Source organism: Anopheles cruzii, chromosome 3, assembly GCF_943734635.1.
Source record: "Anopheles cruzii chromosome 3, idAnoCruzAS_RS32_06, whole genome shotgun sequence".
NCBI classification, from domain to species: domain Eukaryota; kingdom Metazoa; phylum Arthropoda; class Insecta; order Diptera; family Culicidae; genus Anopheles; species Anopheles cruzii.
In genome coordinates, this window is record NC_069145.1 from 59,587,509 (window position 1) to 59,689,495 (window position 101,987).

At 46.1% G+C, this 101,987-nt stretch overlaps 5 protein-coding genes and 1 pseudogene across 7 annotated transcripts; 3 read left to right on the forward strand and 3 right to left on the reverse strand.

Annotated features, from left to right (window-relative positions):
• Positions 1-6,367: 6,367 nt before the first annotated feature.
• Positions 6,368-8,391, reverse strand: LOC128270701 (protein cup-like). Its single transcript, XM_053008116.1, has 3 exons — positions 8,292-8,391; positions 7,855-8,197; positions 6,368-7,778 (listed from the first exon to the last, which is right to left on the reverse strand). Exons 1-3 carry the CDS (start codon positions 8,389-8,391, stop codon positions 6,368-6,370), a joined length of 1,854 nt encoding a protein of 617 aa, XP_052864076.1.
• Positions 8,392-9,198: 807 nt separating this feature from the next.
• On the reverse strand, positions 9,199-56,822 carry LOC128275286 (cytohesin-1). 3 transcript variants are annotated; one of them, XM_053013741.1, is made up of 11 exons: positions 56,565-56,822; positions 55,233-55,306; positions 21,062-21,194; positions 19,878-19,976; positions 16,953-17,052; positions 16,670-16,844; positions 15,327-15,413; positions 15,142-15,260; positions 14,954-15,065; positions 14,599-14,848; positions 9,199-9,337 (listed from the first exon to the last, which is right to left on the reverse strand). In XM_053013741.1, exons 1-11 carry the CDS (start codon positions 56,641-56,643, stop codon positions 9,222-9,224), a joined length of 1,344 nt encoding a protein of 447 aa, XP_052869701.1. In that variant the 5' UTR covers positions 56,644-56,822; the 3' UTR covers positions 9,199-9,221. The 3 variants fall into 3 exon arrangements, with proteins under 3 accessions (XP_052869701.1, XP_052869699.1, XP_052869700.1); XM_053013739.1 differs by lacking the exons at positions 55,233-55,306; positions 56,565-56,822 and adding an exon at positions 21,326-22,471; XM_053013740.1 differs by lacking the exons at positions 9,199-9,337; positions 55,233-55,306; positions 56,565-56,822 and adding exons at positions 21,326-21,637; positions 21,686-22,471 and having other exon boundaries at positions 14,387-14,848.
• Positions 56,823-57,066: 244 nt separating this feature from the next.
• On the reverse strand, positions 57,067-57,860 carry LOC128270702 (SUN domain-containing protein 3). Its single transcript, XM_053008117.1, has 4 exons — positions 57,657-57,860; positions 57,420-57,584; positions 57,182-57,360; positions 57,067-57,121 (listed from the first exon to the last, which is right to left on the reverse strand). The coding sequence occupies exons 1-4, from the start codon at positions 57,831-57,833 to the stop codon at positions 57,067-57,069; spliced, it is 576 nt and encodes a 191-aa protein (XP_052864077.1). The 5' UTR covers positions 57,834-57,860.
• A 1,113-nt stretch (positions 57,861-58,973) lies between these two features.
• Positions 58,974-62,973, forward strand: LOC128271547 (uncharacterized). Its single transcript, XM_053009122.1, has 6 exons — positions 58,974-59,321; positions 59,447-61,131; positions 61,200-61,268; positions 61,330-61,524; positions 61,588-61,723; positions 61,798-62,973. The coding sequence occupies exons 1-6, from the start codon at positions 59,051-59,053 to the stop codon at positions 61,911-61,913; spliced, it is 2,472 nt and encodes an 823-aa protein (XP_052865082.1). The 5' UTR covers positions 58,974-59,050; the 3' UTR covers positions 61,914-62,973.
• A 1,037-nt stretch (positions 62,974-64,010) lies between these two features.
• LOC128270703 (testis-specific serine/threonine-protein kinase 3-like) lies at positions 64,011-66,276 on the forward strand. The gene is made up of 5 exons (XM_053008118.1): positions 64,011-64,148; positions 64,228-64,394; positions 64,463-64,910; positions 64,992-65,211; positions 66,047-66,276. The coding sequence occupies exons 1-5, from the start codon at positions 64,011-64,013 to the stop codon at positions 66,274-66,276; spliced, it is 1,203 nt and encodes a 400-aa protein (XP_052864078.1).
• Positions 66,277-96,053: 29,777 nt separating this feature from the next.
• On the forward strand, positions 96,054-96,883 carry LOC128270704 (ficolin-1-like; annotated as a pseudogene).
• The last annotated feature ends 5,104 nt before the right edge of the window (positions 96,884-101,987 follow it).

The following is a 101,987-nucleotide window of genomic DNA, read 5'->3' on the forward strand; positions in this document are numbered from 1 at the left end:
CAAACGGCCATATTTCATATGTGAACAAGTGATTGGTTATGTAGCCACTATGCAATAACTGGTGAATATGTCTTTAATACTGACTGATTACAAAGATTACTGTTATTTATAGTAATTTATCTAATGTTAAGGAACAACAACGAACTCAATCACACATCTCGTATACCTCATATGCGAAGAATCCTTCGTAACCCCTGTACATTGTTCCACCTCGGCCAGAGCCGAGGCTCGTGTGGTCCAACAGTCATCGTGTACGAGGAGGAGTAGGTATTCTAGCTCGCCCCAGCTGAGCATCCCATCAAAAGTGGATCAGCGCGGACCGAAAAATGTAAAACCATCAAATCCGTGTTCAAATACAATCGTAAAATGCAAACCTCGCCCTCTCTCGGCCCGGGCTCGACCACAAATGTTCTACAAACTTTCCCCGGTGGCTTCCGATTACTTTCTCCCTGGCCACAGCCACCGAGCCCCCCTCCCGGAAGAATGATGATGGCCGGAATGCAGCTCGGGTTGCCGGGCCCGGGTGCACTGTTTATTCACGGGTCCACTCATCCATGTTGCCGGTGCCGGTTCAAAGCCAACAAACGAAATCTGTACGAACTGTTCGACCGGCGATCAAGGACGATCCGATTTTTTGCGCTCCGCACCGAAATATCCTTCGACCATTCGAACTGTTCGAACACCTCACCACCGAGTGGACGAGTCACCCCCGTTTCGTGCGAGATTGTGTTCGCATTCTCGCTCTCGACACAACATGACGCCCCTAATGCGTCCGTAGCGCCTAATCCTTCCTCGCCTTTCGAGCCCGGTGGGGTTCAGCGTGCAGCATACGTACATATTTTTTTTATTAATCATCAGCATTTTGTTTAGCTTACTAACAGCGTTTCTTCCCCGACAGCGTCGGAACATCATCAAACGGAGCACCCTTCCCACGAGCTGATGTTTTCTTTTTTTGGGAACCACTCTTTGCGTTCGTCTAATCCTTCTCCGTAATAGGCATTAGATTTCCTGTCCAGAAAGGGGAAGCTCCGGGACCGGTACCGGAACCGGGGACGCTTCAGGTTGCCGCCGGGATTCGGCTGCGAATCTGACCTTCCCTCGCTGGCGGTGAACCGGTCTGTCATAATTAATTTTGAAGGGTAGGTTTGCTCCTGGCCCATGCAATTTTCCCCTTTTGCCGCTGGTCGGCTGAGAGCGTCATTTTTCGTGTATTGCCTGCTGGTATTCAATTTCTGGCCAAATATTTACGTTTCGCTGCCGGCGGCACAACCCCGGGTATTTTGCATGGTACGCTGAAGAAAAAAGGACACCCAGTCTTGGCTTAAACGATGGGGGCAGACATTATGCACGGGCGGATCAAGTGCATCTGCTGCTCCTAAATTGACGGGTAATTTATGGTGTCTTCTCAAGCTGGCTGGTGAACCGTCGAAGGAGCGGACAGTACAAAATAAAATAGCCCAAACGTAGCGTGTGTAGTTTTCCCGGAAGCTGTCAACCATTTTAACCCATTCAACAGATTTTCAACCATATAAATGTAAGATAAAAAATCTTAAGATAATCGAAACAACATTTCTACTGTTCAATGTTTCAATATCAATATGCTGTTTAATAATTACTATCATTGTTATATGTTTGCATTTTTTCGATCCCTTTTGTCGATTTAGCTAATAATATGTAATATTAAAATAGTTAGCCAAATTTCGAATAGGATTTTTTATTATCAAAGCATCATCCATTATCTAACATCTTTCAATTATCTTTTTTTTTTCAATACAATTATTATTTTTAAATGCTCTAATGTTATCAGCTATTGAATTTCAATCTCCCAATTCCAAAGATGTGCAATCTCCTCGATGTACGTTGCGACGAATACGTTACGCAACTGCTTGCGATGTCTCTCCGGAACTTGTTTGATTGATCATTAAAAATGGCAAACTTTTCATCGGTTCGCATTGATCGATTCACTTCTTGATACCTTCTATGTCACGGCGGTGCGCAATCTATTCATATTTTGTACCCCATGGCCGTATGTTGTCACTTTATGTTGCCTTCTCAAAATATAACCCACCGTCAACAAGAGCAGACAGCCTCTTCGTTAGCGGACTAACTTTTCCGATGCCATGTTGCCGGATGTTGCTGTATAACCGTGCCCAGGGTACGCACAGGATAATTCCCGTACGGAAGGCAAAAAATTTAATAGGTTTACATGTCATTAAATTAGCGTAATGCACGGGGCCTATCCGGTTTCCCGTGTTTGAGTTCCCTGCGTTTGCTGCATCGCATATTTTTCGTTGTTTTCCTATCGGGGGTGTGCGTATTTTTACAACAACGCAAAACGATGCTTCCTACGCTACCGTGCAAAGCTGCGCAATAAAATCTGGTCCGGTGCCGGAAGGCATCGTTTTTAGTTTGCTCTCCCGTCACTTGAGACACTCCACAGCGCACTCCACTCCACTCTTTTTTGCGTGAAAATCTCACAACACACCGAACGAGGATGAATTTAATCTGCCTAAACCAACACACCACTATCGTCGTCGGGCGTCGTTTTTATTATTTACAAAATCTACGACCCTTGGGCAACTTTTCATCTCATTTCCCAGGACTCTTCAGGGAACCGAACCGAAGTTCTACGTACGCTTCGAGTGATCTATTTTTGACAGCCATTGTTATTCACTCCGCTTGTAGCGAATCCGGAACGAAACCCCTCTCATCCGGTCCCATGACCCGCTGCCGGCTAATTGCCACGCGGAAGCCAAACAGGGCACCGTCTTAACGAAGTTCTGGGTTTCCCAAGCCTGGGCTGAAGTGGCTGTCCTCTCTCATCCCTTTCAGGAGCGTCCTCCTCGGGTACAACTCATGCAAACACACGTGCGTACCTCTTTATCAGCTCGATTTGGCTTCAGTCCGTCCGCATGTACCTCGTCATTGTTTGTGTCAGTGGAAAGGATTGCTCCCTACTGCCCTGGGACCCACAGGAGCGATGCTGTTTTGACAGTTGATCAAGCGTTAACGCAGTTTAGGACGAGATAAATAGACGCAGGCATCGATGATGCAGATGCAAGGCACATCCTCCATCGGTCGATCGGTGCACGTGCTGAGCAACTTGAACGGGATCGGTCTTGAGATAATGGCCGGACGTATAATTGCCATTCTGGGGTAACGTAGCGCTTCGTCGGTTTACCCAGCACTATCGCTGGATGTCTTTATTATAGATTTCAATCCAAAAAGCGTCTCACCAACTTGGCCTGCGATGCCTGAGGCTGACGGAACGTAACATGAGAGTAAAATGCAGTGAAATAATTAGTTAATCCTTGTGGATCCTGTGTCCCAACGGCCCAGAACGACGTTTGATGCAATCAGTTTTATGTTGGAATTATTACATAACAAAAATGCGAGATCGTATTGAATGCTTTTTATGACTGATTATGGATTACGCCGCATGAAAATGGATTACGCCGAAATTTTTCAATATAAATTTACAATCCAAATTCTGACTCTTTGAACAGTTTTGATTCAAACAATATAAATCGAATGTAAGGATCTGCTGCCGAGCGTTACACTTTTGTCGGGACAATGCGCTTGCAAAAGCGAAAATACGGCCCGGAATTTTGGCTAACGCTTTATCAAAAAGCCAAGCACATGCTTCAGTGCCGTCATCATCATCATTTCCCCGAATGAAAATTCATATCGCTACGAACATTTGGCATTCGGCCTGCATTCGAGGCTCCATCATTGGCCATCATAAACATGACCCAACTTCACCGCGAACGCCACATCATCGAATATGCCACTTCGAAAACAACCGACCGTTCGCCGGCGCGGGCCTGCGAAAACATCGGAACACGCATCTTCCGGTTCCGACTGAGACCCTCCATAGGTCGTCGTCCGCAAAGTGTACGGTGACTGTCCCGGTGCCACTTTTCGACCGTGACACGATCGTTGACTTCTTCAGCACGTGGCCAACGGGCAATCAGGGATCAGGGCCACTCGGGCATGGCCGCACTGCGCCGAACGAATAATATGTCAGGTCCTTGATGGGGCCTCAACAAGCGGTCCTCGGAAGCGTCAATTCCAATGCTCTGCCCGATGATGGCGTTGCCGGACCTGACCGAACAAAATCCTGCACAAAAAAATCGGTCCACTAACCGACCGCCATTCCTAGCCTAGACACCCCCCCGCGTGTCGATGGTGGCTTGTTTTGCTGTCCGTCGACCGTCCCGTCGGATCGGCAAATCAACGCTCGGCGGCCGAAAACAAGCCTCCGGGCTGCACCTGCAAGCGGGATCACCACCTCCGGTCACATTTAGCGAACCGCCGAACAAAAGCGGTACCAAATAATTGAAAACTCTCCCGACTGCTCCACAAAATCCGGCCGGGTATTTCGGAATCGCTGATGAAAAATCGGATCCGACTCCGGCCATCGGTGTGTGTCCTTGCTCGCCCTCCATCGGGCGATGACGGATGAGCGGCCCGCGAACGGGGAGCAGCCCGCGCCGGTGCTCGCTCATAATCGAGCAATCTGGGAACCAAAACCAAACCGGAAGCACACGGTGTATGCTGCTGAGACCGCTCGACGATGATGCCAATTGGAACATTGTTTTGTGCTTCATTTAATGAAAACTCATAACCCGATCGCAGGCAAACAAACAAACCGGAACCCGCGGCTCCTGGCTCCGAAAATAACCGGCAACCGAAAGTTGGCCACCGATCTCGGGCCGGACCTGAACGTGAACGACACATTCCGACGTACGTTCGGAGACGCAGACCGGAGAACGATGGCAACAATGTGTCATTTTATTTTATTTCCCAAGCGCAAGATCGCTTCCGGCGAGGGACACAGCATATTTGAGTCACGTTTTGGGGTGCGATTTTGTGGGCTTTCGGATGAAATTGAAACTTTAACAGAATTTTTTGTTTGGGGGGACTATATTCCTGATTTTTTTTATATATAAATTTGCTGTGATTTTATATGAAGCCAGTAAACACAATAAATTGGCTTTCGTATCATAAGTCCTATTTGCTTTCATTCGTAGGGAATCAATTTGAATTTACTGATTACATATCTTTTTGCCTTGAGGCGAAAATAGAGGAAAAAATTAGGAAAGAAAATTAAGCCAAGGGCCAGGATTTTGCAAATAACGCGAACACATGTAATCGTTTTTATTTGAAACCAATTCCATCCACCCATACAACATTGAAGTAAACAAACATAATTTCATATTTTCATTTTGTTTCTCTTACTGTATACTAGAACCCGTTTTTTCTCTGCTCGGCAACGACGGATGTCGGGAGATGCGACAAACGGGAGGGTTAAATAATAAGTGCGTTCACATTAATGAGAATCAATAACTTCCTAAATCACTCTGGCGCTCCCCTAGGCCCTGCCGGGACTGAATCTGATGCGAGTTATGCAAACGAGCCATATAAAAAAAAAGTACAATAACCACGATTTTTCTCCCTGTCTCGTTTCCCGTCGCTCACCGACGAACCCACAGAACGTAGTGGTTTTGGGCACTGACTCATCGGAAGTCACTTGATCGCCTTCAACCGCGGCCCACAAGGCAAAGTTGGTGGCACAAGAAATGGGTAAAAAAGGAACAAATTAAAAACTAATCACGGAAAACGCTTATCGACAGGGACATAGATGGATCGCAGATGAAACCCGAAATCGACGAGTTCCGATCGGCAGAAAACCTGCACATCAATTAAATACTCTACAATCGATCGATAAGATCACTCGATATTACGTGCACCGGAAGAAGCAACGGGGGTGATTTCATTGTCCAAGCGGGGAAATACCTTCGTTGAAACGTTGCACGTTTCGTGTCAATACTTTGATGGCGTGAGTCGAGTAAAAGGTTGCCAAACACGCTACGCAACCCTACACTACTGCGAACACCCGCGCTGCGGCCACGGATGCATTTGTTAGGCTTCTCTGGACACGTCGAACATGTCACGAACCGCTGTCTCCTCTCTGTTACTCTCTCTCTCTCCGAAGCGCTCAGAACGCGCCAGGTATGGCACGGAAACCAAAAGACACAAGACACGTTGCAGGTAAGTTTAAAACTAAAATGCGATGAGAAAATCCAAACCGTCGCGCAAACGTGTGTTGGGGAGACAATGGTTTCGGGACCCCGGGCAACCCTTGCCGGTGGCGTTTCACTGACAAAATAAAAATGAAAAATAAAGTAATGGAATATGCAAAAGAAACTGGCCTGCGTCTGTTTTGCCAAGTGCCCAAGGCACATGGCGCGTAGTGTCGATGATGAAGCGATCCGATTTCGGCCCACAGCAGCACTGCAAGAATCGACCAGCGATCCAGCTGATAAATTCTTTAGGCAGCACGCTGAGTAACCGGGCTGAGTAGTTAGTAACGCCGACTGGAACCGGCAGCTCGTGCTTGGCCGCGCTTTCCGCTGCCAAAAGGCGCTCCGTAGCCGGCGTCTCCAGATAAATTGTTGTGCTGCTGCTGTTGCTGCTGACTGCTGCTGTTAGCGCCGGCCGCCAAAACGGCCAGACTGCGCTGCACGTTCGGGCAGATTGAACGGATCAGTTGCTGCACGGCCGGAATCGGTTCTTGCTGTTCCAGTATGAGGCGGCTCTGTTCGACGATCTTCTTGCGCAACAGTGCATTCTTCATGATGGACTGCGTGTGGAGCTGAAGCTCACGCTGGGTCGGTACACGCCCCGGTCCCTGTTGCTGTGCGCCACCACCGGACTGCGGGCGTCCTTTCGGCGGGGCCGGTACACCAGCGTCCCGTGAATTTTTCATCAGCATCTGACGCAGTGACTCCGATTGCTGACTGTTTTGCAGCAATTGCAGCAAGTACTGTTGCTGCTGCTGTTGCTGCATGCGCTGATTTTGAGCGGCAATCATGTCGACCAAATGTTGGAAAGATTTCGAACCACCGTCCTCGGTGTCGGTAGTGTGGCCTCCGGGTGCCGGTGCGTCGTACGGTAGCGAGCTGCGCTCCATACCACCCGGCAGATTCTGCAAAGCAGCCATCGACAGGCGACCGGACCCTGGCTGACGCTGATAGTGGTGTTGCGTGTTACGATCCAGTGCAAACCGTACATGGGGCGCCGAACCGGAATGCTGACCATGCACCGGATGGTGTTGGCGATGATGGTACTGACCAGAATCGCCTGCTCCCGGTGCTCCACCACGGCGGAAGTATTTACTAAAACGCGAACTGTCACCGTCACCGGAATCACCCAGGATCGAGTCGAACTTCATGAATTCCTCAAAATTGGAAACGTTCACGCCGGCTGCCGACGACGAGGACGATCCGCTGGGCCCGGACGAGCCCGCAGTACCGCCCTTGCCACCCTTTCGGGGACCGGCATGACTGTTGTTGTTCAGGTCGGTCACATGCTTCGTCGGTGTGCTGCGAGCCGGCGGAGACGAACTGCTCGGGTTGGAGACACTCTCACCATCGGCACTGCCGGATGTGTCGTGCTTGGCACCGTGCTTCGGATGCACATGCTCGTAATGCATAAGAGCATCGTAAAACGACTGAGCTCGGCTAGGACCCGCCGCCGCAGCAGCAGCAACCGTCGGTGAAGCCTTGATCGTGTCCGTAACGGTGCGCGTCATATCGTCATCGAAACCACGCAACTCGATCGTATCGAGCCGAGACGTCGGCCCAGCGACGACCCATTCCGGTTCCTCCTCAATCACCGTATCCTGCAGACGTACCTGGTGGCTGTCGCCGGCACTGTAGCTCTTCACAATGACGTGATGGTTCCGGTTGCTAAACTCGTGATTACGTCGAAATCTAGATGCGAAACAATCGGGGAGGGTTATGAGTACAGTTGCTAAACGGTCGGTTGATACCGACGAAATGTGGTCACCTTGGCGGATTGAAGCCATTGTCCCGATGACGGTCGTTCGGTTTGCGTCCGGCACCGGAGCCACCAGCGTGGTACAGCTCCTCGTCGCTTCCGCTTGCCCTAGGCCGGAATCCGTTGCGCTGCCAGATCGGATACTGTCCCGTGCGCGGATCATCGATGGCGACCGGCCGACGGTGCGACAGCGGTATCTTCCGGAACGCCAGCAGCTGGGCAAACGTGTACCGTAGGATGGTCGGGGCGGCGGCCGACGTACGGTCCAGGCCGCCCGCGCCACCACCGAACACGATGGCCGGCAGTCCGCAGCTCAAAATGGCCGGATCTAACTCCTTCAGCGGGGTGGCATCTGTAGCGCGATCGAAATCGAAAATTCAAATCAAGATGGAGGACTGACCAGCCCGAAGCACCGGCCGGACCCGATCCGATCGCGGTCAACGCACCTGACTCGATGAGCAGCTCCGAACAATTGTCGTATTGTTCTGCGTGCCGCAACGACGACGATGCCATCGAACTGTTGTCCGAGGTAACAAATTTCATCATACCTTCCGCCGATTCTAGCCGAGGCCAACGTTCGCTTTCGTTCACTTTCCCTCTCACTTCCTCGTTCGTCCGAATGTTTATCTCCTCTCCTCGACGACCTTCTCGATACGCGCCGACACGAGCACACAGCGACGACGATAAACCCGAATACGATGATCGGCAAGCCTTTCTTTCTTCTCCGGTGCAGTTCAATGCACTCTGCACTCCGTGTTTAACGCAAAACACGCAACGCACTGCTTCTATTTAAACGGGGAGAAGCACACACTTCGGGGCTAACAGATTAAAATTGATTCCTAAACTATTCCTTCTCGCGGTGCACGGCACGGAACATACGACGCGATCCAAGGCGCGAAACGACGATAACGCGAAGAAACTGTTGCTCCAGCACTCGTGGCGCGTTGCAGGATGTTCGCAGCTTCCTTTTTCTGGCGAATGGCCTACTATTGCTTGCTGGTTGCCACGAGCGAGAGTATACAATTTACGATTCCGAATTACGAACTCCGAACTCCTGCCACTTGCTTTCTTCTAGGGCGCTCTGCAGCCTAGCCAAATCGAGCAATCTAAAATCCGCTTCCGCTTTGCACGGTACGTGAGGAACTACTGATGAGCCGGCCGGCCGATGATCGGTCAAAGTTGGGATGGCGAGACCGATCACTTCTACGCACGAATGCGAGCCGAATGAAGAACACAATGTCATCGCCCGGCAGCAAATGAATCGAGACGACGACACGGGAAAGGAAACAAATACCGATCTTTTTTGCAATTGCATGATATTTAATTATCATTCCAATATATTTGGAGCTCCGAGATTAGGGAGTGCTGTGTGTGTGTTACAGTTGCATTAGCTGATACTCTTTTACGGTGGTTTGTTGCCGTTCGAGCACTGCGTTACGACCGCTGCGCCATAACCCGCAAGTCAACCATTCCCACAAAGTGTGGCAAAACTCTAGAACGAAGATAAAAGTTGTGTCAAGAACTGTTGCCGAGCCGGCGAAAACACTTGCCGGCTGTGTGTGTGTGTGCAAGCAATAGCGGCCAATTCGATGATCGGATTCGAAAGCTGTACCGAGATTGAACGAATGGAATGCGTGGTTAGCCAGAAACTATCTATTAAAATGCATCACGAGTGTTCTATGGGGAACAGTATATTAGATTTCGGACACGTGTAAAAGCATCTCATTCGTTGGAGAGCACGGATCGATTTACGGTTGCTGTTAGAAACAGAGGACACACTTTGAAACAGACGAAAAAGAAAACTGTTGACGAACAAATGAAAATCAGCTTCCACGAATTGTTAATATACGAGCGAGCATGGGTATGAAACGAAGAAACAACACACACGGTCGTTAGTATTGATATAAAACCACGCTGTTTATTATATTTTTCTTTTTCTGAGGTCTGCCTAAATCTGACCAACCCATGTCCCGGCGGCACACACCAACCTGTTGCCTACAGTCCACAAGGACACCTTGATAACGAATGCTTCATTAGAACTCCGAACCTCCGATATCCTTAATGGTTACCACCCCTCAGGAAGGTGGTCTACGGTTGGTTAACATGAATTTGATTACATGGCAGTTTTTGATTGTAAATCATACCACAACAAAGGCAGCCGGGACCAGTGACCTTCTAATGTTTCAACCGTAACTAAAGGCGTACATAATTATTTAATGTTTTCATTTTCCATCTTATGTTTTCACCAATTCTACTCACTTAACAAATGCTATCTAACAGATCGCTTATCCGACCGTTGGAAGCGACTAAAAATCACGTTCGAGCCGGGGCCGGGTGCCATTTTATTGGGAGCTTTACATAAATGCTTGGCTAGTTTCGTTGCATGTATTGTTATGGGACTTGCTCGAAGGAACACAAACACCTAAATCATTGGCCAAACTACTTTAAGTATGTTCTGCATAGGCTTAAAATGGTCACGATTGTATCAATGGTTTGTTAGTCAAAATGCATTTTAACTTAAATGACCAGAAAGTTCATCTAATTTTTAAACTATTGGTTAACATTTGAAGTGATGGATTTCATCTCAAAAGTATGGCAATAAAGAATGCTGTTGGCAGAAGGAAAAAACTCAATGACATGCGAGATATTGAGACTGTGGTTAGAAATGCTGCAAAATAAACCAATAATCGAAATGAAAATAACACCAAATTGAATGCATTAAAGATAGACTTGCTTCTCGAGCGTGTGGCGACCACACAAATCCGTCCCAAAAAGGTGACCTAATGTTCGAGGACATTTCGTATTAGTATCAACCCGAACTGCATCGTCGTGCTGTGATACGACCAAAGGCACACAGAAAGAAAGGTGAAGGCCGAAAAGAATAACAACTCCTGCAGTACACCGAGGCTCGATTAACAGGCCGAAACAAACCCGAAAAAGCGTTCAGGACGAACTGAAACGGAACTGGTGCATTTTCGTCCGCAAAATGCCGAACTCGAGCTGCAAAAACCCAAAACTCCGCGAACAGCCGACCGACGAGGCGAACGCAAAACAGTAACGATCTGCCATTTGCCAGGACCGTGCCCAGCGGCTCCCGTACCGAATTTTATCCGTACGGGAGCATCGCGCGAGCGAGAGTTGTGAAAATCGGGAACACAAAACCAGATGAAAATCAATTTAAATTGAATTAATTCATATACCCAGCCCGGGGGCCGGCCACCAGCGTGGGCGGGGTGTTTTAAATATCATTTTAATTGTGCCATAAGCAAAACGGTAACACCGAAAGTGTGCACGCCGGTTGGGCCGGTTGTGATCGGCCGGTCGGACTGGGCTTGATTTCGTTATTTTTGTTTCGATCACCCACAGTCCCGGTGGGCCCGCCATCCTGGCTCGCGGATCCAGTTTTATCTGGCCGGGGCTAGAAGCAATAGTAGAGCATTTAACAAAAAACGGATCCCCGGTTGAAAGCAATACTGACCGTGGCCACTGACACTGACATCCGGCACTGTGCTGCCGAACCTGCACTTTGGCAATGCTGGGCCCGGGGTCCCGTGGTCCCGACTGCGCAAGCTATCCTTTTCCATTATTTATGCTTTTTTATTATCGAATTTCAATCATCATTATCGAACGATCGGCATACAGTCGTATTTATTATCGTATTATTCGATTTTTCATTTCATCCATTGCCGTCGCTGCGATTCATTTTCCGGACTGCGCAGGGCGAACCATCAGCATCATTTCGGACGGCACATCCAGATCCAGAGGAAAGTGCTGAAGCGTTCGCGCTCGGTTCTTATCACACACCGGAGCTGCTGCGTATCGATTGCGCTTTTCTGCTTCGCCTCCGACCGACCGGAACGAATATCATACGAACCTCAAATGAATTTAGCCGGAGGAAATGTACGCATAAATCCGTCGCGAAATTAACTCCATTCAGCGGCAGGATTTCGGTGGCAGCACCGCAGCATTCGGAGGCGTCTTTTCGTGATCGTAATTAGTATCAATTTAACAAATTGTAGCGCGAGGACACCATGCGTAGTTCAGGCCCGGGTAAAAGGGGACCGACAGAGCCGGTAATGGCATGAAATAATTACCGGCATTTCGGATCAGACACATTATATGGTGACATTCATCCAAGAGCTAAGAACTTTCGTGGTCCCTTCTAGGAAAACGTATGCCGCGCTGGAGGAAAATTTCGAAGGAATCATGCGACATGAGCTTTTCCCGTCCAAAAAGCATTGGTGAATCAAATTTTGGACTCATAATTTACATTATAGATTTGATACTTGGAACATATCATGCGATTCTTCCACTCCGTGGGTGCCGTTCTGCGAACTTTTTAAAATTGCACGGTGATTAAGATAAGTAAAATTGCTAGTAACAGATTGGTTCATGAAACCTAAAGGCATCTGGCACGAACGCTCGAAATAGATAAAAAATAAATGTCAATGCTTAACCAAACCTTGATATTGATGAATTTCATCATCGATTGCTGAGCAAACCAATTGCAAAAATAATACCACAAAAACTCTCAACTCGACCCGAAAACCCGTTCTTTCTCGAAAGTCTTTCGCTTGATACCAACGGTTTACCTGAAAACCCAAATCATGGAAGAAAATCGTCCACCGTTTTTCATTACACGATCAACCAATTATTATTCAATACACTACGTACTATAAATTTAGCCTAAACGTTACCGTGGTGAGCCGTTTCCCGCAGATATAGTTTCCCTTTTGATTTTACAGTAAAATTGTACAAATATATGATAGCCTACACGTAGATGGGGTGAAATACACAGTTTTCAACATTGTTCATCAGGCGTCATGCGCTCGCGAGAGATGATCGGTGGATAGATAAATAAGCAAAACCTAAGCCTGGGATTTGGTTGGAGAAAAAGAAACACAAAAATAAGCTACAAGATGGGAAGCACGGGACCAGAGAGATATGATACAAAACAGCTATTGCCTAAAGCCGTTCACCCATCCATTCACAAACCTATCCGCTGCGGAAGCGTACACAAGGAGAAATTGTGTTTCTCGCAATATTCCTATGGAACCGTAACATTGGTTCTTACCGGTGGTTAAAATAAACAGTTTTAAAATGCTTCGTTTCGCTCGTAGCGACGGTAATGGTCCTTAAACTATCGCTCTGCTCAGTTTAGAATGCGACTACGGTAAGGTTCGGTATTCGGTCTCGCTATTTATACGTTCACTGATCCATCAGTTTTTGGTCAGTTTGGATGAATAACTTCGTAACTAAAATGTTTCATATCGCGTTATTACCCTCAGCCGTACCCACCGCAACAACACACAACGCATTCACTCACACACTAAACATACGTTTAGTTGATCACAATCATCGATTCAAGCAGTATCACTAGCAGGGCTTGCGCAAGCATTGTGCTAGGGAAAGCGGCAGGATCTTTCACCGGTCATTAGTAAAATGTTACTCCAAACGTTAATTCGTACGTTTCTTTAGTCATTCGATTAACAAATGCGCTCTGTTTGGGCGTACACAAGCGTTCGCATGGGTAAACGAGATCAGGTGTTGGTGTTGCAACAAACATTTACGTGCCAGATGAGTGTCAATTACTGAAACTATTGACCTTAAAGGAACGTTTGCCTACAAACGAAGTTTACCTATACAGAAAACTTGACCACTAGTAAACAGGCGATGATCTGATCCCTTCGCTTTTCTTTCTATTTGTTTTTCCTATGTACGCTTCACTAACTTTCCTACTCGCGCATACTATCATGATCACAGTCACGATTGATCGCCCAATGTCGCCCAATCTTTTCCACTTTTGCGTCGTTACACACGTTACCTTCAAAGTTTGCACTGGGAGAGAATACTCGCTAGGAACCTCTTGCAACAATATCCTGCACTTTTCTCAAACAAACCCAACACACACTCACACACATAAAACGTGGCACAAGATATGATATGGAACACAGCGAGCGAGAGGGTAAGCAACGTAAACGAAAGGCCACGGTAAGCAATGTAAAAACATGTTCAGTTAACTAACGAACCGAAACAATTCGAACTAACTAAGGCAACGGTGTACTACTATCACTCAGGAACCCTGCCATTAACTAATTCTCACTCACTAACTAAGCAAGGCAAACTCAAGTCACGCTCCAAAACACTTTACCACTGCTCATGTGGCTCATTGTTCCGTTCTTATTGTGTTTTGCCATCTTAACCACTAACCGTGGAGACATGGAGTTTGCGCCACTGACGCCCGGGATTTACGGTATGCTGAAGTAGTAGCCACGAACAGTACACACGCGGGAAGCATTCCACGGAAGCATTAATGGTAGAGGTACTAAAAGCATCGATCGTCACACAAGCAACGACAAGAGAGACTGAATGGGAGTCCGCCATTTTCTGGGCGGCCCCCACCGAGGGGCGGGATGTGTACACACAATTATTTCCTTATTTTTGGCATTATCAAAGGTTAAAATGATGGCCAAAATGTTTTTGCGGTTCCTTTTTGTGATGGCCAATGGATTGACTGTGAAGGTGTGTGTGTGTGTGTTTTTCGAACCATGATCCTAGCAATTATCCTTCCTAAAATGGTTTGTGCCCAAAATGATCGCCACCAACACACATTCATCTCAAGCAGTTTTGGCCGTTTTCTCTCATTTTTTGTGTTATTGTTTTTACGTTTCTTTTTTGGTAATGGAGCTGTGGAGCTGATGTGTGGACATTATGGTTTTTAGTTTTTCAGACAAGAGGAAAGCGCTAACTAACTTTTTGCCAGAGCCTTCTTTTTCCTTTGTACTAGAATGTCGTGGAACGGATTGTGGCTGATCGACTGGTTCAGGCGGCTGATCCACTCCAGCTGCTCCTCCTCGGTTGCGGCGGACATGCGGTAAACGGTGTGCTTACCTTCCACCACCTTGCCCTCGCTGTCGGTTTTGCAGGCCTTGATAATGTCCGCCCCGCCGCTCGCGTGCAGCTCGAAGCAGTGCGGTTTGCTGCGGTCCGTTACTTCCCGCACCTGTGTGTGTGTGTGTGTGTGTGTGGGAAGAGGAATGTGGTAAATTTGTAATTGTTTGCGAGTTTTCACATCGGTTTTCCACCGAGCGCCCACCACCACACGTACCGCAATGTTTTCCAATGGAATGATGCCCCTCGGCTCCTTGTCGGTGGTGTACTCGAAGTAATACAGACAATTATCGTTCAAAATGAACCAACGGCGTTTCCACGATTTATACCTGGAATAGTGAAAAAAAAAATCGCCGAGGTTGGTTCCGAGTTCATGCGCGATTTAATGTAAAACCCGCCACTTACCTTCCGCCTTGCTTCCACAGCCAGCCCTCCTTGTCGGGATTGAAAAAGGTGTGCATCAGATCGTTACCATCATCCTGCGGTATTTTGAACGGCTCGGCACGTATCGACTCGTACAGGGACTGTGAGAGGACAAGAGCAAAACTGAGATCCTGCGGACGGGCACAAGAATTCGATAGAGAACATACCTCCAAAAGCTCGCGTGGAAGATCACCACCGTTGTTGATACCACGGTTCATGGAAATGAACTGTTCAACCGTAGGCTTTTCCTTGACCTACGTTAATGTTGGCATCGATCATGGAAATATAGAAGAATGTAAAAACAAAGCTAATCAGTACGTGTTGTGGTACAATATAGTTTAGTGTGTTATTCCAGGAACATTGAGCCTCAAATGTTTAACTCAATCCAATGAAATCGACGCGCAATCACGCGCTTGGTATGTAATCCAGTTTATGACCAAGGATCAAAGGCCGTGCGAGGATATTAAATTCCGTTTGATGTTTACAATTGGCCTCCTAACCTCCGTGTGCGTTGGTGTTTCCAGCAGTTGGTTCAAATTATGGCTCACATTTGGTATGCGCTTCGAGCTGGAAATCAGTTCGTTGTGTTACGATAAAAACACAATTCGCATCGCCCGATACAGCAATCACGACGTGCGGTTTAGTTGTGTGAGCCAAGGCCAGGAATGTTATCGAAGTGGAATAATGTGCTGTGAAATATTCTAGAGCCGGCTCATGAAAGATAACATGGTGCTCCGTTGGGCCTTTGGGATTGAACGAAAATTTTGCGTGAAGGTACCTCTATTTTCAGACATTACCTTTTGCTTATTATTCAAATACTACTCTATTTAACGATTCAGTAGAGCGCGATCAATTACAAAAAGCATTCACTACACAATAAACCGCACCAAATCTAACAGAACGACACACGATTGAAGCCGGCACCAGAAAGCTAAATTTTACTGGCCGGACAGCTGGCCACAACTCGCCAGTCTTCCCTGTACATCCCCCCGTAATGCCAGAACACCATCATCCGTCCCCGTATTGATTCGGATTCTGCTCCTGCAAGCGGGAGCTTATTAATACGATTCGGGGCCACCCGGTGTTTAGGTCGATGTAACACAAACATCAGAGCAATTGTGCAGTGGGTGAGGATAATGTAAAATTTTCCATCCCATTGACCGGAACAAACCCGGGCAAGCTTTGAAGAAAAGGGGGACCCTCCCGGCAACCAGTGAGGGGTTGCACTTGTTGGCCTGGAAATACCACATCGCGCGTCCGGTTGATAATTAAATACAGTAATCTTGATATTTCCATCAACAGTGTTCAGCTCGCGCTGGTTCCATGCAGCGTAGCGGCGGAACGAGTTGGGCGGTTCCCCGGACTACACCACCAGCGCGCACGGTGCAGTCATTAATGACAAGCTGGCCGGCGGGATGTGGGCCGGCGGTGAACCGTCGGGTTACTCGTCGGCAGTGGGTTCGCATTTAAATTATGCTCATCTTCGGCACCCGCGGCCTGCGAAACGTACCGAGGGATTATGGAGCGACGTGTTGAGCATGATGATGGCAAAACTCAGCACGTAGCACGTGTCCGTGTTGGTGAAGATGTCGGGATTGAGCTGGCAGTACCGTTGAGCGAAGCATTCCATCATACGATCGATCTTCTGCGCCTCACCGGGCAGTCTGAATGACCAGAGGAATTGCCTAAAAACCAGAGCAAATCAGAAAACATTAAATTATGAAGCTAGTTAGGTGAAGTTCGTCCATTTGTCCGACAATGCCAATCGGGGGCAGTTTTGATTTGGCCCTTACCTTAAAGCTTGCACCAGTATCAAGTTCGTAAAATCGTGCAGTTCTACGAAGGCCTTCAACACCTGCTCGTTGAAGTCATTTTTCTCACCCAAATAATCACCTGAAAGTAGTGGAAAGCGAAGGAAAGGTACGGTTTTAGATGATTTATTCATTTAAGCCTATTAATCGCGGCGGCGCGCAAGGCGACACGAAGCACTCATGAAGGTGGTAATCGCTTAAATAACGTTTAATTTAGTACGGCATACGCCCGTCGGCTGCGCTATCAACTCCGGCGTTGCCCACACATCCGGGCCGTTTATTTACCATATTTGACCGGCAGGAAAATTTATTGCTACCATCGGAATGATTTAAAATGGCAACTATGTTTGTATCATCCTTTTTTCCGCACTCCCCGAAATTGCCCACCGTCAGTGGCGGCCAGTGGCCAGTGGAGGATCACAAATGAACTACCGGATTCACAGGCATCCGTAACGCGGAGCGGCCGTAGGTAAGGTTCACCGGTACCTTCTCTCTTCCCCCCAAACCCCCATTCGTTGAGCATTCATTTCAAACGAAAATTATCACATTCGCGAATATAAATTTATATTCCCGCTCGCCGCTTGATGGGCGCGGCGCACGCGGCTTCCGACGCGGTTCGGGGCGGTGGGTAGAAATGTGTGCCAAAATAACAAACTACCGTTCAACCGCAAACAACCATAACTCCCACCTTCCCCCTGACCACCACCATCATCATCAATCCATCATCTCCACTGGAACCGGGGAACCGCAGAATCCGGAACACACCGCGCTCCATCGGGGGAGGGAACAGACTGACCGGAATGGCGCCGTGGGGTAATACAGAGTGTGGACAGGCGCGCAGGCAAAAACCGTGTATGGCGCACCCCCCCGGCTCGGCCGTTGTTGGGGGCGCGCGATTGTGGAACATAAAAAGAAAGAAAACAATTTAATTTTTGTTTTAATCGCTTTTTATCAACACGATATTAATTATTTTTGTTTATTTTTATGAGCGATCCTCGCCCCCCATCGGCCCATTATTGGCCGTGCCCAGGTGTCGGGTGGGAAATTTGGGTTACCTAGCCCCACCGTGGTGGCCGCCAGGTGGTGAAATAGCACCCGCATCGCGGATATTATTAATTACTCATCCCCATCGCGGCGAAAGGGCTGGTTCGTGGTTTATCATCTCTCCCGAGCATACATGTAACGGGTACGGCCGGAATCGGAATCCATCCATCCGAACGATGCCGGCACCCCACATTCCCTTGGGATCATTTCATCTTGGGACGCGCAAAAGCCTATGACGGAGAGTCGGACGCTGATCCATCAAAATGCTCCGACAGATCGATCCGACGTTACCAGAGAGCTGATGCGATAACGTCACGTGGTGAGATAAACAAGTCTGCGGAGTTCAAAAACTACAAAAGTCTATTGACAACGGTGTACAAAAAGTGACAAAAACAGCCAATCAACCCAAAACGAATATTAGCCGATGACTGCGCTGTGGTTAAATGTCGTGAGTTGTTCGACGCATCTGGGGTTAAAGATAAGCTGAAAGTTTCTATCTCTACACATCCCGCGACAGGTTGAACGTTGACAATAGATAAAGCATCACAGCGATAGGTGGGTGATGGGCGTGAATAATGCAAACAATGTTTTACTTTCGCCAACTAACGATGATAACCGCTATCATTGGCATGAACATGATACGCTTTGATTTGTTTGAACACCGAGCTCTCGTGGTAGGATTGGATTTTCGGATAGCAAAATAAATGTAACGGATGCAATAGATAACATTGTTTGAGCGACGTTTACATGTTAGGGTTTCATTTAAACTATTAAAAGTATGTTACTATGTAAACGTGTGTATCACATCGTTCCAGCGGCCAAATTCCTGGGTGACCCGGCGCCGGGGGTTTAATTTATAGATCTGACATTTTTCCCATCCATCGTGTGACGGAGCATTTTTGCCGCGGGTAGCGAAGCGCTTAATTTGTGAATTAAATTTTAACAATTGATGCGCATCCCGTAATTCATCCGGGAATGGCGTTTCGATGTAGCACCAGCATCGGTAGCAAATTGAAAAAGGCAATTATTTTATCTCAGCTCATCATCGGTAAGCCCCACCTGTGCCAACCCTGTCACAGACTCGAAAAAAAGGTGGCCGGCGAACAGTGTAACACCGTGCGCTCACCCTCCGCACTCAGACTGCGCTACTTACCCAAGGGGTCCAAGGATCGATTACACGGATCGAGAGGCTAATTGCACTGCCCGCTTTTTTGTCGCCTGTTCCTTGTTTCGCTGTTAAAATCCAATCCAGCGAGAGCGCATAATTAGTCAATCGATTATTTCGAAGAACATCGTCGAGCTGCCGGCTACTAATGCACGGCCAAATGCACGCGCGAAAAAGTGAGACCTGCATATTTAACTTTCCCCCCGAAAAAAACGGGAAGGAAAATGAAAACAACTCTCTTACTTCTGCCGGTGTTTGACATAATTTTTGCCGGTGCAGTGAGAGTGGTGAAAAATATTGCATCGATCGAGCATTCGAGATTCGAGTGGTTCCGAGGGCGGTGTAATGTAAAATGACTGATCCCTCTTCCGAGAGGGCACATGCGACGCGAGCATAAAAACGTCGGCCCCGAACATGGGGTCGGCGGCAAAAGGTGTGACAGCATAATGCAGGCAAGATAAATGTGTGTGTCCGGCATTCTGTCCGGCTGTCCAAAAGTCACCATACGTTGCAAATAAATCCATCGAATTTATGGTGCAAATTATTTCGTGCTGGGATGATGGGTTTCGTCGATGCGGGACACAACATCAATGACACTTTCCACCGTATAACTTTATGTGGCCATGTGGTGGTCCTGTGCGCATTTTGTTGATTGTGGAGAAATTGGGCTACCGTCCGAGAATTCGCCAGATACTCACCGATCGCTGTTTTGTTGAGTCCTTCGCCTTTGTAGAGAAACTGAGCTACATCCTGTGCGTCGGTCTTGAGAAGTTGGTTTTCGTATAAAAATTCTATGCCTGCAAACGAAAGAGTAAAAACAAATTACAAACGGCGATAGTGATCGTTAAACAATAGTTTTGTTGATAGGTTGGTCTTTAAATTCTCTTTAAACGATACTCTGTTACTAGAAATTCTTATCACTTATTATTATTAAATTCTTTTTGTGAAGGTCTCTATTGAAGTCCAAGTTTTCAGAAGGTTATTCGTTCACATGCTGACCACTTATGAGCCGTTCAACCCTCTTGCGTTACATTGCACTGCACACCACAAGACGATTGCTGACAAGCTTGGCAATTCTAGGTGCAAGAATGAAGGCCATGTATTACAATCCAACAAATTTAACGACTCAATTAGATTCCAGCAACAGGTTCCTCTTCCAAACCGTCTTTAAATGAAAGGAAAGTGGTAATTCTCCGAGAAGACTGACCGCCACACCAGACGCTCCATTTCGACTCAGGAACTCAGGCAAGGATGTTTAACGGATGTGAACGATTTAATTGAACGGCCAACGACACCCACTCATCAAACAGGCGTGGCTGTGGGTAAGCAATAGGTGAAGGCGTTTTCGACACTCCCCCGGGGCACCGGCTTGCGGTGGTAATTAATACGTCTGCGAAGCGTTGATTTATTGAACTGTGGAGAACTGGACGTTATTGCAGTGCCAATAAGTAAGGGAGCTTAAGCATGTTTATGAAGGCAGCAACAAATCAACGGACGCTGAATAGTGAACGGCGAACCAAATACATTCCGTTCACACTTGACTAACATAACCTCAGCAAATACTAAACTTCCTTTTTTAAACTTATTATTTCATGATAAGGTCATTGTAGTTTTGATCATTGTTTAGTTAGAAGACCAGTTTAACGTATTTCCCAATTATTCATCAAAAAAATATAAGTGAAGAAAATTATTTAATTCGTTTCCAAAAGGTGTTGGCGCAGAGTAATTCGCGTCACAAAAAGAATCCTTGTGCCACCAACCAGAGTTTCAACCACATCGCAACCCGAATAGGAGCTTCGGGAACGGTAAGCTCACCCGAAAGGAAAGCTAGCGTCCGGCTTCGCGATGGAACCGGCCGCAAAGGAACTTCCTTCGCACGTACCTTTCTTTGGATCCATGTTGAACTTTTTCCTCCCCAGCGCCATCTGCTTGTCTTTGTTGGAATGTTTGTTCTCCTCCTTGCTTTCGTGCGCTTTCATTTCCGATTCGACCTCAATCAGCTCATCGTTGATTTGCTGTTGGAGATTAGAGGAAAATACATTAAATTGGAGTACAGCAAAATAAATCGAAAAGCTACTGTAAGCATCGCATTTTGGCATCGTTGTTGTTGGATTCGCACGAGGGACACCTCATCGCCCATCATTACCTTCCGATCCGGCTGGGAGCAGCTCCGCTTGTAGACTAGATTGCTTTTGTTTTTACAGTTATTACACATTTTCAACACTTTGGTAACGGGGAACGCCGCGACGGGAGCCACTGGTTCGCCGGACGGACGAACGCCATTGCTGCTGGGTGCCACCGCCGCCGGCTGATGGGGGTAGTTCCGGTTGAACAGATCGGCACTGTCGTCGATGTAGTCGAAGTTGCTATCGTCCAGTATGCTGAACTGATGCCGCAACGATCGATCCTGTGACGCTCGGCGGCCCTCCTGGGCGTTGTTGTTCAGTTCGGGATACTTCTTCGGAGGACCGGCGGCCACCGACGGTGGCTCGATGTTACCTGAAGCAGGTAATCGTGGCGGTGGTGGGATTGTGGACACTTCGTCCAGCGGACAGGGGGCACCGTTGTGGCCGAGGGCGTTCAGGAAGTTCTGCTTGCTCTCCTCGACCAGCTGCCGCAGGTCCAGATTGCTGTTCAGCAGTTCTCCGTTATCGCTGAAGATCAGCCCGACGCGGTACGTCCGCTGTCGGTTCATCACCGTGGTCTTCGTGACCGTCGTAACCGTCTTCGAGCAGTACACCCGTTCCCGGCGGCGCCGCAAACTGTTCGTTTCGTACACCGCCGGTGTCGCCGTTGTGGCGCCATCTGGCGAGGAACCAGCCCCGATACCGGCCCCGGTGGCAGCGTCATCGGGTTTGGAGCTTAAGGCAAGGTTACTGTCGGAGGATGAGCTCACCCCCGGAGGTAGCAGGTCGTTCAGATGCCGCGCCACGGTCGTCGTGACGGTGGCCGTCGTCGAGATGTCTGCGCTCGTTTCCTGTGGCTCGACGGCGCCGAGCTGGACGTACTCGCAGGTACACCCACTGTCCGGTATCCGGCCCTCGATGGACGAGCTGCTCACCGACACCTCATCGAGCCGATGGTTGCCGTGTTGCAGCGCGGATCCATTCACGCCACCGTACAGCATCCCGTTGTCGGCCGATAAATCGACGCAGCTTTGCTGCTTCGGTTTGTCCGGTTCCAGCACGGACTTCTTCGCCTTCGGCTGCCGGCGGAGCGACCAGAACCAGTTGCCCTTCTTGTTGCTGGCGCTATCGCCTCCGTTGGCAGTCGGTGGCATTGAGGAGAACATTTTGGACTGCCACTTTCAACCCGGGACTGCGCTGCCGGCTAGTGGACGCTCTTCCGCGGTTCGAGGCACTGGGTATCGGGTTCACAGACGCACGAAGAATTCAGTCGTTCATGGAGTGGTAACACTTTTCATAACATCGCGTTCCGCGTGAGTTGAGTGCAGTTAAACCGCAGACACTTGAGGCAATTTTTAGATCCTTTCACTGGAGCACTTCATTCGAACGTTCTAAATGGCCACGCACGCAAGTTGGTTCCGTTCACTTAGTCGGCAATTTTCGGGAAATTCTTCTCTGTTGATGCTAAATAACTAAAGTTGTGTTTCGTCAAACGTTAGAAATATGTGATCGATTGTACTTTTTCGGACATTTTTAAATAAATAGATTAAGTGTTAAGGCCTATTTTAAGTGTCGTTGAGAACAGTACCCAAAGACGATACGGACCTATTCTCCGACAACATCTTGGACCACAAACACTCGGAACCGCTCCGCCGCCTGAAACCAATTGTTTTCACCATCGAAAATCCGTCGAAACAAGGTGTGATCCACATTCCATTCACATCGGATTCCATCTAACCCAATTCCAGCGTGGCCTAAACCGTGGCGCAGTACACGACTAACCCACATTAATCGATCCCGGTGGCACCATCCCGCCAACCATTCCGAAAGGGTTTAATTTCGCGCGCGTAAAGTTTGATTGCCGCATCGAATGCTGGCTAGTGGGGGAAGTAGTTCTCCCCGATCCCTTGCACCCCTCCCCATCCGGTCTTCCGCCTGTTGATGAAATGGAATTTTGCTCGATCAAATTAAATTGGCCGATTTCCGTGCCGGCTTCTCCCGACCGAAGCTGGGCGCGGTTCCGGTTCGCTTCGCGGGATGGATTGGTTTCACGTAAAACCAATGGCACGCTGGCGGTCCCACACACACATACACCCTCTCTCTGTGTGTCTCTTTCCCCGGTGTTTCCCCGTCGGCAGCATTCCAGAAGCAGAGGCACTTTTGGAGTGCAGTGGTCCCGCCGCGTGGTGTCTTGCGCTTGACGGACAGCAATTATTTCGAGCACTGCATGATTAAAGTGCCAATGTAGCATTAAGCGTTTGTCGGCCGATTAGAAAGCGAACTGAGCCGCATCGGCCAGACCCCGGTTGTGTTTACGAAAACTGCCAGTTTTCAGATCTTGGCCATCGAGGACTTGAGAAGCGAAGCTGTTTTTCAAATAAACATTCTCTACTTTACACCACAAACTTTGATGTCTGGCCCAGCGCGTATGGCTCCTTTGATGGTATTCAAAACAGCTTAACGTCACAAAGCACAAGAGGCGCGCGTCTAAAAGGATGATCAAGTTAGATAAATTAATTTTAAACCCCGTGAGACCCGTAGGACTTTCCGGCAAACGTGCACCCCGGTTGTGTGCTCAAAATCTGCAACGGAGTGAACGGAGCAAATCACCTTTTAGTAAATCTAATAAAATGGGTAAACTGCGGCTACTTCCCTCGTTAGTCAGAACGGCGTGTGTGTGTGCGGATGATGATCACACAAATGGTATGTCATATATTTCCTCCGCAAACCGACCGCAGCAGCGCCCACGGCTTTGCCATTTCCAGTTTGGCCCAAACCGGCACACGGGCTACACGGGGGGGACCATCGTGACAGGTTCACTTGCAGGAAGATAAACTCCTCAAACTCCGTGGATTAAGTCCATCGCCTTTGGCGGGTGGCGAATCGCGGAGCCCCACGGGTTGTGGAAAGGGTGTCATTCCTCCCGGTCTGGCGGCCACTGTTGGGCAAATAGTGCACACGCGCACGCGTCCGAGGCGCTACCGATATCTTCATCCCCGAAACGAGCTCCATTCCAAGGAGAGGGTATCAGGCGACAAAGCGTCCACGAGAAGCATGGTAGATTTAATTCAATTTATTCCAATTATCGTTTGACGTCTGCATCGTCGTCGTCCGCATGATGGCATCGCCATGATCGGGCGGAGGCCTTCAACTGGTGGATTATGTCGCCGTTCCAGTAACGAGCGGCAATAGCCGAACAATGCAGCTGTCTTTTAAAATGTCACATAAGGCTATTGCTTTCTGCTTAAGTAGGTGCGCCACGCGTCCATCGGTCTGGCACCAGGAGACCCCACTACATGATATGAAAGGTGATGTCTTTTAATATCCAAACAAAAACACAGTTACGTTATTATGTGAGAGAGTATGCAAAAGTATTGCAGCACACTGTCGGGAATTGCAATTTACACTCAAAAAAAGAGGTGGAACGCTCATCCTCCCATCCAAGTGTTAATCCAATTCCCAGACGCAGGCGACGACCGTGGCCAATGTTGATTGAATAAATTATGAGCAGTAAAAATTAATTTTACGAATTATGAATTATTAACCCGATAAATGTGGGGTATGGCTCGGATCAGGTGGTATAATGGGTCGGGGTATTTCTCCACCTGTATGGACCAGCGCCACACCCTGTCGTCGGCGAATTAATTCATCGAACAGAGAGTGAAGTGTAAAACGAGCGAGCGATAGGACCGCCGGGGCCAAGTGCATACATTAACAAATTGCACAATGGACCGTGCATGATACGGCGGTGCAGCATAAATTGATAAGTTGCCTGCAACAAGTGATCCCTTTCTCTTTGTGCTGGCGGCAACATTCTTTCGATGGCACTGCCATCAGTAGAGACCCATCATCAGTAGGATTGTTTTTGCGACGTACCGTACGTTATATGGTTTATACGAAATGAAACATTCGCTAGTAAACAAAAATTTCATGGTGGATTCAAGAACTATGTGTAAGAGGAGCGGTGAGTCCATCCTGATGAGCTCATGATGAGCGCAGTGGCGAACAAAGAATTTATCTCGCAGCAGCACACATTTCGCGCACGTTGCAGGCGAAATATTTTGATGTAAAATTAATGCAACATGTCAAGAAGGGTCGCCCCTACCCGCCGGAAGGGGCCGAGCTCGAAGGTTGCACAAAAATGTACGAAACATATCAATATGCAATACGATGAACACAACCCGATGTTCGTGGTAATTCCACGAACCAATAGTCCGAGTACGCTGCCGAATATTAACGGTGACCCGTGGAGAGCAAATTAATTTTTACAACATTCCCAAACGCCATCCACTTTGACCCGCCCGTACGGTGCACATGTAATAAATAATATGCGCTTTTCTTTACCGAACATCAAGCAACAATGCAGGTGTGTGGACACAGCATGATATTTTGCCTCGTAATAATGCCAAAAATGCCTGTGCCAATTCAGACATTCTCTCCGTTGTGCGGACGACGATTGATTTCGGTTCGCGGAAGTTTTCGTTTGATAAATAAATATTTGGCATTTATTTCGAACAGAGAGGTTTATGGTGAAAAGCAATGCTTCCACAATTTGCCGGGCCGTTCATACACCTCGGGTATCGGCAGATTTCTATCCTCTATCGAGTGCCAAGTGTCGGCAGAAAGCTTTTACTCAATCGTATATATTTTTGGTTTAAGATGAGTAAAATCGATTTCAATTTTCTGGATGAAGCTCACAAGGCTCACACACAAAGGCGGCAGTGTATAGCTTCTTCCCAAAACACCACACGCGTCCCACTGTTTTCTGCTTTTGTCAGCAAAATAGCAATCCACCAATCGGTTGGTGAAACCTTTCACTAATCAATTGAATTTCAAATCCTCCGCCGGCCGGCGGAAGCGAATTCGGAGGCTTCCTTACAAGGCGTGGCGGCGGCAGATAGAAACAAAATCGTCTTACGATATGGCCACCGATCGATTTCAATTCACTTTCATTCAGCCCATGAGCGAGCAAGTTTCTAAATAAGGACCCCAACAAGCTCTCGCCCGACGCTTAGGCGAAACATCATCAGGATCTCCGGGTCAGATCCCGCTGAAAGCCAAAGTGCGTTGCTGCGTGGCGGCAACCTTCGAAAATAGTACACCGCACACCGGAAAACCTGGAGAAGCATTAGGGACTTTAATTTATTGCCAAAACATTCCCCCGACGCGGCACACTTGGTCGGGGGCGCCGCGAGAAGTCCGGGATCCGCGTTTCGAGCTCGGCACGACAATGGACCACAGCGTGAGTCGTTTTTCGTGTTTCCATCCGGATGGTGGGATAAGGAAATAACGACGATTTTGGTCGGTTCCCTGCCCCCCACCCGGTACAGGAAGCAGGAAGCCGACCGGCACATTATTTGCCGCGAGACCAATGAGGGCCATTGTAGTCATTCGGTTTTTCCGCGATACACGGTTCTAACTCAATTTTGTTGCCTATTCCGGGTGATTTGAAAAATGATCGTCCCCAAAAGCAAACAGGACGCGCTAAGGTTGAACTATACGTTGCTCATTTTGTGGCCCCAATAAATTATCTTAATGAGATAATAAATAAGTTATATTATTTAACCTATTATTTTCACGTTCACACCTTAAGATCATGCGGAAGTCGTCCACTCGAAATCCGTCTACTTTAATAACAACAAAAGTAAACCTCCTCCGTCGTTACAATTATGCGCACTTGCCGTTATGCCGCAACTGTCTGCACGCAATCCATCGTTTCCCCAAAGTGGGCCCGGGCAAAATAAAAACCCAACTCCATTTGTCGACTTTCACTCATTCAGCCACAAAAATATCTGCTGGATTGGCTTGTTTTCGCGGCAAAACAAAACTCACCGAACGAACGCATGCAAATTGAGGGGAGAAAATCGTCCATAAATCGTGGCCCAGCGACAAACAGCGCACTCTCGCCGCGCCAAAACTTTCTTCGTCAGGTGTGGAGGCGCGATGGAAACAGATGGTATCACTCTCCGGGCCGTTTTCGTGGCGCGATTTCCTATCAAAACCCACCACCCCCCCCGAGAGTCGTCAGTAAACATTACCAGCGGGGGGGAGGGGGCGCCGAAAACATTTCTCTTCAAAATTGCACCAACCCCCGCCGAAAAAATGAATTAGGACCGTAAACATAAGACGTAAACAGCACCGAAAAATAGAAGACGCCCGAGTTCAATGTCAACCAGTGTGTGGGCCAGAAACAAACCACGGTTCCGGTGACCGGTGTCATCAAATCAAGAACCGTCCCGTTTTACGATCGCATTTCTCATACGGCAGGCGAAGTGACAAAATATGACAACACTGACACTCGTTATGCTGCCCGAAACATAACTTGGCCGGGGTTGGGTTGGGCACCCGCATCCCGCAATCGAAAGAAAACAGACAAGAAAATCTATTTTCGTTTGCCACTCTGCCACGTCTCCGTTGGTGTGGTTTGCCAGTGGTGCCCCCGCCGGGAAGCAGATAGCAGATCTCGCCAACAACTAGCAGCCCCAATAAATCTTCCGCCTGCGCGCGGCTGGATGGATAGGTCACGGTACTTCGTCCCCGGGCCGATAGTTTACGTTCAAAATCAACAAAACGGTTGCCGAGTTGAGTTGCCGTCGCCGTCTGTTTCTGTACACCGAAAAGGAGAGCCCAAAAGCATCAATGCCGGCAGAGATACCAGGGGCCTACCAGCAACACATAACGACGTGACTAAAATAGTTTTATTCGAGTCGACATTAAAAAAAAAGCGAAACAACCGTCCACCGAGCTGAGCTTTATGGAAATTCTAAATATTTGATCGAATTGGGCACACCCTTCTCATAATAATGGGCCACCGGAGGGGGCCGCCATTGATATTTTCCACACTTTGTTTCGGTTGCGTGGCACGGTGCCATCGGGGTGCTTGGCACACCATAAATTGTGGAAAGTTTATCGATCCGAACCCCCAGAGCAGGTGAGAAAGGAGCCATTTTCGATAATGTTGAAACGATGGGCCGCTGGAGTATTTATGATTCAATCACTTTGCTCTGCAGGCCAAGCACATCACTCATAAGGATTTATGCAAAATTTACGCCGGTGTGTGGTTATACTTTTTTCTGGTTCTGGTTAAAAATCAATTAATGTTTCCTTATGCCCTTAATTCCCTATCAAACATCCCATAACTGTGCGAACCCCGATGGCGCCGCACGGTTTGACAGTTCAAGTTCACGTCCTTGTGGGGTTCTGCAGAACTTTCGACCGGTGCGCCCTGTCTCGGAAAGGAACCTCCGAACCGAACTAGGACGTTCTAGTTAAAAGTGAAGGCCTATTATTGGCACTCGTGAACGGCGCACGCACGCTTCCAGTCAATCACACACACGTTAATTGGGTTCTGCCGACAAACAGTTTTGTTACCCCTTGTCAAAATCGGCCAACGCGAGTGAGCCACAACAGCATAAACGAAATCGGTAGCAGGAGCATAAAAACATGCGAACGCGCGAACGATAATTAAACCAGATTTGTTTACGCGTGCCACCTTGCACGGCACACGAAAGGTTAAGTGAAGACTGCATTCACCACGCACGCCCCTTCGGTTGGTGCGGTGATCCTCGGACCGGCCGGCAAATGGGGTGCCCCATTTGAGCGCGTACAGCGGAAATACTGGACGCAGACACGCAAATGCAATGGACAAAATTAAAATGTCGGTCTCAGAACCATCCAGGCACAGCCCAATCTTATTGTCCGGTCCAAGAAATGGGGTTGAGAAGTTGGTCGAACCTTCCGCGCACACGCTAGAGCGGTCTTCGTTCTCGCGTATCGATCGAGCACAAGGTCAACGCGAACGCAGTTTATTGCGCGAAACGAAGGCGATCGAGCCGAACGGACGTTCTGAAGACGAAGCGCTTTTGGACGGCAAAGGTGAGCCACGCATTTCGCGGCCTTTAATAGACATCATTTATGAAATTATCGTATTAAATCGATAAATGGGCACAGGGTGGACGATGATAAATGGGCGACAAAAATGCGAATGATTGACGCACGAGACGAATGAATCAATACTTTTCCGAAAGACCATAAATGGGAACACCGCGGAACGAAGTCAATTAGTCACTGTCAGTGGGAGACGGTAGCAACGAAACATAGAAATGTTGCAAACAGATTGTGACAAATTTAAGAAGAAAACCAAAACATATAAACAAGATAATCTAATCGCAAATAGAAAGACAAATGTAACAGTGAACGGAACATCCAAGTAGCAAACATAAAAATAAAAACGGGAACTTTAACTGCACAACATGATGAAAGCAAAAAGTGAAGCAAAAACAAAAAAGCAAACCAAAATAAACGAAAAAATGCGTCAAAAGAACTACAAACTAGTATTACCGCCAAGCAGAGGCGAAAGCAACGCATTAATATATCCTTCGGGAAATACAGAGTTGCGGACGACTTCCTCTACATTAGCCAAGCAATGAACTTCGAGTAACGCAGTGGAAATGACCTCTGTCTGAGTGCCATCATAAATTAGAAGAAACACTTTTTGCCTCGCCCTCGTCCTGCGTTCATCCGTCAGCCGACGCCGGTCCAAAAATAGCCCAGCACCACTTCGTCGTCGTCGTCGTCGTCGTCGGTAGATGCATATCCCCCGTCGACTGCACAAAATGCATCGCATGTCGCCCGCGTAACGTGTGTCGTCTTTCGCGCCCAACACGTTCGCGGCCGAGCCTCAAACCTGGCCCACAAAACACACACACACACACAGTTGCATGTTTAGTTACGCTTCTGATTACACCTTCCGTAGTACACCCAGGACCCCTCCGGCTCCGGCCCCTGGGAGACCAGAACATTGGTTTTCGCGGACGTGGCGCGAATGCACGATGGCCGGGCTGGCGCGGGTTAATAAATAGCAATCGCTGCACATTTGCATGCATGCGGCCAGCGCAAGCCCTGAAACGAGGGCGAGGAATAAAATATCTGGCGAAAAGAAGCAGCCCCGAAGGGTCATCCAACTCAGGGCCAGAAATCAAGATCAGGGTTTCTCACGCACCGGAGCCCCCCCCCCCGGCTTCGGCGAAATGACCAGCCGGACCGGGTAGACGGTCAAGAATTTGCGCTGAGTAAATACGGCGCCGCCCGCGATCGGTCGTTGTCACCTGCAAACGAGGACCCTGGACCCTTCGCTTGGTCGTGAGGCCGATTATGTGAGTGAAGCATGAGACGTGGCCGGTCGATGGTGACTCACAACACATCCGGAATGCAGCTGGTCGGTGTGTGTATAGTGCACACACTCTTTATGCTGATGGCGGCTACTGATGGTGAATAAATATTGAGAAATATCACCCGCGAGCTTGTACCAGTAATCGACCCAGTAACTCAACCGCCGCTCGGTGAATAAACTCGGCGAGCGAAAGAATCACACATCAGTTACTGGAGAGCAAATCCTTTCGATAGAGCGATTTACAAACATTCACAAAACTAAGTCTATAATTTTATGGGTAACGAATCAATTCAATTCAATGGTTCTTTCAGATAACTCGACATAGCTTGACTTAATAGGTACTAGTGTTTAATAAGTTCGTAGCCTCGATAACAAAGGGCGCTGCAACGAGCCCCTTTTTTGTCATATTGGAACACTTTTCATATGAACGCATGTGAAGTTTCATTTCAATCGGTCACTTAATTTTTTTTTTACAAGTCATTTGTTATCGACGTGTCACAGTATTTTTTACAACAGAATCTACTATCGTTCAGTGATTGAATCACTGAAAGAGATTTAGTATAAGGCCTAGCCATCGGATTGAGTAGTATATCCAATATTTTGACTGAAGTATTGGGTTTCAGAAAGTTGTTTGAACAATGGATACCTCATTCGCTAAAAATAGAACAGAAACGCATTCGAATGCATCTTTCTTGACAACATTTAGAGCATTTTCGATAGGATAAAGTGGATTTTGTTCGTTGATTCATCACCATGGATGAGACTTGGGTCTATCACCATGATCCTGAATCAAGACAAGAGGCTAAAGAGTGGTGTTATTCTGGTTCTTCGGGTCCGAAACGAGTTCGTGTCCAGAAATCGCCCAAAAAGGTGCTAGCATCAGTAACTTGGGAAGCGAATGAAATTTTGCTAGCGAATTACTTGCAAACTGGTAAAACAATAAATTTTGATTATTGTTGTAACCTTTAAGACCTATTGAAAGTAAAAATTCGTGAAAAAAACCCGATTTGCAGAAGGAAAAAGTCCGTTTTCTTCAGGACAATGCACCGTGTCACAAGAGCAATTTGAAAATGGCAAAAACCCATAAATTAAAGTTCGAATTGTTGAAGTATCCACCGTATTCAACTGATTTGGCCCCTAGCGATTTCCATCTGATTTCAGACCCAAAAAATCGTGCGTGAAAAGCGTTTTTCATCAAATGATGACTTCATAACAGCTGCTTAGGCGTATTTTGAAGCCCTTCCAGTTTCTCACTTCAGGGATAGAGTTTATAAACTGGAGTCTCGTTGAAACAAGTGTATTGATGTTCAGGGAGACGATACTGAATAATAAAGTGTATTTTAAACCGTAAAAATGTTTTTTCTTATCGGGACTGCGAACTTATTGAACAGCCTAGTACGTATTATACCAATACTGAAGCCTGTTTGATGAATACTGAATCATGTTTACATGTTTCTCGTCGCGCCAGATCTTCCGTAGCATTCTTTGGCTGTTGTTGATCGATTACGTTATCAGACACATGGTGAAGCCATGTTTTCGAGTAGGCGCCGCCGACGGCTGTGGTGATGTTGCAACATGACGGCCACGGTGACGCATTCAAATACCTCAATCAAATCGTCATCATTCGATAAATACACAGTGATAAAACCCAGTTTTCGCACCGGAGGCGATCGTGTCTGGCGGCTGATGGTCGCACGGTCGCGTGAATCACGAAGCTACCGCAATGAAAACGGTTTATGGATGTTCACACTGGACAGTAGCTGTTCAGACACCGGAGCGTATAGACGTACCTGAACAAGCAGTCCCAACAGCACAAACCAACAATACAGAGTGAAACGGGGAGCGTTGATCGTTCCTAACCCTGCAAGTATGGGGAAGGGACGGATCACCAAAGTAAAGAAGACGGGGTCAATAGTGTTCAGCCCAGCAACCATCAGCACGTTACAAACAGCGACCACCAACCGCTTTGCGTTGCTTAGTGATCGAAGTGGCGACGATGTGGCGATGTCAAACGACGATCAGGGACGACAAGCGGGGGGGAAGCCATGGTCCCCGACAAGTGTAGTGACGGACAAAAGTGTGTTAAAGCCACCACCACCAATAACGACGGTCAGTTGCAACACAGCTGATATACACCTTAAAATAATAGCGGCAGGCGTAGTTAAATACACGACCACAAGTACAAGAAAGGGCACTGTCGTGCGCTGCACGAACGCAATTGACTACAAAAAAGTGACCAGCCATTTTAAAAAAATAAACGAACAATTCCATTCCTACCAGCTGGAGGAGGAAAAAACTACTAAAATCGTACTAAGGGGCCTAGTCGATTGCTCCTGCGAGGAGGCAAAAGCCTTCCTGTTAGAAGAGGGCATCCAGCCAGTTGAGGTGAAAAAGTTGAACATCAAGAAGAAATACACCGACCATGCAGTATTCTTGCTACACTTCCAGAAAGGGGCAACAAATCTGCCATCACTACGGCAAATTATCGCCGTTAACCATTGCCGTGTCAGATGGGACTACTACAGCAAACCCAACGCACCCATGCAGTGCAAAAACTGTTTAATTTTCGGCCATGGCGCAGCAAACTGCAACAGAGGCCCAAAGTGTAACAAGTGCGCGGACAACCACTCATCAGCGTCGTGCCCGATGGTCGCCGCTACTAGCGACGGGATAATTCCAACGCACAAGCTTAAATGTGCAAACTGTGAGGGCAACCACTGTGCCGGGTTTTACGAGTGCCCGAAGCGTCCAAAACGTGCTGAAAAAACACAAAGGCCGGTTACACACACCAGTTACAGACACATGCCGAACGAATTCCCGGCGTTACCGATAAGGCACCCAGTAAATCCCGTTAACGCGTGGAGCAGCACGCTTACATCCACAAAGTTTCCCCAAACTAAAACAAGCGAGAGACAAGAGAAACCCGAACTTTTCGAGCGCTCGGAATTGATTCCTATCGTAGTGGAAGTCATAGACAGAATGCAACACTGCAAAACAAAGCAAGAACAGATCATGACGATCTTTGATATTGTTACTAAATATTGCTCGCCTTCGCCGTGAACCCAAAAATAATAACACCTAAAATTGCATACTGGAATGCCAATGGCATTTTAACTAAAAAACAAGAACTAAACTATTTTTTAAGTTATTATAAGATAGACTGCATTGCCATCACAGAGACATTTCTGAAGCCTGAACATACGTTTTCGATTCCAGAGTATGTCACATATAGGTTAGATAGAGTAACACATGCTAAAGGAGGAGTACTTATATTGATAAGAAATGTCATTAAACATAAGTTGTTAAGATCTATGAATTTAAGTATTATAGAAGCTATAGGACTAAGAATTTTCACGGAAAAAAGCTTTTTCACGTTAGTAGCGGCATACCACCCAGGTGGAAACACAAAGATAGAGCTATTTAAAAGAGACATAATTAAAATTACTGCAAGATCAGAGCCCTTCGTGATTTGTGGCGATCTTAATGCTAAACATAGAGCATGGAACTGCAAAGGTACAAACACAGCTGGAAAAAGATTATATGAAGAAGGGCAAAAAGGGCTCTTCACCATTCACCACCCTAGTACTCCTACATACATACCTACACAAGCGTCGAGAAACCCTTCCACACTTGACCTTACCATTACAAATAATAGACTAGATCTATCTGAATTGACAACCGTAACAGAATTAACCTCCGACCACCTGCCAGTAATTTTTGAAATCAAAAATACCAATGTCAACTATAAAAATCCAAGACAAATTTACGACTACCAAAATGCAGACTGGACCAGTTTTCGGAACTACATTAAAGGCTCGCTCGATCTAACAAACTTCAATCTATCGAACATAACTAACACCCACGAGATCGATCAAATGATCGAAAACCTTACATCTACCACCTTGAGAGCTCACGAAAACTGTGTCCCAGCGAAAGTTCCAGACAGCTTCAATATAATCCTCCCTGAGTCCATTCTCCAACTTATTAAGATTCGTAACAAGTATAGGAAGAAATGGCAAAGGCATCGTAGTAACATGGAATACAGAAGCACATACTATTTCCTGAAATCGTACATCGAGACGGAAGTATCCAAAGAAAGAAATAAGGCATGGTCTAGGAATCTACTACAAATTAACTCTGAAAAAAACAACAATAGAATCTGGAAATTCGTAAGGATTATCAAGAAAAAACACACACCCCTTCCAGCCCTGAAGGTCAAAAACAACATACTAATAACAAATTCAGAAAAATGCAACGCAATTAAAGAACATTTTGAAAACGCACACAAAACCACCTACAAATACCATAGCCCACTAGAAAAGGAGGTAATTAATACCATCAGCCAATATCAGTTAGAATCAGAACAGACAGCTGAAACAGAGCGTTTCCCATTAATAAGGCCCAAGGAAATTATCAAAATTATTAAAAACTTAAAAACTAAAAAATCAGCAGGCTGTGATAAAATCAATAACAACACTATCAAGAGACTCCCGACCAAGGCAGTGGTATATATTAATCATATCTTTAACGCATGCTTGAAATTGGGGTACTTCCCAGACGCATGGAAACAGGCAAAGATTGTAGCCATTCCAAAACCCGGGAAAAACCACTCCAATCCCGAAAGTTATAGGCCAATAAGTTTACTTAGTTGCATAGGAAAAATTTTCGAGAAAATCATAGTCAACCGACTAAACCAGCATACCAACAGGAATAATATTGTCCCAGAAACGCAATTTGGATTTCGACCCCATACATGCACAACACACCAACTTCATCGGCTTAAAAATCACATACAATCAAGTAGGGAATGCCGTAAATCAACTGGATTAATATTACTAGATACTGAGAAAGCATTTGATACCGTATGGCATAATGGCCTACTATATAAACTCATAAAACACAACTATCCTCCCTACATTATAAAAGCTATCCAATCGTTCATAAACAATAGAGTCAATATAGTGCACATAGGAAATAGTCAATCAGAACCGTTCAGCCCAGTCGCCGGAGTACCACAAGGAAGTGTTTTATCACCGTCATTGTATAACATATACACGTCAGACATTACTGATATGAAAAATTGCAACATGTATCTCTACGCTGATGACCTAGCGATTTCGAGCTCTGCTAAAAGCCCTCGCAGTATAATCAAGAACCTTAACTTGTCGATAAAGGCATATTCAAAATATTGCAGGACTTGGAAAATAAAAACTAATATCGAAAAATCAGAAGCAATATACTTTACAAGAAACAGAAGCGCTAACAAACTTCCAAAAAGTTCAGTAAAACTAGGAGCATCAGAAATAGAATGGAAAAGAGAAATTAAATATCTAGGATTCTTTTTCGAAAGACAACTAACATTCAATACACACATTACCAACACCATAATCAAAATAGACAAATTAATTAAAATTCTTTATCCATTCATAAACAGAAGATCAAAGTTAAATGAAAAAAACAAGCTATTACTTTACAAAACATGCATACGTCCAATTATCATGTATGCATCACCAGTCTGGGGTACCTGCGCCCAAACTTATATAAAGAAATTTCAGATCAAGCAAAATAAAACACTTAAAATGATCTTAAACCTTCCTTATTGGTACAGCACGAAAGCTCTACATGATAGGACCCAGTTACCAACAATAAACGAATTCCTAGAAAAAACAAACCTAAATTACCACAATAAATGCGAACACAACGAAAATAGCTTGATAAATACACTGTCAACAAATCGCAGACTAGTACATAATTAGATAGGAATAAATAAGTTAGTATTAAGCATAGATTAAGTACTATTATGTAAATTTTTTTTTTTTTTTTTTTTCGGCGTGGGTTTTTCCCCTTTTTCCCACACAATGGAACACAAACATAAACAGAACTATCAAACGGCAACGCCACAAATAATTTAAGTATAACGAGGAAAACAAACACTGTGAACCCGTTACCAATTATGTTAAACAATGAGCTAAATTCAAATAAGGTTATTCAACAATAAAACCAACTACTACTACTACTGTTCACACTGGAGTGCTAGGAGGTCGGTCCGCCCCGCCATTGCCAACCGTTGTTTAGTGGAAGACACTAGAAACACACTCGAGGACGGACGTTTGCTGCTTCGTTGGCTTTTTACATGCTCCCATTTTCATTCGCTTTGTGTTGCGGCCGGAACAAGGGAAGATCTTGAAAATCCTAAGATCTAGCGCAAGATCATGACACCGTGGCGAAGCGACAACAAAAAAAAACGTACTACACTCGACAATCGATTTGGCTCGAAAACTAACAGACGCTCGCCCAGACACGCCAGTTTTTCACTTCGTCCAAAAATAGGACCCAACAAAATACACCCGTCAATCGCGCGTGTACGTAGCATTTGGGGGATTTTTTTGTGTGTGCGGGAAAACAGTGGAGCACCCCGTTTGCACACCCGGCCCGGCACACGAAAGGAATGACAAGCATTTGTCAGTCCGCTCTGCTGCTATTACCGACTCCCATCCATCGCCGTTGAATCCGCGGCCGGTCGCGGTCGTAATGGCGGCGCCAATTAGTTCTCAGCCGGTCGCAGGAAGTCAAAGACACACAGCAGCCACCCGCGCGCGCGACATACCGAGGCGAATTCCGTCGGTCCGGTCACTTCCTCACTAGCTTCCTTCCATAATCCCACTTCTTTTCGGCTGTCAGCGTTAGGCCACCAGCAACGGAAGCGTTCTTGCTTCAGCTGCTGCTGCCATAATTGAAGAAGTGCAGAAACTGAAAGGAACTTCTCAGAACGTTGATTAATTCATTTACCAATTGGTCAGCAGAACATAATAATACAAGAAAAAAAGAGCGACAAGCTCCCATCGCCAAATGGCCCCAAACGTCGCTTCCCGGGTCGACGGTCGCGAATTTTCTCATGGCACCAAATTGCGTTTCCACTCGATGATGCTCGTAGTGCGTCTTCAAGATCTCTGCTCGTCGTCAGCTCGTTCACATAGAAGAGCTTTAAATAAAGGAACCGACAACTGAAGGCGTCGCTACACTGTTGCCAACCAAGATGTTCGCCTGTTATCAGATGGCAAACGCAAACCGAGGGGCTAGAAATATCATTTTCTCAACGACAAGAGCATGAACCGTGGATTGGCCGGCCATAATTTAGCGTTCGTTTGCACGTCTGTTCATTATGTTCTTAGACCTGACAGATTTTCACTCGAAAAATAAGCTATTTAAAGTGTTCGGCCGTTCGACGCACACGATACAATCAGTAACCTTAGTTCAATATTACCACTCTAAAATTAAGTGACGGAGCTGAAGTAAAACTACTTTCGATCCATTTATGTAAACTAATGTAAACACTACCCGGAACTCATATGTTTAAAGGCACATAGAAACGAGCGCTATTCCGATCATAAATATTTAAACAAAACCAGCTGGTTGCAGCTTCTTTCAGCATGCGAGTTAGTAACTTGAAATGAATTATTTTTAAAACCTCTACAGACCCGACGGAAAAAAGTGTTTCCGGAAAAACAAAACAGCCTTCGGCGGACCGCGGCGTCTGGGATCACAAAACCCGGCCCTGCAATATTCTACTCGTGTTTTCGCCTAGAGTATATTATTGCTGCAAATGGACTATGCAAAATAAAGTTCGGAACTTGATGTTCCGAATAGCTCACATCAACCGAGTCGGAGTTTTTAAGAAAATACATATTTTCGTTCAAGATTTCGGGTGTTCAAAATACAATATCGTCTGCGGTGCCAAGGTCTGTTTGTCGTTTCCGGCTTTGGGGTAAAATTGTCGGGGTAAAATGGGTGCGACCCCGAACTACACGCACATGTTGCACTAAACACCCCGGCAGACAGAGAGAGAGCGAGGCCAAAATTTTCGTCGGTTTGTTTACTCGACTCACATGGTGGACTACACTGTAAACCGGGCGTTACGAGATATTGCTTCAGCAGAGTTGCTAGAGCACCAGAGTGTGTTTGCATGTGCAGTAAAACTGAAAGACACGACACATTGCACAACGATTCCCGGCCGTACTCTAAACAGTGTTCTACAACAGCCAAATGCGTTTGGTTTAAATTTTGAAACGACAACTAGTTGCACAACCCCACAGTACGCCACCAGCGTTTGATGATGATCGGTAACAATCGGAAGTTACTGATGAAATAGGAAGAAAAACAAGGATACGTGCGTACCGAAGCAAAAAATACCTTCCTGTGTTTACTGCATTCGCTGATCAAACACTCGTTTCGATGTCTTCGAACGACTTACAAGTCGCCTGATAAGACCACGGGCGGCGGAACCGTTTGATGTTGGTGAGGTTGTTTACTCCAACTAAACGTCACTCACGGTTAATCGTGAATGTGCCCTGCTTATTGGGAGTAAATTTTGTGTTTTTTCGGTCAACATTATTTGCCGTCCAGCGAATTTTAATAGTATTATAAACAGGCACAAAATACTAATAGCATCTTTTGCATTTCTTGTACACAACAAAAACTATAATTTTTAATACATCACACAAATAACTATTCGTAGCACCTCTAGCGGAACCGACGATTGGAACGAATGATGGCAAAAGATACTGATGCGACTTTATGAAATAGTATATCCCTCGTCTCACAACACTAGACATCTCTGGTTCCACAGACAGATAGTGTCGGTACCTCCTCCATAGTCTCCCCGTCATATTATAGGCATACTTCTCGAAAGCCCAACATTTCGTCGCCGCAAATGCCGCCCCAACGGATGCTGCACCGAAAACACGTAACGCACCTGGGACACCGGCAAAAAAAGCCTGTCCATTGGAGTGCGAAAAATGAGAGCGTTAAATTTCCAGCCCCCGTATTGAATGACGCCAAACGCGGCGTAACACGATCACGATCGTCAAACTCACGCCACCGGTTCCACAATTTGCAACAGTGCCACAAACAACGCAACGCATATGCCACTCCAATTTGTGGAACAATCGACAGTCGGCCCAAAAAGAGGGGGTTACACTTGAATGAGCAACTCCACTCCAATTCAAGTAACGCCCGTAACGCCCGCTGCGGATCGTCAGCCATGCGAGGTGCGTGCGTCGAGATACACGAGAAGCTCGGACCGACGCGGAAACGCGCTTCACGCATCAGCAGAACTGCTGTTGGTCCCTATTCTTAGTTCCGTCCTGTGATGGGACTCTATAACAGTGAGAGAGAGTCCACCGTCAAATTTAGCGCATCCCATCCCGCTTATTAGGCATAATTTTCGGCCATTCTCGACCGCAACCCCTGGACGGGGTCAACAATACGACCCACCCAAAACCACTTGTGTGTGGTGTCCACTTGTGGTGGTTCCCCACGGGATGCTTTAGAGATCGCAGTTAATAGACGTGTGTGACGTCAGCCGGTTGGATGCGCCGTTGGTGCTGATTATCTCATAATTTTCTCCAATTTCATACGATGAAGACACACTCGGCCACGGCCACGCCACGGTGCGACCTACACACGACGGGGCAGCTAGGAAACGGAAGATGACATCATCGGTCCACGGGCAAGGAACGGCCCCCGGGAAGATGGTAACGAAAACAAATCCACAATCCAAGCAACGCCCCGCCGTTTCGCGAGACAAACCGATTGGCGGCAATGCGCCGTCGATGAGTTTTTATTTTATTTAATCCAACAACAAGCCGCTAAGGACGAGGTCAAGGCTGTGCGTGGGACAGCGCTTCTAGGTTGGGGCCGAACCAGTGGCTTCCATTTGCGAACGCGGACGGTGATCATGATGATTGAAACACTCTACACAGCCAACCCCGGTTTAAGATGCGTAGATTTATGTCCGGCAGAAACTCGTTAAACATGCAACCATACACTGTGAAGGAGAAGAAAATAATACGCTGCCATCCTGCGATCTCGGTTCGGAAGTATTTTTTTTTATAGTCTGGAAGACCACTCGGCTTTAGCTCCGGCGCATTTGCTTTGCAAAATTAGAGTGACTGCGCCTTGGACAATATGATGGCTTTTCAAAAATAGAACAACCGTCGGCCAAACAGAACCTGCTGACGGAGGAGCTAATCACACTTGGTCGTTAACACAAATCAACCAACATTTGTGCAATAAATTAACATGTTTCAACCATTCGATGGATGCTTCAAATTACAAGCGTGACCAGCGTGGCCTTAGAATTCGTACAAAACCTTAGTAACCTTAGTTGGATCAGTAGTTAACGATCAGTACACAAAAAAGCGAACCGACGAAGAAATGTGACCAACTGTAAATATCACATTTCCTTGCAGTTTCATTACTAGCCTTTGGCCACTACACCATCCCTGACACGCGGATCTGCGGCCGGCCCCAACGTGTCGAAGTTGTGAACGGAAATCGGGAGCACGATTGCACGCCTTAGGCGCATGACGATACCACGGGCCGATAAAGCTGTAAAAGCATAGACGCCTTTCGCTCGTATCGGCCACAGCGCGGTTCTAGCAACCGGCAACTAGGTTATCTGGCGAGAAAAAATCGCTTACTTAATTTACGCCAAACCCTGCAACGTTATACGATGCCGGAGGGACCCTTGGGGGCGCAACCGAGAGCCACATTGTGTCCTGCCGTCCTGCGTTCGACGGAATACCGAACGTCCAAGTCGCCGCCCCGCTTTCCGCGAGCAACAGAACCAGAACCGGAACCGATAAAACCATCCCCATAAAAGGATCAAAACTTTTAGTCCGTCTTCTCTCGGTTCCCTTGAGGGCTAACATGCGCCTCCATCGAGGTTTCCCTTTTGGATGGTGACACAGTCTCGGCTCGGCTCGATGTTTGGTGGCCGAACTGGGTCAAAGATATATACACGTTCCAGCATAAAAAGAAACAGAACAACGCGGAAGTCATTTGTAACGAGGCATCCAATGGGAAGATTTTCCGCAAGCGTCCCAACACAAGTGAGGCGCCCGCTCCGGGGGTAAGATAAGACCAGATGCGCCCATTTTATGGCGGAAAAAATAATGGAGTGCCTTCCGGCTAACAGAAAGGGTTGGCGTTTCGTCGGTGATAAAGACCAAGGCAGAAACGATGTTTCCATTTGTCGAAGGAAGGCAGAAAAGTGCGTTTCCCTTTGAGTTATTGTTCCTTTGCAACGAAGGAAACAAACCACGATACGTAGTGATCCGCACAGAAAAAGGGAAATAAGTTATTGAGGTTAAGGTTGTTGAGGACTCAACTGTAATGGGAACTACAATACAGGTCAGTAGTACAGTGAAAAAAATACAAAAACTATTCATTCTAACTGCACCTGAAATTCAAATGATTTAAGAAGTTCGGTCACTACCTCCAGGGTTCAGAGGGCTAAATTACCTAAAGTACTAATCCTAAAATACCGGGCGATCCAATAAGCTGACCCCAAATAAATCCTTATCGCAACATGAATAAAAAAGCAACATAACTTACGCTTCGGATTAAGCTCGCAATAATGGACCCACCACGACCTGATTCGTAGCATACCAACGGATTGTCACATTTCCTTTCTGATTAATTAATATGAAACGTGACCAGGGGCCACCACCATCGTCTGGGACGCACATTCCATGAAAAGGCCTGCCCGTGTTCCGAACCAAGTTGCAGGAACAGCGCCGCGTTGGAGCCCGAAGCCCAACCGAAAAAGCTCACCTGCGTTCTTGGTTGGCATCCAACGGAATGAACCGATCAAATGTTATGAAATCGTAAACACCAAAATGGATTTTCTGGGTCACATGAAGGGGAAGTCGTTCTAGACGCGTGTATCGGAGACACCATCCGAATCCTGAGCAGAGATCTGATTAGGAATTCAGCTAAACGAATAAAGCCCCAATATCACGGATTTGATGTACGTAAATAGGGGACCAAGCCTTAATACAACTCGGCTTGATGTCATAAATAAAGGCCGCCTCAACGCGAAGATTCACAACAAACTGCAGCATATTTTTGATAAACCGTGCCCCACCGGCCAGTGGCCAACACAACATCCGATAGGGCAAGAATGCACGCGGAATGCCGCGCATCTTCGAACTGACGCCCCGCGGGCAGCAACCAACAAGAAGCAATCAATTACTCTTCTGTCAGACCGGCGGCCACCGGCTTGTTGTGTAAGTTGACCAGACTCCTTGCGTCACGACGACAACGGCCGGGCGGGCGATCACGTTGCTGTGCTGTGTCTTTACAATTTTATTCATCTTCGATTTTCGCTTTACGGTGCGAAAAAAAACCAGCTCGCCTCAGCACATTCTGCACCCATAAACAGCGTGGCCGCCACAAGCACCGCCACATTCTGGTCGCCAGATGGTGATTCCGGAAGACTCCGCGGCAAAACCTTACGGTTCTTCGCACTGGCGCGAGCCAGGGAAGTCATCGAGAGATCAGTCGAAAATCGATGAGCAAACGATTTTATTGGCCCGCACAGGCGCGACACAGGAAATGCTCTGTTTATGATAATTTATGCAAGGACGACGACGACGACGGCGGGACAATCCGGAGCAACGGGGTTGGTAAACAAAAACGCAAGCAGCGCTCCCGGGGAGCTCAACACCCGATCGATGCTGCTAAGGTATTGCCGAAGAACACACTGTCACGAACCACGAACTGACGCAGAACTCGTGGCTTAAGGTACCGCCACAGAAACAAGAAGTCACAGGGCGCGTTATGGTCGGTTTAATGCTATCGAAACAAAGTTCGAAGTGACAAACTGCCAAAAAGGGCGTTCAGGGTGCGCCAGGCTTACGCGCGGCCCTTTCGCATCAATATTCATTGACACACGTGAAGTGCGTTGTGTAGGCACACAGACGAGGGGGCTCTCGAAGCCGCCTCTCGGCGAGGCGGTTTTGCCCTAATCATCCGTACGCCATCAACCAACCAACTAACGATGACGAGGTAAATGAGATTACATCCCTTGAGCAACCGAGCGGCCAGGCCAGGTCGCACCTTTAATACGACCGTGCCGCGAGCGTAGGGATGTCGAATTGTTTCTCCTGGTTGTTGCAGTTCAAATTGCTGCTTTAATGTCGAACCCGACATTCCGTTACTTGGGTCCGCGCTCCTGTCACTGGCTTACTCGGGCTGGGGCAATGCGTAAACAAATTCCTGTGCTTCCCATAATACCGACTGCAAGAACGCCTCCGAACGTCTCAATTCGAAGCTAAGCTAGCGAACATAGAGGTCCTATGCTCTCCGATGGCCGGGTACCGCAGCGCCCGCATACGATTAACGCATCGACAACGACGACGATGATGGTGCGAAGCGGAGAAAACCAACGCCAGAGAGGCTCGTTGCCGTGACAAAATAAACGAAGTCTCATGTTCGTATGCTACGCACATATTTTTCCCCGCCGTCGTCCTGCGCATATGTTACACTTAAACCATGCATGGTGACACCAGGCCAGGCCCGCTGGTGGACACTCTGCCCGTTTTCTGCAAAGCAGTACTGCTTCTTGGCTCAATGGCTTAACCATCGTACCGCACAGCATGGCGTGTACCGCGTGGCCATTCTGTGGGACTTCTGTTTTGTGAGGAAAAGGAATGCCACGCACACCCGGGGAGGAAGAAAATCTCTGGACTCCGGTTGACCTTCCAGGAACCGTAACCGAATTTCTACGCAACTTGCATACGCATCCTCCGCGGCGAACCCGAAAAACTTTTTCCATCCCAAACTTTTCAGTTTTGCATAATGTTTTATGGTTTCTGCTTCGAACGCCGGGGCTTTCCGGCTGGCCGAGGCGCACGAGGCGGGCACCAAAACATTCAGCATAAAAACATTAAAATGTTAAGTATTCCTAGCACATCCAACGGAACGCGTTCCTTTTTCTACCGTCAATTGTGGCGCATAAAAGAATGGACATAACAGTTATGTAAACTAGAATCACTAGAAATGATATTTTTTGTTTCCCCCGGTTGGCCGTCAACAATCACATTTTCTTGGGCGTACCTCGTAAACTAAGTAAAAATACTTCCAACATATTGAAATGAAATGAAAATATTCCAATAGTCACATGTAACGCCCCTTTGTGCATAGTCTTCTATTGTTTCCAATTGACTTCCTTTCCTTATATCAGGAAATTTTGCACAATTTCGCCCGACGCCACAGTTCATTGAACCGCGATGGCATCAACGAAGAAGAAAACATTAAACCCACGGGGACCTGCTGCTACTGCTGCTGCTGTTGCCACCTGATACACCTCGACTACGGAGCTTACGGTTATCTGACCCATCACTCTCACCCATCAAGGTTTGCTTGGCTGCACCGCCGCGTCCTGTGCACCTGTGGTGACCGGGGGTAATCTTACACTTGGCCGCCTTGGTCCGGTAGCAACAACGGCGATCAGCACTTTCGTTCCGACATCCTGTATGCAGCACCGGTAACCGATATCCGCGTCCCGGCGCAACGGTCCTCGAGAGCGCCAAAGACTTCAAAGACGAGAAGCTCCGAGTTCCGATCAACGGTTGGCGGGGTAGAGCATAATATTAATGCATCCCTTGCGTGTCATTTCGATTGTCAATCGCAATTCCCGCGCGGAATGCACAAAACACACCAGGAGTGGCGTGCAATTTTGCCCGTCAGTCACTCAAATAGTTTTCCCTTTTCTTTTATCCTCGGTGCAGTATTCGGTGGTCACTTTCGCCATGACCGGACAAAACTGTGGAGGTCTTTTTCTGTGGTGCTCAGACAACTTCAGACGATCGTCAATTAGAGTTGCTTCTGAATGACCATTAAGGAAATTAAAGCAAGTGGTCTAGTCATGATACTTTTCACAAAATAAGGTAAACTCACATCGTTATTAGTGAGTAGACAGAAAAAACATTCCAAATGACGCCTAAAATCAACAGTTTGGCAAACCACAAAATCGCAGTCAAATTCCCAGAAGGAATTTTTAATATTATTGTATCATACTGGGAAACAATTTTGGATATTTGTAGCAGCTTAGCGCATAACATTATCAAGCTCCTGCCCAAACACCGTCCTTTACATGATAACGTTCCATCGTTTAAATATAGCATGTGTCATCAGAAAAGTTGATTAAATAGCTGGCAGACAGAAAAATGCATTTCATTTGCCACTTTCGTGACAGAAAAGAGGTGCTCTATCTGGGCCACCACTGGGCAATGACTTTACAGTAGAAAAGCCTTATCTAACAACGAAGCTCAGTCACTATCTTGAGCTGTCTCTTCACCGCTTATCTCTGCTCTGAGGTATGTATTTCGATAAAGAATTCAAAAGAGTTGATAAGTTGAGCAGTTGTGGCCAGCCACAAGATATGACCAAGCTATGAACACAACAAAACAAGTCATCTAAGGAGAAACCTCTCTAACATGGCGATAAGGTTCCGCCTTAGGAATTTGCAAATATTTCGCTAATATTTCTGCACAAATGTAATGATGAAAAGTGCTGAAACAAACTCCGGTGACGGTGTGATGAGAAGCGCAAATGGAAATGGAAAGCATATTTCCACATCGCAACGTTCATCCGACAAACGGAACAAAATCAACTCGCGGCTCAATTCGTACTCTAACGCCACTTCACTGGCCGGAACGACTCCGACACCCGATCGTCGGCAGCGTCGGCAGCAGACATGCCGTGGGTCAAGAAAAATAAAAATACTTAGCTGCGGGATGAACAGTCAAGAAAGTGAACGACGCGGGCAGCGAGATAAGATCGTCGGAAATGGGTGTCGGTTCGTTTACGAGCACAACAGGAAGTGGCGGGACGGACGGCCAGTAGATTTTGCTAACAACCGCGTTTTGTACTCCTGTTATCAGCGGGCAAAAATGGGAACTAACCTTTTCCTTGGAGTAATCACTCTCATATTCTCTCTTTCGCTGGGAAACGGACATATGGGAAAGGGTCTACACGCGGCATAGGCATTCGGGCCGTCTTCCCGATCCATTGCGAGGATTACTTTTCCTCGCCGACATCACCGACCAAACTATCGCGGCTCGAAATCTCTCGCTCTCTGACAGGCCTCTGACTGGCTGCTGGTTGTCCTTTTCAGTGAACTAAGAACTGTTAGTGCCGACGAGGAAAGTGTGACTTCCTGGGCGATTGCGGCAGAAATAGTGATTGCAAAAAAACCATTTCCTTAACGAGCGCTTCTGGAATGTAACACATGCTTTCAGTTCGGTAAAATCCCCCTTTTATGGATGGTGAATGTGAACCGATCCAAACATATCGATGTGGGGTCCTTTTCGGAAAACACTCAAAGGGTCTTGGAGTTTCGAAAGCACGATGGGATAAAAAAGTCATGAAACATGGTCGGGGTTTGCGATATGGTTATGTTAAAATCCTCTTACTGAAAAAGGTTTATAATTCTCTCTCGTTTTACAACACTTTGCCGCATATAAACTCAATCTAAATTATTCAAAGATATTTAAAATTTTGCTACAGAAAACGATAAACACACTAAAAAATCGACTTTTTCCTCGATGTATTTTCCCACCAGAACACCAGGTTCTCAAATTACGTTACTCGAGACACTTTGGCCACGAGGTCGCCTTCATCCAGCGTTCGTTCGAACAGCACAAATAGCAACGTGGACCCCGGAGTGCAGCATAAGGTTCATCAAAGGATCTCCGGGTGCAGGTCCCCGTTAGGCAAAGTGCACTTGAAAGTATAGCGAAAGCTGTACAACAGCACGGCCGCGCTGCACAGCCTTTCCTGTGAATACCCCAATAGAACCCTACTTTACAACTAGGTCTTTCAAGAGACCAGAAAATGCATTTTACTTCAGTACAGCTGAAACCGTTTTTTCAAGAGACTCCCGACATTGGGGGCAATATGCAACGAATGGCCACCGAGCCGTTAGTCGTTTGATGTTTGTCTAAATCTAAAATCGGGCTAAAAAAGGGTCAATTTGACGTTGTTTATGGTAAAATGTTCTACTCCCCTACGAAAGCGGGGTCCAAAGTTTCGAATCATTATTGCCATGCCAACCACACGCACATGTCGACGACTGCCCTGTGCGCTGTGGTTATTTAAGAACCGAGCGAGCGACATGAACATTATTACAAAATAAAAAATCAACCCCCGGGGTGCCGGGTTGAGGCATATTTTTGTCCAGTTTCGCGCAGGGGGCGAGGTGACCTGAGGTGCAAAAATTGCAATCGACTAGACACAGACAATTTACAACTCGACCAACCACTTCCTAAACACACACGCACGTAACGACCCGTAGCAACGGGTGGTTAGAAAACAATCGGACCACAACAGCAAATTGTTGAGTAGAAAGAGAGAGAGAGTTACACGAGCAACAGACCCGAAAGGGCCGCAATTTTTCCTACTGGAACTTGAAATATTATTAGCAACATTATCACATCATAGAAGTGATCAGTCAAATTAAATAAACAGCTATGTCCTTATTGCCTCAACACATTGATTGACTAGGATTGAGGATGGTAAAACAATTGTATGAAAACTATAACACTAAAAATATCTGATCTTGGTTAAAAGTATATTTTTGTATAATGAATTATGTTCTCACTAGGAATGTCGGTCGCCACGTTATACATTCAAAGGCATTTTGAGCTCGGAGTAGAGAACAGCATATTTACCACTGCAATCAACATCCTTTCTTTGTAAAACCGTTTGACCCCGGCTGAGCAACACCCAAGAATCAATAAAAATGAAAACGAAAGTCCATTTAATCTCAAAGCATTCGACGATTGAATTTAAATTGCATTCAACATTAAAATATTATGCTACCAACCCACGATATTATTAAACTAATGCCGAGCGCTTTATCCCTTGATCAAAACGGACACAGTACAGTCACTCCATAAAATCCATCAGCCAAGAAAAGGAAAAATATATTTTAAAATAATCATAATTATCTAGCGATATTATTCGTTCGCCACATTTGTCAGACACCAAAGTAATGAATGACACCAAAGTAATGAATGGCTTCTCCTATCATTTGTTCGACACGCAGAAAACAATGACCAATTGTTCAAATAATCACCACACACAACACGCAGACGACCGAAAACGAAAACGCAAATCAACACCAAGAACGTTCGTAACGGAACACCCAAAATAACGCGCGATTTAAGCCATTTCTCAGAAACCCACCAAAGCTTCTTGGCCACAAACGGCACATCACGGCATTCGCATTCGGCTTCGGCTGCTTCGGGGACAAAAAGAGTTACGTTTTCTTTATCTTGCGCCACCCTGCGCAAGGCGAATGCGCTCGCGCTGATAATCGCGCGCTGTCGCGAGTTTCGCGCAAATCGGCCATGTGACTCATCGCCACACACACACACACACACACATGCACGCGGTCAGGCGACTGTTTGTCGGATAGTAAATTTTGAACTCACAAACAAGAGATGTTCCGAGAATTCGGTTCCGTTTTGGATGACGTCGTGGCGTCTTAATCAAGCTGGGCACACTGGGGACACTACGCACTACACACGCCACGCCATCGGCCAAGTCGAACACGAAAACAAGAGACTGTCGAATTCGATTAGCAATTGATTGATTAATAAAACTACACCGAGACTGGCGGGTGGGCGCCACACAAACAACCGGAATCCGGATGTAGTAGATCGGATGCTCGCGACAGGGGTTTCTTGGGGGGCTTCCGTTCCACGGCTGGCCGGTCACATGTTGGCCGCTTGTGTGCTAATTTGATACATCTCTGCGCTGCGCTCCGTCGGGATGTGTTTCTGTCTCACAACCATCATCATTTGTGTGGCTGCCCGACCACCGACCACACCGATATCTGGGCTGCTGACTCTGAACGGAGCCAGCAACAAACCCGGGGGCAACATTTGCTGGCTCGTGATCGATAGCAAAACCGCGTCCGCGAGAGACTTGAAACGGATGATGAAACGGAAACACGGCGGCAGCTTGACGCAATTAAACACTTGAGTACCAGCCTCACACAGTGACACCGCGCCATCGATGGCTCAATTACACCTTCGGAGGTGTCGTTTCATATCTTAATCGCAGCCCACCCCACACACTCAGTCACATTCCGGCGGAAATTCCATTAAACTATTTTTTGTTTGAATAAAACACAATCGCGAGCACACACACCCAGACGCTGGCACTTTAAATGCGGAGGATAAGCGGGTCGTTGGCGCACGAGGGCCATTCGCATAAAGTGGACTAAATTTGCGGCGCGCACGATCAAAGTGCAGAGTGTGACGGTTTGACGCTTTTTGAATTGTAGCGGATTGCACCGCGCAGCGGCGTATCACGTGTGGCGCACAATAATAAAACTGCATCCGATCGATCGCGATCATCACACACACACGCCGCCGGACACAAACAGGACCTCGTTTCGTTACGTTACCTTCGTTGGATTGGCCAAACCTGCAGAACGGCGCAATTTCTGTCGGACGGTTTCGCGCGACAAATAGACACCACCCCCGCCCCCGAAAGCGAAGGGTATAGTAGCTTAGACACCGAACCGACCGGACCCGACCCGACCAACAACTCCGTACACAACAACCATCCGCCTTGCGCCCGTTCGTGGAACTGGCGAGACAACCCGCGCGCACGGAAACACCCGCGGCTACGGGCGATATGGTGGGAAAAAAGCTAAATAAAAGAGAACCACACACACACATACACACCGAGGCCGCTCAATAGACGTCAGGATACCCGGTGGCCACGGGCGGCGGGCGGCGGAATGCGAAAGAAACGGCAGAGTGGGCGCCAGAGCGTGTGGTGGTGACTTAAAAACACTTCTCAGCAGCAGCACCCAGCTGGTTTGTGCGGCGAGAGAAGCGGCCGCCGAGACACGTTGGCTCTAGCACACGGGGAAGACGCACGCGGTGACGCAGACCGTGAGTCGGCGGCCAAGATGAGAGTGAGAGTGTGCGGGCGGCTTCTCTCCCACCGTCCGGCTCAAGCCGGAGAGCGAAACAACCTAAACAACGTGAGCATTGCGACACGATCAAACACACACACACAGAAAGAGCAACAACGGAACCGAATTAAGTGAGTTTGTTTTTGCATACAACATACACGCCGCGTGTGTGTGTCTGTTTCGGTCCGGGATCTCGGCAGCATATCTAACACACGGTAAACAACAAACGCTTCAAATACCGAGCCGGAGGCGCAAACAGTACCGGACGGACAGCATGGCACGGAAAACGGTTGAGTGGGTCGGATATAGGCCGGGCGATACGATAAGGGTCGCCCTCATAGCAGGACCATCTGGTGGTGTCCCCTGTGTGTGTCCAGAGGGTCCTTAGAAATTGAGATCAAATGCACCGAGAGCTTTGCGCCGGAATAACGGTTTCGCGACATCCGAAAAGTTCATTCTGCGGATCTGAGGGTCGTCCACTTTTGCTAATTTAAACCAAATAAATCCTGAGTTCGTTTTGTATTTTTGATCCCTAAAAGAGAGCCCACACTCCAATAATTTTAACAAAATATATTATCATCAGAGGAAAGTATTCCTTTTCTATGACTGATACTTCTGAAAACGGCCAAGAAGCTAACAGTCCTACTCCGATGATCTTGCCAGTGTCCTTGTTGCACAGTTTCCAAACCACCACAGACGTTATTGTCTATTTATTGGTTTCGCATATTACGAAACGACCGGGACCGGGAACAATTTGGGCAAGCCGCGAAAACATCCGGAACATAAAAGTGTAGTATTAACACGTACAGCGGACTCTGGAGAAGTCTCTGGAGTCGTCCTTTTCCGCGTGGCTATGGGTATCAATTTATGGCGCCTTCATCGTGTAGCATCGTCCTATACGCAAGACCACCACCACCAACGCACCATCCACGCCAAGCGAAACGCCAAACACAGCGGCGCCGCCATCGATCGCCCTTCCGGTGAATGGCGGTGAACGCGGAGTTCGATGACGTTTCGGAAGCCCACACACTACCAAAAAACACGGATGCCAAATTGGTTTCGGCCAAACGCGCAAAACAACAACGGCGCCGCAGGAAAACAATACCAGAAATTGAACGCACACATTGGCGTCAAGGCGGCGGATAGCAAAACATTTCTGGGTTCGAGCGGTCGGTCGAGGGTTTTGAAGACAACCTGCCAAGTTTAGGCTAAACTCTTCATATGTTATTACAAGAATTACATCCACCTAAAAAGATACTGATAGAACAACATATTAAATTCTTAAACAATGTACTTAAAAAATAAACACTCCTTCTCTATGCTCTTGATAAGTGCACAGAGACATAGACCAATAATAAACGAATGGATGACATCGTTAGCGAACCGAAACAATCTCACTGTTTTGTCGACACATTAACCAAAACATTAGCCCAGCCGCACGCCACACGCCGCAACATTGTCCCTTGCGTCTCTCTCGCGCAATATGCTGCACATCTTAATTTGGTGCCCCTTTTACACCGTAGAAACCGCACCACACTTTACTTGTCGTAAAACACACCTGTTTTTAACCCCCGAACGGCGGCACAAAACGTGAGCAGACTCCCGAAGCTAAACAACAACACTCCGGCTCCGGGGACAGAGAAACAATACCACGTGCACGTGCTTCGGGCCCTGCATCTACTTCCGGTTTGGCAGCAGTTTTCCCCGGGAAAGCCCGAAAACTACTGCACGCCTCTGGCGAGTGCTGGGAGGAGCAGCAAAAACGACACAAAAAGGAAGAAAGTCTCGGCGTCAGGGTGTTGGCCGGCCAAGGAGCAATAACATCGTCCGTGCTCTCGGGCACGCGATCGACCTCCAGTTTCGTGCTCCAAGAGCCCGCTTCCGCGTACAGGATGGCTGGCGGCAGCGTTGGCGAGAAGTGAGAGAATCCTGCCCAAGGACGACGACCACGCCACGCCGTCGTTGGTTGACTCATAAAGATTGCCGGGAGTGAGTGAGCATTCCGGAGAGTTATTCCGCGTTTGTGAGGGAACTTGCAAACAGCATTAGAAAATTGGCCAAAGGTAATAGCCAAAAACCGGGATCAAAACCATGAGATATTCTGGAAGTTCCTAAAAGTTCCGGAGCCGTCCCCGAAACCCTTTGCAACGAAACAATGCGGCCATTCACACCAACCCGCGTCGAAAAACAGCGGAACGTGGAAAATTGTGCGGCAAACTTTCTTCACACTTTCCCGGAAGCCGCATACCAGCGTAGGGTTCCAGGCGAACGAAAAAGTGAGAGAGAGGTATAGGCACACACAGCGGGACACATTGATGGCACACGAGGCACATCCTGGCGAATCCTTACGACGGGCGAGAGTCCAACGAACCTCAGCGCCGACGGGCGACCAAGACTGATAAGAGGAAAACGCGACAACCGTTCGCAGGAGAGCGGAACCCAACGAACCCGGAACGATCTGCCCGGAAGGAACTTCCGCGTAACGATCCGGAAAAATCCCCCCGCGGGTGTGTGTGTATGCGTCTGTGTGAGAATATTTTACTCTGTTTACTTGTTATTTTCCCGGCTCTCTCGACGTTGTTTTAGCGCTCAGCAAACGGACGGACGGAGAGAGAAAGAACGAATAGAAGTCTAGCTTTAAGGGTTAGTAAATAAACAGTAGAGCGTTTCTTCGGGACAAAATCGGAAGCTCCGTCAGCGTGGTTTATTTGCATTCCGGCAAACACCGTTACAGTTTTGTAAGAAGCACAAGGAATATGACATTCGTTTGAGGAATGATCGAAGACAAACCTTTCGCTAAGTTAAGGCATTCTAAGTAATTGAATTGAATAACTAAAAATATGTTGTAGATGTATGTTGCTTCCTCGAGCACATTTTAAAAGTAGAACTTTGCTTTGTTTCGCGATAAACGATTGTTCTTGAAACGTGTTTCGCACGGAAAGCCTTGAGAAAATAGCACAACCGTTTAGCAGCGACACTAATCGTCACGTCTGATCGACGCGAGAAACAAAACACGACGGACGGAAACAACTTTATCTGCCATCCATTAGTTTAGTTACCTCCGATGAGTTCAAACGAGTTCTCCGCTGTATTCGATGCATTTGACAGAAATCGGTAATTTGAAACACAATGCAAAAATGCCATTCGTTTAGTTTATACTATTTGTTGAAACCAAAAATCGCACGCAATCAAGAAATGTTCCCGAATAGACCTTGAAAACAAAATTCTTGAAACAAAGAACGCAACAATAAGGCCACCATAAACTACCATAGATGCGATTTGCGAATAGAAACTCACAGGGAACCACTAGGCGGTACCACTTTCAAAAATCAATACTCACCACCGTAATCGCCCGAAAATGTGCAATCCAATTCGCACGTTCTGCAGCTGCCAAAAGCAATAAATGATAGCACCTATCCAAGGATAATCGACGCTATTTTCGCCAGCAAGGACACGTTGCAGACAACTGTCGCAAAGGTCACGTCCATGAACTACATTTTTGCGCACATAATGTTTCGTTCGTGAACAAAAAGTAGTCGCTACCAAAAACGTTGATATAAGCCACCGACCGGAAGTCGGAATCGTTGTGATTGAGTAATCATATTTACTACTCGGTTAACAGAGTATTCACTAAAATAGCGAACACAAACAATCGGGGCTGTGTTAAAGCCCGTTATTTCAATTGTAGTCTGTTCAATTTGGGATTGGCCTACGCTATCAGAGAGTATCCTTCGTGAGCTAAAAATTCGCGTGCCACGCCAGCTCATAAAGAGGCACAAAAAATCGAACGGAACAGTGGTAAACAGAAGGACCAAACCCATCCCAGAAGCACCGCGGCAATGTTTGTGGAGTAAACCCAAATATAATGTCAACTCGGAAAAGGACATCTCAGGTCAAGCGACCGTTTTCGAAATCCGGCACCACCACCGACCTGTCGTTCTGATTTAATGTTGCGTTTCACGGGCCTACGTATTAAGTTATGAAGGCTTTCCGTGCCATCGCAACTGGAGCGCGAAATTTAACCGACAGCCGGCGAAAGGATTTTAGTTGTTTTGCGCGTTTTAAGCAAGCGTAAAACAGGCGTCAGATAGCACGAGAACTCCTCGGCACGGCGTTGTCGCGCCGTCTTCCAGTCCACGATCGACCGGCAAATCGGTCGGAAACCACTGCACTGTCCCTTGGCACTGCTCATGATGACGTTCCCCATAGGCGCTGAACTGTGGACAGCGGACGTGAGAAATTAAACTGTGTGGTGTGTGAGTGTGATGCGTTTTAACAAAAATCCGGACGAATTATTCTGATGATTGAAAGGTATGGAAAGCTACATTTATAATTGAATCGCAGCTCACTTAAGTTGGAGATTTACATAAACCGTTGGGCGATGAATAATTCATCCTTATCAAAGCACACTATGCTAACTCCTAACTCACTGTTCCAGCAGAACTTTATGTTGAGCAAATAAGATGAGTCAAGAGCAGTTATGACGACTCACTTCCGCAATCACAAAACAACCGTGGTGTGTCACACCGTGTCGCAACCCAGTGTAACGGCACCATACGTAATATAGGTTACTATCGGTACAATTCGTGGAAACCCAGATTTAAAAAGAGGGTTATCATAAAGATGTGGCAAACGTAAATTCAACATCGTGTATAATTTACTCCACTGTAAATTCTCACCTTTTTGTTCCTATCACTGCTATGGCAACCGTCTGTTAGATGCTCGTGACTCTGTTGGTGTCATTAAACTATGATGCCTTATATTAATTCCAGCACGGCCAACTGTTTGTGCACTCTTAAAAATATTGCAGAGCCGCAAAAAATTATCGGCATTCTTGGATCACTAAAATATACACTTTTTACACATCAGACAGGTAACAGTAAGGTCCGATTTTCAATCACCTATTGAACAACTTGCCGAAACTATGCCAACAACGATGCCAAAACTTTTACTTAAACTCACCGGTACTTACCTGTATCTCGAGCAATATTTCTTGCTTTCTTCGCCGCAGTTCTATCAACAGCTTTTGCTGCTCTGGTGTTAGTTCTAAAACGAAACAGAGTGAAGAGTGTTCATTAGCAACATGGTCATAATTTCAAGCAAATTATGGTAATCTATTACGCAGCAGCCTCCGACGACAAGCAGCTTTCGTTCGCTGGTCTTGAGAGAAAAATCGGTTTTAAGAACCCGGGACAAAACCAGAATGCAGCCGGCAGAACGTGGCGCACGGTCCACGATCAATTTCACTCTAAACGAAGTCTTTCCGCTCGGTTCACGTTCTGGCCACATGGCGTGGCGGCAACGATTTGCATTTGCTTATTGTGCCAACATTATGGGGCCCCCGGCGATGACGCTAAGACGAACACGGTTACGGCCAGCGCACTTCGCCAAAGTCGCCTTTCCGGCGCTATCCTGCGTAAATTCGAAGGTGATTCAATTGCTACTGGGTTTACTTGTATTAAAAACAGCACCAAACCCCCGTTAATCAATCCATCGATCGGGGCCCTATCGAGAAACACTGGACCGCGGGGTGGCACAGAATTACATTTCTATTTTCGGCCATCCATCGAACGTGCCGTCCGTCCGTCGGGCCGGATCTGAGCAGTCGGGAAGAATTTCTTCGATTTATTTTGCTTGTGTGGCTAACGGGAAATTTGGAAGAAAACATTACGCACGTGAACGTAAACAACGAGGAAGGCACAACATAACCATTCGCCGGATTGGGGAGGGAGAAAGTTGAACTGCAGCCGCCGGAGAACGGTTGGTAAACATAGAAGCAATCGATCGTGTAGTAAGCAAATAGGCTAACAATAAATCATCGGCGAGACATGGCCTGTTAGATAAAACGCTCCCAAAGCAGGAAATTGATCCATTGAAGGTGTCTTAAATGGTGATAAATGTCAATTGAATGTCCAAGTTTGTCCGACCACCACGGAGCAGATAAGTGCGCTGGTTATGGGGTTATGGGCCGTAACTATTATGGTCTTAATCGGTGGCCCTATCGCGCGAAGAAAAAGTATAAAAGTTGCAACGTTGAGCATGTATGGGGCACCATGGAAACTACAACTAGTAGGGCTACTACGTAATCGCTCCACTCGCTCCGATGTCGGTCGGTCGGTGCGCCAATTGCGCTACGCTAATTACGGCCTTTTGCTTTTGCAAGGTTCACAACGGGGTTCACCGTGGCCATAATGACACATTGATGTTGGTGCTCGCGCCTCCAGATCATTCATCTATGCTGCCGCCCGCTACGTTAGGAAAGCAAAACAAAGTTTTCTCAACATTGAACGGGGTCGTGACGTACCTGGCAGTGGGAAGTTTTCGGCGTGCTGCGAAATGTTGGACATTGTTGCGTACGAGCTTTCCATTGTGTTGACCATCATAGTTTTCTTCGCACTAGCGAACGGGACACTACTCCTGCTCCTCTTCACACCGTGCGAAGTGTGAATCACTCGCTCGCCTCTTAATATTCACATCGGGGACATCACGGGAATTCCACGAAAACCAAAAAACAACAATGCACACAAAACAACACACACGGGAAGAAGCGAATCACGGAACCACGGAAGACCAAGAATGCTTTCGGATAGAATAGGATCGATCTATTTAGAAGAGCCCCAAGCCCCCCACAGAATGGGTACAGCACAAATACACAGAATTTTCTTCACAACAGAGAGTTTTCCCGTAATCTTTTCAAGCTTTTCTGTTTCGTTTGTTTCTTTATTGTTGGTTTTTCTGTCCTGACAGCTCGTTGTTTACTGTCACATTCCAACTGTCGGAACGCAACTGACAGCAAAGGGCTCATTTCACGCAGTCTCCGGGAGGCTGTCAGTTTGCATCGGAGTTCCGTGCACTCGCAATCTGGAAGAGACAATTTCTTTAAGATTTTAATTAAAATTCGCACAATCTGTGCCCCGTTACCGATAAATGCACGTGTAGTCTTCACCGTGGTTGGAGAAAAATTTCACACGCACGTAGCGGACACTTAACGTTTTGGTATCCGCCGCGAAATGGAAAGTTTGCAGGAAATCTTGTTTATAGTCAAACCAAAACGATCCATACCAAATTTCCGTGTCGTGAGCATTCAAATCGTTTGTTCCCTACGAAGAGAGAATTCAGTAACCAAAGCAAGCGGTGATCGATGTGTAAATAAACTCACCCAGACAGAAAATTCTTTAATGGCACTGTATGTCCCATGTTTGTTCCTTGGATATGCGTGGAGCGGGAAGTGTTCGATCGTGAGGGAATTTAAAACTATGTTAGTGGATAGCTTCAGTAAAACTGAGCCGTGGCTTCCATCGATAGCCAAGCATGTGCCGCAGTCCTGTGGACAAAGATTTCAATTATTACGAGCAGACCATAGGTCTTTCTTACAGAGCAACGAAAGGAATACAACCTGCACGATACATTGCATTTGGTTATGGGAGTGCTTCTGGAAGATGTTTTGTAGTTTCGTCAGAAGGCTATCGTTTTCCGACGAGAAATGGCTCGCCACCGAGATAACTTCTCCGCCAAACATACGGGCTGCATAATCGGTTGGGCCAAACTTGTCGAAGTTAATCTTCTCCAGCATCGAAATCCGGTCGTTCAGCTGTGCCACATCCCGAATGCTGACTGTACTAATGGCCACCTCCTTGTTTTCACGGGGTTGAATTCGGTGTTCGGTATTCGGTTCGATGGAACCTCGTTGATTCAGGCACACGATTAAACAAATTAGCAAAAGTGCAATGCCGACTGATAAGATATTCGTTGCAAACATGCCGCGCTCGGTCATTTTCGTATTCGTTCGTTTGCTCGGTAAATTGTAGTTGTTCTACTACTTCCGAGTATCTAGTTAGATCTTGTTGGAGAAGTTGGAATTTCCAGTCTACTGAGATAAAAATCTTTCAAAGCAGACTACAGTTTGAAAAATCTCAGACGATGACGAAAGTTGAAAGTTGACAGAAGACCCGCCAACTTTATTTTTGTGTGTGTGCGTTTTGCGAAGTTCATTTTCATCGGTTCATTTTCATCGGTTCACCCAATTCCAGAGAGTTCACCCTATTCCAGAGAGTTCATTCCCAATTCATTTAGTCTCAGCCTTGACAACTAGATGGCGCTAAAGTCGTTTATCGTTTATCGCAAACGATAAGTACCAGTTCGAAACGGCCAGTTTTTGACAGCGCACGGCCGCTTTGACAGCTGGTACTGAAACAACAGAAAATACAAGAAACAAAAATAAATAAAAAAGAAGAACAAACAATAAATTTCGTCGCAAACACCCGTCGTTTTGCGTTGGGTAAAGTGCGTGCAGTTTATTTTGCACCCGGGATGTGATATTTTCTTCCTTCGCATCAATTCCGCATCAGCGCCAATCAAGTTGGACTTTTGCCGCACGCGTGTTGAATTGCTTCCTGCGAGACGCAAAAGGGCTGAGCTCAGCCGTGCAAATGTGTTTCGGCCTTTGTGTCGGCTAGAAAAGTGAATACTTATTTCGGAGGCACTGGAGAACCGTGCAAAATTGCCGCACAAGAATTAGTGCATTAGAGCGAGTGCACTATCGTAGAACTTCCGGAGAAAGCTGGTGTTCCTTCAACCGCATAACACTCGGCGGTCACATCACAATGCAAGATTGAAGCAAGCGGTATTTATGTTTAAAATAAACATTACATCATACCCATCTTGCCGCTGCGCCGGACGGACAAATCGTTGCACGAGTCCAATGTATTACGGTCGTAAATAGCGTCTTTGGCTCCCGGCAAAAGCGATTCGTTGTGCCACGATCAAGCCCAGATACAGAGGACGCTGGCGATGGACAGCAACGAGAACGAGGAGTACAACACCGCCAACAGTGACGGGACCAAACGTTTCGTTGGCCCCGCTGGTATCGGTGCCAGTTGCATCGCCAAAGCGGTGTCCGCTGCCAAATATCAGAACCAGTTCAACAACAATAATCTGCTCGAGCAGGTTAATCTTATGCCCGCACCGCGCGACAGAATGCCAGTCACGGCGAACGACCAAGAGATTTCGAAGGCGGCGATTATTGAGGTGCCTGCAAAGGACAAGGTTTTCGGTGAAAACGGTAAGGTCCTACGGGTAAAAGTCCCCACACAATAGTTTGGTTTGTTATGGCAGCCGTTTGCAACATACTGGAAACGTTTCACCGGTTCAGTTCGGTCTAAACTGTGTTTCAATTGTATTTCTCAGGGTCATCCTTTAACGGTTGCGCGCTGTTTCCGCAATCAACTGCACCGCCATCGTCTACAGCTTCCGGTGGGTGCGTGAAGAAGGAGAACCGACTGCTCTCCGATCAGCCGAACATAGAATGCCTTACCGCTAGCTTTAGTGCAACAAGGAACGGAGCGGCGAATGCGTACGGTCGAGTATCTTTGAGTAGCAGCGACACGGCTTCGGTAAACGCTCGAACCAACGGTGTTCACGGCGACGGACCTGCCGAGGAGCGGGTGGTGGAGGTCTCAAAATCGAAATCCGAGGACGGTCCACCGGTCGTGCCACCGGACGATGGGGATTTTTCCGACAACAATTCAATCGGTAATCTGTCGTACCTCAGTGAAAACGGTTTGATAGAGGAGATTATCCTGCTGCCGAACAATGTGGACTCGGACGATGACAACGGATCGACGTCGGAGGATTGTATCTACGCGTACCGCGGTGGAGAACCGGGCGGACTGGCGGGTCAGTTGCTAGAACTGCGCGGAGATCAACCGCCCGATGACGAGACGGACTTTCTCGAGATGGATTTCGATCCGGAACCGAGCTCGGAGATGGAGAATTTCGACAGCCATCGGGAACCGACCCTAGATGACGACGACAGTGCGTTTGCCGTTTGTCGATCGAACGAAGCGCACGCTGCGGAGCGGATGGAGAAGGGTTCACGAGACCATTCGCTTCTATCTTCGCCGCAACCGGCACATCATCAGGCGAATGAATCGCTACATCCACAGCAGACGCATCATCACACGGACCAAATGGCCCACAGCGATTCGACACATTTGTCGGCGAACTTGGAATTATCAGCGGCACGAGGAACTTTACCGGAGCAACTGTCAACTTTGAAGGACGAAGCGGATGGGGAAACAAAGGGAAATGAGATAGCAGCGGAAGCGGTGGGTAATTTGCTGGCCAGTCACGAGCCACCGCGAACCATGGATCATCCGCAAGCTCACAAAACCGGTGCCATTCCGAAGAACGTGCCGCACCATTACGCAGCCATCGCACTGGATCAAGATCGCCCTCCCGGGCGATGTTCGGCGAATTGCAAGAACCTTAAGCTCGACCTTAATCTGTGTCCCACTGCAACCAATCCTTACCCATACTACGATCAGCGAGCGTACATGGACTTCGGTCCCCCGAATGGGCAAACTATTCGCAGCGAACTCATCGCTGGTGTTGCAGAGGACGAGGAAGAGGAAAACAATTGCTTAGACTGCGCTGAACAGGAGTTTCTCATGGACACCAAGCAGGACCACACGCTGCAACGGTTGTGCCGGGTATGCTCTGTCAAAGGAAGAAGAAGTGGAGGGCGACTATCAAAAGTGAGTTCTGCCCCGAAGCTCGGTGGTGGTCGAGCCGATGGGCGAAAGCTGTCCGAGTTCTATGCGTTCGACGAAACAGCGGTTCGCTACGACGAAGCAAGGGTTTGCGAGGAATCGGATGCGGAGTTGAACGCACGAGCGGAACTGATCGCGTTCGAAGCGTTGAACAAAATCAATGCCCTCAAAGAAACGCCAGCCAGCGGTGGCCTTTCGCAGGCCGACGAACACACATACCGAAGGTTGCGATCGTCCGCTGGGGGTGGCTCAGGATTTACAGCGGACGTAACGGACGGATCGCAACCCGATCAGGTGGTGCCGCTGGACTATTTTCAAACGGTGCGTGTGGAATGGTTTTGTTTTTTCAACTGCAAAATACTGACCATGGTTTCGGTTTTATATTTTAGGTTTGTCCGGAAAATACGGTCACTATCTACACGATAAACTGTGGTGAGCTGACAATAATTGAGGCTTTGGTAAGTTCATGCGGCAATTGTGGCGGTGGGATCTTGACTCATTAGACGTACCTTGTTGTAGACACGCATTGGAGTGGCACCCAATTTGGACGTCCTGCGACAGTACTTCAACGAGCAGTACCAAGTGGACACATCCAAGATGAACATACCGAAGTACTTGCTGCACATGTCGAAGCGTGACTGTAACTATAAGAAACTGATCGAGGCCATCAAATCCTGCTGTGATGATGAAACGTTAGACGTTCAATACTACCCGGTAAGAAGGCAACGCGCAGGATTTTGGGCTGTTTCTTCAGGTTTTGCTTAATCCCTGTTACAGTTGGATCCCTTTTCGGACACACCGGAAATTGTGCAGATCAGTTCTTGTGAGATTGCAAAACGATGGAACGCAAACACAAACCTGCGACAGATTATCCACTTCAAGCACAAACATTTTCACACCCTCAATGTTCTCGGTGAGCTACGATGGTAATGTTTTATTCCCAAGCAACGGGTTCTTACGGTTTCCTGCTGGTGTTGAATTTTACAGGTAAAATTGTGAACATACTGCGGCAACCTTCGCGGGGTCGACACACAAACCACACAATCAGCATCCCGCAATACTACAAAAGTGGCTCCATTACGATCACACGGACAGCATCGTGAGGATGACCGCAAATGTGCGGCCCATCGTCACCAAGCTGGTTTCCCATCCCCGGTGCTGGTAGTTCAGAGATTCATCCACCAGGCGCCGTTGTAGTTGTGGAGAAGTGAGGCAGGATTGTAGCGAAGGCTATTTTTATTGTTCATCCTGCTTACGATGCTATTCACTTTGCTTTGCTTTTCGCCGGTCCCTTCCGCCTGCGGATCGATTCCGATCCCGGAGAAAGGAAACGGTTCAGTACCTCCACTGTGATTGCTCAAACGGCTTCTGTAAATATTAGGTAGCGTCTTATTTATTGTACGGTACGCGGGTTTGAAACGTTGCACGGTCGTGGCTCGATCGAACCGGCAAGCGATATGTTTTTAAAACAGCAGATCGTGTATCAATTGTATCAAAACATATACCGTTATTATTTCGCTGACTCAGTTTCGTTGTAGGGTTTTAGTTCCAGTCCTGTAGAGTGGTGAGTTACGGTGTGATGATCGTGACTTCGTGTCGGTATTGTCGCCTCAATCGTTTGCCCTGTGCTACGACTAAGAACCTGAAATTGAATGGCTTCCTTATCACGCCGACAGCGGTTGTTGTTTTCAGTACGTTTACGTCTTTCGCTTTCAATATCAACTAAGTAGTTCTGTGAAAGAAAATCACACAGCTTCGATTCTCGGTAGTATGTGTTGTGGGCAAACGACATCATGTTCCATCAACAACAGACCTAACGTGTAATGTTGCTTGCTAAAGATCACCCGCCCGAAATTTTATACTCCTCAAAACGTATCCCAGATTCATCTTGTCCGATGCAGGATAACGAAGCGCAAGTTAAGGACTTATTGAAACAATAAAATAAAATGGTTTTGACTCCCATATATACACACATTATACACACTCGTATACACGCAAATCAACAGCACGTTTCGGGCCACGAATCTGCACCCGTCGGACAACAGAGCGGCGATTAGAATTTTTACACCAAACAACCGATGGCCTTCAATTCCGAGCACGAGCAATTTCTGTAAGCCTTACAGGCACTGTGCGTAGCCCTGCGCATCAACTATCGAAGACCAATATCGAACAGAAATAAATAGAAATAAAAGAAACCTCGAACTAAATTTGCTTCTCTTCTAATCGGCAAACTGCAACTGATGTAGCTGATGATCATGGAAAACAATTAAAACTTGAATTCTACTTTTTTTCGCTATAACTAAACGTTTTACTCTCTAACTATTCTGCTACTCCTACTCTAACAGAAATCAATTTATCACATTCACACCAACAGATAGCAAACTGTTTAGACAAAGTTTGTCGTACGGTTGGGCATCGAATACAAACGAGCACATAAACAGATTGGATCGGAATATATCTGATAACGAATTCAAATACAATCGCAATCAAGGAACTTTACACCACAGGCCAAACATATTTGGATGAAGCAGTTGGCCATACTCAGGCTGGCTCAGGTCATGAAATTGGCTCGTTAAGCATGTTTTGAACTAGCAATTTAGCTTCTGAACACTTTGTCATGTTCTGCCAATTCGATAGTATGGTGCAAGATCAGTTGTTTACTTGGGGTTCTTCTTATGTGACGATGCACAAATTTTGTGATTTGCGTTTCTAAAAAAAGTTAGAGGCCTAAACACTTTTGTTTCGTGTCAGTTGAAAAGAGACCTCTCCTTTAACTGTACAATCAATCATTACATTTGGAAACGTGTGATGTGAATAATGAAAGGACAATGTTAATAATATGCCCTACACCACCTTAATTTAGGTTTGAAAGTAAAGCAGTCTAATACTTTCGGTAGTTGGTTCTGGTTTGGTGTATTTGGATGTGAAAAAATGATTAAAATTTTTAACCCGCGTTAATCGATAGCAGTTCAAAAGAGCTGCGTTGTTTGCAAAATCTCCCTTAACTACCACTTGCACAATAATCGCAGCAGTCCTACCGTTTGGTTTGGCCCAGCACATTATCGTAGTCACGGGCGATGGAAGTCATTTGGATGATTGGCCTTTAAGCGTTCCGAAAAAGTAACGTGGAAACAACGGACAAAAGCAGAAAATTCAATTTTTTGTGCAACGAAACAAAATTGTTGCCGCCAGGCGGTATGATGAAAGCTTCAGAGGCGGTTTTACGGGGTGCTTTGCGCGAGGCAAACCGTCGGCCATCGGACACTCCATCGGTTCTTGCAAAGCGTGGCATCGCCATCGGTGAAGTCATCGGCGAAGGAGCGTTCTCCTGTGTGAAGGTGTGTGCGCGTGGCAGGTAAACGGGCAGCCGAGTCCCGGGAGTGATAACGCATATCAAGTCCGTTTTTGATTTTACAGAAAGGGCACAATTTGAACGGCAATACTGTGGCGGTTAAAATTATCGATAAGAATGGTTCCTCGTCAAACGTAGTGCTCAAGTTTATGCCACGCGAGCTGGAGATCATTAAAACTCTCAAGCACAAGAATGTGATCACATTTTTCGAATTCATCGAGACCACAATGAGGTAGTACGCGTTTGGCAGAACGATAAGAATTAAGGAACTACCGCCTTTTCCCCAATGCTATTGAACAGGTTTTACATCGTGATGCAGTACGCGGAGAAGGGATCCTTGTTGCAGTTGCTGAAACGAGAACGGTGGCTTAGCGAGCCCAGAGCCTGGCACTATTTCCATCAACTGATCGACGGTGTTGCCTACATCCACAAATGCGGAATCGCGCACCGCGATATTAAGTGTGAAAATATTGTGTTCAATGCGCGGGACACACTCAAGTTGATCGACTTTGGCTTTGCACGTCGAGTAACGAGACGCACGGAAGGCAGTCAGCAGGGCGGTATGGTAGGACCGTGTTTATCGAAAACGTTCTGCGGAAGCCATGCGTACGCGAGTCCGGAAATTTTAAATTTTACACCTTACGATCCGTTTCCGTCGGATGTTTGGGCGTGCGGTGTGGTACTGTTCGCCATGGTGAGCGGCAAGCTACCGTTCACGAACGCCAAAAAAGTTTCCCTACTGCTCCAGGTGCGGCAGCATGTGAGCCCATCGGATGCGACCGGCATTTAATCTGTGTCTCGTTTTGTATCTTTCGTAAAATTTTTGTAGGTAATTAAGAGCGGCCCAAAATATCCCGAGTACGTTAGCGACAAATTAAGGATTCTGCTGGACCAGATATTTAGTCCCGTGAGCGAACGTGTTACCATACCCGGAATCAGGGCGAGCGAATGGTGCCTGACACTGCCGGGCGATGCTAGCTTAGAAAAGGACACAGACGAAACGGCAGAAACCCCGAGAAAGAGGTTCAAACCGAATCACGAGGCAGCAAGTAAGAATAATGAAGGTTAGATTACCACGTGGTAAATGGTTGGTTCTCGACGAACCTATGTGTAAATAATAGGCAACGCAATCTTCCAGCTGTTTTAAACAGTCGGGTCAATAGCGAACAGAAAAATCCGTCATCAAACGTGCCGTGCTCGCTAAATTGATGGAATTTAATAAATTTAAAAGCGATAAAATATTTAACCCGTCGTCTCTACATTGTGTCCTGGCCTCCGGTTGGGCCTTGTGACCTGGCGTTGCGCTAGGAACACCAGCGAGCAACAGGGCGCGTTTCCCATGCGTTTTTCTCATTCAGTTTCAGTGCAGTGATTTACTGTCGACAATATACCAGCTCTGCGGCCCGGTATCCTTACAAAAATAAAACCATTGACAGTGTAAAGCAGTGGACGAACCAGCAGCAGGGCACATGCTATCGGTACGACTGTGACATAAACATAAATCTTGCCACTGATTAGTGGACTTACTCTGTATCGTTTCGAAGCTGGGCAACGAAAATGAATGAAACAAACATTTGCTGCATACGACGGCTTGGTTCTTTTCACAGTTTTGCCCTACAAACTACTCGCATACATACTTTCAGCTTGTTGTATGTTATCAGTGTTTCCCATTTATCTTTTGACCATTTTACTATCCTTAATTTAGTACGAAGGGTAAACTTTACTTCACGTTCTTATTTACCGTGCGACACTTAAAAAAATATAAATTAACAACGATTTCCCAATATCATCAAAGGTTGCAGAAAATTCAAAACAAACCCGTGATTTACCTTCTAAATTACACTCTTGATGTAACACAATTTAACGTGTTCGTGTACAAAAAAGAACTGCCTCGTAGACGAATGTACCACTCGTTAAATTGCTACTTTTCCAGACTTCTGGCTATTGAACGTAACCAGGTTCCACGTATCCGGACCCCGCGTAAACAGGATCTTTTCCCGGGCTTCCAGCAAACTGTTGATGCATTTGCTGCCCATCACGCTGCCACGCTGCCGATCGTCGGTGCACCCCGATCGACCGGACTGGAACGGCACACCACCAGCACCATCCTCTAATAGACCATTCGGCCGCCCGCTTTAAGTAAACATGGTTTTCAAACAGTATTTAATTAAGTATAGCACTTAGCACTTCCCCCAAATCGGTGGAACGACGAAAGTGAAGAAACACGTTTGAAAAATATGGCTCCCTACCACCGCCCGCCCTTGTCTGGCCACGAAATTCTCTCCACATTTTCTCGAAAGGTCAATCGAGAGTAGCGGGAAAACATTTTCCGTAAACGCTCCAGCCAAGCCGGCACGGCACCTCTGACGGAGCACCTCGGCGGCGGTGGCGGCGGCGGCCAAGTGTAAACATTGCTGGTGTGAGCCTATTAATGGCTGCCGTGGGTCATGGACTCTCGGCCAGGGAATTTCGGCGCCCTTCACGTGGCCCGTGGGCGCGTTTCTTCCACAAACGAAACCATCAATCGCCTGGTGGATGAATTTATTTTCCCGCCCATCCGCTCTGCTGGCGGTGGTCCATGTGTTACGGGTCTGGTCATGTTGCCGGTGTCCGTGGTTTCACAGAGACACGTGTCGGCCGAGAAAGTCTGGAACTGTTACCTTGTCGAAGCAAGTTGGTGAACAAATTATCACGTCGCCACACAAGGCTGCGGATGAATTTACGATATTTTAATGAGTTCTTCGCCGACTCCTAGGTGCCGCAGGTTTCGAAAGGTTGGTTTTTTATTAGGCTGATTGGTTCGAGCCGCCGATGGGTACTTTCATAGTTGCTGGCATTTGAAAACTATTTATCTCTCATTTAGTAATATTTATAACAACACTAGTGAAATTCAGACAATTTTATTTAAATTCAAACATCTCATTGTAGTCTAAAAACTAGCAATGGTAGCATATAATGGGCGTAAGTCTTTCTACTTTCAATGTAAAATATTAGAATCAACTTCTCAAGATAACTGTGTAATTTCACAGTCGAATTAACGACTAAACTTGACTCAATGTTTTCCATGGTCATGTTAACCTATACAACTGGTCTCGTCTGTTCATAACAGATGTCTTTTGTATGTCTAAAGTGTATGCGTTACATTTAGAAGAAAAAGTATGTTTAGGATTTTATTTAAAGAAATTTTGACACACTTCTATTAATGAAGTATGATAAGTTTATATTTCATAAGACAGGCAGCTCACACGACGCATTTGAAGCACTGTGAAGCTGTTTAAGAAATATTGTAGCACTCTAGTTATGATTGAATGCCCTTCTGAAGATCCTGTTTTACTGCTGCCATTAACATCCGACTGGGCACTGTCCGTGTTTAGTTATTACTAAAAGTGGGTGCGTGATGACTAACGCTATTATTAAACGCTAGATTAAGCTTCGCGTCGATCGCCTTACCATTGAGTTTTATCGTGCACGAAAAATCGTTCACCGTACCGTAGGTTATGATTTTATCATCTTTTACTGGCATCAATGGTAAGAGCCATGGTAGCCGGCCAGGATAAATGGAATGGCACGGACACAAGCAGTCGTTTTAATGAAACTGAATTGCTTCAGAAAATCCGATTTGCCTTTCGATGCAATTGAAACTTATTCAGGTGAAGCAAACTAGAGTGTTTCCGGTGAAACGATTCATAACACTTTGGCCGTTTATTGTTTCATGGAGTTGATAATGTAAACGACGAGCTATGACAGAGTTGCTCATTTTAAATGATTTATAGTTCTACATTTCCACTCAATTAGATCCAAGTTCAAATGAGTCCCATCCTATTTCTAATAAATATAAAGAAGTTCACAAAATGACGGATCGACCCAACCAGAAGCCCACAGCTATGGGTGATGAGGAAATAGTAGTGAGATTTATACGAGGCCTGTTTGCTGTGTAATCCTTTTCCTTGTAACAGGTTGAAAGAACCATCGCTCCAGACGCTTCCGCCATAATTTACGTGCTCCAGTTCGGCCATGCCTATTTCGGAACTACCCCTCCACTTTGGTATTTCAAAAACTATAAACAAATAAACTCATCCAATCGTTTTATGAATTTACAGTTGCAGCTATAATTTTACGGTCCTCCAAGAAAATACCTCCATAAACAGGCACTCAGACGAATTTCACACCCCACAGCGCGCTAGGAACAGCTCCCTTTTGGGTCATATATTTTGATTTCTAGCTTCCTGCGCGCGCGTTTAGCCGTGTCTGAGCGTCGGGGGAAGAAATTTAGAAAAACCTGGCAAAGAAACCGCCACCTATAAATTTAAACTGTTTAAAACCGACCGAACGGAGCAGATGTTTATGACTTTTTTCGCGTCGTCTCTGCGGGCCACGGAACGCGTTTGTTTTCGTTTTCGGGCGCGCCGTTTCGGTGCAACGTTTTCATGCGTATTCGGCGAAAATTGGAGGCCTCCGTTTTCCTCCGATAGTCCTATCTTGCTGTCACTAAATCATCGTGAAGGCTGTTTCCTAGCGCCCTCAACTCATAAAACTTAGTTCTGCGTTATGATTTCTGTGGCATTTGTTGCTCATTAAGTGGAGGAGCAGTGCCCCGGAGGGCTCTGAAGGTGCAGTAATTTATAAAGTGGTATTGTACATTATAAGGAAACTTTTATAAGGAATCTTTTATTTTAATTGGTCCTATACGTTATTCGAAAGGGCAAGTTTGTGGTTGGTCGTTCAACTGAATGAATCACCAGTGTTTTAATTTGAAGGACTTTTAATTATAACTTTGCACTGCTCTCCACAAAAACACTCCAAAGACCTGGAATACACGGTTCTCCTAAGAATGGGTCACATAAAACATGTGGGCTGATTTGAAATAAATGAGTTTTGCGTACTTTTCATCAGGTGAATTATGTTCGATGCTTTATCGTCACCTTGCGAGCAGTAATTTAGTTTCGACCACAAAACATCATCATCCGTGTCCTTTTCTCAATCTCTGCTACTTCCCGGCACCCTATTTATATACTCCGACACTTTGGCCGTCCCCACATGATGGATGAACTACCTATTAAATTGATATTTCGGTGCGATTTCGGGTGAAAAATTGGAACCCATTGTCGCCGACATAAAACGCTCGATACACCGGCGCGGCAAGTGCCGTGGAGCAGATACTCATAAATGTCACCGCATTTATCTTGATCTTTGGGCACGTTTTCCGTTCTCTTCTTTCCACGGTCGCCAACGGCACCTAACACGTGTACGGTTTGGGTACGCACATGGGTGGCTTTTCGAATTTTGTGGCTTTTAAAAGTGTGTCCCGCGTGACACGCTATAACTCAGTGCGCCATGGAGACTCCGGTACGCTGGATGATTCTCAAAAGCACTACGGACCGGAAGGTGATGCGTTCGTGGCGATATTAACGGAACTAATAGACTTTGAAGAGCTTCATGTGTAGCAGGATACTCGATGTTTGATTCGGTATTGTAGAGAAGAAATCAAACCTGGAGTGGCCAAGGCGAACTCTAGGCTCTTCAAAGTTCACGGTAATGGCTTTGATGATTGCTTTTTTATGAAAATGTGCTTGGACCTTTACCCTACCCGGGCCTTACTGGTTATCAAACCACTCTGATCGTAACATTTTTTTTCGTGTCACCGAAAATCGGTTTGACGTAGTTTGTTGTTACACGCAGACGGCCCCAACAACGTGTTCCCATTTCCTGGTTATTGTTCAACCGCCATCACCGATATTCGATACTGTTTTCACAGGACCCGCGGGGGAAGAATATAAACCCCTTCCTGTCGCCCAGCTAACCGCCAATGCGTTTGATGAAGTCGTTTACGTGTGACCTTCCTGGCAACGCTAGATGCGTAGGTTTGACCAACGACCGTTCGATTTGACCCAGTAACGGGCTAACGGGAATTTGTTGACTTAGGCCACACTCCAGTGCAATCAAAGGTGTGTTTGGTTACTTTCTTCGTTTTTTATGGCACTCCATCACGACACTCCGTCCTCGTCTGTTAGGATGTAATTTCATCAGGCCATGCTGGACTTTAATTTTATTACGTCCATCAATATGTTTTGTTATGATGGGGCGAAAATGTTTACACTTGCAGAAATAAGCGCCTCAGTAACAATATACGCCGTTTTCTGGGTCCGTGTAAATTGGTTTCAAATTATCGTTTTCGATACTCTAAGGACTATGGATCTGTTGTAGCATCTTACAATTTCCATCATTCAGGGAATCATGAAAATAGAAAATCCTAAAAATACCATAGGCCTTGCTCGTGAAACGAAAAATCAATATTTCTATCACTTTCTGGCATTACACGGCCTGTCACTTTGGAGAAGCAATCGAGTTATCCTCAACTCACGGAATTGATCTGTGGTCACGAACTGTTGTCCGTCTTGTTTGTGTTGATTGATAGCGAAGGAGACACATTAAAACGATTTGCTTTTAATCGTTTCCCAGTACACTTGAAATCTTCCAATTGTGTCCCACAGAAACCAAATAAAAACTAACATACGGCCAAACCATACAGAAAAAAACAACTTTTATTAGCATTTTTGAAAGCAGGATTACTCTATTTTTGCTCAGAACCATGCTTGGCGCATTGAAATACAATTAAAAATGTCCGAAAATTAACTCTTTTGGTGCTAAGAACTTAGAGAAAACTGTAGACTAAAATACAGTAAGGCCTTACGATGTAAGTCGATAGAGGAAAGTACTCGACAACGATCCACTAAGGCCAAGTCATGGAACGTTTACTCGTAAAATGCTTGAACACCTAAAACCTTTTTCACCAAAAATAGTGCTACTTTTATCCGAAATCAATATCATGTGTTGTTTGAATGAATGTTTAAATTGTACTTTTGAGAATTAAAATTATTTGTCTTGAAAATTCACTGCTTCGTTAATTGCTTCGTAAATGTTGTACCTCAGCGAATCTACTCGATGTTAGGTAAACACTTGAGGCCATTCCCTAAATGGTGTACCAGCTCTGTAAGCAGTGACTTGTTCGTACCGCATTCATGACCACAAACAATCGATCGGTTTGTGTCTGCAGTTTGTAAAATCGATAGCTAGCGTGTTTGTTCTTTGGGAAAGTTCCACGAAGGTAATTAACACAACTTCAATTTTTGGGCTGCGTGTGTCGATCGAAAAACCGTATCAAGCCAACGCTGTCTCGCTTCTAATTAAATGCTTGTCCGTGAACTTTCCCGTGCTTTCACATTTCAAACCGAACATCGGTGAAGCTGGTTCGGGAAAGTTAACAAAGTGGCTGTCATTAACCATTAATGTTTTCCATTGAAATCGTGCAAAACTGATTAAAAAGTTAAGTGTTGCAGGGCGGTATGTGCGAAACGCATTGATTAAAAATATCCTACAATCCAATTGAACATTTTTATGAACTACAAACAGAACATTATTGTTGGTTCAATTATCAAAAAACATGCTACGTCCATAAGTGAGAAGAATGCAGGAATGTCGAAGCTAACATTGGAGGCTGTTAAATAATTGAAAAATGCAATTGACACCGAATTGCAGTGAAGTATTCCGCTTCCGTGTAGCTGGGGCCCAGAATGACGCACCAATGGTGACTTGTAACAGAAAGTACTCTTCATTTAAGAGCTACAAATGGAAAAGTGACCCAGTGAGGTTGATCCATTTCGTTGATAAGTAATTCAATACCATTTTTTCCACTTTACCGTAATCTGTGTGCTTTAATCGATTTTATCAAGTTTTGCGTGATTCAGTGCTTTAGGGTTTTTTTTAAACTTACCCATATTTGAATTTTCATAAGTTCCTTTTTTCGTTTCATAATAAAATATTGCCAAATTTTACCTCATCAACTCGTGTTGTAAATAAACATTTGACTCTGATTCCGTTCCAAAGAACCGCCGTTTGAAATATCAAACAGATTAAATTCGTTGTGTTCCCTCCATTTACAATAGGTTTGACGTTAATCGTGACTGCATGTTATAAAAAGAGTTAGCTACAACATAACACAATAGATCGCAACGAAACGCAAGTTGCTACTCGACTAAGGGGTCCCAACATGGATATTTGTTAACCGGGAAAAACTAACGCATTTTAAAAACACCGTCAATGTCAATGATTTTAAATTTCGCTTTGATTCGCGTTCATTCACCGCAAAAGCGGACGTTTGGGTGCTCCACGCGCCAGCCACCGTTTGATGTTCCGTCAATAAATATTTAATTCCCAAGCATACCACGTCCGCAGACCGCAGAAGTACGCTTGTCTGGTTGCGAAAGCGAAAGTGTCCCGAAAAATCGACCCGGAAACAGCTGGACCAAGTTGCGACTAACCGTATCCTTGATTCATACCGCCGTGTTTTGTCTTGCGCAAAGTGCCACCGTGTTCCTCGGTCGGTCAATGAGTTAGCCAAAAAAAACAGAAACAAAAAACGGAAGATTTCTTTCAAGTATGTTTCCATCTTCCCATCGGAAATTAATAATTCATGAGCTGGACCCGTCGGGCTCGGAGCCGGAAGTGAGCCTCTTTCGCGTCGAGCCGGTCCAACTTTGCCGTGAACCCGTGGCCAACCCGCACTCCGCACGCCTGCCGGCGGGATCTGATCCTGCAACTGAAGCATGATGCTTGCCAGTGACGGATGTTGGTTGACGGATTTTCGGTCCGAAAGCAAGGCAAAGCATGATGCAAAACATGATGGACGGAGCGAGAAAAAAGTTTCACTTTCGTGCGGAAGTGGCCTCTTTCGGTAGTAAACTTTAAAAGGATGCCCACAGCTTCGTGCCGGGGGCGGCTAGGTCAGGCTTTCCCTTGGTGGCGATTTGTCGAGGGTCCGTTTAAGGTTCCGCTTAGGTACGTGGTGGTTTCGGAACGCGGTGTTGCTTGCGCGACAAGTGGCTTGGACCACCGAGTGCCGGTGGTAATGGCGAAGATAAATTTGGTTGATTTGATTTAAGAACTGCCGACCGGGAATCGCTTCCCGCAACGGCAAACGTAAATCACATCTCTCTTGGGGTGTTTACTTGGGATCCGGCAGCATGCAGTATGTGCAGACCGCACCCGTACCGGTGCTACTGACCTGCTTTCCGGGGGCTGCGCTCTCTGCACTGTGTAGGTGATGCTCTCGCCTTTTACGACGCTGTCCAGAAGGGATGTTCGACACGAAGCGCTCCAGCTCCAAGAAGATGAGCTCGACCCGTTGCTGTGGGCTGTTTTTATTCCGCTTGCTTATTTATTCAGCGAGTTTAAAAGCATTAAATGCCTCCTCGGAATACATAATTAAAACGAAAGAAGTTATCCTTTCGGCGGCGGCGGCGGTGGCGGTGTCGGACGAAAGGATGACAGAAGATGCGTGAATGCGTCGCAGAAGTTGTGCGCGGAATTCGGCAATACGCCGAAAATGCTTCAAATAACCTGAGGCACATGCCATTACATCGCTCGCGAATTGGGAAGGAGTAGCTCATTATCAATCATTAAAGTAACATTAAGATAAGGCAGTGTCCTTTTGAGGCACTTTTGGATTTAAAAAAATATCATAATCTGTGTATTGCAATCTATCGTTACGATCCTTTTTGTAATAATTTCGGTCTTTAAATATCATTAGTTGTGTTAGCTTTCACATAACTACATAATCTTTTCTAATAGTGATCCCACAGTTGGTACGTTCACCACAAATCTTAATTAAAAGTATTCCGTAATTTTGCTACGCTGATGTCGCTATGCTCCAGCATCATTTATTCCATTTACTAACATCGTTATTTTAAACATTTATTTAACTTGCATGCTCGAGTAACGAAGTCATCCAATTACATCTTCCGACATATGAGAATATTTCTTAATGTATTGCTTGAAATACTTTGTGCTCTTCCAAACCTGGTCGCCGAATCTTCAAAAGTGATCCCTAAAGACCTAGAGATCTTAAGGCAAATGTTTCCACTGTCGAAGCGTTTCCCGGTTACAGTTTGTTTCCCCTTTCGCGCGCACCCCGCATCAATCTGAGTTCGATGTTTTTTCCCTCCGTTTCGAATTTCGAACCAAATCCTTCCCCTAGGACCGGCAGCAGCAGCAGCAGACCGGGGACATGCTGGCCCGCCGGCCCGCCTAAAGTGGGCATAATTGAGTAGAGCCCCTAGATTCGTTTATTAAGATTGTTTCCGAACCGATAAACGATAGCGTGTTTTAAAAATATTAAGACACACATCGTTTCGACGCCTTCGCTTAACTGGCCGCCAGCGCCAGCTAATATGTTTGGACTACGTTCGCCCAACGGATGTTCCCCTTTCGGTCGGCAGCCAGCTGCACAGGATGGGACGGTACTTCTCCTGGCTGCTTCCTGTGAGCACATGCGCAGTGCCTCGCGCGGTACGTGCCGTGTTCATCCGTGTACGTACACGGATTCCGTGTTTCATTCGGTACACCGATCGGAAGGCCCGCATCAGTGGCCACGTCGCGAGCGCCGTGCCGTCAGTCAGTCGGTGGATAGCTGGCGTACCGGAAGCATCTCCGTGCCTCGAAGTAGTTTCGTAGCCCGATTCGGAAGACGCCGAGCCGGCTTCCCGATATCTTCGCATCGCGCGACATCTGACGAGGTTTATCTCAGAGTGGCCGCGTGGCCAAGGGTGGCTCTCCGCGTGAGCCGCGTGCATTATGTTGAGTGGACCGCCCAGTGGGTGAGCATGGTAATGATGGTCGTGCCCGAGCGTGCACTTGTGTCACGGCTCGTTACGTCGTCGTCATCGTCGTTATGCTGATGTGCGCATTGTGATGTGACCGCGTGGTGAAGGAAGATTGTGTCGTGAGAGCAGCATACGAGCATGTGCAACGAGCGCACGGAAGCATAATTTTTGCCCCCCCACCACCACCACCACCGCCGCCATCAGGCCAAGATTCTCCGATCGCGTGAAACGGAAAATTCTTTTCCAACTGTTGCAATCCGTCGCCATCCATCATCCGGCGTGGATTAGTGTGTTCGGTGTGTGTGTGGCCGCGCGGGAGAGAGGGGCCGAGTGTCCCCGGAAGTGTCGCGTACACCGAAAGTCGCGTTCCGGGTTCCGGTCGCCCAGCCTCCCGGAGTTAGCAACCCGAGCACCACCGTGCCCCGGTTCGCCGAGAATTATGTAGCAAACCGTGTCTCCAGTGTCATGTTTATGAGTGCGTTTTGATGTCGGCCGTGGCGACCGTGCGATCCCACGCATCCCACGAAGGGGCCCCTCTAAGCCCGACCGGGTGGGGGCTGGCAACAGTTGGGTGACAAATTGTGAAAATTAAGACACTTTCGCTCTTAAGAAACCCTTTGGCCGTCGGCGTCAAACGGCACCGCGTGTTGGATTAATGTGACACCCCGGTCTTCGCGGCCCCGGTGTCTCGGGAAGGGTGATTCGTGCGCGTTCCGTCTTGGGAATAATTTTGGAGTCCAGTGCTGCGGGTGCGGGTGCGGGAGTCCCGGGAGTTAGGGTACAGAAAGTTTATTAATAATCCGGGCACGACGCGCCTGGCCGATGTCGCGACAGCATACCCCGGAGGTTGCGTGATTTGAAGAAGAGAAAAATTATTACACCAGCGGCCGGTGGCACGGACTTCGTCTTCCTTCGTCTGCCTGCCAGCGACACAGAGTCACGAAAAACAACCTGTGCTAAGTGGATCCGAGGCTGCTTGACGCGAGGAAGGTGTGCTTGGTGCGAGGGCTCGCCACTCCGGAAGCCGAGCGGATGGTTTATGTCAGGTTAGGAAATCCGTGAATCGGTGCCAAATGAATGGAAGCCGTTTCTTCGTGCATACGTAAGCAATGTGTGGGATTAAGTGATACCGGAAGTCGGAAGCGAAGCGGAACCAGTCAGCAGGTTGTTCAGCACAGGAGTCAGCCCACGGTAAGCCATACTCGGATGCACGCACGTATTACATTCGTTTCCGGTTTTGTTTGGGACACTCCGCGATTCCCTTGTTTTCCTCTATTGTGCGCGTCAAAGAATTGGCTATTCGGGACAAACAATGGGAAATTAGGGTGTCCAGTATGTGTTGTGAGCTTCTAATTTATGATCCTGTGCCTTGTAAACTTGTTGAATGTTAGGTTTCGTATTTTGACGATTTTTGGAATGCTGAAAAAACATTGTTGAATAGCGGGAACTTTTATTCAGGTTCGGCAGAATCTTCACCCAAAACTAGAAGTCGTTATTAAGTTATTAAGTATTGATTGACTGATCTCGTAAGTCGGTTTTCGCTTCCACTACAAAAAATAATCGTGCAAATTAACTTAATTAGCAATAAATTCAACTTATCTTGCAACCACTCATCGGACGAAATGTAACTGTTTAGAGGATGTAATGTCATTTCTGTTACGTGAAATAACGCCATATCCTCTTTTTATGTTGCCTTCTCGACTCTTTGAAATGCTGACAAACCAAATAGGCGTTAATTAGTAATTAAATAACTGCCTCCTTGTCGTCGTTAATGGTAAATAGCATATTGACGGGGTTGAAAATAATTTTATTTGAATTGATTCTTGAGAAAACACCAAAAAAGGGAACGATGAGAAGTGAAAACACAGACCCTCATAAGTCCGCTGTTTTCCGAACCGAAGTTTAATGTGCAGTAGCAGTCCTTCCTCGGTTGCTCAAACGCCTTGCCAGCACAGCGGAACCGCGGACGCCAAGTGTGACCTTTTGCCCAACCCTTCGCGGCATAATGAGTCTAAAATAACATACATCTTCGCTTAGCAGATGGCGTGGAACCTTTATCACGTGGGGAAAAACATTACACCGCAGCTATCATTAGACAGTGACAGGGCTGTTGGGGCAAAAAATCATTCCCTCGACGACGACAACGACAACGACGACTGGGAACACATCACCTGAACCGCTCAGATAATGTAATTACACTCAATCTATTTTGATTGGACTCTGCGTGTTTGTGTGTGTGTGTGTAGCACGTAGCAGGACCGATGATCTGCAGAGATTGGCCACAGGAAACATACGTTTGATGAGCGCCTGACACCCATTATCGCCGGTATTAGCATTTTGTAATGCTTCTCTCGTTAGCATACAACGCGTCTTACTTACGCCATTAAACGCCTGTTCGCTGGCCGGTGCGTGCCGGGTCGGTCGACCACGTATGCGTTTAGATAGTTTTAGAAAAACGGCAGCACTTTTTGTGGCCTCCCGGAGCCGGAGCCCTTTTTCTGGTCCGTTTTAAACGGAGGCGGAAAACGAAAATCAATATATTAATGAGCGTTCAATTATGCATCCGCGCGGCGGCGTGCAGTAAACACCTCGACCCCTGGCACCAATCAGCGCGTCGGTGCGTTTGATTCGTTTCCCGGAACCCCCACCGCATGCGTTTGATAAATTCATAATCGGCCCAATGAAGCTGAAAATGTTGTTCGATGCTGTTCGAACACACGCCACACGCCTCGAATCGCATTCAATCACCGCACAGCTGATTTGTCACAACTTCAAACGAATGGCCCCCCGAACCCGAATGCGAATTTAATTCAGCCGATAGCACCCGCGGGATGTGTTCAATATTAGCGATTGTTTTCGGGCCACACACACACGCCACTAGACAAATATTTGGCACGCATCAGTCGCGCTCGAAGCTAATCAAAATCAGGCTTGTGTAAACATTATCTTGCGTTTAACAAATTTTCCAATATCTTCCACCCGCCTGACTGCAGGAATGCATCGGCCAGATAGCGCGGGCATGTTGTTTTATTTGCAGCATAATGCACACCCGTTTGATGTTCCGATGTTGGGCACAATGAATGCAGGATCGATCATCAATTTATTAGCACAGGTTACAGGGCTTCGCCAACGCGCCGGAATTGATGTTAATGCTCAATCGCAATTCGCAATCTACTGTCGTTCGTTTGCATGATTTTTTGGCGCACGTTGCGATGTTTCATAAATCTACAAACACGATGTGCCTTCCGGTAGTGACACTACCAGCGGAAGGAATGCACAATACTTTCCCCGAAGCTGATCCTGCTGTGATAGCGAAGAATCGTTACCATTAGCTCCTAATGTGCTCCAGGCGCAACCAAGAGAATGTCCTCCGAGATGGTTATCGTGCAAACGCTGTCAGTCGTTTGTCACCATTAAGTGGTCAAAACTCATGAAAATTCATTTTGTTTCTCGCCGCCGGGCTCGTGCTTTGCGCGAAATTGCGAAAGGAATAGGGCGAGGTATTCTTGGAAATCAATAAAATTGCGATAAAATTTGCACTTACTGTTAGATCTTCGTTTGTGAATATACATTGCACATTAAAAGCAAGCCATTGTGTGCTATTATTTAAAGAAACTTTCAAATAACGAACTTCAAACAACCTTTAAATTTTTTTTAAACATGGTTTATAATAGCCCGTTGGCTAACTTTACTAACGTATGCTTAAATTGAAACTGTTTAAAATCTACTTCCACTAAAGCGGAGAAAGCTCACTGAAAGTCATGAAAACAGGAGATGCACCTTCTGCAAAAAGTAAGCATTGTTGCTTCGTTAGAATAATAACAGCTGTGCATACATTTGCACCAAAAATTACGTTTCGTTACTGGGCTGCTGATTATAAGGTAACGACGATGCTATCTTTCACTACATTTCCCGTCCCGAGACTAACCCCAATCTTGCACCATTGCAATGCATCGTACTGGTGCTGCACCGTCCGGTGGTGGAATGCGGATAATTTCTGGAATGGAGCCACCGTTCCATTTCAGCCTGTGTGATTGGAACTGGGACCATCAGGCTGGGACGGCAAGAAAATCTGTGATCTGCCCTGTTCGTTAGCCGTTAGCCGTTTGCCTCCGCCGTTGATTGATCAGACCCATTTGCAATGGTTCAATTATCGCTAAGTGACGGTCGCGGTGGCTGCGGCGGACTTCCGGCGGGGCCTAAGTAATGGCATTTACACGTTCCACACGAGCCCCCCGTTCCAAACGAGTCCCGCAAAAACAGAGTGCTACACGGTCATAAGTAACCGTGCGGAGCTAAAATATTCATAATCCTTACGTAGTGACGACCTTAGACCTTCGCCACACGGACACACGCACACCGCTCACGGTGGGCGTGTGCAAAGGGTCACGATGTAAAAGAGAGTCTCGCGAAGGTGCAAAGCACGTACTCTTTGGCCGCCGGATGAAGATATGGACAAATATGGCGATGAATAAGTGATGCGTACGTTGTTGAGTGATTGAGGCTGGGCTTCTTAATAGTTGTGGGTTGCGCCAACTTATAATTGCGAAAAGGCTTCGCAAGCTCGCGTAGTTCGAATCAAAGCACGTTAATTTGGTCGCGACCTTTTAGCAAAGTGCGTCCACGTTGTACTACGGTACCTATTAATAATTCAAAGTAACACTTTATGGAATTGAAAATTATTCTGCCAATTGATCTAAGTTTTGTAGCATATTTATTAAAGATCCGTCGAGGATTGAATAATTTTGTTGTTACATGATGAAGTAAACTGATGAAATGAACTGATAAAAAAGTATGTTTTTAATGTGTACGAAATTGAAAATGATAATGTCAAGTCTCCACAGGAACCATCAAGCCACCAGGGCTGGGTGTAGAAACGGTATGTAATTTACTTTACTCTAAAACCCCTCATAAATAAAATCAAAAGGGTTAAGGTCAACCTCGGGCCCTGCCATGTGTCACTTTCAGCATGGGTTTGAAGCCGAAAAAACGCCCATTTGTGTGAAGTGTCTCCCGATTTTGTGCAAATGGGCTCCCCGTATGTTGCGGGGGGAATATGGATTTCAACACAATGTCTGTTGTGTTACATTTTTCTCTCACTGAAGTTGACACTTAGTTGCAGTTTGCCCGTTTGCAAGTTTATCCTCAAAGGGGCTGGAGGACCTACCCGGAAGGCCGGAAGCGTGCTCGGGGAACCATTACGGATTGGTGAAATGTATTTTCTCGCCGGATGGCGACCAACCCAGGAGTGTAAAATCAATTGTAATGTATATTTGCATACTCAAACACCAATTTCGTCCCCGAGCCCGATCAGATCGATGGGCTCCATGAGGGCCGCGCATCGCTTCCATTCTGCTGCGGTGAGGCACTCACCGGAGGAATGGCGTGCGGGCGTTGTAATGGCACATAAAAATTGCTCGTAAAAACCTCATCCAACACCATCGACGACGTCGGCGAAAAGTTTCGCTGTTCCGTAGAACGGGCAGAAGATCGTATGCATATTTCCCTCACATACGTGGCTTCCGGTTTTTTCCCCTTTCGTTCACGCCAGCATCAAATCGAGGTACAATATTCATGAACTATTCTACAACCAGTAGAAAATGGTGCACAATTGATGGTTGGCCCACGGGCGGCTCACGGAGTGCGAAATAGTGGGGAAAAGGGACACAGAAGACAAGGACTCCGGTACTCGATGAACGGTGACAATGCCAAAACAAACAGACCGAAAGTACGAGGCCAGCACACAGGAGCAGCAACATGCTGACGGAACCCGCCGGACAGGCTCATGAAAAATACAACGCACATAGCCCGGAATGGAGCGATCCCAAAGGGTCACACGTAATACGATTCATGTCGAACCGTTCTGGGAAGATCCGGTTGCTGGGCTTTAGGCTACCAGGAAGCACAAGAGCAAAACGGCAGTTACGGTAGCATCACGGCGCCAGAATCCGGATGATGGGTTTTGGCCCTCAAGTACGGATCGAGAACTGTTGGTGACCAAAGAGCACCAACTCTTGTAAATGATGCGGCAGCGAATAACGATCGTCGGGGCTCTATTTATTTATTTTATTTCGCCATTAGGACAGGCAATAATTCGTAAATTAGCACCACAAAGAAACGGAACGTGCCCGTTTCGAGTGGTTTCGAGAGTTTCGATATTTTCCAACTTTTCATCGAACAGCACTGTGGTTTGGGAACTTTTGGAATAATGTTAAAGAACTTATAACGAACGCGTATCTACTATCCGAATTTTTCTAATATTTTTCCGACTAACTTTTTTTAAATATTTGTTAGGAAATTAAGCAATAGTAAGATTATAAGATATTCGTAAGATTGAGTAGGAGAATTATGTTTTTTACAAAATTAAAGAAATGTTGTGCGTTGGGATCGTCTATTTGTGCAGCTTGTATCAAAATATCGAAACCAAGTTTGGAACTCAAGAACATCCTTAGAAGTGAACTGTGACAACAAATCATTAATTTTACACGCACTCGCACAAAGCAGAAACTGGAAACCGTTCAATGCCAATGTCCAAAAATACATTCCGATCTGTTCCGAATGTTGTTCGGAATCACTTCGAATTCGTAACGTCGCGATGCTTTTTGCTCTCATACGGTTTCAACTTCGTTAGCATTTTTGGTTTGCCATCATCATAAGTGCTTATGTCATTAAAGATTTTCTTTTTCGATGATTTTTTGGTTTCGTAAGAATTCTGCAAAACATTTAACAATCCGGCACCAACGTATTATGAGCTGTCAATGATTGGAAGAAGAGCTCGAGCTATTAATAAGATATCGGTGCCTATGGCGAAATATTTTCAGAGGGAGTGTAATAAAAATTCAATCAGATTCCCACGTAACATGACGGAACGACTTAGTAAAACACTTTCCATCAGTGTTCATGCATTACGTCGTTCAGTGATGCGAACAGCTGTTCCTTGTAGAGCCTGCCAGGAATTGGACGTTGTAGAAATATTAATGAGAGGATCGAAGATTTATAAAAGTATCGTCAGTAGCTTACATTCCAGCAACGTTTCTTTTCGAAGAAATTTATATTTAGCGCAAGGAAGATCGATCGCAACAAAATTATGAGCTTCCAACAAGATACAGAAACGGGAACGAAGGCATTCGTGGTTCGGAAGGCACTGAAGCATCACTGACACGTTTATTAAATGTAATCGGAGTAGCAAGATCTGTCTATAAGATCTTCAAATTAAAAAGAGATGATGATAAGAAAACTTGATAAACGCCAAAAATACTGATACAAAATCTGTTGACAATGCGGACTTTATTAATCCTCATTATCGGGAACTTTTGCGTGCGATTGCTGCTTCGCAAGAAAAAGCTGTTTGGTTAGGATAATTGGGCACAAAACTTTTGCAAATATTGATGATCTCTTCTGCCGATGGCTGTTTATCTTATCAAAGCGAAACCTTTCAACATTTGTACAAGACGGATCAATCAAAACATCTAAAGCTTCAAACCCGGTTTCCCTTTTTGTGGAGCCGATTAAACCGACAGCCGACCATTGCTCGGTACAATGGTTTCCGATCACGAGGCCGATCCGTTCGGATAGTGCTTCCGGAAGTTTCTCTTCCGAGACGAGGCAAAAAACGCCACTGTTGCTTCCCGGAAGTTGCTGGCAGCGGCGTAACGAAGCAATCTTCGCAAAGTTGCAGATAGATTATGCTCATTTATCAATCAGGCTTCCTTGGGCTTGGACTTGGCCGGGCGTGGTTCGGGGCCAGTTTGGAGCAAAGTTTAATCGTTCATCCCCCCGAGCTAGGCTGCGCTAGGTCTTGGTTCGCATTATCCGTCTTACGTTACGCTGCTTACAATCCGCCGCCCGACCCGACAAAAGATTCCCGGGATTAGTATCGATTTCGGCGGCGGAAGTAGATTGTCGGGCAAATGGTTGGCCCCTCGCTTTCGCCGTTTCCTTCGGGGCATTAAGGGTCCGGAAACCCTTGCCTGGAAGCCACCGCCGTTGAAAGGCTGGACTTAGCAGTGCGCACCGAAACTCTTTGGACGCAATCCAATTAACACCTTCAACCAGCCGTAGGTTCTTTCGGCCGCGGTCCAGCCCCGGACAGAACGGACGGGTAGGTGAATATTTGGAGTGAAATTGGCTTCCATGCCAGGACCCTCCATCACATCATCGACCCTGTGGAGTGCCTTTTCGTTCGATAGACTTATTGGCGTTCGTTAAAGGTTATTACCGGAGAAGAGATTTTGTTTCTGTTCTGAACGAAAAACGGTTTCGGGTGTAAAGAATGCTTTCTTTCGATGCCAACAAATTAGAATATTAACAAGCTACACGAAAATATAAACCGTGCGACGAACTTATAGAAAAACATAGAATAAGAAAATCAGTTAAAACTCTTATGCAGATTGGTGAAATATAAAAATCAGTAGATAACATGAACTATTTTGGGATGAAAAAAATCATTAAAATGCAACAATTCATATCAATGTTACATTTTTTTATCTTTTTAGAACGGACTGCTGCCGTATATCAATAGCATTTTTACCCCACTTGTAAATCTGGCTTTACTCGAAGATTTCTAGATGTGGATCGCAATCATCATGTGTCATCATGCAATCAACCGATACGGGTTTCGCGCAATTGATGTGCATCATTCCGCTGAAACACCACACAGTGTCCGTGTCATAATATTGCACCGAGAAATACATAATACACGAGAGTCGGCAGCTTTCAGCGGCCTCTTTACAACATTCCGACACTCACACACACACACACACACACACACACACCGTTGCCCGGAAGTGGCCCGTTAAACAGTCGATACAGTTTATGAACCTTTTACCCTTCCCGAGATATGGCTTCACCGATGGTCGTTTGGTCCACTTAAGCTGTCCTGTAAAATTGCTTCCGTTCGTTTAATTTTGCCGCTCACTCGTTCGGTTTCCTTTACACGGGCGGACTAGGACTCGAACCTGCTACACCGTCGTTAGAACAGCGCAACACCACTTTTACGTTCCTGGCAAATGCTGAATCGATACGGATGCCGATAGTGTTGGAGAAAATTATGACTACAATCTTCGAACCGTTCGAATTTGACCTTTTGCCATGGCTTTTCATTAACAGCGGTAATTGAATGTGTTACTAAAAAAGAATGTGGCAAAGTATGAATTTTATAGCCGTCACCACATGCGGTACGTTAGGAATATTTGATTGGTTTTATTCAGCAGTGCGATTAGCTACAACTTTCTATTAGTCGATTTTTGAACAATATTTATTGGAGTGATATGTAATTGATTTTGATAATGTAAAAGCACCCATATTGAAGTATTTGAAATTTGCAAAAAGCGTGGTATGTTTTTCGAAGTGTTATCTTTAAAGATGGTTCATTGAAGTTAAGAGGTAGAACTCATGCAGTTCAATTAATCAAGTTTTAGTTTCATCTGCGGTAAAGAGAACGATTTGTTTTGTGAATTAATTAGTGAACCACACAAGTGTTAACCACAAGCATGTGGAGAGGACAACAAGGTCAAGAGCAACGCAAAAACCGAGTTCCTTGAATTTGCAAGCAATTAAACTACATTTTAGTATCTGTTGCGGTTACCCTCGCTCGGCTCCTTTTTTGTGGAACTGCTCGTTAGGGCAAACCAGCACGCAGCAGCAGAAGCACCTGTAATCGAACGTTGCTGCTGATGCTGATGTAACGCTAGAAGCCATTCGTTAGCACCAATTACTTCTCTACCGGTCCACCCGGAAAGTTGGCTGAAAAACCACAAACGAACGGCTTGAAACTTCTCCGAACGCCATAAGCTGAGACGATTGAAGACAGATTGGATCGGTAAAGATCAAAGGCTTGGACGAGTCGGCGAGAGACTTGATAGACGACACCGGAAGAGCTACCGGGCGTGGCCCGAAGGAAGGTGAAGATGAGACACATCCTTGGGGCAAGCGAGAGCGAAGGAAACGGAAAAAGTTGGCAAATGGCACGACTGAGCCACTCCAACCGGTCTCTGGCCGTGGCCGTTGCCATGTGTCTCGAATCGGGAAACACGAGACTCACCGATGACGGAGCAGGTGCAGTGTCAAACTTTACTTTCCGACAGCCACAGCATGCTTGGCTTTTATTTATATTTTCTACCTTTCACTCTCGGTGCCTAATTTAGTTGCCGGGATTTAGTTTTCCATTTTTGACATGCCCCAAAAATGCCAAATACAGGGTTGTGTAGAAGATTAGATGATTCCGAGGAATGAGCTGACATATTCGAAGAAAAAGAATCATACTTCGTGTTGCATTCTTTGTCAGCAACGAACGACTCTCGGGTGTGGTACGTGGTTTATCAAAATAAAGGCAACACAAATTATTCGATCCATAGAGCGCGGTGACAAAAAATGTGATTCGAATTGGGCAAAGTTTTGTTGAAAGTGAAGCACCTCAACGACAGCCGAGCGAAGCAGTCCCTTGAAGAATCATGAATATGTCATGAATTTTATGGAATTTTCGATTAATATTCCTATGAATGCAATTACGGGCGACCGACATGTTTGGCTCGCTGTTGGTAGATGTTTGCTTTCGAAGCCAGCCGTCGAAGGAGGCGCCTGGTACCTGTGTGCGTTTGATGTTTTGCCATCGATTTTTTGCTCATCAATTTGGGCAAAGAAATAATATTTTTTGTTTCAAAAACTGAAGCGAACATTTGTGAAACTGCCTGTTCTGGTCCATTGGAAGAAACGTAAGCCACCGTGCCGTGTGCCTCGTCTTATTTTTGGGACCAGTTCGTTTCGCAGTATTATTTTCAACAAGTCGTTAACTAACTCCCACTCGCGCCATTCGAATGGTTTCTCGTTGTAAGGCTGGATTAGAAGCTAAGCTTCATTTAGCTATATTGTTCTCGGGTCTATATAAAAAAAAGTAACCGGAACTTGGTCAGCTTCCCCATGCGGGGATGGTACTTTTTCATAATTCTTTTGCATGTTTTTTTTTTTGCAGTGATGCTCTGTGACCGCTGAACCGTCAGTCAAATAAAACCGAGAGAAGGCAGAAAAACCTAGACACTCTTAAACTGCACACCACAAAAGTCATGTCACGTAGCGCCGGGTCGCTGGGCGGATGTGCCAAACAATGTGCCAGTGGCACATGAATGCGGTTCCCCGCGCAGGCGGGTAAGGATTGTTGGTTCACATTTAGAAAGAAAAAAAAAACAGAAAGTTTTCCCGCCATTTTCCGAGCCGCCCACTTCCGGCAGAGCACGATGGCGCATATTATTCTGCCCGCCTGCATCTTGTGAATGTGCTTTTTGATGCTTGCCGGCCAGAAAAAAGGGAATCAAATCACGTTTTAGGTTTTTTTATTTAATTCTTGTCTACTCGGTATTCGCGCTATTCCACTGCTGGTGCGTCGACCCACTGCTAAGTTCGTGGTTTGGTCAATTTCCTTACGTTTCTCCTGTAAAAGTCGATTCGCGCGGTCCCACCGGTGCCGTGAATGGAGCCGAATAAACTTTAACGAGTGCAATAATGGAGAGCAAAAAAACGACTTGAATACTTTTCAATGTACTTCTGCTACGCTACAGTTTCATGAACGGTTTTGGGTTGCACTTATTGGACTAATTTTAGTACCGTACCGCAGATGTAAGCTGTCGTTTCTATCTCTTCTACAGTGACGAAGTGCTCATATTTCGTAGGTCAACATGTTTATTGTGGACAGTAAATCGAATACATTGTACACGTACCGCAAGGAACTTAAGCATTAATTTCAGAATACATTTTTTTGATACTATCCACGCAAAATGTTGCCGTGCTGGAACCCGATGATTTTCTAGAATTTCTAATCACAGGTCGCAGTATTCCTTGCGTAGGCAAAAAGTGCTAAAACCCCAATACTGAGAACTGTTTGTACCTTTAAACCATTCTTGTTTTACGCTACGTTGAGTAGTATACGGTCAACTGTCTACCTATCTCCACCGTAGATTCAAGCATTTTTTCGAGCCATTTTAATCTGATCGCCAACCATCCGACATGTCCTAATAATATTCAATATTGTCACCGACAGAACAACCGGTTTCCTCGTGGGACAGCAATGCATATGGCGCGCGTCGTACTTTTCGATGACCAACGGTCAAATGGCCCTCCGTTGGGTCCTTTTTTGCTAAGCACTGCTCGAAAAACTTACCCATTTCGGTCCATGATAGTAAAGCTCTTGTTTTTCTACCCATCGACCGGGGCAAAGTTAGTGATGGTTAGGTCGTTATGATGGACAGTCCTTTGGGGACGGTCAAGTGGTTGGCCACAATATGTTCGGGGCGTTCAACCACCATCAACCTACCCCGTACGTTGATGCAGATGGTGGGCGCTTCTGTTGTAGCAGAGTGCTTCATTTGGAAATTTGTACTGCGAGCTACGGAGCGAAAGTTTTCATCGCACATCAGTAAATGTGGCACTGCATTTAATGTGAGGAAGCAGAGGGAAACATCACGAGTGTCATACGGTTGCGTACTTCGGGAGGCCCTTTAACTTGGCCCTCGAAAAGTCAAGTGTTACTAACGGGCGGTACAGAATATTAAAAACGAATCGGTTTGGGTTACATTCTAAAATAAGTATGCACACAAATATCGGTGTTTTGGGGACAAATAAATGGTTGGTTTCAAATGTTTTATATCAAAATATAAGGCTGGCTAAAAAGTAATCCATTATTTTTGGGTGAGATTCAAAACATTATTTAAGATACTTCCAATGGTCCGATTTACGTCAAATATGTACCGTTTTGTTGGAAAATTTGTTGTCTTTTCAAAGATAGGCTTATCATGCCTCTTTTGTAAAAGACTTAGTCGTTATTGGCGAAAACCTGGAGCAATCCCTTTTCACAATCCTTTTTTGATCTCAGTTTTTCATCACTCAGGAAATTTTGTAATGCGCAAAAAAGGTGTCAATCGCTTAGTGCAAGGTCCGGACTATACGGTGGATGCATTAAAACATCCCTTACAAACTCCCTGACTTTCTGGTGAGTCACTAAAGACGTGCGTGACATTTCGTTTTTCTGATGGAACACAACACCTCTTCTGTTGGCCGATTCTGGTCGTTTCTGGTCAATTGTTAGCTTCGAATGGTACAGTTGTTGGTAGTAGAGATCTGAATTTATTGTTCAGCCACACGGAAGCGACTCATAATAAACGATTCCTTTCAAGTCCCACCATATACCCAGTAGAACCTTCCTAGCCGTTATTTCTGGTTTGGCCACAGGTTAAATTGCTTCACCACGCTTAGACCACGACCGATTTCACACAATATTGTCGTAAGTGACCCATTTCTCATCCCCAGTACCAATCCGTTTAAGAAATGGCTCGATTTCATTCCGTGGGGCCAAAACTGTGCAGATGGCCATCATGTTTTTTGGTGTAAATTGGGTGGCGCCCAAATATCGAGCTTCTTTGTGTATCCAGCTTTGCGCAAATGTCTTAAAACTGTTTGATGATTGATTTTTAGCTCCTGGACGATGCTCTGACTACTAACATGCCGACCAACTTTGATTAGCTCTGTGATTTTATCGACATTTTCGATGACATGTCTGCCTAGGCTTTAACATCAAAAATAACTGAAACGTGTCAACGAAACCAAAATTTCACCCAGCTAGCTGTTAGAGTATCGGTACCATGAACACCATGCAAAATTTCAGTGGCCTAGCTTCAGTTTTCGCTTTTATCGGACAAAAAATGTCAAATGTAATGAATTTTCTCCGCGTTGACCTCCATTGTTAACACCCTGTAACTCACAAACGAATAGAACAAACAAAAAACAATGAAAGTATTTTTTGAAGTGTAAAGTATCAGCTTTAAAACGAGCATAAACTTGAAACTCTACGATCGATACTTCACGAGATATCGATCACTAAAGGCATCTACCGAAAAAATAATGGATTACTTTTTAGCCAGCCTGATATATTTTGGGCCATTACAATACGAGTGATGTCGATTCACAGTCGTGATTAGCAGCACACTGCTGTGAACGCTAATTGTAAGCAGATCGGTAATTGGAACGGAAGCCGGCGACTTAATAACTTCTGACCACTATGAACACCTTCCGGACACCTGTTGCAACTAATTACATCCATCATCAATGTTAAATTGGATCAACATTTCATGTGGCTCGAATATTGCTTTTCGATGAATAATTTTATGAATGATAGCAAAGGCAATCATTTCGAGTAGTGAGCATGGTCAGAAATCAGTGGAATTAACGAGACGGCTCCATAAATGAAGCTAACGGCATAGGCCACATAGCTCATGGTTCCAAAAATAATTCCACAGAAATGAATCCCTCCCGCCACCTTAACCTCGTTGGGGCTGCCATGATGTCAAGTGCCCCCATTCGATACTGGCAATTACAGCATGACTGACGGCTAAATTTCGATACCGGGCGGCCATGTTTTCGGCCATGATGGTAAATTATTAATGAAAATCCAACACATCCATCGACGTTCAGCTGGCATGTTCCAGCTTCCAGCTTCGTTGCCGCGAACCATGTGGCGGTCGATCAGATGGTTTGTGACGTTTCGGGTGCATTAACGTTGGCCAGGGAATGCGAAAAGAGGGCCAGTGTGTGTACACGTATAATAAGGCCACTCCTCACCATCGAGGCACGGTAGTGTCGACAGGTTAATACGAGGCGTTCGTTTGTATTTGTGAATGTGTGTGTGTTTTTGCCAAGAATACCAGAGAAGGCCGCCCTAGCCCTAAATCATTCCCCTGAGAACGCGGCAAAGAACTCCGTTTAACGTGCCACCGGAACGTCCTACCTTGCGGTCTAATGATATGTTTCTTGGGTGCTTACATAAAAGCACGTACTTTCGCATAAAATATGTCACCCAAAGACTGCCGACCGACCGGCAGTGCGGTTGGGGTCGGAAAATGCGAGTAATGTGTCACAGGCCTGCTCGAAATTGGGCCTCCGATGGCCTCTTTCGTCCATATTTTTGCATGTTCCGCGTGTGGCTGCCTCTGTGTATGTGTGTGTTTTGGAGCGACATTGCCGAATCACACACATGTAACGTGGCGCCATGACTGAGAATAGAGTCCTAAAAGGCCGCCGATCACAGGAGCGCGACCGTTGGCGTGATACCGATTTATAGGCTCAGTCACGATCTAGGCTTGGTTTAATGTCGGCGAACGGTATTTGTGATTTAATGGCCCATCGACATGAGACCGATCGAATGAGTTGAAGCGAAAGCGGCTTCCAATTATTGTAGCACCAGAGCAGTCAGCAGCGGCCAAAAGTATGCCGCCAAGGAGTAGTAGCATAACGAACATGACGTTTAAATGGTCATTCGATGTCCATAGTACGTGTGCCCGTGGCCAATATCAATATGGGTTAATATTAAAGCAAGTGTTTTATTGGACAGAAGTTTCCTAGCACTATTTTTGCTGTTGCCTATAAGTTGATTCATACAAAACACACATGTAAATGCGCATTTAAAAAAATTATTCTGCTTTCTGCATAAGTTTAAATGTTAACGTGTCGTCAAAATAGTCGTCCACTAAATTTGAATAAGGTATTTTTTTGCGCAACTAGAAAGGTATTCTCATCAATCCACCATCAACAACTGCCTTTACTGCCCTTAACTTAACTTAATAATCGACAATATGACGTTGTATTTGGAAATTCTTGGGCCTCATTTTTAAGGATACAATATTTTTGTAGTTAAGCGTAGTTAACCATATATCGAACTACATTGTAAAGCTTGAAAAGTGAAGTAGAAAATTCAAGCCCAACTCCAATTAAGGTCTTTCAATTCAAAAGGTGATGAAAAACAGTGTGTTTTTCGTTGGCCACGTGTTTCACTTACTACACTTTCCTGCAGCTTACACCGTTCCCTTGGGACGCAATAATAACAGCGCACCAACATTTGTGCACTACGCAATGAAAGGGTGCGTAAGATTATCTCTTTTGTCAACACAGTTGTGTTACTGATTTTTAAATTAAAAGCATCTTCGCAAAAGCATATTGCACGGGCTCGGTACAATAGGCAGATTATGCTACGGAGCCACTGGAGCGCACCTTCCCTACGATCATTTTTCTTTCTTGTTGCACATTTTCCTTTTCCCCGGAAGCCTCTCCGGTCGTCCCGCAGACACACGCGGTCCCGTGTCGCTCTCGGGCCCCTAAATTAGAATGTTTCCGTTTTTATGTCCTCATTTTGCAGCTATCTCTTATCTAGCTAATCAATCGGTCGGTGCGAACGGAAACAGACACCGAGCGGTGCTTGAAGACAAACCCGGCCGTCATTTCCTCTCCGGCGGTAGCAGTCATGCTGACGTGCTGTCATAAAAACCACGCAGGGCAAAAGCGTAAACTTGTACCAACTTTATCCCGAAGTTGGAGGAAAATGTGTCACCGGGACCACCGGGGCTGGGACGAGCTGGCGAGGCCACGGGCAAGCCACGGTAGGTCACGATGTGCGCAGTTTTGAGAAAAAAGAAAGAAGCTTTTTACAGTTGCACCTAAAAGGAAAGGCACCATCCCCTTGAGCCACAAAAGGATTATTAGGACAGGAAGGACGATGAGATTGATTGACAAAGCTAAAATCAGGTTTTCTGCACCAACCGGGGGTCCCGAACAATCCCGACCGCTGTTGTTGTAGTTTATCAACCACAAAAACTTGAGAAGCAAGAAAACAATCGGCCAAAGTATCGGCAGGCGAACACTTTGAAACTTGTAAATTAAAGAAAAAACGTTTACTTTTACATTTTTGGGACACTTCTACTGGGTGTTGTAACATCCTCTCAAATAGACACGGGTTACAAGCTTCGGTTTAACTTAAGGCTAAGGCTAATTGATTGATGAAGTTGCGCATCGTTCAATTTATTTTGGGTTTCCTACACAAGTGAACTCGCTTTAAGGCTCATAAAAACCGCACAATCAACGGCATGTGAGAAATGATGAAACTTTTCGAAGCAAACAAAGCACAACAAACGCACAAGCTAAAGATGACTTTCACATACGGTTCAGTACGACGTATTAGTGGATGTCGATCAATGTGAGTTGATGTATTACGTAACCAGTACACTAAGCAATATTTGTTGGATTAAAAAACAAAATCCGGATTATTAAAACACTACCCCAAATACGCCTTCCATTTAAGCACCAGTTTTTGTGTGTATGCGGCTTTCGAGCCAAGCATATTTTTCATTAGAAGCTTCCTGCCACCTCGCAAACTTGTCTGACCTACGAGAATGGGTATGAAAAATTAACGAGGTTTTAATAGCATTTTATGGTGCCTTCAATGGTTCGTAGCGACTTGCGCCTTTGCGACATCATTGTCGTCGTAATGCTCTCTGTGCCCTTCCCGGTTTAGAGAAAGTGTCGGAAATGGAAGGTAGTAAAAAACTGTACTCAAGCTTCCGGCCTTTGCTTCGTTGTTCTTTGCTGCATGCACAAGAAACTTCCGGCTTTCCGTATGCATTAGCGCCCTTAAGAGATTTGACAAGATACGATATGAATGGTCGGTGATGAAAAGCCTTAATGTGACTGAATAACGTGTTAAGAGTGCGCACTTTTTGTTGATTAAGCATTTGTTAAAACTGAAAGTAGAACGCAGTCCAAGTCTATATAATCAGCAAACTTGGTCCACCCATTGCAAAAGTGTGCATCACCCCGAAGTTCGCTGATTGACAAACACATTACAGTGTCACATCATTATTTAGCTATGTAATGAAGATTCTCTTATCACCAATTTATTTATAAACCATAGAATTTAATGTTAAATCAAGTTGCTTCAGCTACGTTATCGCATTTTAACCAACACCATGTTAACGCTTACTTTTGCGGTTCAGTAGACGAAAACGAATGACGAAGACGAGGAAGATTCTCACGTCTTTACTCCTATATAAAGCGAATTCTGGACGCTTGAGCTCATTTGTGTATTTTGGAAACGATAAGCCAGCAGAGTGTCGTAGTGTCGTGAAGTGTGTTTCGGAAGCATGGGGCCTCTAGCATGGACAGTGTTCTTGTGCATCGTCAGCAGTGCTAGATCGGGTGCACGATTTTACGACGAAACTGCTTTCTGCTACACCATCTAATGCAAGCTTTTCTGGAAATGCTCTCGAGATGCTCATGGCAAAGCTAGACCACATGCAGCAAAGTGTTCTGGAGCTACAGACCGAATTGGCCAAGCACCGGGAAGAAGCTGCGCAAGCCAAAATAACAGCGATAAAAGCCTGGTCGATATAAGAGGATCGTGCAGAACAATTTCGATTCGATGCGTCGATTGGAGGATGATGTTGGACGCAACTTTACTCTCCTACAGGACCGATCATGGCAGATTTGACGCAAATACTACGCGTGTTCACCGAAGACCAATCCTCTTTCACATGGACCCTATCGCTCGTGCAGTGACATTTGGAATGCACAGTCTGGGGCATATATTATCCAGGCGAACGATGAAAGCAACCCTTTTATGGCGTACTGTCAGCGGGATATGATGGGTATAGGCATCTGGTTGGTGATACAGCACCGATTCGACGGATCGCTGGACTTCTATCGCAACTGGACCGAATATCGGAATGGTTTTGGTGACATTGAGAAGAGTTCTGGATCGGACTGGAACGACTACATCAGCTGACATCGGGGCGACCCCATGAACTGATGGTTGAGCTGAGAGACTTTAAGGGGAATTATAAATTTGCATTCTTACGCAGCATTCGAGATCGGTAGTGAAGCCGAACAATACAATCTGAAAACCCTTGGAGCGTACAACGGAACTGCAGGGGATTCTCTGTCAATGCACAAGAATATGAAATTCTCGACGTACGATCGTGATAATGACATAGATGAGCAAAATTGTGCTGAATCATTTGAGGTGCCTGGTGGTACACAACTGCTATACTTCCAATTTGAACGGGCATACAAAATATACAAAAATAAATGATCAACTGGTACACCTTCAATAACTCCTAGAAGGACTGAGCTTTTCAAGAATGATGATCCGACCAAAATGAACGCTATCTAGTTTTGTCGATAGTGCTCGACTAGCCGTCTTATACCTTCCGTCATTACGACATGGCCAGACGAAAAATCCTCTTCAGTCAAGCTGGCTCTCACGTACGTCTCGAAGACTCGAAATAATCATCCTTCAGTTGCAAATGCACGATTAAACGTGGCCAAAAAGGAGAAGACCTTAAACGCCAAACGTCAAATCAGAATAGCATCTGCTACGGTCCATAACGTATTTGCCTGGTCCGGAAATGTTAACCCGAGCAGCGACTACTTTCATCACTATAGTTCCAATATAATTTCGATATTTTCACTGTAGAACAATCGTTTTGTTCATAAATACGGCTCGGTCTGTTCTTCAAAGAATAAAAAAATCGTTTTGTATGATGGAAAATATTGCTACGATTTGTAGTATGAGCTCGGACTCAGATTGTGGCCCACATCATCACCGTCGTGTTGCTTGAAGCGTATCAAAATCACTATCAAAACGACGTACGGCACGTCATGACGTAGATAGAATAGAATGACTCCCTTCTGCTAAGGTTTAAGAAAATATTCGCTTCCTGTTCATCACGAGGCACGGAGAGGTGCCACAATTACAATTTTCCTGCACTTCCAAAATACGCTATCAACAGACATACACCAAAACGCAACAGCGTGCATGACAATAGCACACTAGAACCTAGAACCTGCCTGCCAGCCAAGCCAGTCAGGCAGCGCAAGGAAGCAAATCAAAATTTGAATACCAAATGGAAAGCTAAGTGAATAAATAAAATCAAATGGAAATTAAATAAAGCGAAAATGGGAGAAAAGCGCGAACACTACCGCCGCGGGGGAAGGCAGGGAGTCCTTCAAAAAAGTAACCGAGCGCAGACTTTGGTCGCTTTGCCGAACGGAAGCTTTTGACCGGTGCAGTTGGCGCAGGATAATGGGCAAAAGGCGGTGCCCAAAGGTGCGCGCCATAGTTTTAAATTAAAAAAACCCAATAAAGCCTAAGCTAAAGATGACTTTCACATACGGTTCAGTACGACGTATTAGTGGATGTCGATCAATGTTAGTTGATGTATTACGTAACCAGTACACTAAGCAATATTTGTTGGATTAAAAAACAAAATCCGGATTATTAAAACACTACCCCAAATACGCCTTCCATTTAAGCACCAGTTTTTGTGTGTATGCGGCTTTCGAGCCAAGCATATTTTTCATTAGAAGCTTCCTGCCACCTCGCAAACTTGTCTGACCTACGAGAATGGGTATGAAAAATTAACGAGGTTTTAATAGCATTTTATGGCGCCTTCAATGGTTCGTAGCGACTTGCGCCTTTGCGACATCATTGTCGTCGTAATGCTCTCTGTGCCCTTCCCGGTTTAGAGAAAGTGTCGGAAATGGAAGGTAGTAAAAAAACTGTACTCAAGCTTCCGGCCTTTGCTTCGTTGTTCTTTGCTGCATGCACAAGAAACTTCCGGCTTTCCGTATGCATTAGCACCCTCGAGAGATTCTGGTTCTGGTAACTAACCAGTGTGGATAACTTTTTTTATAGAAAAACAAACATCGCATCGTAAGTTATTTCGGCAACTTCATTTTATGTTGCTGCTCTCGTACGTTTTGCTTTTGACAAGATACGATATTAATGGTCGGTGATGAAAAGCCTTAATGTGACTGAATAACGGGTTAAGAGTGCGCACTTTTTGTTCATTACTCATTGTTCAAACTGAAAGTAGAACACAGTCCAAGTCTAAGTAATCAGCAAACTTGTTCCACCCATTGAAAAAGTGTACATCACCCCAAAGTTCGCTGTTTGACAAACACATTACAGTGTCATATCATTATTTAGCTATGTAATGAAGATTCTCTTTTCACCTAAATTGGCGATAAGGTGAGGTGATTTATGAACCATAGAATTTGATGGTAAATCAAGTTGCTCACAGCAACTACGTTATCGCGATTTCAACCAACACCATGTTAACGCTTACTTTTGCGGTTCAGTAGACGAAGACGAATGACGAAGACGAAGAAGATTCTCACGTGATTTTCACTCCTATATAAAACGAATTTTGGACGCTTGAGCTCATTTCTGTATTTTGGAAACTATAAGCCAGCAGAGTGTCGTAGTTGCGTAGTGTCGTGAAGTGTCTTTCGGAAACATGGTGCCTCTAGCATGGATAGTGTTCTTGTGCATCGTCAGCAGTGCTAGATCGGGTGTCGCGATTTACAACGAAACTGCGTTTGCTAAACCATGTTCTTCTAGATTATCTGGATTTGCTTTCGAGATGCTCATGGCAAAGCTAGACTACATGCAGTCAAGTGTTCGGGAACTAAAGAGCGAATGGGCCAAGCAGCGGGAAGAGGCTGCGCAATGCCAAAATAACAGCGATAAAAGCCTGGTCGACATTAAGAGGGCCGTGCAGAACAATTTAGATTCGATGCGTCAATTGGAGGATGATGTTGGACGCAACTTTACTCTCCTACAGGACCGATCATGGCAGATCTTTGCGCTACAAGCTACGCATACTGCAATGAAGACCAATCTTCGTTCATATGTACCCTATCGCTCGTGCAGTGACATTCGGAATGCACAGTCTGGGGTATATATTATCCAGGCGACCGATGAAAGCAACCCTTTTATGGCGTACTGTCACCGGGATATGAAGGGTGGAGGCATCTGGTTGGTGATACAGCACCGATTCGATGGATCGCTAAACTTCTATCGCAACTGGACCGAGTATCGGAATGGTTTTGGTGACATTGAGAAGAGTTCTGGATCGGACTGGAACGACTATATCAGCTGACATCGGGGCGACCCCATGAACTGATGGTTGAGCTGAGAGACTTTAAGGGGAATTATAAATTTGCACTCTACGCAGCATTCGAGATCGGCAATGAAACCGAACAATACAATCTGAAAACACTTGGAGCGTACAACGGAACTGCAGGCGATTCTCTGTCATACACAAGAATATGAAATTCACGACGTACGATCGTGATAATGACAATATAGGAAATTGTGCTGCATTTCATGAAGGGTGCCTGGTGGTACAAACTGCTATCGTACTCCAATTTGAACGGGCCATACAAGAACATAGTAGATCATAATCGATGAACTGGCACGACTTCAGCGATTCCTATGAAGGACTGAGCTTTTCAAGAATGATGATCCGACCAAAATGAACTCTATTGTCTATTCGCTCAGGATCAGCTGTGCGTTATCCATTCTCTACTAAGGCAGGAAAACCTTCCAAAAGGTCAACGTACGTCTCGAAGACTCGAAATAATCATCTTACAGTTTGAAAATGCACGATTAAACGTGGCCAAAAAGGAGAAGACCTTAAGCGCCAAACGTCAAATCAGAATAGCATCTGCTACGTCCGTAACGTACGATTTGCCTGGTCCGGAAATGTTAACCCGAGCAGCGACTACTTCCATCACTATAGTTCTATAAAATAATTTCGATATTTTCGCTTTAGAACAATCGTTTTGTTCATAAATACGGCTCGGTCCGTTCTTGAAAGATTAAAAAAATCGTTTTGTATGATGGAAAATATTGCTACGATTTATAGTTCGAGCTCGACTCAGATTGTGGCCCACATCATCACCGTCGTGTTGCTTGAAGCGTTTCAAAATCACTATCAAAACGACGTACGGCACGTCATGACGTAGATAGAATAGAATGACTCCCTTCTGCTAAGGTTTAAGAAAATATTCGCTTCCTGTTCATCACGAGGCACGGAGAGGTGCCACAATTACAATTTTCCTGCACTTCCAAAATACGCTATCAACAGACATACACCAAAACGCAACAGCGTGCATGACAATAGCACTAGAACCTAGAACCTGCCTGCCAGCTAGCCAGTCAGGCAGTGCAAGGATGCAAATCAAAATTTGAATACCAAATGGAAAGCTAAGTGAATAAATAAAATCAAATGGAAATTAAATAAAGCGAAAATGGGAGAAAAGCGCGAACACTACCGCCGCGGGGGAAGGCGGGGACCTCTTCAAAAAAGTAACCGAGCGCAGACTATGCTCGCTTTGCCGAAAGGAAGCTTTTGGCCGGTGCAGTTGGCGCAGGATAATGGGCAAAAGGCGGTGCCCAAAGGTGCGCGCCATAGTTTTAAATGAAAACCCAATAAAGCCCAAACCAGCTTTCCGGTTTACATAGGCCACGGACGAGATCTGTGTATGCACAGAGGGCGGCGTAAAATCGCTTTCTACACCGCCCGATACTGCATCCGACGTACAGTGTCACCGTGACAGTGGCAGGTGGTGTTGGCTTTTGTGACTAAAACCTTATCCCAACCGTCGACGACGGTTGCAGTCGACGAAAGCACAGCGGGAAAATAGCCTGGACGGGTTCATTTTGTGCGTATTTTATACACCTTACCGAAGCATTCCGCACTGATTTGCAAGCTTTGCTGGAAAGGTCCGTAAATCGGACAAGCTTCTTATAACTACAATAATATTAGCTAAATTAACCGAACAATTCGCCGCGACATTTTGAACGTCTGGCCAACTGCTGCGAGCCCACTGTGCGTTACGGGGCACAATGCATCATGTTCATATTTGCACGCCTAATTCAGATACGGCACGAAAGCGCCCGCCGCTGAGACGGTGCATGAAGGAGAATTATGCTAATGGCTTATGCAACGGCAACGATGCCACGCCGAGATGCGATAATATCCTTCCGCGCACTAGAGCACTTGAACTCCTGGCCGTGGCGGGTCCATAACATAGAATTACAAGCACCCCCGACAGCACACTTCGAGAAGGCTTGTTGCAATTCAATTGACCTCCGGCACACTGTGCACGATTCCGGGGCTTGTTAGGCCATTTCAGTGAAATTATTTTTCCTTAAATGAGCATTAGCGAGCAAACTCACGTGGTGTGTTTTTTTCATTGGAAACGTGAGAAAAGCAGATTCTTTATTGCAAAATTGATCAAATTGAGGCTAAGAAACGGACTGTTTTTAAAAACAAAAAACGATTATAAAACTTTTATCCGATTTTCTATTTTATTCAAAGTATGTGCCATCGCTAGCTATACATTTCTCCTATCTCTCTGCTAAATCATGGATTCCCAGACGAAAGAATACTTCGACTTATTAAGTAAATTAATTAGTCATCCCTTTTCGACTTCCTCGTAGAAAAACGAAGGGCTGCTCAGCCAATACGTGTCCCATCGATGAAAATGAATGATATTCGGAATGAACCAAGTCTGGTGAATAACGCGGGGAGGGATAGCAACTCCCATCCAAGTGATTTGATAGTATCCTGAAACAGTTTTGTTTTTTGGGCGCCTAGTGCTTGATTCCACGGGCCACCAGGCGCCCCCATCGAAACCCACTAGAATTGCATTTTGGTCATTTTTCGATCAATGCATGGTTCAAATTGATCATGTGTTGTCAGTAGCGATCGGAATTAACGTTTCCATCAGGTTTTAGTAGCTTGTGAAACACCACACATTTCTGTCCGATCAGAAAGTTCGTTTTTTGGAGTCCTTGGACGCTTTTTTTTGTAAAGTCAAAACCGCCATTTTGATTTTTTTTAAAACCACTTAAAGCACTGCGATCTTCCAAACACAAGTCCCGACAAGCATTTGGTGCGATTCTGAAGCAGTTTTCTTCAAGAGGAGCAAAAAAATAATAATCCCCGCAAAACGTCATTTTCAGGCACAAAAGTTGACATACTTTAACCCTTTCAATGATGGGTTGCACACCGAAATAATTTTTTTTTTCGACCTGAAATCATTTACCTGTTGTCTAAACAAGGTAATGATGAATGAACAGCAAAACTGGGAAGTCCCAATCGGCAGGTACAGCCATCTTTTTAAAATTCCGATTCTCAACGCACGCACCTAGTATGTCGTACTTATAACAACTTCTCGTCGTTTCTTGACTTTAATATATCCCTCGATCAGTGTCGTGATGTTTTTGCTTTCATGTCTTCATGGTAAACGTTTCGTCCTTGTTACTGTCGGCTGTGTTTTCCGCTAAATATCGGTTACCAGCTTGGTCGTTGCGTTTCGTCAGTTTGATTAGTTTTAGTTCTAAGTGCTAGGTTAAGTTTTTATTGTCAATTAGGCTAAGTTGCCCGTTGACTGTTTCTTTAAATAAATAAATAAATAAAAACTGTATATTTAAACAAGTTTCAATTGAGCATTCTCAACTTGACGTGCATGAAATAATTCTTTGCTTTAAATATTGATTCATCGTTGAACCAAAAGGTCGACACAGTCGCTGACCCACCTCGCTGCTTGAAACAGTCTGCAGATTGCAAACATTCCAAACCCGGCAACCTTCAAACCAAATTCATTTCAGAGGCGAATCGACCTCACAGAAATGGTTCACGCACAAGAAAAAACATTAAAGATTCACAAGCAAAGAAACCCACCAGAACGGCCGCACGAATTACGAATGATTTAAATTAATTAAACGCATTCCGACTGCCACCAGCCAGTGTTTGCAGCAGTTTTGAAGTTCGACATCGAGCGACATTGTAGCCCGGCAATCTTTGCTCCCGTAGGAGGAATAAATTATCCGTCCGAACAGAATCTTTAAATGAAGAGGAATAAACGCTCGACCGATTTCCCATTCTATTCCGGCGAGCCTGAGGTTCATATTCAGGCGCTTGTGGGGGACATGAAAAAAATACTGTCCGATCACAAATTAAAGTGCAGATCGATAGTGTTCTGGTGACGAACGGTCCTAAAACCGTCACACCACCATTTGAATAAAGAGATGAAACCAAAACACACACACCACACCACCGGATGAGTGCCACAACTTTCGGCACTTTTCGGACACCACACACACGAAGGGAGACGGTCCTCGAGTCTAAGTTATGACTTGTTTCAGTAATGAAATACTAATTTCTCCGGGCTGATGATTTCCCAGCACGGAACGGGTCCGGTGTCCGGCGAAATGGCGATCGATTTCACTGCAGGTGTCGTCCGTCCGCCTCGGGAGCGATTCGATTGTACGGCCCGGGGCCACCGTTCCACGCCTCCGGGACACGCTCCGGGCAGTAGCGAACGCCGTCCCGGTCTGCGTGACACGGACCGACTGTGAGGGGGTGGGTGGGTGCCCTGTTCATTTCCTCCTTTAATTGCCCCCAGGCGGGATGGAACGTGACCAATTGCTTTGCCCGGCCCCGGCCCAGGCTTAGCAGCGATCGTTTTCCTCTAATTATGATGGGAGTTTAGCATCGCATCGTTTTTCCTTTTTTCTCTCTCTTTCTCTATCTGTCTTTGATGCTCCTCAAAGTACAGACACCTCGACTCGCAGCGCCAGGAACCAGCCCGGGGGGGTGGGGGGGGCACACTGGGCTCAGGGCTTCCGGGAAGTACGCCGTGCCATATCTGTCTGTCGAAGTCGAGTGACGTACAGCAACAATAGGCGAATAACGGGCGAAACCGTCCGGAAACCGATCCGGTAGCTCCGGGAATTCGAAAAGTGCGCTCGAACATGAAACACATTTTGCCACTGCCAAAGGTATTCGTTGATTAACTTTCTTTTCTCTCGGCACTCAGGCCGTTTGGCCATTCTATTGAGATTGCTGTTTATTAATGAATTTTTCAACAACGTCCGGGCCGGGCGTGGGTGCCATATTTCCTGTTGCGCGAGCACCACAACGCGTGGCCTGTAAACGCAAAAAGCCGCCATTTGCCTTCATAAGCAAAAATAACCTTCGCCGCGAAACCATTGGCAAATGAAAGCCGAAACGGAAACGCGAACAAAAAATCGCCCAACAACGACATCGCCTAATCAAATGCGCTACCGACAGGCGCTAATGTAGCGCATTCGCCAGAGGCATTCGCGACGGAACAAAAAACAAACCAGAAACAGGTAACTACCGCTAATAATACACGGGTGGGCGAAAAATTCAAACTTCCAAACCTAATGAGGTGACATTAGCTTTGCGCGAACCGAGTGCGATAGCTCACGGCATCGCGATCCTTTCGTTCCATGCGACACATGCCACGATGAGCGCCGGAAACAAAGTTTATCATATACGTACGTCACTGTCGCAAGTAGCTCCAGCGCTCATTCCGGTTGGCTTCCAGCTTTGCCTCGCTTCGGTACTTGCCGGATCCGGGTGTCCGGGAGGCTCGAAAGGCTCGGCAAATCGTTAAGCCATCACGTACTAACACGCGAACTGCCTTCGGTGATGTTGCCTGGTACTCCGGCCCGGACCGGGCAAACCAGCCAACTA

What these genes read in the sequence shown, in the direction of transcription:
- LOC128270703 (XM_053008118.1), top strand. Translation starts at nt 64,011, where the DNA reads ATGAAAGCTTCAGAGGCGGTTTTACGGGGTGCTTTGCGCGAGGCAAAC. An exon ending in TTCATCGAGACCACAATGAG is followed by an intron (nt 64,395 to 64,462) that starts GTAGTACGCGTT and finishes GCTATTGAACAG; the next exon opens with GTTTTACATCGTGATGCAGT. An exon ending in ACCGAATCACGAGGCAGCAA is followed by an intron (nt 65,212 to 66,046) that starts GTAAGAATAATG and finishes TGTACAAAAAAG; the next exon opens with AACTGCCTCGTAGACGAATG.
- LOC128275286 (XM_053013739.1), bottom strand. Translation starts at nt 22,471, where the DNA reads ATGTTCTCCTCAATGCCACCGACTGCCAACGGAGGCGATAGCGCCAGC. An exon ending in ACTCAACAAAACAGCGATCG is followed by an intron (nt 17,053 to 19,877) that starts GTGAGTATCTGG and finishes CACTACTTTCAG; the next exon opens with GTGATTATTTGGGTGAGAAA. An exon ending in TTCCACGCGAGCTTTTGGAG is followed by an intron (nt 15,261 to 15,326) that starts GTATGTTCTCTA and finishes GTCCTCTCACAG; the next exon opens with TCCCTGTACGAGTCGATACG.
- LOC128270701 (XM_053008116.1), bottom strand. Translation starts at nt 8,391, where the DNA reads ATGATGAAATTTGTTACCTCGGACAACAGTTCGATGGCATCGTCGTCG. An exon ending in GGAGCTGCTCATCGAGTCAG is followed by an intron (nt 8,198 to 8,291) that starts GTGCGTTGACCG and finishes ATCGCGCTACAG; the next exon opens with ATGCCACCCCGCTGAAGGAG. An exon ending in AATGGCTTCAATCCGCCAAG is followed by an intron (nt 7,779 to 7,854) that starts GTGACCACATTT and finishes TTTCGCATCTAG; the next exon opens with ATTTCGACGTAATCACGAGT.
- LOC128271547 (XM_053009122.1), top strand. Translation starts at nt 59,051, where the DNA reads ATGGACAGCAACGAGAACGAGGAGTACAACACCGCCAACAGTGACGGG. An exon ending in CGCTGGACTATTTTCAAACG is followed by an intron (nt 61,132 to 61,199) that starts GTGCGTGTGGAA and finishes TTTATATTTTAG; the next exon opens with GTTTGTCCGGAAAATACGGT. An exon ending in TAGACGTTCAATACTACCCG is followed by an intron (nt 61,525 to 61,587) that starts GTAAGAAGGCAA and finishes TCCCTGTTACAG; the next exon opens with TTGGATCCCTTTTCGGACAC.
- LOC128270702 (XM_053008117.1), bottom strand. Translation starts at nt 57,833, where the DNA reads ATGCTGGAGAAGATTAACTTCGACAAGTTTGGCCCAACCGATTATGCA. An exon ending in AAATGCAATGTATCGTGCAG is followed by an intron (nt 57,585 to 57,656) that starts GTTGTATTCCTT and finishes CTTTGTCCACAG; the next exon opens with GACTGCGGCACATGCTTGGC. An exon ending in TTAAAGAATTTTCTGTCTGG is followed by an intron (nt 57,361 to 57,419) that starts GTGAGTTTATTT and finishes CTCTCTTCGTAG; the next exon opens with GGAACAAACGATTTGAATGC.